This window comes from Lycium ferocissimum, chromosome 2, assembly GCF_029784015.1.
Source record: "Lycium ferocissimum isolate CSIRO_LF1 chromosome 2, AGI_CSIRO_Lferr_CH_V1, whole genome shotgun sequence".
Taxonomy (NCBI): domain Eukaryota; kingdom Viridiplantae; phylum Streptophyta; class Magnoliopsida; order Solanales; family Solanaceae; genus Lycium; species Lycium ferocissimum.
In genome coordinates this window covers 68,100,072-68,241,535 of record NC_081343.1, presented here as the reverse complement: position 1 = coordinate 68,241,535, position 141,464 = coordinate 68,100,072, and the positions used below count along the sequence as shown (strand labels likewise).

At 34.7% G+C, this 141,464-nt stretch overlaps 16 protein-coding genes, 1 non-coding gene and 1 pseudogene across 23 annotated transcripts; 7 read left to right on the top strand and 11 right to left on the bottom strand.

Annotated features, from left to right (window-relative positions):
- Positions 1-1,072: 1,072 nt before the first annotated feature.
- LOC132047056 (protein IMPAIRED IN BABA-INDUCED STERILITY 1-like) lies at positions 1,073-7,549 on the bottom strand. Of its 2 annotated transcripts, XM_059437938.1 has the most exons (9): positions 6,561-7,543; positions 5,336-5,620; positions 4,895-5,212; positions 4,245-4,472; positions 3,989-4,086; positions 3,498-3,606; positions 2,958-3,413; positions 1,752-1,875; positions 1,073-1,634 (listed from the first exon to the last, which is right to left on the bottom strand). In XM_059437938.1, the coding sequence occupies exons 1-9, from the start codon at positions 6,921-6,923 to the stop codon at positions 1,627-1,629; spliced, it is 1,989 nt and encodes a 662-aa protein (XP_059293921.1). In that variant the 5' UTR covers positions 6,924-7,543; the 3' UTR covers positions 1,073-1,626. The 2 variants fall into 2 exon arrangements, with proteins under 2 accessions (XP_059293921.1, XP_059293922.1); XM_059437939.1 differs by lacking the exon at positions 5,336-5,620 and having other exon boundaries at positions 6,561-7,549.
- Positions 7,550-10,007: 2,458 nt separating this feature from the next.
- LOC132047055 (probable WRKY transcription factor 3) lies at positions 10,008-13,863 on the bottom strand. Its single transcript, XM_059437937.1, has 4 exons — positions 13,270-13,863; positions 12,021-12,520; positions 11,531-11,683; positions 10,008-10,320 (listed from the first exon to the last, which is right to left on the bottom strand). Exons 1-4 carry the CDS (start codon positions 13,633-13,635, stop codon positions 10,161-10,163), a joined length of 1,179 nt encoding a protein of 392 aa, XP_059293920.1. The 5' UTR covers positions 13,636-13,863; the 3' UTR covers positions 10,008-10,160.
- A 3,342-nt stretch (positions 13,864-17,205) lies between these two features.
- Positions 17,206-21,068, bottom strand: LOC132047054 (uncharacterized). The gene is made up of 7 exons (XM_059437936.1): positions 20,697-21,068; positions 20,132-20,226; positions 19,246-19,363; positions 18,996-19,114; positions 18,091-18,277; positions 17,808-17,951; positions 17,206-17,696 (listed from the first exon to the last, which is right to left on the bottom strand). The coding sequence occupies exons 1-7, from the start codon at positions 20,961-20,963 to the stop codon at positions 17,406-17,408; spliced, it is 1,221 nt and encodes a 406-aa protein (XP_059293919.1). The 5' UTR covers positions 20,964-21,068; the 3' UTR covers positions 17,206-17,405.
- A 7,060-nt stretch (positions 21,069-28,128) lies between these two features.
- LOC132048361 (uncharacterized) lies at positions 28,129-29,668 on the top strand (annotated as a pseudogene).
- Position 29,669: 1 nt separating this feature from the next.
- On the bottom strand, positions 29,670-31,176 carry LOC132048362 (early nodulin-like protein 20). The gene is made up of 2 exons (XM_059439269.1): positions 30,798-31,176; positions 29,670-30,385 (listed from the first exon to the last, which is right to left on the bottom strand). The coding sequence occupies exons 1-2, from the start codon at positions 30,961-30,963 to the stop codon at positions 30,030-30,032; spliced, it is 522 nt and encodes a 173-aa protein (XP_059295252.1). The 5' UTR covers positions 30,964-31,176; the 3' UTR covers positions 29,670-30,029.
- A 9,265-nt stretch (positions 31,177-40,441) lies between these two features.
- LOC132047053 (early nodulin-like protein 17) lies at positions 40,442-42,955 on the bottom strand. Its single transcript, XM_059437935.1, has 2 exons — positions 42,690-42,955; positions 40,442-41,151 (listed from the first exon to the last, which is right to left on the bottom strand). The coding sequence occupies exons 1-2, from the start codon at positions 42,877-42,879 to the stop codon at positions 40,811-40,813; spliced, it is 531 nt and encodes a 176-aa protein (XP_059293918.1). The 5' UTR covers positions 42,880-42,955; the 3' UTR covers positions 40,442-40,810.
- A 1,449-nt stretch (positions 42,956-44,404) lies between these two features.
- Positions 44,405-51,944, bottom strand: LOC132047051 (chorismate mutase 1, chloroplastic). The gene is made up of 6 exons (XM_059437933.1): positions 51,580-51,944; positions 49,476-49,692; positions 49,316-49,402; positions 48,140-48,283; positions 45,118-45,210; positions 44,405-44,959 (listed from the first exon to the last, which is right to left on the bottom strand). Exons 1-6 carry the CDS (start codon positions 51,765-51,767, stop codon positions 44,708-44,710), a joined length of 981 nt encoding a protein of 326 aa, XP_059293916.1. The 5' UTR covers positions 51,768-51,944; the 3' UTR covers positions 44,405-44,707.
- Positions 50,145-51,121, top strand: LOC132047052 (small ribosomal subunit protein eS26x-like). The gene has a single exon (XM_059437934.1). The coding sequence runs from the start codon at positions 50,576-50,578 to the stop codon at positions 50,930-50,932; it is 357 nt and encodes a 118-aa protein (XP_059293917.1). The 5' UTR covers positions 50,145-50,575; the 3' UTR covers positions 50,933-51,121.
- An 11,072-nt stretch (positions 51,945-63,016) lies between the features above and the next one.
- On the top strand, positions 63,017-65,203 carry LOC132047050 (pentatricopeptide repeat-containing protein At3g29230). Its single transcript, XM_059437932.1, has one exon. It carries the CDS (start codon positions 63,125-63,127, stop codon positions 64,931-64,933), a length of 1,809 nt encoding a protein of 602 aa, XP_059293915.1. The 5' UTR covers positions 63,017-63,124; the 3' UTR covers positions 64,934-65,203.
- An 8,790-nt stretch (positions 65,204-73,993) lies between these two features.
- LOC132047044 (uncharacterized) lies at positions 73,994-78,465 on the top strand. Of its 3 annotated transcripts, XM_059437925.1 has the most exons (5): positions 73,995-74,337; positions 74,493-74,594; positions 75,357-75,592; positions 75,702-76,293; positions 76,446-78,465. In XM_059437925.1, the coding sequence occupies exons 3-5, from the start codon at positions 75,359-75,361 to the stop codon at positions 78,056-78,058; spliced, it is 2,439 nt and encodes an 812-aa protein (XP_059293908.1). In that variant the 5' UTR covers positions 73,995-74,337; positions 74,493-74,594; positions 75,357-75,358; the 3' UTR covers positions 78,059-78,465. The 3 variants fall into 3 exon arrangements, with proteins under 3 accessions (XP_059293909.1, XP_059293908.1, XP_059293907.1); XM_059437926.1 differs by lacking the exon at positions 74,493-74,594 and having other exon boundaries at positions 73,994-74,337; XM_059437924.1 differs by having other exon boundaries at positions 73,995-74,594.
- Positions 78,466-79,278: 813 nt separating this feature from the next.
- TRNAQ-UUG (transfer RNA glutamine (anticodon UUG)) lies at positions 79,279-79,350 on the bottom strand. Its single transcript has one exon. It is a non-coding gene; the product is annotated as a tRNA-Gln (tRNA).
- A 66-nt stretch (positions 79,351-79,416) lies between these two features.
- Positions 79,417-82,543, top strand: LOC132047049 (probable mitochondrial saccharopine dehydrogenase-like oxidoreductase At5g39410). Its single transcript, XM_059437930.1, has 2 exons — positions 79,417-80,207; positions 81,698-82,543. Exons 1-2 carry the CDS (start codon positions 79,539-79,541, stop codon positions 82,382-82,384), a joined length of 1,356 nt encoding a protein of 451 aa, XP_059293913.1. The 5' UTR covers positions 79,417-79,538; the 3' UTR covers positions 82,385-82,543.
- An 18-nt stretch (positions 82,544-82,561) lies between these two features.
- On the bottom strand, positions 82,562-84,615 carry LOC132047048 (UDP-glycosyltransferase 13-like). The gene has a single exon (XM_059437929.1). The coding sequence runs from the start codon at positions 84,217-84,219 to the stop codon at positions 82,846-82,848; it is 1,374 nt and encodes a 457-aa protein (XP_059293912.1). The 5' UTR covers positions 84,220-84,615; the 3' UTR covers positions 82,562-82,845.
- Positions 84,616-94,885: 10,270 nt separating this feature from the next.
- Positions 94,886-101,102, top strand: LOC132047045 (probable mitochondrial saccharopine dehydrogenase-like oxidoreductase At5g39410). Of its 2 annotated transcripts, XR_009412807.1 has the most exons (4): positions 94,886-95,766; positions 98,360-99,121; positions 100,138-100,241; positions 100,962-101,102. XR_009412807.1 is itself a non-coding variant. In XM_059437927.1 (2 exons), the coding sequence occupies exons 1-2, from the start codon at positions 94,975-94,977 to the stop codon at positions 99,044-99,046; spliced, it is 1,479 nt and encodes a 492-aa protein (XP_059293910.1). In that variant the 5' UTR covers positions 94,886-94,974; the 3' UTR covers positions 99,047-99,301. The 2 variants fall into 2 exon arrangements, 1 of the variants encoding a protein (XP_059293910.1); XM_059437927.1 differs by lacking the exons at positions 100,138-100,241; positions 100,962-101,102 and having other exon boundaries at positions 98,360-99,301.
- Positions 96,140-101,733, bottom strand: LOC132047047 (UDP-glycosyltransferase 708C1-like). Its single transcript, XM_059437928.1, has 2 exons — positions 100,357-101,733; positions 96,140-96,276 (listed from the first exon to the last, which is right to left on the bottom strand). Exon 1 carries the CDS (start codon positions 101,731-101,733, stop codon positions 100,360-100,362), a length of 1,374 nt encoding a protein of 457 aa, XP_059293911.1. The 3' UTR covers positions 96,140-96,276; positions 100,357-100,359.
- Positions 101,734-106,899: 5,166 nt separating this feature from the next.
- LOC132047043 (uncharacterized) lies at positions 106,900-109,931 on the top strand. Of its 3 annotated transcripts, none has more exons than XR_009412805.1 (6): positions 106,900-107,496; positions 107,979-108,117; positions 108,241-108,302; positions 108,625-108,763; positions 109,368-109,562; positions 109,685-109,931. XR_009412805.1 is itself a non-coding variant. In XM_059437923.1 (5 exons), the coding sequence occupies exons 1-5, from the start codon at positions 107,096-107,098 to the stop codon at positions 109,503-109,505; spliced, it is 879 nt and encodes a 292-aa protein (XP_059293906.1). In that variant the 5' UTR covers positions 106,900-107,095; the 3' UTR covers positions 109,506-109,931. The 3 variants fall into 3 exon arrangements, 1 of the variants encoding a protein (XP_059293906.1); XR_009412806.1 differs by having other exon boundaries at positions 109,368-109,578; XM_059437923.1 differs by having other exon boundaries at positions 109,368-109,931.
- Positions 109,932-112,379: 2,448 nt separating this feature from the next.
- On the bottom strand, positions 112,380-121,837 carry LOC132047042 (probable ubiquitin conjugation factor E4). Its single transcript, XM_059437922.1, has 16 exons — positions 120,715-121,837; positions 119,832-120,036; positions 119,484-119,635; positions 119,096-119,399; positions 118,817-118,969; positions 118,281-118,484; positions 118,074-118,186; positions 117,829-117,943; positions 115,559-115,648; positions 115,249-115,452; positions 115,076-115,171; positions 114,847-114,969; positions 113,312-113,404; positions 113,067-113,231; positions 112,863-112,952; positions 112,380-112,781 (listed from the first exon to the last, which is right to left on the bottom strand). The coding sequence occupies exons 1-16, from the start codon at positions 121,551-121,553 to the stop codon at positions 112,602-112,604; spliced, it is 3,126 nt and encodes a 1,041-aa protein (XP_059293905.1). The 5' UTR covers positions 121,554-121,837; the 3' UTR covers positions 112,380-112,601.
- A 1,188-nt stretch (positions 121,838-123,025) lies between these two features.
- LOC132047041 (cyclic nucleotide-gated ion channel 2) lies at positions 123,026-128,133 on the bottom strand. Its single transcript, XM_059437921.1, has 8 exons — positions 127,807-128,133; positions 126,837-127,449; positions 125,643-125,858; positions 124,931-125,247; positions 124,457-124,568; positions 124,139-124,375; positions 123,949-124,035; positions 123,026-123,639 (listed from the first exon to the last, which is right to left on the bottom strand). Exons 1-8 carry the CDS (start codon positions 127,842-127,844, stop codon positions 123,154-123,156), a joined length of 2,106 nt encoding a protein of 701 aa, XP_059293904.1. The 5' UTR covers positions 127,845-128,133; the 3' UTR covers positions 123,026-123,153.
- Between the last annotated feature and the right edge of the window lie 13,331 nt (positions 128,134-141,464).

Here is a 141,464-nt window from a genome sequence, read left to right as displayed (position 1 = left end):
TTTCTAGCAATGAAATTTATCAAGAATAACTTGCGAAATCAAATGGACTATAAATTTTTAAGCGGGTGTGCAGTGATGATGTTAAAAAAATTTCATTGCACTCATTCATCGAAAAAAAAATTATATACTCGTTAACATTTCAATAACCTTAACAAAATTTCTGGCTCCGTCACTGCTTTTGGGGCTCTAGTATAATTGGGTAAGCAAGCTTAGCTTCCTCGAACTAGTTTGAAATTGAGGCGTAATTGATTAGCATGAAGTGTCAGGATGACCATACAGGATCTCATGATTAGTAGCAGCTTCATTGTAAGTTCGTACTATATTTCATCCCCTTTCTCCCGCTCCGTCTCAAAGAGTACCTAGGACCAATTTAATAACTTTTTTATATTTGAACCTGTACATTTCTTTTTTAGGCTTAATGCATATGCGGCCCCCTAAACTTGTCCCTTTTTTTTTTTTTTCATTTTAGCACCTCAACTAAATGTTGTTCCTATTGAACCCCTGAACTCGTCTTCAAGTGTGTCTATCAAACACAATCCAACTTATATAGTATTCCATCTTTAATATAGCAACATGTTAATATATATTCTAATTTAATTATGCCATCTTTTAGCTTAGATTAGCAGCAATTGAGAGGAGGAAAAACAGTAGCTTTTAATTACGCAACAGCGGAAGAGCAGAAATTGACACATCCATGACCTAAAGAATAACTTACCACATGTCTAAAATATGATTCCATCTTCATTTCCTCAATTTAGTTTCTGCTTCTAATAAAAATCAGATTTAGGGGGTTTGATAGACACACTTGAGGACAAGTTAAGGGATTCAATAGGAACAACACTTAGTTGAGATGTCAAAATGCAAAAAAGGGACAAGTTTAGGGGGCCGCATATGCATTAACCTTTTTTTTTTTTTTTTTTTTTTTTTGTAGATTGAGCTTCTACATGTGGATTAAAAAATATTCAGATACTCAGTATTGAGTCAATGTAATGATGGAAGAGTGGAAAATGCGGTAGCACCATTCTTCATTCTCTCTCTTTTTTGAAGTATGCATAGGTGCAGAAATAGTATAGAAAATAAACTGATTATATAACAGTTGAAAGCTCTGTAGTATATCATACCCTCTATGCCCATGATACATACAAGATAAAAACAAAAATAGTATGAAAGCTGTATAATAAATGAGCTAAATGTGTAAAATACAAACTAAAAAAGAATAAAAGAAAAAAAAAATGAAAAGCAAAAAAAGAAAAGAGAGATTATAAAATCAGGTTTGGATAGCAATAGGTGAGCATTTTAATGTTTTCTCCAAACCTGTTAATGAAATTTGCAAACCACTTTGAGCATCAATATTTTGGCTATCCCATTTGATTTCATATGATGTGAACTTGCATTCTTATGCATGATTTCTTCACCAGCTTCCCTGAAGATCTGTTAGAACATTAACTGCAAGGATCAAAGTGCAAAGACAAGAAACCTCAAGAATGCTGCACCATAAATAGCGGGTAAAAACAAGCTGCGTCGCTCCCTAGACTTTCAATGGACTTTGAGGTACCAACAAGAGAGCTACAAAGTCAGCCTACTCTCAAAGTTCAATAGTTAATGTGGTCCTCTTAGCCATTCCGATTATACATCTGCAAGGGAAAAAAACAAACTTTGTATAAGTTCTATGAAAAGAAATGTTTGATTAAAGTAGGTGACTAAAATATGTGTAGTTGATGTAAAGGCAAATATGGCAAGATTTCTTTTACCTCCATAGAACCGGGACCTATGACCAGCTTTTCGAATTTGATTATCCTGCTTGGAATCAAACTTCTGGGACTGACATAACAAAGGCCCCGAGAACCCAACCCTTCCTTGTTGGCCATCGTAATCCTGGTCATGTTTCAGAGAGATCACAGACCATAACACCAATATGTGAATAAAAATTAACCACCAGATATTTTTCCCTAATTCATATTTTTACGCTTCAATTCCTAGTTAATTAGGTTCGGCTATATGAATCCTCAATATGCATATTTGCTCCATTTTTGACAAATTTCATCTACACAATGCTTTGGGGTTCTCTAACACTAGATGTTCTCTATATGTTTTTCTACTGACAAGAGAAATCTCTAAACATACAAAAAATATTGCTAGTAACTACTGAAACTAAATGTAAGCATACCAACATGATCAAACTTCAATCTCAACAAGATGATTTCACCTACGTATATTGATCTTTTACTTCCATTATGTTATTTTTCATTAAGTCTACATGAATTTCGAGAGATTATAGATCCTCTGAAACAATCTTATTCCAGGTGACTTTAGGTCTATCTCGTCTACTTTTAACACTTCCTATTATCATGGTGTTGCACTTCCGGATCAATACATTTAGATGTCCATGAAGGACATGACCAAATCATCTCGAGCGACCTTCTCATTTTATTCTCCAAGTGTGATAATTGCACATTCTGCCGGATGTGATCATTTCTGGCACATCCATCTTAAGATTCGCATTTGTACGACACTCATCTAGTGATTTTGTCTATCTAAAGCACAATGACCACTAGGCTTCATCGTATCCTACGTGAAATTTTGCTAAAACTTTTTTTTTTCCCACCAAACAGTAATGTAAATCAACCTTAATGAATGAGATGAAACTCATCTTGAAGCCAACCTCTCAGATCTGCCATTTTGTCCTACTTTCATATCTAAATGTATGTGCGATATGCTCCATTCATGTCTCACCATAGAGATTGTGTACTCAAAGTGGATCTCTGCCGAGCATAGGAAAGGATAAAAATTTCCATAAATAAGTGAGATTCATCTTTCTCTAGAATGGTGGCAATTGGCCCCCTCAAGAAGATTGTCATATAACGAACACCATTTCACTTGCATCCAAAGCTAAAACCAACCCTTACATAACAAAAAACAGTAATCTAAAGCAGCTATGTTAGAGGAAGGATACTAACCATTGGTAGTTCCTGTTCAGACGAGTCAAACGAATCTGGGCGTTCATGATGACCATGTTTCCTATGGTTAGAATGCTTGAAAGTGTGGGTCCTTCTTAAAAAGTCATCATTATCTTGCATGTTTGAGTCGAAGGTAACCCCAGCGTGCAGTACACCAGAAGGATCGAAGGCACTCAACTTTTGACTTCTTGAATTGGGAGGTGGATATAATCTTGTGGCTGTAGAATCCTGTTTTCCTTTTTTGGCCCATGCGAAACCACTCGATTCTGGCATTTGCACAGGAACAGAAAGAATAGTGCTGTCTCCTTGAGACTCATGGGTCATCTGCGAGGTCTCTGACACTGTGTCGTTCAATGGTTTCATTGATATACGTGAGACGGTAGCTCGTCTTCCTTTAGAAATATAGGCATTACTACCGTGATTTCTATGAGAACCATGACCATTTGCTTCAACTTCCTTCAAAAATACAAGACAACCTTCTCAATATACCATCATCAAGAGGAAATGTGAATACACGTGTCTGTGAGATGAGATAGAAACCTCTGTTGGAACCACTTTGCAGAAATTGCTTGGTTCTTGAAGAGCTCTCCGGGTTTTTCTTGAATTTCTTGAAGTTTCCGATGCTTGCACTGTGGAACTGCCTCTCTTTCTGAAAAAGCAAGGCTCCTTCAAATTAAGCTTTAAAGAGGATAAGAGAAATGCAAAGTCGTGAAAGGTGCACATTTATTAGAAACAGAAATGTACTAATTGTATCAATTAATTCGTTAGAGCCAACTTATCGTGAATCCCAATAATGATGTGTTTGGGTAGGTTATCTAGATAACTTCGAAGTGCAGCATTAAACTAATGCGCAAAGCAATGAATAACAGTGGAATGTCACTCTTTTATTTCTTTTTATTTTTTATTCGACTAGTCCATGCAAATGCAGATATTGTTCTTTGGCCTTTATTGTTTTTCTGGCCCATCTACGGAATACGCAATGATTTATGGAACCACGCGCAGTAAAATCCTTTGCATGAAGAGGAATTCACCTTCGCGCTTCTTCCCGGAACTTTGCATCAATTTCCTTGTTCGGTGGGTACTTAGGCAGGCTCGATGAGTCACAAGCATAAGGCTTTGTATTGAAATACTAAAGAAAGGTACAACAAAAATTTGAACCAGGAAATTAGCAATTAGAAAAACCAGGAAAAAGAAACAAAAATAAAAGAATGAGGTGACTCCATCAAAATGGGAATTTTCCAGTGAGATAAAAACTCATACACTGCTGTCTGTCTTTGTTAAGCTTACCTCAGATTTGAGAGCAGATGAAGCAGTTCCACGTTTATGAGGATCTATTGAAAGAAGTGTTTCAATAAGGTTTACAGCAGTTTTTGGTAATTCTTTACATCGATCTCGAAGTGTACTGTCATATGGTTGCTTGGGCTTAAACATTGTAGCCAGTGGAAGTTTAGACCTTTTCCAGTAATCATCAGGTGGGGTACCACAGAGTTTGAAGATTTTGTGCAGTTGCTCAACCTGCAGGATAGACAAAACCAGAATCTTTTCACAAGTAACAAGAAACAGTGATAGGCATTCAACATTGGAGAATGATATAATCACTTCATATCATTTTGGGAGGCTTTAGTCATATTAATTTAGCACTATTTATCAAGGGTTTTTTTTCATATTTGGCCTGTCAGCCAAAATCAATTACGGGCACTAGCTAAAATATACAAAACATATACACTGATTAAATTTATTTATATATACAATATGTATATTACAAGTATAATTACATAACCTATACATTTGCTGGAAATTTTGTAAATTTGATCACCGAAAGACATTGACTGTAGTTATCTCATTTCTATCAATCATGTCCCATTTTTGCAGCATGCTTACAGAGATGCGTAAGAAATATTATCAAATTCGGTATAAGTTCTTTGGGAAATACTGACCTCGGTCCTCCCTTTCAGGAGTGGCCTTCCGAAAAAGAGTTCTGCAAAAACGCAACCAACACTCCACAAATCCACGGTGACCCCATAACTTGTTGATCCCAATAGAAGTTCAGGAGGTCGATACCATAATGTAACCACACGACTGGTCAGTGGTTGCTTGTGCCTTGAACTAAGGAAATTTGCAAGACCAAAATCTGCTATTTTCAGAATTCCTTCATTGTTAACCAAAATGTTGGAAACTTTAATATCCCGATGCATAATCCCTCGTGAATGGCAGTGCTCTAATCCGCTCAGTAGCTGCTGCATGTAGCATTTGATCTACTTCCACAAAAAAAAAAAAAAAAACCGAGATAAAGAAACAGTCTTCTTCCATTTTTATTTTGCAAGACAAGATAGATTCAAACAGTGATCTTAACAACAAATTTAATAAGACGAACCAACCTGTGAATCACTAAATTTGATGTCAGGACATGATAACAATCCAGATAAGTCATGTTCCATATACTCAAAAACAAGGTAAATGCTACATGATAACCGAGAAGTGATTATCCCTTCAAGCTTCATGATGTTTGGATGGTCAAGTTTGCGGAGAATTGCAATTTCTCGGGCCATAAATCTGACACTATCTGGTTGGAAATTGTCAAATCGCACCTTCTTTAGGGCGACCATTTGACCATTTTCAATATCACGTGCTCGGTAAACACTGCTATATGTACCTTGTCCAATCTACAGATGTTGAAAGCAGAAAGAATCTTCGTAAGAAGAAAATAATTTACATTAGTAGGGTGATGATATACAACTACAATTTACCAGTCCTTACCAGACAACGCTAATATTAAACTAAGCAGCCAAGGCCAAAATATTTGGTTAAATCCCTCGATATAAAGTTATAAACCATGTCACCTAAGTCCCAACTCAGAGCCAAACCTATCTCTCACTATTATTATCTCTCTCCGGTTTTCTTTCAGATTAACAACTCTGACTATAAGCTTTTCTTTCTCCAGAGGTAACCTATAGGGAACTAAGGTACAAGTAAAGCAGAATTCAAAGGTATTTCCAGTTCATTATAGAGACCTTGTATTTCCTAGAGCTGAATATGTTAGCTTTTTTACATGATTGATTGCAATAAAATAGGAGACAATGACAGGAATTACTACCTAATTTATTAAAGTTGCATGAAGCTACTGAAAGGATAAACTGTTTATGCATAAACACATGAACACAAATTTGTAAAATGAAAAATTATCAAAAGCTATTCTCTTGAAATAGTATTATCAGAAACTAACTTTCACTTGTCAAGACTTAGAAAACCATTCTTGGTTAATAACTAATGTAACACAGAAAAAAGATACATCAAACTATGGTATCCATTTAAGAATTTTAAAAATATGTCCAGATAATACGATGAGTCATGTTTTTATCTCCACGACATTGCACTTTCCCATTAAAGCAATAAGAGGTCGATTGGTAGCTGGTTAGGAGCTAAGTTATTCATGTATTAAATCTTATATAAAGTAATACCATATTTGGTAGCATCATTTTGCTATGTATAACTAATATCTACATAAAAAAATACATTGATTCCCTCATAACTAATCCATGTATTACTAAAACCTGCATAACTCTAATCAGCTACCAAACAACCCCTAATTTTTTTATTTATTACCTTTTCTAATTTCTGGAACATGTTTGATTTAAGAGGCATCCATCCATCAATGGCTTCACCAGCAACGGCAGTCAGCCAAACAGGCCATCCAGCAGCCAAATGTTCACCTTCAGTTAACCTCCCAAATTTAATACTAAAACCCGACGCCTTTTTTTCAGCATTATTTCCTTTTTTAGAACCTCTCAATTTTCCTGAAAATCGACGAACAGAATCCTCGCCTTCTTTCTCAGGCTCCTCTTTGATCTTCTCCAAAGGGGCAAAACCAGCTTTAATATGCAAAACATGATCAACATTGTCAACAGTCACCGACGAATCGTGGACCGGGGAATGGGACGTGGCTTGCTTAGAGCTGACGCAACCCATGACCCCCCAAAACCCATGAAAGAAATCGATCCAAATTGGGAAACAACCCGGATCGACCCGGATAGAAAAATGGGTCAGAGGGAGGTGAAAATGGTGGTTAGCTCATTGGGTTTGCGAAAAAAAAAAAAAGATTGTTTTTTTCTGAAAATTGGGAAGAGAAAAGAGCTGATTGTTTGAGGTAGAGGACAATATGGGTAAACTTTTTTTTTTTTTTTTTTTTTTTTTTTTTTTTTTGCGAGATATGCGGAGAGGAGAAAAGAGGATTTGAAATTTTAGAGTAGTGCGAAAGCAGAGGAACGATAGAGAAAGAAGAAAGAGAAAACATTTTTGTGTGGGTTGTATTTGTGGGTCCAAGAATCATCATCATCCTCACCATCTTTATCTTTTGTTTTTTTCACTTTGTCTGTTGAGACCAATTTTCATACGCCATTTTTACTTTACTTTGATTCACTATATTATTGCAGCGAGAGGATAGGTGAAAGTAGCCGTTAGTAGTTCGTTTTCTTTCCTTTTTTCTGTTACCCATTTTATTGTTGGGTTCGTGTGCTGGTGAGCTGCTGCTGGTGCAATAAGAGTGAAGGGACAAGCCAACTGTTCAACCACTCATCTCTATACTATTAAGATTATGGAGTAATCATTGTAGCAAAATAATACCAATATTTTTTCAGATTTGGACGGGAAGACAGAAAGTCACGCCACTGTCTGCTTTTTTTTGGTCATGTCGTCTACTGTATTTCTCCCCGAGTAATTTTGAACATGTTTTAAGTAATATTCCCTATGTCTCATTTTTAGTGCCTTAGTTTAAATCTTGTGGTTATAAACTTATCATATGTGTGTAATGTACTAAAATGTCTTTTAAATCTTGTGGTTATAAGCTTGTCACATATGATGTTTGAATTGTCAACTTAACTTACTAAATATAAAAAGAGGTACTTTTAAAAAGAAAGTAAGACACTTTAAATTGGGACGGATGGAGTATAAACTTTCATTATACTTTCTATTATTATTTCTACTTTCTATATTATCATATTAGGTTTGTAATAAAGAGTTACATGTTATTAAAGTGTTAATTTTGTAAAAAAGCTTATGCACGGTGCAATAAATTTAAACTCTTTTAGAAATGATGCGACATGCTATCATGTTACAAGCTAAGGCTCATCCACACAGATGTAACACTCTTCCAATGATTTACTAAATTCGTAGATCAGGAAGGTATAACAATATTGGAAGAGGGCTATAAAATGCACCATGACGATGTATGAAGTTAGTTAACGAGCTATAACAATCTCATCAAGGATAATATTTTATTTTCAAATTACTCAGTAGTTGGTGATTATACCAAACCTTATTAACTTATTATCGGTCTAAGTGGTTAAGTGAGTAATTGAAGTGAAGATATGTATTAATTATCGTTGAGTCATAAAAGCGTGTAAAGAGACGTGTATTATTGGGTTGGTAGAAAATACCAAGTCTAGGTAAAAAAATTCTTACTGCAGCTTCTCTGGTCGAACCACCAACAACTAGTGGCGGATGTAGTGTTAGAGTTATGAATTTATCAGAACCTAGTAGTTTTAACTCTAATCCTTTATGTATTAAAGAATTCACTAAATAAAACAAATTTAAATAGATTTCGAACTTAGTAACTTAAATGGGTTGTGATAGAATTCTTGATTATCAAAAAGAGAGAAAACATATTAGATCTCCTTTTGAGAGGCAAAGCCCGTAACTTTATGAGACCCATAATGACTCGTAGTTGCTAACAAACCTAACAAACAAGCTATTAAGCATAACTAATCGCATCCACTTGGTGGAAATAAACTGAAAAGCAAAATGGAATCAGTTGAGGATCAATTTGCAAACGAAATATAAGTTCTTATTTTTACAAGGTTGATATGGTATCAAAAAGTTGACAACTTTGCTTGAGTCAGCTCCTTTATTCTTCTGGATTAGAGTTTGAATCTGACCCAGGAAGCTTCAATGACAAGGACAAACTATTACACCTTTCTTTGCTTTATTAGACATCTTAGAAAGTAGCAACAGAATGTACAATATTTCTAGAGACCAACCAACAAATTCATGGGGACCAGCATGTGGTTTTCAACAAGGATAGATCTTACTATCAGCTTTTTGTACAAAAGTTGGAAGCTCAAAATCATAGAAAATAGCATATATTGGAAGCAAACACCCAACATCATATTCAATTCAAAACACATCCTCTCACCCCGTATCCGAACTTATGAACGTAATTTGTAAGAGTATTCGGCTAAAGAACAATAATGACTTAGGGTTGAATGGCTTTCTTTATATACACGCGTTTTTTGTTAAAAACGTATATGCCCCTTTCCCTAATCTTTATATTATTTTTTCTTTTATTTTCACGTATTTAATAACAGCTTCCTATTGTGGTACCACAATAAATTCAATTTATTGTTTCCCGTTTAAGAAATCATTTATTAAAAAAATTTAATTTGTTAAGATCACGACACCAATCAAATAAATTAAATCACTCACAATTTAATTCATCGACTAATTTAATCCTTTTCTTAACTTACGTGACGGATACTCAATGAAACTTATAAGTATATTTAGCTATGTAATGTTATTTCACAAATGCACTTTGCCATTATCCAATTTGTGGAATACATTAAACAGTGTACCTTTTAATAAATCAAAATAATGATTCATAACAATCATATCAAGATTTGTATAAGAACATTTAACGAGCTAGAGAGGTAGTTTTATATATTCAAGACAAAAACACTTATCTCTACTGGTCCGTTCAATACACAAAAATGTACTGAGTTGGAACATAACCATTCCCATTCAAGATAGATCTTATGTTACAATCATCAAGATAATTTGCCCTCATCTTTGATTGTGAACATTAACTTTATAACTTATAAGAACCGACAATGTAATCTTCCGCGCATAGCTTAAAAACTCCATACACTAAATCGTCTACTTATATAAGTAAAAGCGTACACATATGAACAAATGATCTATTTAAATTAAGACTTTATTGAATTGAATAAATAAATAAACAATTATTCCAAAAGACGGTTAATAGTATATCCCAACACAAAACACATCCTCTCACCCTTTTACTTTTGGCAATGCTACTCATGTTACAATCCTTTCACAAACGGGTATTTCAATGTTGTTTCTAGAAACCAAAATATTTTTGTGAACCGAAAGCCTCCAAATCACAATTTCTTACGTTCTCAATGCTAAGTATCTTTAGCTGTATTTATTCCTCGTTCCTCTATTCCTAATAACAGTGGGAATATCATGATTATGCTTGCCTTCGTACGTTGTTATGACAGCTTTTGGATCAGTTGAAGCCCTCTCGACTTGTTTGCGGACATTGCATCCACCATATGTGCACCGATAGTAACTCCTGTAAATCAAGTTTGGATGCGTAAGGGGATGATTCATGACATTTAAGAAAAGACCAGGAATCAAATAAGTGACGGTTTTCAGGGAAAGACACCTGTGAAATCATATTCTGGAAGGACAAAGAACTAGCTAGTGCTCAAACAAGACATTGCAGCTGATTATAGCACTTAATTCTAGTCTCTAGAGAATCTTATTGCACTTGTTTGTTCTAATCAGATGCACAGATGAAGATTTATAAATTCTGGCACATGCTTACGCATGAAAATTCATACATCTAGTACTTCCTGTTTCGTACAAAAATCTTACCTCTGGTGACTCAAGTAATATACTCAGGACTCAAGAGGGCTAAATTATGACAACACCGTTAAATTCACATGTAATGGCATTTTAACAGTATAAATAAATCATATGTAGTGATTTTTCCACTGCCCTCCCCTGTAGTCTATGGCATAACCAAAGATAGCAGATTATCTTGCATTTGCCGAGTTAATATTCACAAAAGTCAATATTGAACTTTTACCATCAAATTCTCCATGTTCAAAACTGAAAGAGGATCATGAACGGGCAAGTCAGATCGGCTTCTTACGACCAAGATCCACTTTTTTATTAATTTTCCAGCTGAACCACACTTACATTTCCTCTTTCTTGATATTGTTATAGCAATTTGAACACATGAAAAAAGAAAAAGAAAAGAGAACTATATTTTACAGCTTCCTTTTTACTACGTATATTATTTGAAAAGGGCTTTGCCCTACAACTTACACCTGTAGATCCAGAGTGTTCATCATTAGCGTTAAGCTGAAAATATTCATGACTCAGTGAAAAAGTTCGAAGCACTATTCAGAAATATTATAAGTCGGAGCAAGAAAACATGGTCTGATTGAATGAAAGTAACATTCTTAACTACACGGTGGAAGTTTCCTCTGCTATCAGACTACGCACTGTATCCATTTCAGAACTATAGTTTGTAAAATCATGATAGACAAAAAACTATGAACTACTGGTTTTGGTATAATTAAAAAGTTCAGGGAGATAAGCTAGCATCATTTCCTGGAGAGTTTACCAAAAAAACACGATGCACGCACACTCAAGTTCTTTAATTAGCATAATATACTTTACAAAAAACAAGACTCGTACAGAACAGCAACTAACATTAAATTGAAAAAAATCCTGCAGTCGAATATATGTAGAATTGTAGACGATATAGGTACCTTGGGTGCTGAGACCCCTTTACCAACTTCTGCCCATATTTTCGCCATTTGTACCCGTCATCTAACAAATCAACTTCACTTCTTGTCTGCAGAACAATCTTGGATTCAGCTACTGTGCCATGTGATGAAGCTAGAGTCTCAACTTCCGTCTTCCTGTGACACAGTAACTGAATTAGATACATACTTTTGTTGCTCTACAATATTTTGTTTCTTTTTTCATTTTTGGCCCATCAGCTGAAATTAATTACGGGCGCTAGCCAAATATAGAAAACCTGTCTGGTTATGTATTTTAAATGAATATTTATGTATATTATATGTATATATTGTGTATATAATATGTATACTATATGTATATTTATACTTAATATAAAAACCTTTACATTTGTTGGCTTTTATATTTTTGAGCGGTCCAAAAATGTAACTATCCCATTTTTCTTCTTGTGTATAACAGAAGGATGGGGCATTCTTTACTCGAGAAAGGAGGACTCACGTTCTCTTTGCATCTGGTTCATCGTGCCACTCATCCACTTCTATCAAATTGATTTCGGTTTCATCACATTCTGTTTTCACAAGAAGTTCAGTTGCCATTTGGGTTGGAACTTCGGAGCATTCAGTACTATCCAAAGCAGAACCATCTTTTCTTTGTTTGGTAGGTTGATGGTTGTGCCGGCCATTATATGTGATCTCACTTATGTGACCATCAACGGATCGCTCAACCTTCTTCTTCACTTGACATTTGAGATGTGTGCACTTATAGTAGCTCCGAGGGCATTCACTACTTTTAACCTTTTTCTGGCCATATTTTCTCCATTTATAACCATCACAAGCTGGTTTATTGAGAGCAACAGAGGATGTCTTATTCTCAGATTGAGAAACCTCGAGCAGTTCAAATTGCTTACCCTCCTTGTCTGAAGATTCCATCGAGCTAGAAAAAGCAGCCTGTGCTGTAACATGTGCTAGAGCCTGCTGGTGTGACATCCCAAAGGGACTCTACAAACAAATTGAAATTCAATAAGTAACCACATGATAACAATGTAATTAGACGACTTTTAGCTTAACTATTTCTATAACCAACCATTTGTTGCATCGTACTCCCTCCATCCCAAAATAAATGTCACCTTAGAAAAAAAAAAAATTGTCCCAAAATAAATGTCACCTTAGAAATTCAAGACAAAAATTGGCAAGTGTTTCCAATTATGCCCTTAGCATTAAAGAAATAATTAACTTTAATTGCTCAATTCTCAAAAAAATCTACTATAGGTAGTTTAGGAAACTTTACATTATATTTATTGATTTCTTAATGGGCGTGATTTTTGATAAGGTGACACTTATTTTGGAACGGAGGGAGTAATTCACAGACTACCTTATCAGGGCCGGAGCTAGGTTAAGTCAAGGGGGTTTTCGGCGAAAAATCACACTGTTTATACAAGGTTAAAATTATTTTTTATGTATATATAGTAGATGTTGAACCCTTGACTTTTTTGAACCTCCTTAGTATAAATACTGGCTCCGCCACCTTATTTAGGAATAATCTCTTCTAACAACGCATAGACTTACTAATTGAATGAAACAAGTAGCAACATCGCTAAATTAAAACAGTAAAAAAGAAAAGAAAGTCCTTGGCTGACTAATTGAATGAAACAAGTAGCAACATCGCTAAATTAAAACAGTAAAAAAGAAAAGAAAGTCCTTGGCTGACTATTGTTGCAAGTGAAATGAAGATTGAGTGGATTATATACCTGAAGTGGGCTAAGAAATCCAGGGGAATTAAGGAATCCAGAAGGACTCAAACCAGGGGGAATCATGAACAAAGGAGATTGAGCCAACACCAGCCCCAGGGGCCGATTCTCCTTATACCCAGACTTCTTTTGATCTCCAGAATCGCCAGGCAAAACGGTCGGCGAAGCCACGGCTCCGGCAAGAAGCTGAGAGAAAGAAGGGCAATCAGTACTATCAGGGCTCTGATCTGAGAAGAAACTCGAAACTAAAGTCATTGGACCAGGGCTAAAAGAGGGCATGTTACTGAAAAAGGAATCGAATGAGGGACGTGGTGGGATTGTTAAAGCTGGAAATGACATTGCTGAAGCTCCCCCTGTTTCGTTCATTTTCACTCTTCTTCTTGTTTGTCCACGCAAAAGAAAAAATCTATGATGATGGTAATTTGTTGGTCTTACTCAAGGGAAAAAGAAGATGGATTGGCTACTTATATATCGTTTGGAGTTGCTCTTCTGATGTGTGTGTATATATATTGGTTGGCTATTTGTAGAAGAGAGTATATGATGGGATGCAGTCGTCATTTGTCAACGTCAATGGTGTAATTACTGCTGGACCTGCTTGCACGTTTGTTTTCCCGCTATTCTACACTATATTTATTTACTTAAAAAGATAGTTACAGCATATGCAGTGTGAGAGTTCACATCAATATCTTTAAAGTTGGCCTAAATTACTCCTTACGCTCTATGTTGTTAGGTTGCAGTATTTTTTTCCTAACTTTTTTAATAAAATGTTGTCAATAACGCTTTTGTGTAATTTTATAAGAAGTTTTTGCAATTTTTTCAAGATAATTGTTTTCTTAAAGAAATACTTCATCCAGTCCTCTTTTAATATCATTTAAGCTAGAGATAAGGGTAAAAAACGCATCCCAACTATCACTTTTTTTTTAGTTTCATATCTAAACTATCAGAACGTTGAGAAAACTACCTAAACTATCACTATCTAGTTTGCAAAACATACCTCAAATTATTCTTGAATGGCATGTGATCTACACTATCCATTTTATATTAAAATATTGCTAAGTGTTGTCCACGTGGATAAATAATGTCACAATGACACCTACATGAAAATTTAAAAAAAAAAAAAAACAAACTATTTGTTTTAAAAAACAAACTGAAAAATAATAATTTTTGTAAAAAAATTATAGAAAAAAATAGTTTAAAAAATGGAAATTTTTTTTTTTTTAAAAAAACAAAAAAAAACTGATTATTTAGTTTTCACATTTAAAAAAAAATCAACTTTTCCATTTTTTAAATCATTTTTTTTTCTGATTTTCTAAATTTTTTGATATTTTTTTACAAAAATTGTTATTTTTAAAAAAATCCAAATTTTATTTTTTTTTAAAAATGCTGATTTTTTTAAAAAAAAATAGTGCAGTTTTTAAAAAAAATATATTATTTTTTAATTTCCATGTAGGTGCCACCAGAGCATTACTTATGCTATGTGGACAATTTTTTTGAGAAAATTTCAGTTTCACTTACCTTTTGGAGAGTGAGTTCACACGTTTAGTTCAGGTGTGTTTTGCAAACTAGATAGTGATAGTTTAGGTAGTTTTCTCAAGCATATGATAGTTTAGGTATGAAACTAAAAAAAAAGTGATTGTTAAGGTGTGTTTTTGACTCTTATCTCTTTAAGTTAACAGCACTCATTTAGAAAATCATTCAATTGCATTAATCGTAAGGATTATTTGGCTCAATTAATCTTCATCTTCCCTCAGAGTGCCAAAAAAAAAAAAAAAAAAGACTGAAAACATTTTAGAAAACTGTATAGATCATTTATTAGAGTAATAGTAGATTTTCTTTTAAAATGTTAATGTGTTTTAGAGTAATAGTAGATTTTTTTTTAAAAGTTAATGTGTTTTTGGTTTTCTAATGCAACATTTATTATGGACCAAATTTGTTTGGCTAAAATGATTAGACGCAGTAGTTTTATTTTAGTCATTTTTCTACTCACAAACACTCATGAATTTTCTTTTCCAAAAACTAAAAAGGAGAAAAACTATAACTATCCAAAAACACGTGTTATTTTTCACAACTTTTTAAAATTTTCTTCCTAGAAGTAGTGTTTGGCACTTTGGCAGGCAGGCAATTTTATTTGGTGGGAGTTGGCACAACTATAAATTGCTCAGGATTTACTATCTTACATAGGTTAAATGAAATTCTAGATTTATTGGTTAAAAAAAGTTTTTGCCAAATCCAAATTAGGTCGGACTTATACGGTTTCAAGTACTTGTACTGCCCCAAAAATAAAACATGTCAAATTACCGAGCAATGTAAGATCTTTGAAATGCTATATGAAGGATGCAACATTAGTGAACTTCCCAAATTTATGTTATTTAAATCTGTTATAACTCAAATTTTGCCAAGTAAGAAAAGGGAAAAAAAATTGATTCAGAAATACATTAAGTAATCCTAGGAGTTGTTCGCTAGATTAGGGGGAAAGTCGACAAATTAGAAACTGAAGGTACAGCCAATTGATTGTTAATATATGCAGTACAATATTACTAGTGTATTTCCCAAATTCCAAATTGCCTATAGACGGATAAGAATGCCAGGCTAGTGGCAAAAATGGGTCCAAATAAAGAGTACTACACATGTACACCAGTGGATATAAAAATGAATTGTTTACCTACCAGCTGCCACTTGGGAGAAGTGGATACCTCCACTAGTTTACTACTTTGCAATCTAGATAAGAAATTATCTTTATATATTGCTAATTTAAATATAAATTTTTTATACGGAAAATCTTAGTAGCTCAATTGATTGGTTTCTTAACTTTCACTTTGTTGATTAGGATTTGATTTTTTTTCCTTTCCACATGATGATTTGATTCCTCACCTTATAATCTCCTGCCCCCTACCCCTATGTATAATAAAAATTTGAGAAAATAACACACATATACAATGTCTTTGTCAAAATTACTTATAATAAGTTTTTTAAGTAACCTGATAGTTAAAAAGAATTATAGCGTATAGAAGTTTAACACAACAAGATAAATAAATATAACAAACAAATGATACCTAATTGGGGAGTAAACATTGGAAATTAATCAATAAGAGAATCAGCTGATTCAAAAGAAATCCTGGGATATGAAATTATGAATATCATGAAATTCCTTGAAAAAGAATTACTAGTGCAAATTTATTTCTCTGAAAAAATTGGAAACAAAAAAGAAAAAATTGTCGGCTATAACAAAAAAGAAAAAAATGTCGGCTATAACAAACTTCAGGCCAGTTCAGGGTACACATGCGTAAACATCTGGCCCCTGCATATAAGTATCTCATAAAGAAGCCAAAAAGGTGCAAGCTAGTTGCATGTCCAGAGAATTAAAGTCATATTTTGTCCTTTAGCTACTACAATAACTCAATAAGGCTTTGTTTTTGACAAGAGGCAAGTTGCCACTTGCCAACTTGAGTGATTGACCATCAACACACCTTTCAGTTTGAAGTCTCAATCAAGAGGATCAAATCAATCGACAAGTCAAATCTAGTCCAGGTCTTTGGCATTCTTTGGCCTTTGCTACCCCAATGAAGTTCAAATGAAAATTCTTAAGCTTAGATAAGTGGTAGCGTGGCCAGAGTAGCTAGGCCAAAAGTAAAGTCACCAAAACTGAGTACAATCTTTTAAAACCAGTGAAGGAAGTTCGATTAAATTTTTATATTGGGCAAAAGGGTAAAAATATCTATTGTATGAATCTGTGTTGTCTAATGTTCTCGACACAAGGAAAGCATCTAGTCTAGTGAGAAAGCTAACTTAAAAGTTAAAAATTATTTCAGATTGCAAGTTAGACTCTGAGGTGTGACATACTTGATAATTTTCAAATGGTGAATGCAATTCACTGCGAACATCCCCTCCCTCCACCGGTAGTTCTAAAGGTTTTCATTTGAGACTTGGCCAGGGCCATTCTACATACATTTTGTGGAACATCTATTAGCACCAACCAAATAAAAATGTGATACAATTACTCTTATCTTCCGGTGGATCTTTTATATGTAGATGCAATTGATACTACTACAACAATGGTGATTGTACACAGTAAAATGATTCATGCAGGAGCAAAATGTGGTGCCAGAAGCAGCTCTCTTTGAATCAGGAAAAACAACTCAGACTTTGGACTCAATGAAATATGTAGATGAAACAGCCAGGCCCTCTACATCATACGTGCGAATAAGTCTTTGTCTCTTGCCAGGCGATTCAAGCCAACAAAACTCAAGATGAAATGCTGTGGATTCTTGCACATTCTTGGCCACATCAGATGGGCATCCCATGTAAATTCCCCCAGGCAACAAAGTAAGCTGGAAACCACCATCAAATGTCACTAGGTTTTTGGACATGGTACCGGTCCAATGTACATTTGTTGTAATATTAGTGGCACCAGAAGTAGACGTGATATCCTTGAAATGAGAAGAAAATTAAAGGAAATAAATTAGCAGCCAAAAGCTAAGACCAAAGATATTCATTTCAGAGCCTAAGAATGGAATAACCAAAGCAAGGAGCTAACAAACCTGAACTAGTTTGCCGTCCTTGTTCATTTCAAGAATAGCAGTTGTATCTGCTTCAGTAATTGTTCCTCCATAAACACCAGTACGCGTTGTTCGTGAATGACCTTTCCAAGTTCCAAGATGAGGCAGAATTCTTTCCGAATCCTCCTACAAGATGATCATAGAATGCAACGGCTAGGCATAAAAACAATCATTTTGTTCTGGTAACTAACATGTTGAATCAAACTATGTTTGAGCAGTCCAATGGAAGAGTAGAAGGGAACCCTTCCCCTTTAAGTAAAAGTACCTTGAAATTGTCAAAGGAGGGAGGAATGACCTCTCCATTACCTCTTTCTTCAAGGAAAACTAGAATCATTTCCAGTATCCCGTTTGGGTCCATTATATGGAAGGCTCTCACTCGCCTATCTTTCTCCAGTGAATAAAGACAATTTTCACATACAATAGAAGGCCGTTTAGAGGGAAGCTTCAGATTTCTGTGAAGGAAAAGAAGTAATTATAGACTGATAGTAAGACATTCATAGCCAGGAACCAAAAGATAAGATATAAAAGAAGGCTCAAGCACCGAAGGCTGCGTCAATGGCTCAAGCCATTTTAAAACATAAAAGAAGGCCGCAATTAGCCCATCACCAGAAGCCAAGGCAACTGTAGAAATTTTAGTAGCGGGGCAACGTATCAATGGAAACAAGATTGTGCTATTCTTGAAAACAAAGGAGCATTTTACTCTCTCGCTTACAAGTCGTCCCAACCCAATAACCTAGATCCACCACTATTTATTTGCTAGTAGGATGATCTTTCAATTAATGATTAAATTTTTTTAGATCTTTAGAACCAATTACTGCTCTAATGAGAGGATTATTTTACATTTTAATTACCTTAGTCCCTTTTGCATTTACTTAATTTCTTGAGATTCATTTAGCTTTTTGGTTTGCTTTTAGTATATGGTGAAAACTGAAGATGTTTGAAAGCACAAGAGATAAAAACCCAAGAGATAAAAACACCGATCGGAACACAAACGAGCCGAGGCAAAAACATTTAAGAGTAGTTTGAAACAGCAACATTCAGGCCATACCGTGTATAAATGCCAAACTGAAACTAGAAGCAAAATACATACATAATTTCAACCACTGGTTTCACAAGAACTGATATTTTAGCTTATCTATTGCATGACATCTCCACATTAGAAACAGTTACCTTGGTGATTCTTCTCCAATATCATCTTCACCTAGCACTCCCTGTCTTAAAACAGTCTCTAACATGCCAGCAGTCTGATATCTTAGGGCGTATGCCTTCTCCTTGGGGAAGAAGCCAATCTGCAAACTACTTTTAGTGGTACCTCAAATGCAATAAAATCTGAAAAGAAAAGGGAACTGCAGATAATAGTCTCAATTAAGTATGACCAGTGAGTGGATAAAAGTTAGTTCTCTGTCTTAGTGAAGCTCACCTGTTGATATTTGTCCACCGTAAACATGTTGGTCTCTTTGATTTTGTATTCAAACCACTCCGGTTCATCATCATCACCAGAAAATGAAGTGGTAGATAGAGGTTGTTTGATGTATAACCTAAAATATTTGATCCAGTCTTCCACACCATATAGTTGACAAACATTACAGTATCAGAGGTTATTGAGGATGCCCTAAACTAATGTCACTGTTAACTAATTTTATGCAGATGAAAAAGCAAACATCTTGAAAGTGAAGGGGCTTATTAATCAGAAAGCATGTGGGAATTTGGCCTTCCTAATAAATGCTCTTAATTTACTGTATCAACGGAAGAATTTGAGCTTTGTGCTCCCAGACCCTACTTGCACCTACAGATATGCATGCACCGAATGAACAATTTCGCAGAATTCACAAACAAGAGAAGACAAAGGCACGTGGATTTCCAGATACTAAAGTTCAGCTACATACCATTTAACTATAACCATATAACATGAAGTGTAAGCATTGTAATTTCTATGGTATTCAGGAACTCCAAAAAAAAATCTCCTCGATCCCAATGATTTAACTTTACCTTAGTCTCAAAGAGTAGGAATGCTTTTACTTTGGATGACCAACGATTACCTTTTTTTGTTTTATTTTATTTTTTGGGTCAAATGCTAACTACATAAGTTCAAAAGAACAAAACTGGATAATTCTCAAAGTTAGAATATATGTAATATATATAGTTTACACACAATAGTCATGGAAGAAGCTACAAAATTGTTAAGGATTGTTAATCTAAGTTCCAACGTAATTTTAATTTTCATCGGAAACATAGCTAGGTTGAGATACATTGAGCTACTAGTAGCTTGTTAATAACAACAAGGAAGAATCAAACTAGGAGCTCACGTTTGTAATAAACTCATCAGTTCACCTTCACCGTAAGAGCTCACCGCGAGCTTCGTTGCAATTTTATGCATCAAATTGCCATGACCATCAAATTGCTGCAAAACAAATCAAACAGATGATGGAATCAAAGGGCACGTAACTTCAGGTAGAGGTGCATCCAGCCTAAAGACAGTCAATGCACATTTCCAGCTCGAACTTACATGATTAGACATGAATATTTATCAAAAAAAATTACTCCCTCTGTTTCAATTTGTTTATTTGATTTTGACCTGACATGGAGTTTAGGAAAGTAAAAAAGATTTGAATTCTTGTATTCTTAAATAAAAGATATGTTAAATGTAACAAAGTGCGGACAGTTGGACTTAAAAGAGTTGTAAAAAAAAAAAAAAATGGAAAGAGTCATTTTTTTAAACCGACTAAAAAGGAAAGTAAGAAAAACAAATTGAAACGTAAAACTCATACATAATGTATTTTATCCTCAAATTTTTGAAAGCTACACATATACTATTGTATAAGACAATGCATTGACTGAAAGAGAGAAAAAGGAAGGGAGTTAGATGCTGACATGGAAAGAGCCGGTCCAGTTGCCCAAATTGAGGCGAATGAAACGTTGAAGAGCGTCTATACTCATTGGTAATTCCATTGCATTCCGATCACCTTGGACCACCATGCCATTAGTACCGGAGCATGACGGGGGTTTCCTAGACTGGTACTTGGGAGTCCGGAATTGGACCAGTTTCTTATTCCATGAATTTAGGTTTATCTTTCGTGTATTGGAGGAAGGGAGTGAAGAAGTGGGGGGCACAAAAATGGCAGACATAGCCGTTGTCATGGAGGGAATTGGGACGCTTCTCCCAGGCCATATGTGAATTATCTTATCCCATTATCTAGGAAACTAGCCCCTCTTCTTAGTACCCGACCCGATCGAATCGAATCGCTCTCCGTGGCACGCACCAAATAAAACGATTAGTAGGCTTTTATAAGCGTTTCGTCTCTTTTTAATCTTCTACGTTTTTTAATTTTTGTAATTTCAATTCTGCTTTCTTTTTAACACGCAGAAAATGCATTTTGGATTATTAGCAACCTACAGTTAAGAAGATAACTCAATTAATTATCTATTAGAATTTTAAATATGTGTCGAGTCTTTACTAAAGTAGGATAGATGTTGAATCTCTACGAAAAGAATTTTTAAAATAAGATTGTTATCATGCACATTAAAAAAAATGTTAGTGAAAGAATTGGATAAATTTTTATCAAATGTTTGATCTGAGAGGTATTTTATTAAGTTAAGACTGTTGGGATATATATACTATTAACCATGTGTTTGGATATAGAATCTATTATAGAACAGTTATTTATTCATTGTTTAATAAAGAATTAAATAAAAGTTATGTGTGTCTCTTATATAGTAGATGATTTAGTGTATAGAGCTCGGTTCTTATTGATAAAATTTGTCAAGATGGAAACGGTATGATTGTAAACATAATATAATGTTGGTCTCTTTGATTTTGTATGTATTAAACGGACCAAGTAAACTTGAATATATAAAACAAATTCCTAGTTCATCAAATCACCATCTTGATATAATTATTATGATCAATGTGATTTGTAGATAGAGGATAATGGCAAATTACATTTGTGAAATAATAATTGTTGATAACCTAAAATATTTGGAGTCCATGTGAAAACCACAGGTGGATTTTGTATCTACCAGTCTTCCATTTGTTTGACCATCTTAACATGGGGAGTTAAATAAGTTTTTAATGAAGGAACATTTACAGTATCAATTACGGTTTTCTAGTGGAATAAATTGTAATTTATTTGTAGGATTAATTCATTCATATTAATTAAAACGATAAGCGCCGTTAATGTCACTGTTAACTATTTGTCGGCACGAATTTAAAACAAAAGGAAAATAAAAGCAGAAAAATAATATGAAAAAGCAAACATCGTTTTTGGTAGGGTTTACAAAAAGCGTGTGTATGAAAGTGAAGGATTGTTCTTTATTAATCAGAAAGCATGGGAATTTGATGATGAACAGCGTGGATGGTTTTTTCCTAATAAATGCTTGAGATAAGTATCAATTTTATGTTTGATTAATATCTTATGTGTTATATTTGACTGTATCAACGGAAGAATCTTAGATGATGATATGTATATGTTTAAATTATACATGTGTTCATAATTTATAGACTTGTTGAAAATCTGTAAAGCTTAATAGCCTGCCTTTATATGGCATTGTCGAAAACTTTGAGTTATTTTGACAAAAATGTTTTTGAACCGTTGTTGTGATTCTCGTGGATAGTAATTCAGTTTTCCAATCAATCGGAAAAGAATATGTATTAGGTGGTTGTTTTACTCGCCGCTTTGGACAAGGTTTTCACGCCTTGCAAAGTGGGTTCAGTCTATGTTTCCTAACCAACGAGAGTGGCGGCTAGGTCTTTTCGTTAGCAGAGGATAAGTTTTCCTTTTTCGACAAGTTAAAAATTCCTTCTTGGTTTACCTTAGAGATGAATTATACGTGCGCTTTGGAGTTAGATTGCGATGGCACATGAGGGAATTATTTTATGGAAAGTGAATTCTTTTATTAAAGATTCTTTTGACGACTGCAACAGTATGTTTGTGGATCAATTTTTCTCATATGAAATTTAATTTTGTGTCCTTCATCATAACGTGATAATTGTCTTAAACTTTTTGATGGGTTGAAATTATTTGGGCACTGGTTTTGTTTCTATTTCCTCATATATATAATCTTGTATAAATAAGAATTTGTGATTAGTAAATAAATACTACAAAGTTATTTATTTATTTGAAATTTGAAAATTCTCAATATTTGATATTATATAAGTAAATGAATTGAGAGTTGTGATTAATAAATAGGATCTACTGATGTGGTCTATTTATTTGATTCATTAAGTATTCTCAATGTACCATGAGCAAATTATTCTTGAATAAGTGTATACTAGTTTGGTTTTTTTATTTTACCTATAGAGACTAGTCAATATCTTGCGTATTAATTGTGAGGACAATTTGTTGTAATTAGGTGTTGTGTGTCTTCAAAAGAAAGGACACAAAACTGGGATAATTATAAAAGAGAATCTCAAATTATTTAAATAGCTATGCCTAAAATATATATGGTTTGTGGAGATCAAGAATTTCACACAATTTGGTGTGTTCATGCAAGAAGAAATAATCTTTGACAAAATTTTATGTTGGACTGTTAAAACTAGTATGAAAAACTACTCTTTATGTTTTTATTTATGTTAAATCTAGAACATGAATACACATGATGATTTAATATGAATTGATATATGATAAGAATGTAGGTCATATTGTTTAATTCTTAAAGATGCTTAAATTGAGTTATAGCTTTGGAGATGAATTATTTTAGTGGACTCAATTACTAAATTTAATAGATTCATTGAAATGACCATTAAACAATATTCAACTGTTATGATTTGGGATTGTTTAGATGGTGTTTTAGGCATTTTTTCTATTTCTTGAAACTTATTTTAAGGAAAATATCGGTTATGATCTAATGGTGATATAGATTCTTCCTTATGTTTTTCATGTCTAAATACTAGTGAAATAATAAATTTATGTGTTGACATTAGGTCTTCCTCCCCATCTGATGGATTTATTATGGGTTGTCACTAAGAATAATCACTAGTTATTGATAACTTATATTAACTCTCCATCTGAGTTACATGTTGGATCAATGGAACTAGAGATAATGATAATGATATGCTTAAATTCAAACTTTTCGTTTGAGTTCCTGGTTTTAAATTTATGGAGTGAATATCTTGCATCACATGTATATGTTGCGTGAATTGTTCTCATATACAAATTTGTTGTTCAAACATGGATATCTATGTGATGTTTTGAATTTTATATTCAATGATTACGTAAACATGCTAATTTCGAGAAAGCAACACTAAAAATTATGTAAACATTTTTGAAAATTTGTTCGTTGTTCTTGATTCATGTATATTAGTATGCTAATGATGATATGTGATAAGAACTACTGAACAAATGTATACGTTCTTAAATTCTATTTTGATGAAAACAAAAACAAAAGCAAAAACAAAAATCCGAATTGGTCATCGTTTAGAAATTCTGATTTTTGACAGCTCGAAACTTACAGAGCCTTTTTGGCCATTTGGGGTCGTTTAGATGGGTTTTTGGGTGTTTTTTCTCGTTTTTTGGAAAATTTTTGTTAACTAATTTTTTTATTTTAACAAATAAAAGGTTCATTCTCTATGGTCTCCATCATATATAAAGTGATATAATGAGTTTATGTGTTCAATTTCGGATAGATTCATTATTTGATCGTTTTAGTCTAGTTAATTGATAACTTGTCTTGACTCTCAGAGTTACACGTTGGTTCAATGGAAAAAGGGATAATTAAATTGATATTTACCTAATATAAATTAGCAAGCATTTACTCTCCATATTTTTTTGAGGTGATATATACGGCATGACTCATATATTTTGCATGAATTGTTAAGTTTCCCTGTCGAATCTAAGTGCGGAAAGATGGTTATATTGTGATGTGTGGTTTGAATTTTATTATTCAAGCATAACTAATGATCTATTTAATGATTATATCTCAAATTCTCAATAGATTTTATCTAGCCCACTTACTACTAAGATAGAAATAAGACATTAATTTAAAGGATGCATTATATGTCACTAGAACTAATTTATTTTCAGTTTCTAAAGAATTTAAGTTTCTAACCAAACAAGAGATGGATAGTTAGTTTATTTTTCTTGTAAAAGTTTGATAAACATTTTATCTCGTGTGGTACATACCTTTAAATTAATAACATGAATAATGTTAATCCTCAATATTTTTTTTTTGAATTGAATGAACTACGCTTGTGTCACACATTTAATAGAATTTCGAAGTTGGTATGATGAACTTTTGATGTTTATTGAAAGTAGAGGCACTTGACTTGAGTCCTATTTAGAAGGAAAAAAGACTAAGAGACCTTTTCTCTTAAAAGGAAATAAAGTTAATGATAAGTTAAACCAATCCAGGGATTTGTGTGGTATAATGAACTTCAAGGCAAGAAAGACATTCAAAAGAAGATTACTCATGATATGAATATATCTATTTGATGCTCTATGCCCAAGGTATTTAAGGCGAAAATGAAAAGCGTCGGGGAAAATATATTAAGAATTTGACCTCTTTGTAGAGTTCATTAGTTACTTATTAGATAAAGGGATTGAATTTTCAATTGTCTACATCAAGTATTTTACAATAGATTGGTGTGGAAAGAAAAGAAATATAAGATTAATGATTGACTCATTTATATTTTCTTTTTCGTTTTGGGATATGTCCTAGTTACATTCTTAATTTAATTCCTCCAAGTTAGTACCTTTGATACCCATAGAACGAGTGGAATGGATGTAAGCCAAATGCAACGACATGTTCGGATATGAGGTTTGTCTAGCACATGTGTTCAAAGGGAAAACGGATAAGTGGAAATCAAGAACGGATGTATACATGTTTATTAGATATCAAAGGAACGAAAGGAGGTTGTCCTAAAAGAAAATAAGGTAATTGTTAATACAAATGCGATTTTTAGAAAAAGACTTTTTAATAAACCAAGTTCCTAGAAGTAAACTAGTTTTATAGACGAGCAAAGAAATAGCAAATGAGTCATCTAAAGTATTCAAAAGTTCAAGAACATCTAACCGACATGTTGACGTTCCATTGCATTTAAGTATGTTTCGGCGTAAGGAAATTCACTACTGTAAGTAGTGGGAGTGATGTTGAGCAAATCACACTATATGAAGTCGTTAATATTTCAATACCGAAAGGCAATGAAGATAATATTAAGACTCAAGAATATGTTAGTATGACTATAATAGTAGTAGTACTTAGTCGTAGTGGGAGAATAATAACCAAGATCGGTTCGGTGTATACTCTTGGGAGAATTGCATGATAGGACGAAAAGAAATACATTTTTTTTGGAGAGTTTCATGATAGGATCCCGAAGATCGTAGTATAGAACCGGTCGCACTACTAGATGAAGTTGCATTAGAAAACAACTTGGTAAGTTAATTTTTGCAAAGAACTTAGTCTCTAAGACTTTTGGTAGTCGTGCAAAAGGAATACATGTGAAAGTTGTAAATGCATGGTTAAAAGTCTAAGTGGGAGATTGTTGGGGTATATACCATTAACCATGCGTTTAGACATGGTATATTCTAACAATTGTCATGGTTAAAAGTCTAATGGGAGATTGTTGGGATATATATACTATTAACCATGTGTTTGGATATAGTATCTATTATAGAACGATTTATTTATTCATTGTTTAATAAAGAATTAAATAGATCATGTACTAGTATGTGTGTCCTTTACTTATATAGTAGATGATTTAGTGTATAAGTTTAGCTTATACACGGAAGATTAAATCGGTTCTTATAAGTATAAAATTTATGTTCACAATCGAAGATGGAAATTGGACAAAGCCATCGGTATGATTGTAGCACAAGATTAATATAATGTATCTTCATTATGGGAACGGTGTAGTCTTCTTGTGCTAGTACATTTTGTATGTATTCGGACCAAGTAGAGATAAGTGTTTTTACTTGAATATATAAAACAAATTCTCTAGTTCATTAAATGTACTTATACTCTTAATCTTGATATAATTATTATGATCAATGTGATTTGTTCATTATTTTGATTTATTAAAAGGTACGACTCAATTGCGGGTCATGTATTCCCTGGTAAATTGATAATGGCAAATTACATTTGTGAAATAATAATTAGTTGATAGAATCCGTGTCTCGACTTTGAGAGATGATACCCTTTAGGATGCTTATAATTCAATTAGTGGATTTTTGTATCCGTCACATGATGTAGCGAAATATAAAGGATTAAATTAGTCAATGAATTAAATTGTCGTAATTTAATTTGTTTGATTGGTGTCCGTAATCTTAACATGGGGAGTTAAATAAGTTTTTAATGAAGGATTTGAAAGGAGAATTTCTAGTGGAATAAATTGTAATTTATTATGGTAGGATTAATTCATTCATATTCCGAATTAATAAAAATGCCTCGTTATTAAATACGTGGGTCCTTGTCGTGCTCCGAATATTCTAGAACAAGGAAAATAAAAGGAAAAATAATATCCTTGGTGGGTTAGGAAAGGGCTACACGTTTTTTGGCTAGGGTTTACCCTAAAAACGTGTGTGTATATAAAGAAAGCCATTGAATTGAGGATTGTTCTTTAGCCGAATACTTAAGTATTACGTTCATAGAAGTTCGGGATACACAGTAGAAGACACCGGATGATGAACGCGTGGATGGTTTTTGCTCGTGCTTGAAGGCTAGATTCGAGGTTGCATTCACGCTTCAAGAGATAAGTATCAATTTTATGTTTGATTAATATCTTAATTATGTGTTGTCTATATTACATGCAAGTTCGACCAATTACATTCGCAATATGTTGTATTCCATCAAAGACAATTATGCCTTATGAGTTCTGATTCATACAATTATATAACATGATCCATTCACCAATACTCAAACAAATTATCAGTCAAAATATGAGTGTACCCCCATGACTACTGAAAAATAACGGACAAAGATAAGCACATCTTTATTTTACTTTTTTGGTTCATAGATCATAGATGAGGCGTGTTTAACCAACTTCTCATATGAGAAATAGTTATGCCGAAGATTGTTCAAATTATTAAATTAATAAATGAATTTCGGGAGGATCTTTTCTGTTAAAGTGAATATAGTAACTCTATGGTTTTGAGACCATTCCTCTAAACTATTGTTAGATAACTAACAGTAATCCACAGTAAATATTTCCCTTATTTTTTGAAAATATTTCTTGGAGACAAAGATTAAATTAGATTTGTCTTCCCCTACAAGAAAGCAGATAATTAACTTGTTCGTCAAACAATAAGAGACCTCTATACTTCATGCACGAAAGCACAGCCAACAGAGAAAACTTTAGAGTTGCAGAGTAAGAATTGGACATAAGAAATTCAGGAGACAATCAAAACAATGAGTTTCTTCAAAAGAAATTCTCTCAACACCATGAAAACCATTAATAGAAATTCCATGCAGTTTAACAGAAACCTCTCAACTTCTTCTTCCCTTGTATTTAAACCAACACAACAATTCCACAACCATTCTCACACCATAATCCCTTTGCGTATCCGCAACTTCAGCACCAAAACTGATGAACCAAATTACAAAATCAAGCCACCCAAAAATTTGCTGGGCATTCACTTTGTTCCCCAACAACAAGCGTCCGTATTCGAACGCCTTGGTAAGCATAAGACGACACTGAATCCAGGCTTTAATTATTTGATCCCATTCGTCGATAAGATCCAATATGTACACTCGTTAAAGGAACAGGCAATTCTCTTTTCAAAACAAAGCTGGATTACTAAAGACAATGTCCCAATTGAAATGGATGGTGTGCTTTACATAAGAATTATTGATCCTGTTTTAGCCTCTTATGGAACAGAGGACCCTGTTTACTCTGTAGTCCAAGTTAGCACAAACTACTATGCGTAGCGAGCTTGGTAAAATTACACTTGATAAAACTTTCGAAGAGCGAGCTGAATTGAATAAAAGCATACTTGACGCGATTAATGATTGGCCTTTACGTACTGATTGGGGATTAGAGTGTTTAAGGTATGAGATCAAAGATATAACACCGCCAAAAGGTGTTAAAGTTGCTATGGAAAAACAAGCTGAAGCGGAGCGTAAGAAAAGAGCTAAAGTGTTAATTTCCGAAGGGAAACGACAAGCTGCTATTAATGTAGCGGATGGGAAGAAAATGGCTGTGATTTTGGAGTCTGAGGTTGCTAAAAAGGACCAAGTGAATAGAGCTAAAGGAGAAGCTGATGCTATTCTTGCTAACGCTCAAGCGACCGCGCGTGCAATTACGGAGGTGTCAAGGGCAATTCTTGAAAATGGAGGTGCTGAAGCTACTAGTTTGAGGGTTGCTGAGCAGTATGTTGAAGTGTTTGAAAAGATAAACAAGATGGCGACCGTTACGTTGCTGCCTGAAGATTCTAGTGATGCTGCTAGTTTAATTTCTCAAGCAGTTGCTATACTCAGAAAACTTTCTACCAATAAGTAGCAGTAGCAGCAGCTGCAGTACTATCAATTTTTTGGAGAGTGGGGCTATAGATTATTGTCCAGCCTCCTGCTTAGTATGAAAGTTAACTATATTTCGATGTAATTTAGTAGTAGTTTTAGTTTGCAGACGGAATTTTATCTCACAACTATCTTATAGCTTTGAATTTCAGACAATTGCTACTCCATTTACTATTGGTCGATGCATCAGTAAAGATTCTAAATGAAAAAAGAGTAGTTTTTTTCTATGATTTGGAAGAAACATTTTACATTATTCAAAGGGATAAAGTAAGCAGTCTGCAGAATTCTAGAGCAAATAAAGGGAACTTATTCTGTTAAGTGATCTGTTTGTCTATCAATAATGAAAATATATCGAACAAATGAACAACATTTAGAACTGACCGATGAACACTCCTAAATTTAACAAAGGAACTTTGGACCTCAGTTACTCATCTCTTAGTCTCAAGACACTATGTTTTTCTTCGGCTAACTAGCAAGGGCGAGTTGGCAAAATAAAAAGGCTAACAACATCAAAGATAAAACTAGATAAAATATTGAAAGCAGTTAATTCATAATCTGATCCCACATGAACAAGTTGCTAGCCTGATAAACTTCGAAACATTAACAAATTTCCGAACTCTGAAATTGAGATAAACTTAGATGTGTGTGAAAGTTCCTAAAAGTTAATATAAATAGACATATTTTGGAAAGACTATGAACTTTGAATCCTTAAAATTAAATCCCCGACAAGCCTGCAAAGAACTCTTGCGTGCAGTGGAGTCATGACGACCTAACTTGAGCAAACAAGAACGTCCACACAAGAGGGCTAATCACAAAGAGAACTGGGGCAGTAAAATGTTTTCGAATTTGGGGTGGAGAAGCATTAGTTTTGGCTGATGAAAAAGAAGAAGGTGGAGGAGAAGCTGGCAAAGGTTCTTCGACATTTATAGCTAATTTCATTCCATGGAAGCAGTAACCTCCACTGCTGATAAAGTAATAAGGCCTAGCCTCAGTTAGCTGAAAAACATCTCGTCCGCCCCTTGTAATGTTTGTTATAAAATCACGATCAATGCACTGCTCATAGTTCGCCTGGTTCACCTCTAGCACGCTATAGTAGTGCTTGTCAAACACAAAATCTGAAACGAAACCACAATTAGAATGTAAGTAACATTATATAGGTTTAATTGCACTGATCGCGTTTTACACTGTCATTAGATATAAAACAAATCATAGTCAAATGACAAGAATGTTGTAGCAGATAACATGTCTTATTGTCTTATTTATCAAGTTACTAATCTCACTTTTCATACACGAATACATGTAATTATCTTTTAGGTAACTTGATAGTGTAAATGTTTCTTTGACATTGTCAATGTATAAAGACTAAACTCTATTCAATTAGGTTTTAAATTGCATACTAATTTAACTGATTATACCAGGTATACAAAAAAGATGGACTTTCCATAGTTGAGTTGAAGGGATGGAAGAAAATAAAAACAGAGAGTTCTGTGTGATAGAGACAGTGAAATTAAGGTGACGATATCTCACAAAGCCAATCGCCGACGTAAAAATGGCTATGAGCAGCCCAATCAGTATAGTTAACATTCTGGTCCCAGCCATATTTGCCACCCACCTTGTCAAGTCCACTGGCCGCGCAATTTATCAACCCTAACAACATTATCACCCTTATCATGATGAGCAGCTCAGATACCATTGTCACAAAAACACTTGTGGATATTGCCCAAGTTGGAATTTGCTTAAGAAAATGTATTAGTAACAATTGCTACAAATTCAAATTAATCTAGTTTTGGTTAATATTGACTAGTGATTGATTACAGGTAAACTCAAACTCAGAATTGGCTCTGATGGGATAATACAGAGAACTAGCCCTAGCATTAAATTAGTAAGTCATTTATAGCAGGGGAATTCTTTTAGGAACCTGCCATATATGGTGCATGTTGACAGTGGGGATACAGCAGCCATACAGGGAACAGGGTAAGTCTGCGTGAGTTAACATGCAAATCAAATGAGCAGTGAAATAAATGGGTCAAATGTAACTAATTTTGTCTTTTTTTTTTCTATTCGTCGATTTCGGATTTTTGACGCATTTTCTCTTGTGGCCTGTGACGTGTGCTCATTTGTTTCACGTTATTGCAGAAATGGAAATTGCAACAACTTTCTGAGCTAGTTGTGGGACTACATTCAATAAACATGGAAATTAATCCCGAGAATTCTGGTTAAAACAATGATTAATTGCCCGTGTAATTGTTTTTTGGACATAATTAACGGAGTGTACGTGACGCAATTAGTCAAGTAATAGTGCTTACCACTTACCAGTGGGAAAATTGTGACAGACAAACTACCAATATTTGAACTCTTAACAATGAGGTTCGAATTGTGACCTCTTAATCATTGATCGTTCTTAAAAAAAAAAATAAAAAAAAAACTGAAAACCGCATGACCTATGATGTCTGAATTCGTTTTTAAGATAAAGACATAGCATTTTAAAAATATTTCGTGGTAGAGACGAATATTAATAACATTAGAAGTATAGAACTCCTTTACTCTTAGCACCATAAGGCTCTGCGACAAAGCTTAATGTTAGTTAACATGACTATATACATGTGCGTAGGATTCCATGAATAGACTCATATTGTTGATATAAATAAATGGTAAGGTTCACGATAATTAGAGGTGGCAAAATTAGCATATAAAATCATAATCTGTCCAACCCGTTTAATCTTGAGCTGGTTATATACCTGCCAATTTATTAGTTCAGCCCAATTCATTTCAGCACATTAAAATTTGGACTGATATTTAGTCAAAATTAATCCATGAGAAACCTTATCAAATTTTTTTTTTTTTTAATTTAATATGTTATAAATAAAGCAATCAAAACTTATTAGAAAGAAATGGGTGGGTTGGGTTTTGATCAGCTTTTTAGCCAATTTCAATCCAAGTAACTTTTGGGCGGGTCAATAACCCGCCAATTTATTAACTCAACCCATCTTGATTCACCCAAATTCAGCTCGTTTGCCCATCTCAAATTAATAATCGATTTAGCTTTAAAAAGTTGTCTCAAAATAATTGTCACTTCAAGAATTCTAGATTAAATTTGCCAATTATTTCCCATTATTCTCTTAATATTAACGAAGTAGTTCTTTTTTGTTATATCCCGCATTTTTGTACATTAGGATATTCCGAGCTAACCGTGAAAAATTAAGGACAAGACTAGTCCGGGATACGAGGTTGAGAATTTGACCTTCGATTTTGTTTTAATGCGCAAGTTGCATATTCATCTTTTCATTGGTATGGAGTGTTAAGGGTAAATTTGGAATAAGAAAAATTTGGGGTTGAAAGTGAAATTTATGGAAACTAATGTTTCATGAAATATGGGGCCAAAAGTGAAAATTTGGAGACTTAATTTTCATGAAATATAGGCCATGTGGCCGTGCAAGGTGGATGGGGATGGCCCACATGGATTAATTATTATAAGTAGTATAAGATGACTAATTAGTCATCTTCCACACTTGAAGAAAAATCAAGAAGTTTTTAGAAAGAGAGAAAGAGCCATACGGCCATGGAGATGGAAAAGTGAGGATCAAAGCTAGCCATCAAAAAAATTATTTCTCCTAGGTATTCTACTAATTGGAAGGTGCTAAACAACATGGAGCAATTGTTAGGGCAAGCAAATCCTTGGTTTATGCAAGTTCTCAACCTTGGCCAAGTGAAGAACTAGGTGAAGAAAGGTGAGTTTTATCTTGTTTTTAGGTGTTATAAATGGTTTATGTGTGTTGTAGTATGCCAAAATGAATGAAGTTCATGAAAAATTTGCATGTGAAGTTGAAGTCGTATGCATGGTATTTGGGCCGTGTGTGTGTTGATGTGTTGGGGTGAGGGACTAAGCTCTATGTAACATGCCTAGTGTTGTTGTAGTGTGTTGGAATGGAAGAGAATCATCAATGTGTGTGTGTGTGGAGTTGGCCGAATGTAGGCCAAGCTTCATAACAAAGAATGAATTAACTTTCTTTAGCATTTTGGTTGTTGTCGTTGTGAATTCTATGTCGAAAAATGCAAGTTTAATGATTCAAATGGATGTTGTAGGGTTATGGACTGATTTGGAAGTTAGTGTGTCTTTAATGTAATTTTTGTATGTATGAGAATGGCATTGTTAATGTGTGGATTAGTGGCGTAATTTATGAATGTGGAGGAGAAGAATGTGTGTTGGATTGTTCTCGGATTTGGAAGGGAATTCAGGTGAGTTGGAGTGATATTTGGGTTGTTTGAAATATGGTGTGAATCGTTTAAAATGTTTCTGAATATTGTTTGTATGGATTCAGATTAGTATTTGAATGTATAAGCGTTGATATTGGTTTGAATGTAAGTAGTTGAGTTGAATAAAAATGGAATGTCGTCGAAATATGTAGAAAAGAGTTATTGATGGTAGAATGCCTTTTGAATTAATTATTGATGTTGTTAGAATGGTTGTTGGTATTGTTGTTGAAGATTTAGCCGAGTTGTAATCTCGGGGATGTTGAATTTACGGGGAAATCGCCCAAATTTCTGCAAAATTAAGTGCTAGTCGAAATTGAAGTTTTAAGAATCTATGGCTAATGTTTGATACCAAATGATGTTATTGTAGATTTTGGAGAAGCCGAGATGTAAGTTTGGATTAATTAGGAAGCATACGAGGTATGTGAATCTTACTCTTTCTTTCTTGTGGCATGTCTTATTCGTAAGTAGATTATGATACGAGCCTCGGGGTGACTCCATTCTTAAGATCCGAGCTTGGGTGCGATTCTTGTTCATCTCTTAATGTTGGCTCTCTTAATACAGTCGAACCATGATCCTTATGTTTTTATATGATTTGATTTCAAATATTTCATAAAGACTTTTATCTCAAAAAGGTTCTGTAACTACGAACGATCGTAACTTTCAAAGACGAGCTCGGATCGCTTCGAAACGTTCGCGGGAGATTCCATAGTGGATAAGGTCTCCAACTTTCATAAATGGACTCGGATTGGTTTGATACTCATCCGTGGGCCCCGAGGTTTTCCTTTATGTAATGATAACGACTTTTGAAAGGATTTAGTGTAATGATCGCCTTAACCCTCAAGCGGCGATTACTTATTTCTCTAACGAGTTTATAATGACGATTATGCCCTAAGTTCCATAAGTTACTTTATATGGTCTAATACGTATTTATGAGTCCTAAAGTTCTATTCGATATGCCTTCAAACGACCTTCGGAAGAACCTGATTTGACTATCGCCTTTGTTTTTAAATAATGGCTCATTTTGATTAATCTGTCGAGTCTTTTGAAAATGTTTTAAACTGCACATAGTTGCTCACGACTCTGCTCGTGCATTATGTTACTACATCCTTCACCGAGTCCCGGGCCGGTTATGTGTCGTGCGCACTTTGATGTATTCCGGAGTATGATGTGTTACGGTTCACCGAGCTCCTCGCTAAAAGGGCCGGATTCCGTTTGGTGTTATGCTGTGTTATTATGATGTGTTATGATATGTGACGGGGATACGGAGATATGAAACCTTCTGGAGTATGATGTGGCGTGGCGCCAACGACAGGCGGGCGACCACCGTTCTAAGAGCCCTATGCATGATTTGTATTTTTATGAGTAAGCATTTTGATATTTTGAATATTGCATTTACTTTTCGTACTTCTGGTTTTGATTATGATCTTATTCACTATATTTCACGCTTTGCATACTCAGTACATATCCGTACTGACCCCCTTTCTTCGGGGTCGCGTTTCACGCGCGCGGTATGTGTATTCATTTTGGTGATCCGCCACCTTAGAGTTCCCTTCGGCCTACTTTGGAGCGCTCCCTTGCTCGAGCCTATACTTTGATTCGATTCCGTCATTGTGCATATGTATATGTTTATTCACGGGCACGGCGGGGCCCCGTCCCGTCATATGATTCTCGTTATGACTCTTAGAGGTCCGTAGGCATATATGTGTGGGTTATGGGTATTCACTGTTCAGTCGTGTCTGTGTAATTTGTGATTTGGACGTCCCCCTATACTATGATAGCCCTATCGGCTTATTTGTGATATTATCTGCTGAATTATGATGACGATATGTATATCTGTACATTTGTGACAGCTTCGGGGCGACGCTCCACTTTTCTGTATATATATATTATCTGTACGCGGTATAAGCTATTCGTACGCTATTTCTGATTAATGGGTGCGTACGGGTGCCCAGGTCGGGCACTAGTCGCGGCCTGCGGGGTTGGGTCGTGACATTTTTTTAATGCTTAACTTTCAAAAATCATTTACTCCCTCTGTCCCAATTTATATGAGGGGGGTTTGAAGTACAAGGTTGAAAGAAGTTAATCTTTGAATCAATTTTAAATATAGATTCTTCAAGTATTTTATAATAAATTTACATATTTGAAAACTACATAAAGAGTCTGCATAACTGATAATTCACAATATATGAAAAGAGTTGGAGAAAATCGCAGTCAAAAAAATAATTGTTTGACTTCCTAAATAGTGAACTCTAATATAAATTGGGGACGGAGGAAGTAATGAATAAAGGTAACTTAATAAATTATACATGACCATGAAAACAACTAAAACAATAGATAAAATGAGTAAATTCTTTAAAAGGTTACACATGTATTGTACTTTGCCTACTCATATTACTTTTGTTTCTTTTAGGACTAGACTATCAGTCAACTATTACTATTTTCCTCACAATATACTAAACACACAAACTCTCCTTCTCTCCTAATTGGTATGCCACATCACATAAAATTTATTTAACTCATCCAGTCAATTTAACTCAAACCAACCCAAACCAGACTCATTTAACCAACCAATTCATTTTAATGGTCATGCATTAGTCTTGTCCATGTGCATCACGGAGAGACGGAGAGATAATGAAAACAAATTCAAGAATGTTAAAAGGAACAACTGAGACGAGTAATGCACGACCATCTTTTCAACCAAATTTTGCTACAAATGCTTTGGAACTGTCAATGATAGAAGGAAGTTACCTAGATGCCCCCATTAGGATTTTCTTGATTAATTTTAGTTAATTAATAAAAATATTACCTATAATTTATCACTTCATTATAGTATTAAATTAATGTGATTTTAATGAAAACGCCAAGTGCAAAAAAGTAACTTTTTCTAATAATAGCTCTACTAATTGATAGTGCCACGTTATTAATTAGCAGTTCCAGCAGTTGTATTTGCAGATGAAACACATAGCGCAATAGTACTCCCTCCGTTCATTTTTACTTGTCAACTTTTAACTTTGCACGTCCCTTAAAAATTAATAAATGAAGTGTATATTTTATCATAATACCCATATTAATTGGTATATAGTCTCATTGGATTTGGAGAATGATTTGGAAATGAGTAATTAATGTTAAGGGTAAAACAAGAAAAAAAAAGTTTGTCTTTTCGTAATATATTAAAGTGGATAAGTAAAAGTGAAAATTTATATTTAGTATAATGGACAAGTAAAAGTGAAAATTTATTTTTAGTATATTGGACAAGTAAAAGTGAATGAAGAAAGTATTTGAGTAACTGTTATCGAAATCTCTTGTCCAATGAATTGGGGTTGGGTTGAGTTAAACAAATTTATAAAAATAATTTTTTACGTGACATGGCATGCCAATTAGGAGAGAAGGAGAGTTTTGTGTTTTTAGTATATTCTGAGCCAAATAGTGATAGTTAAGTGATATTCTAGTCTTAAAAGAAATAAAAATAATATTAATAAGCAATTCTCAATATATGGGTTGGGTGACCTTTTCAGGGAATTTACTCTATATGAAATATGACAAATTTAAGTGAACCGGATAAATTGGGAGTAATTCAGAATCGTTATCATTTGCCTTTTACTCACAAAAGAAGCGAAATGCTTAATGCCTCTTCCGTAAATGCGTACAATAAAGAGAGTGAAGGTTCTCTAGCATGTTCCGGACCGGCACCTTAAATTACAATTTATTATAGCCTAAATGGCTTCGTTCTTTGTGAACCGCATTTATCCAAGCAGTGTCCAATAATGCATTCAATGGGTCAGAATACAGAACTAGGCCCAGAAAGAACTAGAATCAGATTGATCCCAGAAACAGAATGCGCGAATGCCCTTCAAATGCGCTGGTCTTTAATTTTTGCCCCCGTAATGCGTGGTCTTTAATATTTGCCCTTCTAAGCTAAAAGATAATAAGAAAAAGACTTTACTATCCCTACCCATAACATATAAAAATCTAAAAGTCTCAGTAATGAACCCCAAACATCCAATTAAACCTATCCATCATTTCAACAACAAACCTTTCAATCGTTCCATCGTTCCAACATTTCACTTGAGAAACCTCCATTGATTTTTTTGCTACAACATCGAAAAAGATAAAATATATAATATATAGCGTTTCAATTGAATGTAATTCAACTCAATTTCATGCTTTATTAAGTTTAGATTTGTTAATATTTGAAAATAACAACAAATCATCTTCTATGAACTAAACAACGATATGCGGTTGAGATTCAACATTGCGAATCATAATTTTACTCAACAACATAGAATTGATCAAATTTATTGCTTTGTTCGATTTTTATTAGTTTATACGTTCCATTTGATTAGTATACAATGCTCAATGACTTAGACTTGAAATTATAGTAACTTCGCTTGACAAAAATAATCAGGCAAAGTTCTGAACAAGTATGTCGGAGGAGGCAGAAGTTTACTTTACAAAAGAACAAAGTATCTTTGTTAGAGGCAAATTTCATTTTCATAAGCAAAATAAAAAAAATACACAAGTATTAAGAATTAGACAAGTATGCCGAGGAGAGAGAAGTTTATATTAGAAAAGAACAAAGTATCTTCGTTAGCGGCAAACTTTCATTTTTATGAGCAAAACAAAAATTTACGCAAGTGTTAAGAACTAGAAAAGTATGTCGGAGGATAAGTTCACTTTACAAAAGAACAAAGTATCTTTGTTATAGGCAACTTTCATTTTCATAAGCAAAATAAAAAATTACACAAGTGTTAAGAATTAGACAAATATCTTAGGAGGAGCGTAATTTCACTTTACAAAAGAACAAAGTATGTTAGAGGCAAGTATGCTGTTAGAGGCAAACTTTCATTTTCATGAGCAAAACAAAAATTTACGCAAGTGTTATGAACTAGAAAAGTATGCTGGAGGAGGCAGAAGTTCACTTTACAAAATAACAAAGTATGCTGTTAGAGGCAACTTTCATTTTCATAAGCAAAATAAAAAAGTACACAAGTGTTAAGAATTAGACAAGTCTGCCGGAGGAGGCAGAAGTTCACTTTACAAAAGAACAAAGTATGCTGTTAGCGCAAACTTTCATTTTCATAAAGCAAAATAAAAAAATACACAAGTGTTAAAAAGAGGCAAGTCATGTTCGGAGATGAAGTTCACTTTAAAAATTACAAAGTATGCCGTGAGAGGCAAACTTTCATTTTTCATAACCAAAACAAAAAAATACACAAGTGTGTTAATTAGATGTTCACGGAGGGCGTAAGTTCACTTTAAAAAATCTTGTGTTAAGAATTAGACAAGTCTGGAGGAGGGCGAAGTTCACTTTAAAAATTACAAAGTATGCCGTGAGAGGCAAACTTTCATTTTTCATAACCAAAACAAAAAAATACACAAGTGTTAAGAATTAGACAAGTTCGCTGAAAGTAGGGGCAGTAAGTTCACTTTAAAAATTACAAAGTATGCCGTGAGAGGCAAACTTTCATTTTTCATAACCAAAACAAAAAAATACACAAGTGTTAAGAATTAGACAAGTCTCGAGAGGGCAGAAGTTCACTTTAAAAATTACAAAGTATGCCGTGAGAGGCAAACTTTCATTTTTCATAACCAAAACAAAACATTATTAACAAAACAACACCAAAAACACATAAGATTGCATAAAAATCAAAATTATTAACAAGAAAACACCATAAAACCAAGCACACATAAATTAACTTAATTCACGAAGTTATGCGAACAAGCATAACTTTATGCCGAAACCCTAAGATAACTTCGATTTCAAAAATCAATAACTCTCATGGGACCAGGCATATGTTGCCTCAAACAAACACATTCTTCACAAAAAACCAGATTATTAAATAAAAACAACAGTAAACAACATAAAACAAGATTCGTTCACAGCAAAACTTCAATGATACAACAAAGAGAAAACCAAAACGCATATCAAAATCAACTAAAACATATTACGACATTCATAATACGACATTCAAAAAACTAAAATATATACATGGGGAATGAAACTAAAGTTCAAAAAATCATACAGACACTATAACAAGACATTATCATTTTAAATAAAAAAGGATCAATTAAATATAAAAAACGATGAAGACAAAGATATTAATTCAACAAATAACAATTTAACATAAAAACAAATATTGAAACGAAGAAAAAGATCCAAATTGCATCCACGTTTTAGAACATATGAGACAAACACAAAACAGAGGAGGAAAAGAAGAAGCAAAAAAAAAAAAAAGGGGGCAAATGACGAAATAAAAAGGATTTTAATGGGGTAAGGATAATTTCGTCAAAAAACTTTCATTAAAAAAAAAGAAGCGAAGCAAAATTTAAAGAAGACATAAATGAGGGGCAAAATATAAAGACCAGCCCAAAAGAAGGGCACTCCGCGCAAAAAAAAGTTGCAAAACTCCTGGCATTTGGTTGGAAAGATTGAAAAGGTCCTTGAAAGAAATCAACATTTTGAAGAAAAAAATTGACACGAAGCAATTTTCTCTTCGTCTCTAGTTTTCTTCAACCCCAAATTAATCCCAGCCATACATACATTCCAAACCAGCTGTTAAGACAAGGTGATTTAGTTGTACAAAATCATCAAGTCACATGGCCAGGGGCCCACCATTTCCCTTTGCCAGACGGGATTTAAACCCCATTGAACACAACACACGCTCCTTATTTTCCTGTTTTGGCTATAGAGCAAAATGATCACAACCTGTCATGTGACCTCTTTAACATGCAGACAAACTTTTCACAACAAGATCAAAGAGGACCACCACGTAAAGATATCACATTTCAAATTCAGACCCTTCTAGCTACATTTGAAAATTAGATGACTTGGAAAGTAGTGCATCTCTTCGTAGAGAGCTAGAGAAATAGAGGAGCTGGCTATCCAAATTCAAATTTCCAATAATCGAGACAGCTACTTACAACAAATTAATGATTGATAAAATTAATAAAGAGAGGTGGTACAATTAATGACACGGAATAAGAGACCAATGGAAGAAGTAACATGAACGGTCTCCGTGATCCACGCAATCAATTTCTCCAATGAAGCATTTGTAAAGCCAAGTAAACATAAATAAACAAATTTTTCAAATGAACCCCACCAATTTGATCTGAAATAAAAAATTGATTTTCAGGTCAAATGATGATGGCAGTAGCGAAAGGAAAAAATGGTAACTTTCAAGAAAAAGAAAATACAAACACACGAAAGACAAAACTAAACACTTTCTTAACACTTGAGGTTTAACTAATTGTCTGAACCATCCAACTTTTTTGGATAATTGACAATCCTACCAGAGTAGAACAAATGCATCCCACACAGCAGCAGTTGCAAAAAGAGCTGGTATCAATATCTGCCCCCTTAATGAGGAGAGCAAATTTGTAGAAGCGCTGACTACTGGAGCTGCTTTTGGGGGTGGAGGTGCTTTTTCGACATGAATAGCCACTTTCATGCCTCCGTAGCAGAATCCTTTGCCACTAGCGAAATAGTAGGTCTTCGTCACGTTAAGTGGAACCACATCCCTTCCAGCACCAGTGGTCCAGTTGTGGAGAGGATGATCAGTATTGCAGGTCTCGTAGTTGGTCTTGTTTAGCTCAAGCACATTCATCTGGTTCCTGTCATACACAAAAACTGGGATGCGAGAGGAAGAGTTATTGAACAGCAAAGAATAGCTGCATCTATATCGGTATTCAACAAAACAAAGTAGATAGTTGTTTCACATGCACACAGCGTGGATGATCAAGTAGATAGTCGTTTGAACTGAGTAACTTGTAATGTGTCTTTAAGTCTATGTGAAGAGAGAAAGCAAACACTATACAGGTACATCCACAAGTACACCAATATACATCGTTGAAGCCGTTTGAAAGTGATATAAATATTCCTTCACTAGATTACACAATATGTACCAAATTGGATTAGAAAAATTAGCAAGGTTTGTCCAGCATTAGCTGGTATCAATACTGTGACAAACATCTTTGTCCCTAAAAACAACTGGATGATTCTGGGCAGAATCAGCCATGAGGGTGACATTTAAGCAAGTGGCTGGAATTATTGTCATGTCCAATATCATATTCCTCCTTTGATTAGCTATAATGTCCTACCAAACCCATTTTTTAGAGCACTTAATTGTTGCAAATTGGCTAGAAAATTTAAATATCAGACAGTTGCTTGCACCTCACAAGTCACAACAAACCAAAAGCAGTTGGACTGAAGTTTGAGTGGAAAGACAGAATTTTATGGTCACCAGAAAAAATCTGGATTTACCCTTCTAATGACACCTGAAGTTCAAAACATTTTCTTTAAGCTATGGCTCACATAACAGCTTACCTTCTGTGCTAATGCAATTTAGAAGTGAAAGAAAAAAGGTTGAGATGCGAGGCGAAGTTATTTAGCCATCTGTACAGTAACACAACACCAAGGATAGTGAAGATCATGAATTGAGCAGAAATTTGATGATATAGATACCTTTTTTTTTTTTTTTTTTTTTATGTGCAATAAAGGGGTATATTCTTGATGTAAAACAACCAGCATTAAGGAAATTCTGGGGCAAATGTACATCCAAAAGAGAACTTTACAATGTGTAAAGAATGGTGATATCACAACTATATAGCAATGAAGTGCCAAGTAACTAGAGATGATGCTTTCTTTTATTGTAAAACTGTAGGGATATTTGCGCTCTAGATAAAACCCTAAAAAGGAAAGGGCAACAGTAACACAATTTAAACACCATTGTCTTTATGAAGAAGCTGGTGCTAAAAACAGTCCTAAAAAGGGAAACTTCAAACTTTCAGCTCAGAAAATGCCTAGCTGGAAACTCTGTAATTCAGATTAGGTATAAACCAGTAAAAGGGCATACTAAATTCAAGCTAAAAACATAGATCTGAACGACACAAAAGATATGCTAATTTTAACAAATAATTCACCCGTTCACAGAAAAAAAGGCAATTTACACCAGACGTTCAAGTCAATCAAAGCTTCTAAAAGTTACCCCTACTAATTAGAGCAAAATAAAAGATACCATCTACTTAAAAATAGTAAGCAAAAAGAACACCCAGAGAAAACTAAGGCTCAAGAAACAAAATTGACTCTCATTATTAAAAGCGAAGTAAACAAAGAAAAACTTAAAAAGGAGCTGAAAGAAGAGTAGATCCAAGAGATAAAGAACATACAGAGCCAATCACCGTTGTAGAAATGTTTGTCCTTAGCCCAATTAGTGTAATTAACATTGCTACTCCACCCAAATCTTGATCCAACAATGTAACGAACTGAGTAGACTTGGGGTAACATAACCAGCAAGGCGCAAGTTAGCACCACCGCCATTGTTGGCCAACTAAAACTCTTCCTTCCCACCATCTCCATTGCTACGCTACAGTACTTCGCACTCTCTAGAGTTCTTAGCTAAGCTGTACGTATTTCTTTTTGTGGGAGATACATGTGGACTACTTATTTATAGTTGAAACTTTACTTCAACTGTAATTTATCTTTAACTACACCTTTTTTAATAATAATAATATAATGAGTAAAATAATACTAAGAGAACATGGCGTTAATTAATAAAGTGGAGTAACGTAATTAACTTCAAGGCAATGTTCAAACTTACAGCTCATTTTGTCAGTGGCACCCATAGGATACGCATACTTTCTACCCTCCAATTGCATGTTATCTATTATTACTACCTTTTAGATAAAAAATTGAACTTAAAATTATTAATGATGTACGGCTTACTTATACAAATAAGATCGCTTATGCACTTATTGCGAGCAAGCTTAAGACAATGACAAAGCTAGGAATTACAATAAAGATGTTCAAGATTTAAAATATATCTTTAAAATATAATTTTTGACTTATATAAGTGATATAGTATTATTTTTTATACACATTATAATTTTTCGATGAAAACTATTCAATTGATCACTCTTTAGTCTATGTAGCTCTAGATATGGAAAATGGACAAGTAGCTTGTTGCGATCAATAAGTTAGACAAAACGTAGTATAAGTTTTCTCAAACTACCAATAGATGAAATTAAATTATATTCAATGACAATATACATTCTTTAATACAATAATGGTATTGGTTAAGTTTAAGTCGTATATCATATTATATATTTTATCTTTTAAATTACCGACACAATTTTACTGTTAAGATTCATATATAGTTGACTTTTTCAGAAATATCATAATCAGTATAAAAGGTTCATATGTTGAAAGTTGAGACAATGAAACACCGTGGACAAAGACGTTAAAGAGTGTCTTTATTTTCAATAGTTTGATTTTTAATGAAACACCACGGAAATCAAGAATTTCTCAACAAAACTTATCCAACTTGCATTTCTTGCCCGAGATTTATGGCTTGCATTTGCAACCAACCAACAAGAAATATTCTTTTATGAACCAGAAAGAATGACGCGCTCATTGTACATGCATATCAAAAATAAAATATTAGAAATACATAGTAAAATAATGTTTCAAACTTTTCTCAGAGGAAAACAAAAAGAAATATCGAAGTTTATATTTTTCTAGTAGGAGAAGCGTTTTGTCTCATGTTAATAAGTTAAAAAGGGCAATTTTATGTGTTATTTATAAGGTACTCCAAAATAACTCAATATTTTTTTTACGGGTTAAATCGACTCATCAATGAATCTATTCATATTTAGACAGGTAAATTCAGGTACATTTTTATGAACTAAAAAATTTGACACCTCAGTACAGCTAGCGACGGATGCAAACTCTAATTGGCTTTTGGAGACTTATAAAGTCATCAAGATGAAAATAAATAGCAATGCCTTGGTCAAAAGAGATCAGTTTCTATGGTAGCAGTCAAAGATTTTGAAACCTTTAAACGAATCTGGAAAAGTACACTTGAAAAGAAGAAAAAAGGCTGCACTGACAGAAACAACATGGGAATTCATTGGAAGAGACCAGCTTATAGTGTTCATTACTCAAAAGTACATCTCTCTTATACATTCTCAAGGACTAAAAATCATAAATTACAACAGGTTATCGACATACTCTCAGGCAAAGAATCACAGTTTACTTCCTTACCACCTCAATGCTCATTTACAATGCCAGAGATTACTGTAAGAAACCGAGTCCCACTTGAAAACAACCACATATTTATAGGCATCTGGTGGAAGGATATGATATTTGCGCATATAATTCAACGCTCGTATGAGTTGCATGACATCCATCAGATGTTTTTCTCCAAATCCAGTCTTCTCAGGAGATACTCAACTTGAACTTCCTTTGTCAATGGCATGATCCAGTCCCCATATAATTCACCAACTAGGCATGGTTTTATTTTGTACACTGGTTCACCTCCATTTTCCGGTCCATTGGTATGCAATTCTTGTCCGTAAGTTTTGGTTTTCATTTCTACTCTCCTTGCGTTACCCTCTTCAACAGTAGGGTCGGTGAGCAAATCCATCAGTCCATTTCTGTCCTGGAGAATGATAGCCATCACAAAATATCAAATATTTGCGTACTTCAACGCAATCCATGAAGCAGAGAAATAAAGCTGGATTCACTTTCTTCAGCAGAAAAAAAAATTAAGCAATAGATTCCCTTAGACGAGAGAGGGCATATAAGGAAATGGATTACCTGTGCTTTTATAGCAGCCTTATAGACATCTGGTGAGGCTCGAAATTTTGCTTCAGCAACAAATTTCCCGCAATGAATTCGCTTTGACAAGGCCTGCATATAAGGTTCCAGCAATCAGTACATAAAGTATATTTCTGCAAAGTCTAAGGCAATGCACAGAAAAATGTTTTCAGAAAAGACTGGCAGGATAATCTCAAAACAATTTCTTGATGTCCTCTTTCTATTTCTCCTTTCAAATTACCAAAGGAAACTCTGATTAGATATGCCACTACATAACAGCTAGTGAAATCATTAACATTAATATAATTTCAATGCGAAAACAGTGTAGAGGGCACAAATCAGAGAAACACGAATTTCCAGAACTAATCCTCAGATTAGCTGTCTTCCTTGCCAACAATAGATCGTAGGACTTTCTATATATATATCTATTACCTCCATTATCATATAAGACCGGCTGATACTCCGGCACAGTAGGCACGGACTGAGTAGGTATTCGTCTATGATTTCACTTGTTTAAATTCAATTTTATTCCCAGCACAAACATCTTGCAATTGTTATGACTGAATACCCGTTCCTTACTATCAACATATTATTATTTGCTAGTCTGGTTCTTTCTTCCGGTTCAAGCGAAAACTTAGACTTTGGTGCCCATATCAGTCATTCTTATAGCGCGTTAAAACATCTGTCCTTCCAATTCTCCTATCCCTCTTTTATTATCATTTACTTGAAACAACCATTCTTAACAATCATCAAAATTCCACTGTCGACTTGATAAACAAAGCAAATTCAAACCAATACTAGATCTTTTGATGAAAAATTATAAACTTAGCTCTTGAGACTCAACAAGAGTAGACTTTTTGACAAATTACTCGATAAGAGTAATATTATAACGTGCAATATGTATTTTGGGCACTTAATAAAAACGAAGCATTTTGCACAGAATCTTTAAAGTTATGCTGCTAACTGTTAAGTTGCACTAGTGTTTTCTAATCCAAATATATCCTACCTTGATCTTCTGGCAGGGAATTCAAGAAGTGCTATTCATGGAGTGCTTGTCATTTCAGTCTTGAATTTTACCAAGATAAGAAAACATGAATGTTTCACCATTAATTTTTCGAACTTATGAAAAGTAGAACATCTTTTACCACAGCATAGAAGAGGTAACTAAGAGAAAGAAACATTTGAATGTACCGTAAAGTTAAGAAAATGGGAAGTCTCTATGTAGAAACATATTATGATGGGCACCACACATAATAGATATCCAGAAAAGCAATCAGGATTAAGCAAATGCAGTTAGGAATACAATTTCAGTGACCCGCAAGGGTGGCTCAGTTGGTTGAGCATGGGGCTTTCATAATGGAGGTCTCAGGTTCGAAACCCCCTGCCTACGACAGCCGGGGATTAGCCTTCTGGGTTGAGCTCGTCGCATTGGGCTTGCCTAGTGCGGGTTATCACTCCTCTGTGGTTTGCGAGCTATTACACAGGAGCTGGGTTTACCCTGTGCGCACCCGAAGGGTAGCAGCTGCGGGTTCCCATGTCATAAAAAAAATACAATTTCAGTGGGCTACCACAAGCACGAAGTGGTGTAGGATTGACTTTGTTTTGATTGATGGTCCACATTGAGGCAATTAAAAACTTAAGTTTCTTTTCGCTTGCAATACATCAACTTATTTTAGATTCATTTGGTAATCCTCTCTGAACAGGATATTTTGCTGGATCAGTTCGATGATATTAGGGCTAAAAATCTGCCTGTGTGATCCTCACATGGCTGGTTCGAAGTCTGAATAAAGGAAGAGAGCTGCATAGGTTGAAGTCTAGCGTAAAAATAGTCATAATATACACTGAATCAATTGGATGTATTTAAGTAGGCCCAACCTTATATGAAAAAACAAATGGGCCAAATAAAGCATAATGGAAGAAATGATTGATATAGCTGACCGAAACTAATTTAAGATTGAGGAGTAGTTGATTGATTGCTTTGGATGATATTTGGACTGAATGGGGGTGAATGAGTATATCGCAATCAGAATTTTCGCCAAGCTCAGTACAACTTTAAAAATAGCAACATTACTTTTTGTATTTTAATATATGAACCTTTAACAGTACTGGCAAGAATTATGATTAACCTTTTATGTAAGATACTATTCCTGGATCCAGTCTTTCCATAAATATCTTAGTCAGCCCCCCCCCCCCTCTCTCCCCAGGTCGAATGCTAACTTACTAGTCAACCTCTTCCAATCTCTCTATCTCTAGCATTGTCTACCCATTAGAACCTTTGCTTCCACTTTTAATGGGTGTAATGCATCTAACGAAGGTTTTAGTTCCTTCACCAAGTTAATATTACAAACAATCACCGAAATAGACAAGAATTCCATGCCTCACTCGTCATCTCCTTAGCACCAATCTACACCGAAATAGGATAAAAGAAAGAAAGAGAAAGAGAACCAGGAAACGTGGTTGGGCCGATTGAACTTTGGGAAAAAGGCTTGCTAGAGGGTTAATTAGATGATTATCTGAAACATGGGGACAAGGATTCGAGTCGAGCAGAAGCCAAAAGAGAATAGGTGCTTTCTCTTAAGCTGCCTAAGCTTTGGTGCACAGAGTCACCCAGTACAAGTATGGTCGGATGCAAGTACCCAGTGAAATTATCAAGGTACGCATAAACTGGCCCAGACCCCAAAAGGAGCTTTTTGATGTAGCTCCTTCTACTCATCCTAACATAAGATCGTGCCCATGAGGACAGGGCAAATAAAGATCTAAGCTTCTAACAATGTACATGCACTGATTTCACAGAGCCTTTAAGGCAACTTCAAAGAACCAACTAAGAAAATTCAAGAGTTCTGTTGATGTTTTTGGTCTAAAGAAGGGACTTGATAAAGCAAAAGTATCGAGGCTGCTTAGGGGACAGCATGGAGTTGCAAATATATAATATGTCAACAAGAAGAGCCATGGAAAGCAATATAGTTTCCAGTGCCTAATCTCTAGCTAACTCTGAAGAGACAGAACTTAATGAAAGACATACCTGCAAGCAAATGGTATCACAAACTGCTGTAGATCCAAAATTACCATCATCGCCTTGCTTTACTAATCTTGGTAGAAGTTTCTCGAAGTACATTTCCCATATTGTGACATTGATATTTATTGAATCAGCAGCTGCGTGCAGAACCTTTACAAATAAATTAAAAGGTTTGCTCATGAGTGGATGGCCTAAATAAGGGTGAATTTTTTTATAAAAATGTAGAGAAATAATACACAACTCATGGTCCTATAATTGAAACAGAAAATCCAAGTCAACTTTACATGTCCTATAGAGGCCAGAGAAATCATCCATTTCTTGGTCTGTACACTCTGCACAGTACTTAGGAAAGAAACATCTCTAGCTTTTCACACCATATATTTAGCATTCAGCGCATCATTCTAGATATTCAATGTCTGATACAACAACAACAACATAACCAGTGTGGTCTCACAAGTGGGCTTTGGGGAGGGCGGGGTGTACCCAGACCTTACCCCTACCCTTGTGGGGTAGAAAGGTTGTTTTGTCAGAAGAGTGAAAAGAAAATGGAAGAGTAGAAAAGGCTATGATTAAAATATTGAAGACAGAAATATTGACATAAAATATAGTACATATAACCAAAGTAAAAGAAAAACAGTAGTAATAAAATTGAAGAATAAGATAATGCTAGCATAATAGTATAATATTGGTAAGGGAATAGATAGGTGCTAAAGGCTAGAACCATGCTCTACCACTTGGAAGACAGGAAGGATATTCATGTCCCATGATTACACTATAGAAAATAGAAACGTATATATGAATTATCAAATTCCTTAGGTTATTATCAGTGGCGGATCCAGGATTTTCACTCAGCGGGTTCGAAAAAAACAACAAAAGCTAAATATAAAAAATAATGTTGTCAATGCCTCAATGGGAATTGAACCTAGGACACATGACAATTTTGAACACCTTGGACCGCTTGAGCTAACCTTTTGCATTTATTCAAGGTGTTCAAAAGTTAATATATGTACATAAACACAGAAAATTTACCCTATATATACACTGTAATTTTTTGCCGAGGGTGCTCGGCATGCTATAAATCCGCCCCTGGTTATTATGGGTCTTAATGGATTATCAAGGTATTGCCCTATGCATGTTCAATATTGAAAGCAAGAGCAGATCACAATGCCATGAATACTTCACCTTTGGGTACTGCATGGGTGGCAACATTGGCTCAGGTAATTCTTTTGGGAAGAACGGGTGCTCATCGGGGCTTGTATATCTTCCAACCTATAAAGCTATCCATCAGAAAAATATGTAAAGAAAAGAGATATTTTTCCACACAAGCTTAGAATGAAAGTACCTTTGCATGAAGCTTTTCAGTTTCTTTGACAATATAATCAACCAGAGAGCCATGGAACCCATCCATCACAAAAGCATCAGGATCATATGTCTCCGCATTGTAACAGTACTGAGCTCTCTCCACAAGGCCGAATATTATGCTATCTTCTTGTCGAATTAAAGAGTTTCTTACACCATCAAGAGTGCAACTTTCCGTCTCATCAATTCTCTTTTTTCCCCTAGAAGAAGAACGAGACATATCAGAATACATGTTTCCTGAGTTGTATTAGGGCACTAAAGCATTTTAACATTAATTTAGGTAATGCCTACGCATGTCCATCTCCCCACACTACAAAAAGATACTTCTTTTTTTGATAAGGACAAAAAGATACTTCTTAAAGATGCAAGACACAACATGGTAGTCTCACTTTACCTAGATTACTCGTTTTAGACCAAAGTTTCAGAAGTCTTTTTCTTTTTCTTAAATTTTGTGCCAAGTCAAACACCATTGCATAATTGGGATGGAAGAAGTCATACATTGTTTGACATATTTGATTTCATCCTCATCTTACTCTGTTAATTTTCTAAGTTTTCAACCCTATGCCTTCAACAACCCATAGCTGGAAAAAACTTAGTGATCCAAAGGTTGAACTCCATTTAGACATCTTAAAATTCTAATGTTCACCTCCATGTGCTCCAAAAACTAGACATACAAGTTTGTGACATGTCTATAGAGTACTACGTACTTTCTAAGAAAACACGCACAACAAAAGGAGGAACATTAGGAAATGGTTGACTAAATTGGGACAAGCAGGATAATGATTCAAAAGTTTCCCAAGAGACTTTTCTTGCATTGCTAACTGTTGATGCCAAAACCAAGTACATTCACTGCTCTCCCCTATTACTTCAAAGTATTCTTACCATTGCAGAAAAATTAAGTAGAAATGCAGGTCAAACAGATAAGGACTTTTGAATTAGCAAAAGTAAATGTGTTTAAACACTTCAAAAAGTTGGCCAAGTCGGGATCATTCAAGTTTTAGGGATGACTCATGAGGAAATTAGCATATAACCTCTAACAACAGAGAAAGAGAGAGAGCTGCAGAGAGTTTGCTCAGAGCAAAAATGACTTTTAAGAGAAGGAATGGAGGTTGTAACAAACATGGACGTGGCCATGTTAAGTTCATTCGTTGCTCTAATTGTGGCAAGTGCTGCCCTAAGGACAAAGCGATCAAGAGATTCCTTGTGAGGAACATTGTTGAGCAAGCTGCTGTACGCGATGTTCAGGAAGCTTGTGCTTTTGAATTGTACACTCTTCCTAAGTTGTACTTGAAGATGCAGTACTGTGTTTCGTGTGCAATTCACTCCAAGGTGGTTAGAGTCCGTTCTCGTACTGATAGGAGGGTCCGTGAGCCTCCACAGCGTTTCAGACGCCCAAGGGATGATCTCCCAAAGGCAGGACAAGCTCCACGCACCGCTTGAGGAGCCCCTGCTGCACCTCGCACTTAAGTTGTTAGGCTTCAGGTCTTGGTTAATCTGATAGTTATGGTTCGTTTTACATGTGGTTTTGACATTGTACTGTTTTCATTTAGATAATGGGGCCTATTACCATGTTGTCGAATTGAATTTTGAATGGAAAACGGAGAGATTTAATTTATTTTTTTTTTAAAAGGCAATTTTCAATACAACAACAACAACAACAAACCCAGTGTACGATGTACGCAAACCTTACCCCTACCTTTGGGGCATATTGCTCCAATAACCACAACTTTTAGCTGAACTGACACATACACGACACAAAAACATCAGTGCAACGCATAACATGAGAAGGGGGAAAGGAAGTCAAACTCCCAATTCAGCAGCATAAAAGTTTTTCTCCTGATGCAAATTAACCATACAAAACCAAGCCATAATCAAGATATTTTGACAGTTAGCTAGCAAAAGCAGAATCCAAAACAAAAAGGCTGCAAAAAAGTAGAACCCAAAATTTGAATTCACTGGGGCATTAACCCAAACGCATGCAGAACATTGTAAAGATTGAATTTTTCAAGAACGTATTCCCCATGTAGCACACATAATCCTTCGAAAAAAAAAAAGTCAAATATGAAGTAAAGATTGTAGCTTTTTACCCAGGAAAAGTTGCAGAAGCTTGAAGGGGACGAATGCCATACTTAGTGCTACCTGAGTTTGGTAATTGAAACTTACACAAATGGAGGTGCCATCTTTGACTGGACAAAAAGGAACAGTTTCTTGAAGAGTTAGCAGTAACAGGGGTTGTAATGGCAGTAGAAGGAAGTCTTAATAACTGGGCCTCCATTACGATCAGGGAAAGAGAAGAAAGATGGGAGATATTTTGGCAGCGTACAGCTTCTTGTTAAGGGAAGCAAAGTAGTTAAAAAGAGGGGCTGTGGAATTGTGGGTTTTGTAGTTGTTAAAGTGTTAGGTGAGTTTGAGTTTTTCTGGCTGTATGTGGATTGTGGGTCCTATAGGTTTGGTGAGTGGGCGTGGTGGTAGGTGTCTGGCGCGATATCCTCCAATTACCCGTTTTCATATAATATTGGATGTGAAAACAATATTTTAAAAGGAAGATTTAATGCGTTAATATATGGTCTCGTATTGGTATATTCTAAGTTGATATCGTTTTTATTTTGAAAACATTTGATATGATGATAGAAAAAGTAAAAAAGTAATTATTCGGCATTCGATACGGGGCCGATTACTATTAGGTGTGAACTACTCCATTTGTCGACATACACTCTAGAGAGTATTTATTTGTTTTCTTCTTTTTTTAATTTTGGATTGGTCAATTTTTTTTAAAATAAAAAATCGAATTTTCATTAAAAAATGAAAAAACCTTTTTTTTTTTTTTTTTTTTTAATTTGAAAATTTGATTTTTTTAAACCCATTTAAAAAAAAAAACTAAAAACATGGATTAAAAACTGAATTTTCTTTTAAAAAAAGGATTTTTAAAACCCTTTAAAAAAAAAATTGAAAATTTGTTTTTTTTTTTTTTAAAACCCGTTTTTGAAAAAGAAAAAAAACTGAAAATGATTTTTTTTTTTAAATATGGAAAAAATGGATTTGTTAAAAATATGGAAAACTTGATTATTTTTTTAAAATGCCTTAAAAAATCTTGATTTCATTTTCTTAGACACTTTATTTTTCAAATAAAATCCGGAAAAAAATGTTTTTCTTGCCAAAATGTGGAAAAAACTGAATTTTTATAAAATTTTGAAAAAATTAATTATTTTCTTAACATGTGGAAAACCCGTTTTTTAAAACCAAATGGAAGCTAGATTTATTTTCAAATTTTTAATGTGTGAAAAAAAAATTAAGCCAATCTCTTAAACAGAAATATGTACTCTAAGCGAAAATGACAAAATTAATTTATTATATTTGAGGTAGGTTTAGAATGATCCTTTAATATATTTTTAAGCAACTTTTGTGCTTTAGGTTTGTCACACCATCGATCTTTAGCATATCTGGTTGTTAGATTTATCGAAAGCTGATTTAAAACTTAACCATAAAATATCAATAAAGTGTTATTAAATCTCACAAACTGTAACACCAAAAAATGATACCAGACACCAAAGACAACACAAACTAAAAGAATTTCGAAATATAAGTTTATGTTATGTTTTAATTCTCGCAACTCCATTAAATTTATGTATAAAAGTTTGTTAAATAGTTTAAGAAGACTGAAAATGTTTACTTTTAATAAAGTTAAAGGGTCATAATCATTGATGACTATATTTAAGGGATGATTACTCACAATTATTAGGGACTATTTTTTCATTTTCTTAGTAATTCTATGTTTAGGAGAAGTAGTTTTTCTATCGCGAAGGCGAAGGGGATTCAAAAATTTGTAGTTTATCCTTGAACGTAGAAATGATTTCTTAGAGGAATATATAAGTACCAAAATGTTACTCCATACTCCTATTTAACATGTTGTAATTTAATCTATCTGTCTCTCTTGTTCTCCTATCTCGCTCCACATTTGATTTTACGAAAAAGGGCCTAAAATGCCTTGAACTATGGATTTGATACAAAAATCCCCTCAGTTTATCTTTGTGCTCTAAAATGTCTCTGCCGTCAATCTATGGGGCCTAAATTGCCCTTATTTTTAACGTCAGGGGCGTTTTTGGCCCAATAGATGGACGAATGGCAATATTGTACCAAATCCCATAGTTCAAGGGCATTTTAGGCCCTTTTCCGAAAAAAAATTAATTTTTTTATTTATTACGTGGCACATTTTAATTGGTTAGTTTTAAACTTAACCTAAACTAATTATATCCCAACACAAATTCCGGATCCACCTAACCCGCCCCGACTTAAAATGGTGATTGTAGCAACATTTTAGGTAATTTTAGACGTTTCAGAATTCATTAAAAAAGAAATTTCAGGAAAAACTCATTTTATATCAATCTGAAAAATAAAAAAAAAAAAAAAAAAAAAGCCCCTCTAGCACTACCGACTAATAAGGGCATAAAAAATCAACTAATCAAAATCAATTGAAATTATTCTCGTGTTTGCTTCTAAATTGAACAAAGAAGATTTTAGAGGTAATTTTATAACTTATTTAATAAACATAAACTTAACACAAAATCCGGATCCGCCTAAATCACCAGCCAAGAATGAAAAATTGATATAGGATGAGCGGTGGTTTTGGAAAGGCCAAATACATAGACAGCCCCTTAAACTTGTCATGAATTTCCATTTAGACACCTAAACTTAGGATAGTACCTATCGAACGCTTGAACTCGAGATAAATTGTACCTATTAGACACCTTTCTAACAATCTCTCTTAAAAACATTGTGCGTGTGACTCAAATGCAATAACATGGAAAAATCTCCAATCCATATTTGACACGTGGCTTTTTAAAAATACATATTAAAAAACTCTCATCTAGAATCCCTTTTTTTAAAAAAAAATCTTTTCAGAAACTCCCCCAACCCCACTAGTGTATGTCGTCTTCTTCTTACCCCTCTCCTCCCCATCCCCACCCCCCTTGTTCCTCTTATTCTTCCTTGGTGTAGCGAAGTTTCAGAGTAACATCAATTTTCTCAAATCATCAATTCCCCGGAAAAACAATCCTGACATTTTTCTAAAAAATTTAACGAACGACTTAATAAATTTCTCTCAACAACACTTGCACATAATTAAGCTCTAATTATGATCACAAAAAAACAATAATCATATTGATCCGAAATGGGGAACGAAAATCAAAGAAATTTGATATTTAAGCTCTGCATTTGTGCTAGGAATTTTCTTTCGTGATGCAATGAGTGAGGTCAGTTTCTTTGATATTGAGGCCGAAGATATTGCTTTTCGGCACGTCATTGGATGCTTTCGCCTTCGCCGATGACATTTTTTTTTTTTTTTGCTTTCCACTTTGGTTGGCCACAAGAGTTTTGAGATTCTTTGGTCAGTCTCTAGTGAAATTTATCTCTTTGGTTCTTGAAGAATGACATTATTAATAACTTTTTGGTTTTCATAGTTTGCGTTTAGATTAGATTCTCTGTAAGTGGGAGAATCTGATGTGTTAAATTTCATCGGAGCATCATTTATTGCTTTCCACTTTGGTTGGCCACAAGAGTTTTGAGATTCTTTGATTAGTCACTAGTGAAATTTATCTCTTTGGTTCTTGAAGAATGACATTATTAATAACTTTTTTGCGTTTAGATCAGACTCTCTGTAAGTGGGAGAATCTAATGTGTTGAATTTCATCGGAGCATCATTTATTGCTTTCCACTTTGGTTGGCCACAAGAGTTTTGAGATTCTCTGGTCAGTCACTAGTGAAATTTATCTCTTTGGTTCTTGAAGAATGACATTATTAATAACTTTTTCATTTTCATAGTTTGCGTTTAGATCAGATTCTCTGTAAGTAGGAGATCTGATGTGTTAAATTTCATTGGTGCATCATTTATTACAGCTAGAACAGAGTTCTAATTGATAGGTCAAAATTTCATCTTCTTCTATACGACCAAAATACAATATAGGAACAGTGGTATGGTGGCTCGAGGGAGGGAAGATGATGAAGGCGAAAGAAAAGGAAAAAAAAAAGCACTATGACTTCACGCGCTTGATTGTAGTTGTAGCTCGCCCTATATGCTATGTCAGCTAATTGTGTCTAATGGGTACAATTTAACTTAAGTTTAGGTGTTCAATAGGTACTACCCTAAGTTTAGGTGTCTAAATGGAAATTCATGACAAGTTCAGGGGGTTGTCTATGTATTTGGCCTTTTGGAAATTCTTGGCTGTGGTGGCTCAATGGGCCGTTTGGATGAGTAGTTTTATGATGGTGGTTTTAATTGTTATATCCTGTATTCCGTACATTGGGACAATCCGGGTTAACTATGATAAGTTAGGGACAAACCATTCCGGGATGCACAGTCGGGACTTTTGACCCTCGATTTTACTTTGAGATATAATTTGTTCATGAATTTGCTGGCATGGAACATTTAGGAAAATTTGGGACCAAAATTGGAATAATTAAAAGTTGCAAATCATGCAAAAATAGGCCCTTTGGCCGTGTACCCTTGGAATGGTCCCACACATTTTGTGAACAAATTTAATTGGTCCAACCCATGTGTGGGCCAAGGACACTTGTTCAACTAATATATGAGAGCATAAAAGATGACTAAGTATTCATCTTCTCATTCCAACACTTAGAAAAAAATCAAGAAAGTTGAAGAACAACAACAAGGCCATTCGGCCAAGACCTTGCAAAACCAAGTCAAAAACTAGCCATCCCAAAATTATTTATTTGATGCAAATCCACTAATTGGAGGTCCCTAAGTAACGTGGAAGTGTTGTTTGGGTCATCAAACACTCCGTTGTGTAGATCGCAAACCCTAGCCTATTTGTGAAGTTGAAGAAGAAAGGTAAGATTTAATCTTGTTTTATGTGTTATCAATGGTGTATGCATGTTGTAGTATGCTAAAATGGATGAAAATCATGAAATATGGTATGTTGGAAGTGAGGCCGTGTGTGTAGTGTGTGGCCATATAGGTGTGTGTGTTGTGTTGTGTTGGGTTGTGTGGAAGTAGTGAATTAAAGTCTAGATAGCATGTTTTGGTTGTTGTAGTGTGAAGAAAAGAATGAGAATCATCTTTGTATATGTGTGTGGTGTTGGCCGAATGGTCCTCCTTTGGTGTAGTTGGGAATGAACAAATCGTCGTTATTATTTTGGTTGTCGTCGTTATGAATTTTAGGATGAAAAATGCAAGTTTAAATGACTCAAAGTGATGTTGCGTTGGTTGTGGGTTGATTTGGAAGTTAATGTGAATTTTATGTAATTTTTGTAGTAATGGAAATTGCATTGCTAACGTGTGGGTTATTAGTGTAATTCATGAATTTGGAATAGAAGAATGTGGATCATGTTGTTCTCGGGTTTGGGAAAAAATTCGGGTGAAATGGAGAGTTGTTTGGATTGTTTGGAGAATTGTGTGAATTGTTTAAAGCGTTCTTGAATATTGGTTGAATGGTTTTTGATTAAGAATCGAATGTATAAACGTTGATATCGATTTGAATGTAAGTAGTTGAAGTAGTATATTGGAATATTATGAATGTGGTTGAATTATATAGAAAAGTGTATTTAATGTTAGAATGCATTTTGGATTGCTTATTGATGTTGTAGTTTGGTTGTTGGTGTTGTTGTTGATGAATTTGGCCGAGTTGAAATCTCGGGGTTGGTGTATTTACAGGGGAAGTGCTGCCCAAATTTTCGTAGGATTAAGTGTTAGTTTGGAAATGAATCCCTAAGTATCTATAGCTAATGTTTGGCATATCATGTCGTATTTGTAGATTTTGGAGAGCCCGAGGTTTGAGTTTGGAGTGACTTGGAGAGCGTACGAGGTATGTAAAGCTTGGCCCTTCCTTCTTTTGGCATGCCTTAGTTGTGAATAGGCTATGACGCGAACCTCGAGGAAATTCTACTCTCGCGATCCGACCATGTCTGTGATTTTTATTTGTTTCTTAGTCTTTGCATGCTTGATATGATGAAATATTGGCTTTATGTCTTTGGTTTGACTGAGTTTCAAAAGTTGCACACAAGTTTGGTTTTTAAAAAGAGTTTTGTTCCCAAATGATTCCGAAAACTACAAAAGTCCGTAACTTTCACAGACAGAACCGGATCGCCTCGATATGATCAAAAATGATTCCATGATGTGTGATGACTATGTTTTCCATAGGCGGGCCCGGCTCGGGTCGACACCCGTTCGTGGGTCCCGCGACTCTCCTTTAAGTACTTCTGACGACTTTTGAAAGGGTACGATATGACTATTATCCCGACTTCAAGTATGATTAGTTTACTTACCTTTTAAGTTTATGATAATGATCTTATGCACATGATTTTGGTACGTAACTCTGATTTCTGAAATTCGGTGTGATATGTTCCCGAGTGATATTCGAAAGAAAATCTGATTTGACTACTGTTTTGACTTATAAATGACTGTTCGTTGTGATTAACATATTAAGTCTTTGAAATTGTTTTGAATTGTATTTGGTTACTTACGATTCTGTTCGTGTATTCTGTGGTTACATTTTTCGCCAAATCCCGGGCCGGTTATGTTATCGCCCGCACTATGCTGTATTCTGAAACATGATGTGATACGAAGTCTGATATGATATGATGGTCTGATTTACCGATGCGTATTCTGAATTATGGTGTGACCTTGACGCCGAGCCCCTTTCTACGGTACTTGTGTATGTATCTTGTGTTATATGTTATGTATATGGATTCGGAAATATGATCACTGTTTCGTATCCGGTGGTGGGGCAAACCCGGTGGTGGGGCAAACCCGGGTGGGGCAAACCAACGATGACGCAAAATTCCACATTGGTTTAGGCAAATCCCACACGAAGCAAAACCCACATCGGGTCTGTGTGCAAATCCCACATTGGTTTGTGCGAATCCCACATCTGGCAACGATACCATATGATAAGATATGATGTTATGATGTGCTTCGGTAATGTATATGTATGATCCGTATTTCGAGGGAGTAGTGTCCGGCATTTCGATTATTATATTTGTCCCTCGTACCTCTGTTCATATGACTTGCGTGTCGATGACGCATTTTGGTATTCGGTTACTATGTTCACTTTACGTACCTCTCGTTTCGATTATGACTCGGATTTGTTACTATATCTTCTCGCTTTGCATACCCGTACGTATTCCGCATCGACCCCGTTTCTTCGGGGGGTGCGTTTCGTGCCGTGGCGAGTACGGTCTTTGGTGATCCACCGCGTAGGATTTCCATTACCGTTGTTCGAGTGCTCCTTTGTTCTCCGGGAGCCAATATTTTGGGTACATACTCTTCCGATGTATATGATTATGCTTATTCGAGGTACGGCGGGGCCCGTCCCGTCATCGATTCCGTTGTTACGTATTAGGTCATGTAGACACATAGATGTGGGTTATGTACGGTTTTGTTCGGATGCGACGTGTGAGTTGTAGTTGGGCGGCAATCCTTGCGTCAGCGACACCCTGCTGTCGTGCGTGTATGTATGCTTTGTTACGTTATGTATATTATGATAGCCTTCACCGCATCGGTGCGGTATATGTTTGTATGCGTTAGTTTGGAGCCACGTACGATCCGATTTATGTACGAGTCGTTTGTATCTTTGAATTTGGTTAGTGAGCGCGTATGGGTGCCCAGCTCGGGCACTAGTCACGGCCTACGGGGTTGGATCGTGACATTAATGAAGGTTTTGGGTTGTTTCAATAGAGGAAAGGACGGTGGAGATTAATGGTGGCTCACCGACGGAAACGTATGTTGCTACAATTACTATTTTAAGTCAGGGCAGGTTAGGTGGATTTGGAATTTGTGGTGGGATATAATTAGTTTAGGTAATTTTTAAACTAACCAATTAAAATGTGCCCCTAATAAATTAAAAAATTAATTTTTTTTTGGAAAACGGCCTAAAATGCCTCAGAACTATGGGATTGGTCCAATATTGACCTCCATCCATCTATTGGGCCAAAAATGCACCTGCCGTTAAAAATAAGGATAATTTAGGCCTAATAGGTTGGCGGCCAGGACATTTTAGAGCCCAAAGGTAAACGGAGGACATTGTTATACCAAATTCCATACTTTAAGGGCATTTTAGGCCCTTTTCCGTTGAATGAATACAACTACAACAATAACATACCCAATGTAATCCCATAAGTGGGGTCTAGTAGCAAATGAATGTTACAACCATAAAGAGAATTGCAATACAAGTTCAAATCTGGCTGCGGTGTCTCTCTTTTCCCCTTAGGTTCACCTTGAAATCCCAGTAGTCAACAATAGAGGATTTTCAAAAAAATTAAAAAGTCACCCTTTAGACACTTCTCTACTATTCCCACCAATTAATTATGCACCTCTCCAACCATTTTTTAGCAATGGACAACAAGGAATATATAGGAATATGAAACAGAAACTTTAAACCTTTACCACTTTACTTTTCATTATTTTGGAGCACAATTTTGATCAGTGAGTGCTTTAATGAAGAATCTACATGCTTTGGCTTTGGCATCAACCCGGTGGTGCATTCCTAAGGGGATGACTTTTGCTGCTCAGTGCGCAAAGTTTACAATTTTTTTCTAATTAACCTCACTTTAAACCTTTATCACTTTACTTTTCATTATTTTAGAGCACAATCATTCCTAAGGGGATGACTTTTGCTGCTCAGTGCGCAAAGTTTACAATTTTTTTCTAATTAACCTCACTTTAAACCTTTATCACTTTACTTTTCATTATTTTAGAGCACAATTTTGATCAGTGAGTGCTTTAATGAAGAATCTACATGCTTTGGCTTTGGCATCAACCCAGTGGTGCATTCCTAAGGGGATGACTTTTGCTGCTCAGTGCGCAAAGTTTACAATTTTTTTCTAATTAACCTCACTTTTTTTCTAGAAAAAGAAGTGAGGACTAAACTAAATAGGGTACAAAAGAAGATGTTTTCCTTGTTTTCTTTCCCTCCGGAAATAATGTGACGCTCTTTTTTTCCTTTGAAAAAGAAAGCGTGGTTTTTAGTGTAGAACTTTTGCGTTGGCAATTTTAAGTGGCCAGTCTAATCCTTAAGTTAATGGTGCTTCTCCCACACGGATGTCCTTCAAAAAATATTTTATCATGCGTCATACTTATATCAATTAAATAATTTAACTTTAAAACATTACTGTATTTAAAACGAGATTTAAGTTCCATATTCATCTTCCTCTTTAAAAGGAAAAGAAAAAAAATTCACGATGAGCCAATAAACTTTCGGTTCGACAGAAGAACCCAAAGGTAGGACTCATGTGGTAGGTCATAGGTGTCTTTCGTGGAGAAGTGGAGGATACATAAATCAGAGCTAAAAGTTCTTAATTTATGGTTTTCGAGAGGGCGAATTAATTTGCTTTTGACAATACGGTTTATTTCATTAAATAGCGTGAGTTTTTGTACCTAAAGTTTGATTCCAAAAAATTGTCGTTGTTTCTTATGTATTCTTTTACTTATGTAAACACCACTAGCATTTAATAACCTTTTACAGGTATGGATAAGTAGCAGGTATTTCTTTAAGATCAAACTGAGATTATTGAATATGAAGTGTAAAATAAGCAGCCTAACTTGCCTAGTTGCAAGACTGTATGTTGTATTCAAATCTTGGAAATTTTCTAATTATAAGTCGGCTCTGGTGGTCAATTCAATCCAATTTCATAAGTAATATTTTATCTCAAATTTCAAAGTTTAATAAAAAATACTAAACATTAATTAATGTAGGATTAAATTCATCACAAGCACTAGTCAAATTTCAATTGTCAAAGTCAGCTTAAAACATGCAAATTAGAAGGAGAGTAATAGATAATTTGTATCTCAACTAACTTTATAAGTAACATATAGTCTAAAGAAAAATTAAATCAAATACTTATGCAAGGCTGAAGCTCAAATATTTAAAACCACATTTTATTGTATCAGGTCGAAAATAATAAAACTAGTAAAAAGCAACAACAATAAAATATTGTTCGAGTTGTTATTAGTTGTTGGTACATGGGGGAATAGAGTTGGAGCTTTCAGTACACCACGAGGTTGAGACTCAAGAACAATCAATTAGCAGAGAATTCACAGATAATCTTAACTATTACTATATTTAATTTGTGTGTTATAATAGCACGATCATTGTTTTATTGGAAATAGTTTCACATTCGTTCTTCAAGATAATGGTCCAAAAAGCACATCCTTATTCTTCTTGGACTGTTCTACCTATTGATAAATCAAATCCATTCCAAACGTGAACATCAACAATAATTGAATAGAAGAATTAACTGAAATATATAGTCGCCCACCCAACTATTCCAAAAAAAATAACTGACGGATATAAAATATATCTATGATTCATATACGACATGTATATAATCTTGTATAATTTATGTATATCGATTAGGAAAAGTAAACAATGATAAGAAATAGTACTCCCTCTGATAATTCATTTTATTTAGAGGTATATTTGACTAGACATAGAGTTTAATTAGAAATTAAACCATTTTAAGTGAGTGGTGATAAGCGTTTCACATATCTTTTCATTTTCTTTTTTCCTTATAAGAAATGAACTTTTGTATCAAGTGGATCACAACAAGTCATGTCATTAAGGATAAAAATGAGAATGCCCAGATTAAATAGTTTCCAAAATAAGAAATGTGTCACTATATTCTTTTCCAAAAATGTTATAAAAGAAAATATGTAACATAAGACTTTAAGTTGAAAAGAGCAATTTTTAATTATGATAATACAAATAGTCACTATTATAACTTATATACACTTAATTATCTCCGTGATTGTTTCAACAACGTTATTTATACATCAAAAAAGACATAGACTTAACTAAATGTATTAGGCTTTCATGTTATTGTGTTCTTTCAACATCTATGCTGAATTCTTGTAAACTCGTTTCACTTTACCGTATCATGTGGCTTAATTAACACCTATACAATTAAACTTTTAAAATCTGTTAATATTTCTTCCGCATGATAACATATGAGATTTTCCCAAAGCAAATGGTAAAAGGAAGGCCCAAATACGTTCTTTCTCCTTAGGAACCACGGGAGAGAAAAATGACAAAATGGTCCCTTATCTTTGGTAGTAGGTTCAATAGTCCCTTAAGTATCAACCAAACAATTTTGATCCTTTAAGTTTTTCAAAAGTGAGCACTTTCGGGCTCCTCAAATATTTATCAAACTCGAATTGTTAAATTTAATCGAAAATATGAGAATTTTTTTTAAAAACCAGAATCATTAGAATTTTTATAAAAATTACACAACTTTAGAATTTTCATAAAAATTACACAAACTTCAACATAAAAGAAACACACTAAGTTAAATAGAGCTTATTTTAAGACTCAAAGTTGCAAACTAAGACTAATGTCTAACTTGAATAGAAATTGTACCTCAAAGTTGCACTAGACTCTTGAATAGACAGCACTTCTGACAAACTTAAAGAACCAAAACTACTCAAATGTTACTTAAGGGACGATTTTGAATTTACTATCAAAGGTAAAAGACCATTTTGTCATTGGTCTTAAGATATTTTTCGTAAAACCTTATCCGACAGGCGCCAGTTCTTGATGAACGTTCGTTTACAGTTGCTTCAAAAATCTTACTCTTATCAAAGTGCAAAAAACCCAACTCCGATTTTCGAAATTTCCATTTGTAAAAATGCAAATGCCAACACCAATTCGAGCTCCTACATGGGTGTCAAGACGAAGACATTTCGAGCAAAAATTATGGGACTTAGATAAATGCAAAGACATTAACCAACTGAAACAAATGCAAGCATTAGTATACAAATCCAATCTTCAACAAGACCCTTTTATTGCACCCAAGTTAATTGCTGCTTTCTCTCTTTGTCGACAAATGGGTTCTGCTTTAAAGGTTTTTAGTCAAGTGCATGACCCTAATGTGCATTTATATAATTCTTTAATAAGAGCTCATATTTACAACTCTCAACCATCTCAAGCTTTTGCTACTTTCTTTGATATGCAGTGTTCTGGTATTTTCCCTGATAATTTTACGTTTTCGTTTCTTTTAAAGGGTTGTTCGGGGAAGTGTTGGTTGAGTGTTGTGAGTATGATTCATACCCATGTTGTGAAATGGGGATTTGATGAAGATATTTATGTGCCTAACTCGTTAATTGATGCGTATTCAAAGTGTGGGTTGGTTGGTGTACGAGCTGCAGGTCAGTTGTTTAGGGAAATGAAGGAAAGAGATGTTGTTTCTTGGAATTCCATGATTAGTGCGTTGTTGAAAGTTGGGGATTTGAGTGAAGCACGGAAACTGTTCGATGAAATGCCTCAAAGAGATAGGGTTAGTTGGAATACTATGTTAGATGGATATACCAAGGCTGAGCAAATGAGTGTGGCATTTGAATTGTTTAAAAGTATGCCACAGAGGGATGTTGTGTCTTGGTCCACTATGGTTTCGGGTTATTGCAAAGCAGGGGATTTGGAGATGGCTCGGACGTTATTTGATAAGATGCCTGAAAAGAATCTGGTCACGTGGACGATAATGATATCAGGATATGCTGAAAAGGGTCTTGTAAAGGAGGCAATTGGGTTGTATATGCGAATGGAGGAGACAGGTTTGAGGCTTGATGTTGCCGCTTTTGTTAGCATTCTAGCTGCCTGTGCAGAATCGGGCATGCTTAGTTTGGGTAAACGAGTGCATGATACCATCGAAAGGAGTATGTACAAGTGTAATACTTTGGTTTGTAATGCCTTGATTGATATGTATGCCAAGTCTGGATGTTTGCATAAGGCTTATAAAGTCTTTAACGGGCTGAAAAAGAGAGATTTGGTATCTTGGAATGCTATGATACATGGGTTGGCTATGCATGGACATGGGAAGAAGGCACTTGAGCTTTTCTTTAGGATGAAGCAAGAAGGATTTGTGCCTGATAAAGTGACATTAGTCGGTATTTTGTGTGCTTGCAATCATACTGGTTTGGTGGATGAGGGAATAATTTATTTCTATTCCATGGAGAGAGATTATGGGGTAATACCTGAAGTAGAACATTATGGTTGTCTTATTGATCTTTTAGGTCGTGGTGGCTATATTAAAGAAGCTTTCGAACTTGCACGAAAGATGCCACTTGAACCAAACGTTAAAATTTTTGGTTCCCTTTTAGGGGCTTGCAGGAAGCATAAAGCCGTTGAACTTGCAGATGATGTGCTTAACCTCCTAGGTAAATTAGAGCCTAAAAATGCTGGAAAACTTTCCGGATTGTCAAATATTTATGCTTCGGAAGGAGACTGGGATAATGTTGCTAACATAAGGTTGATGATGAAGAGCATTGGCAGGCCAAAGCAATCTGGTGCTAGCTTATTAGTATTGAATGATGAATACCGTGAATTCACCGTGATGGATAAATCTCACGTCAAATCAGACAAGATTTATCAGATGGTAGACAGATTAGGTCATCATCTTAAATTGCTTTCTCCTGTTCCAGCTGGTCTTTGCGATGAATGATGAGTTTGATGAACTGAGATGGGTCATCTTACACCAGACCAGATATAATAGATTTATGCAGTAAATCAACACCTGTTGTAAATAGTTTTCCCAGATAACTATCATGTAATGACACAAAGCTGCCCAAATCAAGATAATACTGAAAAACACTTTTCATGGTCAATGTTTGTGTATATACATAACTCAGTGGAACATACATTTTAGATAATAATGAGTTGGAAACACGCACTGTTATGTAGTCTGTCATAATGAAGCTATACTTCCGGTTCAGATTTAGTCTTTTCGATGCATTTTGTACCAATATGGAGAAGCTTTGTTGAACTTTACATTCCTGTTCTCCAAAACTGGATTCCTTTGGATTTCTCCATTATGTCAGGAAAACGTCTGCAAGTTATTTAGTCGTCAACTTCTTAATAGTTTAATCTGTTGGCTGTCTTCTCCATGTGCTAGATGTGCAATGCCAGGTTAAGTTTAATGTGGTGAAAAGAATTAAATTTCTGTTGAAGTGGAAATGATTTTGGTCCAAAGGCAGTGACAATTATAGTTGACATATATGGTTCGGACATGAAACCCGATATGCTTCCCTCCTCGATCCAGATTATTTGGACCACTTGCTGCAATTATTCCTCTCGTTTAACTGTTGTCTCATCGAAACAGTGCTACATATGTCTCATCGAAACAGTGCTACATATCTGTCTTATGATTGACTTCTGGCTAAGATAGACTTTAGGATCGAGCCTTCCAAATGGAGATTGGAGCTTCTTCTTTGAGCCAGATATGGGGAATGGCGCTTCTTCAATGTTTCTCAAATGTTCATCTGGAGCAGACTCTCCATCCCCTGTGCAAGTTCTTTTCTATCTGCACAATTAAGCTGATATTGGCAAGAAAGAGATGCTTTCTTCTTTGGGCCAAGGCAAATCAACCTGAACACATAAGTCTTTCAAATCATTTAATCAGAGGGACTTAGTAGAACTTGTTTTCCCTACCCCAACTGTAATATAATAGCATTGTAGGAAATCATCTAGCTGATTAAAAGGGACTAGCAGAAGATATAACCTAGAGTTGAAATTTCTTGCCATAATGTTCTTGGCTTTGCATGCTTCTTTTCAGTTGGGCAAACTTCTATTTTATGTGGTTTGCTTAGTTTGAGGGGCTAAAAAGCCTCTTCAGCAGGTTTTGTAATTGCATGATTATGTACCTCTTTTACATATGTATTAAGTATTATTCATCTTCTCAGAATCTCAATGGTACAATATTAGAAGATGGGCTGCTCCTAGTGACTCTTTGAAGAGTGGGGCTTTTTATGAAGACATGACGGGTTAGTATTATTGGATATTTCGAGATTGGACTCAACTTATGTACAATGGCGGCTTACTTGAATTTTTACACTATTATTAGTAGTACATTTTAACTTATTATAGAAGGGCATCTATTCTATTTTCCAATTTTAACCTGATGGTGTGAAAAAGTTATACGCGATCAATACACAGAAATTTCACTCAGTACGAATATTGTGCAAAATGCAATGTGAACAAAAGGGAGATCAGCAGAGATTAAAGTTGGTTATTCGACGGCAGCAGCCTGCAGTCCCAGTGCTATTAAGCTGGTCAGTGTGGGAGATGTTGGGCTCTGGGAAGAAATGTTTGGGCATATGGGCCCTACAACTCAATAAAAAGCAAGATGTTAATTCCGGTGAAACTTACATAAATAGCTACCTTTTAATAGCTTCTAATAAAATATAACTATAAAATTGTTAATTACGAAGAGTAGCTAGTTTTTATGTTAAAATGCGTGTATTTCATTCTTTTAAAATACAGTGAAATATACGGAAATACAAAATCGGGTTGAGTAAAAATAGGCTATATTTTTGGAACAGATTCTTCTTTTTTCTTTTTAAATGGTAAATCAAATTAAATCAACCATATTTCACGCATAACGGCGGATGTTCAATAACAGCTCACGTCTTTCTCCCCCTATTACTCCATTCCAAACGTAAATACGCTGAAATATATTGAAATACACATAATCAATGGCAATAATAATACATTGAAACTAGATAAAACACAGTGAAATATACATAATCAATGGCAAAAATAATTAAATATAAACAGAAATACACTGAAATATATTGAAATACACATAATCAATAGCAAAAATAATACACTGAAATATACTGAAAATTAGATATACTGTTTGTTAATATACAGAAATACACTGAAATATACTGAAACATTTTATCAAATACTTGGTGGGCATGAAGCTCCACAACTCTCATCAATGGTGTTTCTACACCAACAACCTATTCTCTTGCTCCTACACGATGCTATAATATCATATTGCTATAATCAGTACTATTCTTCATCACTCATAAGATAAACAACACCACATGATCAGCAAACATAAGAAGGATTTCCTCTTCTTTCGGCCCATCCATGGAGATTTTGCAGACGAATTATTATGGCTGTGCTTCGGCCATTGCCTGGAGATCCTCCACTGCTTTCCTTGTTGCCACTTCCTCCGCCAACAACAATAATCACGACAACCACCGTGACAGAGATCGTCGGGAAGCAAAAATGAATTGGATTCCGAAAGGGGAGAGAAAAGCTGAATATGAAGGTGGAAAGAGAAATGTATGAGAGATGAAAGAGAAATAGGAGTGAAAAGGAAGAAACCGTATGAAGTGGGAGCGAGGCCGTACAATACTCTTGGTTGGAGGAAATAACCGTGTGTATATTGTTGTAGCTATGATATGTAAATAAAAAACTCATTTAGCTACTAATCGTTAATTAATTAAATAGTAGTTATCATCTATAAATAAGTCTTAGAGGTAGTTATGCTAGGTAAAAATTCCTTAATTCTAATTATTTAAGTGAAATTTTTGCCGGTTATTCCTTTTGGGACAACTGTTTAGTAAATAATTCTTTTTATTTCTCTTGCAACTTATGGACCTTTTATATTACGGTCTAAAGATTTCTTTTGAACAAACTAAAATTTTTATGAGAAAATGTTAGATCACCGTCTAAAATATTGTAAGTTATAACAAACATTAGACGATAGTCTGATAATTTGTCTGTGAGGTTGAGAAATATATGAGCAAATATTAGACCCAAATCTAACATTTTCTAGAAGAGTAATTTTTCAAGGATTATACTTAGCTTTGAAAATAGGGACAAAATTTAAATAGTGGCCCTAAAATAAGGACATTTGCAGACCAGACATTATGTACTCCTTTCTGGATCTGCTCATGAATTAAGGTTTTGAACCCTCTTTATTGAAGAAAAAGCAAAAGATCTTATTCTAGTTTTTTGTTTTAGAAAATTATAATGAAATGGATGTCTAAAATGAAAATGTTCGGAGTAAACAAGAGTGCGTAAAAGGAAAAATATCAACACGAGATTAAGCACAGGTGGGTATGGGAGCATGTTACTCATTGATTGCACAAAAGTGAATATGAATATAAAAAGGGGAAATTGACATTTAGGTGAAAGTCTTACATAGTATTGGCATGCTTTTAACCCAAAGGTGTTTAGCAAAACTTAAGCCTAGAAAAATTGGCACTATGTAGCCAAATGTTACATCCGCATATTTTGTTTGAGCAAAAATAGGGAGAATATCTTTCTCTTTCCCTATTTCACGTTATTGTATTCTTAACACTAAGGATTCAATTTTTTTTTTTTTTATTTGGTTTGCATATCCATAAAATGAGGGATCTAGTTATTCATGTTGTTCCTTTTTATTTGAAGTATTAGTTAAAATACTCTAATTATTCCCTTATTTCATGTTAGATATCCCTAAAAATTAGGGAGCAATTAATTTGTTTCCCTTATTTCATATTTTTGCAGCATCATTAAAAAAAAATCATATTAATAAAAGTTGTCTTTATATTTGATATATACATTTAATGTGGATACTAAATCTTTTAACCCAAAATGTAAACATTTATTGAAAAGTATACATCAACTATGAAAGAGTCTTTCATTTGATGAATACATTTTTAGTATAAATTTGTTGGTATAAATTTAGTTGGTATAAGACTAAGGCCAAACAAATGCCTTAAGTTCGACCCATACCTGTATACATTAGTTGCTTGCCGAAGGGCTTGTGAAGTGCATATAATATTTGATATATACATTTATTGTTTATCCTTTCCCGCGCTTGTCTTGATAATAAGAAAGTATACATTTAACATGGATTAACCCAAAATGTATACATTTATTGATAAAAGTATACATCAAGTGTGAAAGAGTCCTTCATTTGATGTATGCATTTAGTGATGTATACATTTATGCCTTAAGATAAACTTTTACTCAAAAATAGGCTTTAGGTCAAACCTCCTTAAGGGGTTTGCAAAATTCCAGCAAAGTAATTTTTTTTGTTTTGCCTTTTCAAAATCAGAATCAGAAGCATGATTTTTCCTAAAGTTATTTGAAAGATTTTTCTTCCTCGTATTTGCAGTATAAATTAACAACAAGCTCCAAATTTTGATTCGAAGGTGTATACTATTTTGAACTCCACTAAATCCATTTTTTTTTTAAAACAAGATTCTTGTAGTGAAAGTTCTAATTGTAATGGGAGTTCTAATTGAATGATTTTAGGAGAAGAAAGTGGTGGGTTTAGGAGAAGAAAGTGGTGGGGGAAATTTTGGAGAGAGAATGAGAAACTAAGAAAATAAATTGGACAAAAGAAATGGAGAAACCAACGTATAAAGAGAACAAAGTAGAGAGAGAATGAGAAGGTGGGAGCTATTTTTTCTCAAAAGGTTATGGGTCATGTTGTGCTAAAATATTTGACCCAAAACATATATATTAGCCTTTTTATGCCAACTTATTAAAAATTGGCTAATATATGCCAAATTAGTGTAACACTTGTGCCAAATAGTTAAATCACTCTTATCTATTTAAGTAGTTGGTTCATTATTCTTTCTTAGGTTTCTACACTTAGTTGGCCTATCACGCTCTGAAAATGACTTCACGAATCTTTCCCCATTTATCCTTAGAATACAAAAATCGAATATGACTAACCATTTCTTTTTCTTTTTACTCTCTCTTGAAGTAATTAGCACCGAATTTAAATCCTCACTATCAATCTACCTTGTACTTCTAACGTCATTTTACGTGAACCTTTTTAATTTTGTAGTGAATTTAAAAAAGAAAGATCTGAATATTTTGATCTTAAACATGTCCCAATATTTATATCTAAAACTTTGTGCCCAATCAAACTAAGACACTTGAGATGCAGTATCATTTTTTAGCATAGCCAAGAAGAAATAGAATAACATAAACAGGAATACAGAGAGTATTAGACAATAGACACCGCAGCTTCAGCTTTTCCTTATGTCGATTTAAAAATTAAATGACAGTTGGCCATGTATATGATAAAGCAGCTTCCCCTAACAAATGTTAATGACGGGACCCTTGTCATTAGCAGCTATTTTTGTTTAATACTTGTTTCTTTCTTGAGGATAAATTTGGAAGAGGCTTGTGATCTTTAAGAATTAATTATTTGACTGCTACTTCCATTTCATGTGCAATTTGCTACAAAAGAGACTTGGTTTAGCATAGATATTGGAATTTTCTGTTTGGCAAAATAGAATCATATGTCAACAAACAGACATGGATCATGTTAACATACAAACAAATGGAGGCTCACATTTCACTTGTTTTATCTGTTGGAGTGAATATACATTACATGACAACTATTGATAGGAGATCTATATGAGAGATTAGTTGAATTATGGAGAAAAAACAATGCATTTTAATTTCAACAAATCCCTTTAAGGCCCTTCGGCTCAACTACAGACATTTGAATAATTAAAATGGATCGAGAATTACAAGGCTATATATATATACTAGTTACACGAGGCCCGTGCTAAGTCCGGGCCCAAATTCAAAATATAAAAGTAGTAATATTTTTGTTAAAGAAGTATAATTTGTGTCATAATTTTTTACTGCATATTTAATATAATTCAGTGGCATGTTAAATATGTATTGTTGATAAGTCTTCTAAATTTTTAAAGTTTCTTAATCACTTAATTAGACAATTTTTAAACAAAAAAATTTTATGGGGAAGGAAGTCTGGCAAGAGAATTATCAAATATCAAAGAGATACAAGCGACTCGACATTGTGTAAAGTAACATGATCTAAATTATATACAATAATTACAACTTGATGAAAATCATCAATTGAATTTTTTTGACGTTTTTATGAATTTCTGACTATATGATTTCCTTATTTATAGATTGAAATAGATTTTTTGGTATTTATAAGGTTTTAATTTCACTCATGATATTTCATGCTGCAAGAGTTTATGTTAGTTAAATGTGGTGATTTAAGTTTAGTGTTAGACGAAATTAAGGAAAAAATTAAATTCATTAAATGAACCTCAAGAATCAATCTGGTTCTTCATATATAGTTTACACTTAAAAATATTAATCACCAGTTAAAATTGTAATTATAGTATTTTTGTATAGTTTTTAAATATCTTAATTTAATGTAAAATATTAAATTGATCTAATTCAATTTAGCTTCAAAGAAATGAAGAGAGAGTAATCAATAAGATCTAATAATGCTCCTGTAAGAAACCAAAATGTGGCTTCACAGTTGACTAAATTTTACTAAAATGTATAACGATAAATAATGTAAAGGGTAATCTAAAACTCCATTCGGTTCATATGATATGGTGTTATTAGCTAGGACACACTCCTTAAATAAATACTTATCCCGAGAGAGTGAGGAACGATTTCACTAAATTATCCTTAATTAAATAGTACCAATTTAATATAATTTCCTGGTTATGTAAAAATTCATTTATCTAAATAAGGGTAAATTTGAAAGGAGAAAAAAAGCTACTCCATTAATATTTTTTTGATTATGTCAAAATTACTATTTGTTTTGAACTAAATATAAAAATTAAAAATATGATACTCATAATATAAATTAAAGGGGGTAAGGGGCTAAAACAAAATAGACAAAATATTGCAGGGCCCACATCATATGGGCCGTAGAAAAACAGATGAGTGTTAAAAGTGGAACAGGCAAGGAATAACAGCCACGTGTAAGTAACCAACCAATCAAAATTCTTCTTTTGCAATGTGAGGACGACCAAAAATTGAGATTGACACATATATATATAGTAGTAAAGTAATATCATAATTGATCACCTTACTGACGAAAAAAAAACTGTCTTAGCGCCACTTCAAGCACATAAAATACGTCCAAATTGAAAATTACTTAACGTTCCTAATAACAGATCATGACGATTACTTCAATCAAGTTCATTTTTTATGTGAAAAAAGTCATTCTTTGATCGTTCGACCACTCAACTACTCAAAAGGATCCTGATTCAACACAAATATGAGTTAGTCATCAACTTGTTTTCACTAGCCAAGTGCGTTACTATCATTTTACGCCTTAAATTTTTTTTTTTCTTGACATCTGCCCTTTAAATTTCAACCCAAGAACAGCTTTTAAAATCTTTTAAATGTTGAATAATCAGCAAAACTGAGCCGAATTATTAATTAATAGAGAGAAACGAGACAGCCGATGCGTAGGGCCCATTGTGATACATTCAATTTTTAAAAGCGTGGACTTTTCTAATTCTTCCATATGACTCAGTCTCAAGTTTCCTTGATTAGTTTACTTTCTAATTACTTCCTCCTTTCACTTTTATTTGTCCACTTTTAACTTTATATCTTCCTGAAAAATTAATAAATAAAATATATAATTTACTATAATACTCATATTAATTGGTGCATAGTCTCATTAAACTTGGAGAATGATTAGAAATAATTATTTAATATTATGGATAAAATAGAAAAAAAAATTTATCTTATTTTGATATGTTGAAAGTGATAAGTAAAAGTAAAAATCTATTTTTACTAAATGAGTAAAAGCGAACGGAGCGGGTAATTTATTTTGTTAATACCTTTTTCCTTATGCTATTCTAAGCATAGAAAAAAATTTACTTCTGCTTCACCAATTCTTTCCATTTTCTTGGACGGAGAAAGTTGTAAAATTGAAGTTAATCACGACAAAGAGTATCTACTCCCACGCGCCACAGTTCCACATGTCAGTTACACAGATTTTTCGACCCACTGCTGTCGTACACTTTGTACTTTCCGTCAGTGAGAGCACAATCCAAACACTATTCCTGCGCGTGATCATTAATTTGGATGGAAACATCTTTATTGATGATAATGAGGTCACATAAAGTTGCTTTTAGGAAACTGTTGAGGATTTTAAGACCTTTGATATTGGAAGTTATAACACCCCCACCCCCTCGCGCCTAATTTATGTAAAAAAAATTAATCTAATTTAAGAAAATATTATAATTTCTCATTTAGAAAATGATTTTTTTAATTTTACCTTAAATAAGATAATTTATAGTAACACGAATATATATAGCTTGTTTCAAATCACAGATTTTAAAGATTGTTGTTCTTTTTTAAAACACCATCAGGACTGCAGAAGAATATAAAAAAAGATTAACTATACTTTTTTTCACCCTCTAAACTAATACTCGTAGTAATTTAAGTTGGAAAGAAGAAATGTTAACACGTTCAGTGCAGTTTAACTAATTATAATAGGTTATTGCTCTCTCCACGAGCTACATATTATTGTAAGTCAAACTTAATTTGATAGCGTAAAAAAGTTGTACATTATTAATGCACAAAACATAAATCCATAATAATAAAAATATAATATTTTCTTTTAGCATTAATTAATACTTTTTCTGTCCCAATTTATGTAAAGACGTTTGGATGGGAGTCAATCATTTTAAAATTGATCGTGAATTCGGGCATTGAATCTTTATAAGTGTTTTTAAATAAAATTTACATATTTAAAAATTATATAAAAAGTATTATAAGTTATAGTAATTGATAACTCAAAATATATAAAAAATATATGAAAAAATTACGATGAAAGAAAGATTTTTTTTTGAATTGCCACCTAAATTGTGACGCAGGGGTTGTATAACACTTGTTAGGTGTTAAGAAAGAAATATGATAAATTATGTGGTACCCAACAAGCACGGAAGTTAATAGAGAGAGGAGGGGCACAGAGAATCTTAGAAAATGAGCTACAAATACCTATGTCTTTGGCTTCCTCAAAAGCCCAGAAAATCTATTTATTAGGTGTCAATATTTTATTCATTTAGATACTTTGTTGTTATATAACTATCACAAGATAGCCAATTGGGTAAAGAAATGATTGAAAGGTGAAATAAAAAATATAAGGGAATATCAAAGAGACCACATGTTGACATTTTTGAAGTCATTGCTTTTTCCAAAGACTTCATTTTCTCTGTAGAGAGAGAAACAAAGAGAGAGAGATCTTAATCTTATCTGGGATCTCTCTAACATGTACTAACTTCTTCTGATTGATCAGAGTGGACCAGCTGAAGGGTATTTTTTTTTTTAATTATATGTTTTTCTTAATTGAATTCTTGACTGTGGATATGATGCTTTTGTTTTAAGGTTTCTTCAGTGACAACATAAAGGTTGTTGTTTATTCTTTTCTTTTTTTTCTTTTTCTTGGGGTTTCTTGGTTTTATTAAAAGGGAATTTCAGCTGGACACAGAATTCTCATACTTGTTTGTTCATCTGGGATTCTGAGACTAAAGTTTTTCAACTAGTCAGAGGAGTTAGCAGAGATTTTTGAGGTAATTTACAAATTTCTCTTTACTTTCTTTTAGTTCTCCTATGTTGTTTACTTGTTTTTTAGTTTTTGTCTATGTTTTTCTTTTGAGCTTTCATATTGGATTTGATCTTTATGTTTTGATTATTTGAAAGGAGGAAAATAGAAGAGAATTGGAAAATTGTACCAGAAGTTTTCTACTGATATTTCATATCTTTGTTGGTAAAGTTAAAAATGGAATTACTTTTTTCACGGGAAAATAAAAAAATTAATTTTTTTGAGCGACCTCAAGATAGCCATATATTGCATTGTCCTCATCTCCAGAAATTGAGTTATTTTGATGTTATTTACTGTAATTTTTAGGTTACCAAATTAGAATTACTATAGACAGTTACCTTGTAGGTCATTCAACCTGCAGGACAGTTTCAGCTGATAGAATCCTTGTTGCATTAGGTAGAAATAATAACAATATAATGCAGAAAATGCTGATAAATTTGGCTAATTCGTTTGCTTCTCTGTTTAGCCTTCCCTAAATTTTTGAACATGGGAAATTCGAACTGCGATATACTCACTAAGCCATCAATTGGATTTTCTGCTTTCTTTATTGAGCTTGCCACTGTTAATAATCCCTTTGCATAATTGTAATAGACAATTTAGAATTTAGTCTTTTTCGTGGTGTTTGGTCTTTTTGCTGTCTAGTTTAGAGTTCTTTAGTTTCTTTAGTCTTTTTCCTTGTGTTTCATCGTTTTACTGACCTAATCATTTTTCTACCCCTATATGATTGCAGAAATGGGAACTAAAATACAATGTAAGACGTATTTGCCAGATTTTTGCTCCATGAGTGATCTAAATAACAATGGAACTAACACCCCATGGCTCCTAAACCATGAAAATAAGTCGAGGAAAAGAAGTCAGTGCGCTGATTCAGTTTTGTCCCCGCAACCAGTTGATGCATATTTTGAATGTGACAAAGAAAAAATGAGGCAGACAATTCTGAAGCATGAAAAAATTTTCAGGCATCAGGTATTGTGACTTTTATTTCACTCAAATTGTTTCATTTCTTTGAAGGGCTAAAACAAAGAGATTGTTTTTTGAACATTTTATGTGCTTTTGATGTGGTTTACCCATGCAGCTCCAAGAACTCCACCGGATATATGGAAGACAAAGAGATCTAATGAACAAACATCAAAGGAAAGAAATGATTAACCATCAAACGAAAACATTTCAGAAAACATTTCAGTCAAGTCCCTCGTTGTCTCATTTTCCTTCATTGGATTCTATAGCTGGCCACCTATCAACAAAAAATGCTTCTAAGAACCAATCATCGTTTGATTTTATAAAGAACGATAGTAGGTTCATTCATTTCTCCTCCCAAGTCGCAAAAAGTTCAAAGGAGTGTGAATCTCACCAGCCTGGTATCACTTTGTTCCAGAGAAAAATGTCCGACTCTAGATTAGAATTTAATTCTTATCCTGATCTTGACAGAGCCAATTCCACAAAAAGAACTGATGAACTGGCTGACCTGAATAAACCTCTACCACTTGAAGAATCTCCTCCTTTGGTTCCGGATATCAATATAAGTAGCAGTACTTGCCTCGAGGATAACATCTATGATGAGGTGAAGTTCTCTGCAAAGTCAATCAAGGAAAGGATTGGTGGAATTTGCCTCAACCAGCCGCCTTGCAGGAATGGAGAAGAGCAGTTAACTTTTAGATCAAATGCTGGTAAGATTGTTTTCATGCCTTTTCTTTCAATACTTAAGACAGTTGTGATAAGTGAGAATGCAAATGTTTTAATTTCTCCGATCTGTTGTGTCTAATGTTAATATCTTGCTATTGCCTTAAATTTTGATCTCATTCTTACTTCCTTGTTACAGAGGAAAAACAACCAGATAATGGGTCTTCTGGAAGACTTGAAACTGCTGAAAATTTACCTAAAGCCTTTCAGTCATCACAAGGTCATGAACTTTTCAAGCACTCTCTCTTTAAGGAAACCAAGAATGAACACCAGAGGAGAAGGACAATTTTTGGCGTTGAAATTCGTGAAGATTATCAAATACAATCTGCCAGCTTTTCCAATGTGCAAACTTCCACCCATAAATCTCAACCACTTTCCCAGAGTTATACTGAACTTCTGCGAGACCTGGAGGCTTATCGGAAAACGCCTGTATCTGGGGATTTTCAGAGGAAGCAGGAAAACTCACGGGATACATTGCCTTGGTTAGTCGGGAAATCACAGGAAAGTGTAGAGCAGACTAAAGGAAGGGAAAACTGTTATCACTTAAATCTTAACTCCTTGCAGAATTATTCTCAGCAGTTTTTCAGAAGAGAAGACACATCATTCAACTCCTCTCAATCTATAGACCAGAGATGGGGAACCTTGTCATCGAGATCCACCAAAGATTCTGAGTGCCAGAAGATTGAAGTTAGTGACAGCACTAAAATAAGGACAATATTTGGTGTCCCAATTTTCAGTGCCTCCAATGAGTCGCATGCAGCAGATGAGACCGTTTCTAGGAAGAAGGTGGAAGCTAAGGATTTTGTTGAAGAAAAAGGACTAAATGGTCGCAGTTCTGGTTTAAGGTATCAGATTGATTTGAACTTGTCTTTAGATGAAGAAGAGGCACCATCAGCAGCTCCTCTTCCTCAGGCTGTGGTGAAGATTGCAACCCCTGAGATAGACTTAAAGGCTCCAGCAGTCCTTGAATCTAAAACAGAATGTGGGAATTCTGAACAGACATTAGAAGAATCTAATAAGTCGAATGAAGAAGCCATGAGGGTTGCTGCTGAGTCTATAATTTCCATCTCAACTTCTGGTGTAAACGGAGAAACGAATTATGTGTTGCAAACTGAACCTAGTGATTGCCTCAATTGGTTTGCTGATTTGGTCTCCTCTCACTGTAGTGGCCAAGAATGCATTGCTAGAAAGATCATTTCAGGTACATTGTCTGAGTTTGATGAGGAATCCGTTCCCGATGGCTTTGATTACTTTGAGTTTATGACACTCAAGCTGGAAGATATGAAAGAAGAAGAGTATTCCTATAAAATGCCGACACTGGAGAGCCATAAAGACGAAGAAACAGTGGCCACTAGCTTACCAAAACGGCCTCGAAGAGGTCAAGCAAGAAGGGGCAGGCAACGGAAAGATTTCCAGAGGGACGTTCTTCCTGGTCTTATTTCCCTGTCGAGGTATGAGGTGAACAAGGATATTCTGGCATTTGAAGAGCTGTTTAAAGCTAGTGGGTTGTCTTGGCAGTCTAGCTTGTCGCATAGGAAAACCGGTAAGAGTGGTAGGGGAAGGAAGCGTTTAGCAAATGCTGATCCCTCCCCAACAATTCCTGCAGATTGCACACCTCCAGTAATCCAGCCATGTTCTAGCGAGCTGGGGCTCGAGGAAAAAAGTCTAACGGGATGGGGAAAGAGAACGAGGCGCTTGCCTAGGCAGAGATATCTAAACAGCAATCTTGCTCTTCCTCTGAAGCAATGTTGATGTGTGAGTTCCACGTTGCAAACAAAAGCCTGGTATTTGAGTGGAGAAGGATAAAGGGCAGACCCATTATCCATCAAGTTCTGAACTGTGTGCCAGCTGGCCCTCGGGGATTTCTCGTGATCAAAAAAATGTTGAGGAGGGGGGAGGGGGGTGGAATGCCGGGGTAGAACAATTTTAAAAGCATGGACAAGCTGGTGTGGAATGAGCACCAAGGTTCTTTCAGCTTCCCTTAAGGTTATCTCATGACAATTAGAGCTTATTTTGTACATCCTGTGTAGAATTTAAATGTCACGTTCACTGCTTCGAGTACACTATTGTAAGACTATTAAATTAAATAATGCTACTTTTTCCCCCTTTACGGAGATCAATCTAATTGGAAATGAAATAGTTGGTCTATGTTGGAGAAACCTTCTTTCATGTTTTTTTCCCCCTGAATGCTTGGTTTTGGTAGTCCAGTGAGGTTTAGAAGATTGAAATTTCATGCTTCTTAGAAATCACACCTTAGCTTAATTGGTGGATCAAAATCACACCTTAGATTAATTGAAGATTAGATATGCTTAGTACAGTAACAAATAACCAAAATTAGAAAATAGTCGTAATTCAGGGGCCATAATTTCTTTTTTCTATATTTCTTACATGCGCGTTCTTGATTAAGAAGTAAATAATGAGAGAAAAATTAGCCAGAAATATTAATGAAGTTACTTTTAAGATCACACTGCAAGGAGAAATATGGAGCAGTTATATAAATTTGCAAGGTGGTACTCCCTCCGTCCCATAATAAGTGTCATCTTAGCCAAAAAAATGCATATTAAGAAACCAATAATGCAATGTAAGTTTACCAAATTGTCCCTATATAATAAAAATAAATTACTGCTACCTTTTGATTAGAGCATGCACAAGAAGTAAACCTTTTGACATTGGGAATCCAACAATACCAAGTTACCATGTGGCTTTTTCAATCATCATTTAGATGTTATTTTATTGTCTAAGGGTAGAATTGAAAAAAACAAGCTAATTTATGTCTTGATTTTCTAAAGTGACACTTATTATGAGATAAAAAAATTTGGCTAAGGTAACACTTATTACGGAACGGAGGGAGTAATTGATAGTGATGGAAGGTGAATCATGAAATGATTAGACGCTGAAATGCATGGCGTAATCAACTACCTCGCTTGAAAAGAAAAAAGAAAATGTAGAACATTATATGGCTTAAAAGAGTAAGGTCCTACCGGGAGTCGAACCCAGGTCGCTGGATTCAAAGTCCAGAGTGCTAACCACTACACCATAGAACCTGTTTGGTTAGTTTGAGATGAATATTAACAGAAAGACATGAATCACTGGATTTGGACATCTGGCAGTGAAGGCACACATTTCTAGTCCCTTTTTCTCTTGTCACCTCCAAAGTCCACTCTCTGATCATTACCTCCATTAACGAAATCACAAAAACAATCCAACTAGTATTCAATTTCCGATCCAAAAAATGTCTCAAAACCTCAATTCAAGCCCAACTTACGACATCATAATCTTAGGCGCCTCAGGTTTTACTGGCAAGTATGTCATTAGAGAAGCTCTCAAATTCCTCAACATCCCCTCTTCACCCTTAAAGAACTTAGCCATAGCAGGCCGTAACACTACCAAACTTTCCCAAGCTCTCCAATGGGCTTCCAGCCCAAACCCACCACCCGAAATCCCCATCCTCAACGCTGACACCACCGACCCGTCTTCCTTACGTCACCTCGCTTCCCAAACTAAGATAATGCTCAACTGTGTCGGCCCGTTTCGTCTTTATGGTGAGCCCGTTGTTGAGTCCTGTGTTGATTCGGGTTGTGATTACTTGGATATTTGTGGGGAACCTGAGTTTATGGAGAGAATGGGAGTTAATTACCATGATAAGGCTGTTGATAAGGGTTCTTTGGTAATTTCTGCTTGTGGGTTTGATTCTGTTCCAGCTGAATTGGGGTTGATGTTCAATTCGAGACAGTGGGTTTCCCCGGCTGTTCCTAATCGGGTTGAGGCATACCTTAGTTTAGAATCGGATAAGAGAATTGTGGGAAACTTCGCTACGTATGAATCAGCAGTGCTTGGTGTGGCAAATGCGGATAAATTAATGGAGCTAAGGCGGAGTAGACCAAAAAGGCCTCGTCCTGTGGTAAGTTCCACTTCATATTGGTATTGATGATCTTGGTCTTATTTTCATTTTCTAACCATCCAATGTAAAGAGGTTTTTAGTCATGGTAAAATCTTAGTTTATTTAGTCATAAAGAACTCCCAAGCATAGTTTTCTATAAGTTAAAATAGAAAATGGAAGGGCTTTGGACAGTGTTACCTAGTACCTGTCGTTGGTGGGAGGTGTCAGGTATTCCGTAGAATTAGTCGAGGTGCGTGGAAATTGGCTCAGACACTATGGTTATTACAAAACAAAAGGCATTCTCTATTTTGCCTCCCTGAAAAATTGCAGGTAAAGTCTTATAGTTTATATAGTCGTAAGGAACTCTCGAGGATTTAGATACAATCGCTATCTTTTTTTCTGCGTTAGAGCTTTCAAAATTTTAAGTGAAGTTGATTGAATTGAATATAAGCATTCAATGCTAAAACTTAAAGGATTTAGATACAATCGCTATCCCAAACTACTAGAAACTTCTTTGAAAGCCATCACACAGCTCATGTAGGACAAATTGACAAATATAACTCGACCCCTCTCATCTTCATGAATCCATCAGTCTACTTGCTACAGCCAACAACTATTTGATGCAGCAGTACTAACTGTTCCTGCGGTGGGCTGATTAAGTGGCTGGGAATGATGGTGGATAGGCTGCGGAAATGATGCAAAAAGAGAAGTGATTTTATCTTTGAAAAAATTGCATCAGTATTGAGCAAGAGTAATGGAATTAGACCTGAATACAGTGGAAGTGGAAATAAGGCAGGGACCTAGAAAAGAATAGGAGAAAAAGTGAAGGGAGTATGCTCCATCCTGGGAGGCTTGACACAAACTATTTTATTTTCACTACTCTTTTGTTTCACTGGAGGAATAATACAGTAGGTTAAGAAGCAATTGGTCTTTACAGCTTAGAAGTCATTGGGTTACTATTCTCAAAAAAAAAAAAAAAAGTCATTTGGTTACTATGTGTTTGAAGGTGTAAACTTTAATCAAAGTCCAAAGTCAATCATGTTAATTTGTTTTCCTCATTTTGCAAATTGTTTACATCATTATAAAAATGTATTTTACATGTGGAGCTTTGAGAACCAATTTAACTCTTTCCATAAAATGTGTGTCGTAGTCAATATGTGATGATGTTGATGAGTATATGGTAGAAATTCATAACGTTATGATGGATAGCATGAATCCAAGTATGAGAGGGATTCGAGAACCTTATGGTTGGTCTCTGGTGGCATGAATGAGTAGATGAAGGGAATTCATAAACCTTAGATAGGCGTTGTTATTACTTTGAATACTTCAATAGAGATTCATTATTAGAGATGGGCGCTACTCGATACCTGCAATGTTTGCTAACTATTACATTGCACAAAGCCATACCTATGTACCATGCTGTTGTGGGGACAGCATCTTTCAAATTATACGTTAGATCTGTGAAACATATTATTTCTATCTCTCTTATAATATTTTCCTGTTTGTTTCAGATCCCTGGACCTCCTCCTCCTAAAGGTCCATTGATGGACCACCTAAAGGAAGTTGGTGTTTGGGCTGTGAATTTACCATCAGCAGATGCCAGTGTAGTCCGAAGAACACTTTCATGTTTGGTTGAAAATCCTCATGGTTTACCTGGTGTTAATGAAAGTAGTGAACAAGTTGAGAAAAGGGAGGCATTTTGGTCAAGCATAAAGCCAGCTCACTTTGGTGTGAAGATAGCTTCGAAATCTGTTTTAGGAGTTGTTCGTTTCATTACAGTTGGTGTGTTCATTGGTCTCTTTGGTAAAACTGGTATAGGGAGGTGGCTGCTCTTGAAATTCCCATCATTGTTCAGTCTTGGATGGTTCAGGAAAAAAGGCCCAACTGAAGATGAAGTGGCAAGTGCTACCTTTAAGATGTGGTTTGTTGGACACGGGTTTAGTGATGTCAGTCTTGCATCAGAAGGAAACAGGAAACCTGATACGGAGATAATTACAAGAGTAATGGGACCTGAGATTGGTTATTTGACAACTCCAATCATTCTAGTCCAGTGTGCCCTCATTTTGCTCAAGGAACGAGACAATCTTCCAAAGGGAGGTGTTTTCCCACCTGGCATTGTGTTTGGCCCGACAGACCTCCAAGACAGGCTTCAACAGAATGGAATATCTTTTGATGTCATTTCAAAGAAGACTGTCTAACTAAATGGTAGTACAGTGCAGTTATAGTTAATAGGGAAAAATACAAACTTCTGCCAAAGAGAGAATGAAACTAATTACTTTTGCTTTCATTTCATATTTTCTTCCGACTGTTTTCTTAAGTTCTGACATGCTTTCTGAATGCTTAAGGTGTTTCCTCAACATTGTTCTTTCCAGGACTAAATCCAGAATCCCCGGCCATCTTTCTTTTTAACATATTTATATAACTGGATAAGCTTTATTTAGTTTGACTATTTGTTGTCTGTTAACCCCTGTTGATATCCGATATCAGGAGCTTCCAGTTTACATCTATAACCCTGCTATAGGTGGCTGCATTTGATTCTTATTCTGTTGCAATCTTTTGACTTGAACAACATGCAAGGTCCATTTATAATTTTACAACCAAAGGAATAACTGAAAGGCAGTGTTGATAATAACAAGCTTCCAGGAATTGTGTAGATACATCATTTTTGTTCTGCTATTAATGTTTCAATGAATTTCCTCAGCCTCTTCTCAGAGCTCCCTCCAATTTCCTTGGCCTTCCTAGCTTGTTCCCTCACTTTCATAGCGTTAACCTTCATATTAACATCTCCCATCAAGTTTTTCACCATCTCTGCAATTTCCTCACCATTCACTAGATTTTCCTCACCCCAACCCCATTTTTTTACCCACCTCCCCAATCCTGCCTTCTCTACAACTTCTGCATTCAACTTTTGATCACCATGTTGTGGCCACGCTAGCGTTGGCACTCCTAACCAAGCTGCATTCATCACTGAATCCCATTCACACTGGTTCACGAAAAGTCCAATGGATGAATGTTCCATAATAGCTTCCTCATTCTCCCCTGCTTTCACTATTTTCCCTTTCTTTTCCATCTCTGTATCTCCAAACAACTCTATAAGCTCTTCTTTTAGCACCCATAAAAACTTATATCCGCATATCTCTAGTCCTTGTCCTATTTCTCTTAGTTGTTGTGAAGAAATCGGCTCTCTAGTTCCAAAGTTAACATATACAACTGATTCAGCAGGTTGTTCGTCTAACCATGAACACTGATTGTCTCCTCCTAGCTTGTTATTTCCCACAGGACCAACAGGAAAAACAAGTGGAAGAGAACTGGTCACTCTTCCACCATCGAGGGCAGCAATCGTTTCTGGTTCAAACCAGTCAAAGGTGTTCAGAAAGACGCCAGTCACTAGAGGGAGAGCTCGAGCATTTGGCAGCAAGTAGGTTTTCAATACATAATTTGTAGGTGAATCATCCAGCCACGAACGGGGTATGCTTGATTTTGGAACTGATCCTAAACCTGGAATCTCAAGATTGCCAGAAAGGTTTTTAAAAGCGCTAGGATCTTCGGATAATAGCAGAGGAAGGAATGCCACAATAGAGTAAAATTTAGCTGATGTTGTGGAGATAATGTAAAGAGGAATGTTGAGATTAGTAGCAATTTGCGAAAGACTAGAAGCAATGATAAAGTCGGAGACAATAGCAGAAACTGGTTCATTCAAAGAAGATACCAGAGGGCCGAGCTGGTGAAGTGAGTTACTAATCGCATCAATTTGCATGATGAATGAATCATTAATTGGAGAAGTTGAGGTATTCAAGGGAAGAATTTGAAAATCTAGTCGATTAATTTCTGGGTGATCGGCGAAAAAGTTGGAGATGAAGCTCGACTTTGTGGTAGATATTTCAAGTAGCATAGTTATGAAGGTGATTCTACATATCTGTGAAGCTAACATGGAAGCTAGTCGGAAAAACGGAACCATTTGTCCCACTCCCAGACCACTAGGGAGAAATAATATGTGAACTGGCTTCGCAGAGTTGACATCAGAATTAGACATTTGATGGCTCTTCAAATGGATGAATTGAAGAAGTAATTCTGCAGAAACAGAGTGATTAGGATGTTTTTTAAAGATTAAGGCGCGGCCCCGATCACATTGTGTCGAATTCAGAGGAAAAGAGAAAAGAAATAGTTTTGTACAATTCTAATAGTACATGTTTCAAAAAAAAAAAGAGTAGTTTAGTACAATTAGGTATTTGATCGCTTTCATTTGCTTGTTTGGTAGCTTGAGGAACAGTAAAGGAATCAACTTCAGAATCTGAAATTATACATGGCGATTGTGAAGGCTTCAGACTTTATGGGCAGCCTAGAACATAGCAAAATGTGTCTCTCGTATGCAGGGAAAAAAATCATAAATAAAATATATAACCTAAACACCAGGGGAGTCGGGGGCGGAGCCACATACGGCTAAGGGGTTCATCCGAACCATTTGGTGGAAAATTACACTGTTTATACATGGTTAAAATTATTTTTTATGTATAGATAGTAGATGTTGAACCCCTTGTGCTTCTTTGTGTGTTTACTTCTTCATATTTTGAACTCTCTTATCGCAAATCCTGGCTCTGCCACTGAGGGGAGTGTAATTTGAAATTAACTATAAGTAAAGCTAAGATTTTAGTCCAGAGAACCAATTGCAATTCCAGAGAATGTCAAGCTTGCCAAATGGCATCGTATTTGTGTTTATTGGAGACGACTGGACTAACAAATTCTACACTCTATTTCTCTGACTATCTTAACAACAACAAACGTCCATATTGGAATTTCATTAGGTTATTCCTTAAACCCTAAGACGAGACATTGATACAATAGGAGGCTGAGAACCAGGAGCATAATATAAAATCCTGTCGGAGAGACTTTAGCCACATTTTAACCCGTGGTTGAAGAATGAGGCGATCAAGAAAGTCGCCACTAACACCTAGTGGCAGGGGCGGAGCTAGGTAGGCTCGAACTCTTTCAGCAAACAATTACAGTGCATATACAAAGTTAAAATTATTTTCTTATGTATATATAGTAGATGTTGAACCTCCTTGGCTTCTTCGTGTATTTGCTTCTTCATTTTTGAAAACTAACAGAAAGTGAAAATTAAGACTCATTCGCTTCTTTGATGGACCAAGATTTGCTTGCATTTAATACCTATTATAAAGCTGCTTTTCGGAGGTTGGATGTGCTAGTGGCATTCGAAAATTTTTATGATGTAAGAGGCACAACTAGTAGGTGGTAGATAATACTTGTGCGGGATTCGTCTCATACTTTGCCAAGTAGAATTCTGGGTACCACTTTCAGAAAAGATAGACCAAAGTCCCAGCTGTCCTACTTCTCTCTCTATTTCTTTCTTTTTCCATTTTTTTTGGTCCAGCTGCTTTCTAAATTCTGTTTCTTCTTTGTTTTTTCCCCTTAAATAGATGCTTTATTTGTTTACTCAAAAAAACGCGTTTCTTCCCTATTTTAATTTTTACATTAACTGAAAGTCCTTAATATATACGCTTTTTATAATTATTTAATATATAGTATATTATTTTTATAAAATAATTTAAGTATTTTATATTAATTTTTCATCAAAATTTTATTTTTACTGTTAATTTTATCTCTAATAGACTAATAGGTTTTAGGCCTTAAGCCCATTTCTTATTAAAAGAAAAAACATGAATCAAAATCAATTTATGTAAGAAAAACTATGAGATATTTACCTATACTTTTTTTTATATATTTATTATAAAGATTATTCACCTAATTAAACCTCATCGATCTCAAGACATTCTTCATAATTCAAGAAAATTACAATATCGCAATAATAACAGGGCAGTAAATGATTATAGTTAGCAAATAATGAAAATAAAAAATAAAAAATAATATCATTAGATTTAAAACAATAAAAAGATCGACCCAAACCAACAACAACCAAACGTGATAAATGTGTATTATATCAGCTTTGGTTTGGTTTTAATAATTACAAATTGACTAAATTGATTTGATTTTAATTTTAAACAAAAACCGACCCAAATTAATTTTATGATTGGTATAATCAATGGAGGATATAAGATTTAAGTTTTATGCATTCACATTTTAAAGTTCTTAGCATTGGAATTATTATATATTAAAAGTTATGGGTTTATATCTACTATTTATTTTAATTTTTTAGTTAATTCTTACATATAAATTTATACTATGCGTAAAAAATACTAAGTTAAAAAAACTAAGTTAAAAGAAATTTGATATGATTGGAAGGTTACTTTAGTTTATGTGTATTCTCACTCACAGTAAATTTAACATTTTTATTCTTATCATTATCGTTCTACATTTTAAATAACTTTCATTAATTAATTACCGAAATACAAATTTCAGGATATTAGTAATCCTTCCATAGTCTCTTACTTTGTTGTTTGACAATAATAATTAAAAGATAAAAGTGTGTTTTGTACTTTAGTTGATGTGTTGTTTTAGTTGATGTGTATTCTCACTCACAGAATTTAACATTTTTATTCTTATCATTATCGTTCTATATACATAAAATTTATAATTATTTATATTTAAATAACTTTCATAAATAATTAATTATATTTTATACCTTTTAAATACAAATTTCAGGATATTAGTAATCCTTCCATAGTCTCTTACTTTGTAGTTTAGATTTGTGCAATTAACTGACATGTGTAAACAAACTAAAAGATAAAAAGTGTGTTTTGTCAAAGCTTTAGCCAAATGGAGATGAGTAAGATGTGTTGGTGTAAGTTATGGGTGGGTTATGGGGAGGGTATCTGGAAGAAGGGGTGGTGGGTAAAGAGAGAAGGAAAAGTTAAATTGAAATGGGATCCACTTGTCAATTAATGAAACCCACATGGCATGCCTCACCCGTCATAAATTTTTTGGTTGCATTCCATTTAAGTTTCCAGCTACCAGTATTCACTAACTTGTGAAACTGCAGTCATTCAAGGATAAATTCAAAATCAATTAGAGATGGCAAGTTCGGGTTTTTCTTTTTTTTTGTTTTTTTTGGGGAGTGGGGGTGGGGGCGCTTAGATTTTAAGTTTACGGGTGTTGAATTCTAAGACGGGACAACGATTGGCCAACTGAGTTCAGAAAAAGAAAATTTATAAGTCAAAGCTACTTAGTTGAGTCAATAACATGGTTTGCTCTGAATCGGAGTCTTTATTCTTCTCTTTTGCGTATCCGCAGCCGGCCTTCTTCTTCGTGTCAGTCCATATCGCAAAACTACTCCACACCAGCTGAAATAGTTGAAATAGGGGCGCGGGTGCTGCCAAACTTGTGACTTGTGGTGTAGATTCGCCCTGGCCTGCCTCGCCTAGCAATTTTTATTTAAATCGTCTCACATAATCGTGTTCTTTATTTTTATTTTTAGCTAAAAGAGCCAAATTTAATGTTTCAATGTTCTTTAAAATGGTGTCTTTGTGTATCTATAGAGGTGCTCATATATATATATATATATATATATGCATTGTATGTTAAGATTTCATTATTTCATTTTTCATTCGTTCAAGCAATTATGGAGCCATTTTGATAAGATTACTGCATGATGGACCAGATAAGACTTCGTATAATTCCAAAGTTTTCTATTTCTTTTGCATATTATTGGAAAAATAAATTTTGTTTTGCTTGGTTTTTTGATAGTTTTAGCTGAAATGGTAACACCTAGTGGTCCAAGACCTGCTGGCATTACATTTACATATTAATATAGACACCAAGTGGTCAAAGACCTGCTTGAATTTAATGCGTCACTTTGGCGAGCCTGGGTCCTATATGTGGCTGTATGTGAAAGTCACCCATTTTATTAAGGTTTTCAGCTACCACTATTTGATCGACAGATTCATAATTATCTTTAATTCCAATCCATTCTAAGCAGCAAAAATAAAATTAATAGCTCTTCTATGACAGTTTTGCTTGTCCTTTTTACTATTTGAGCTGAATATATGTAAGTTTCATCTCCTGATTCATGACATACATATAACGTAAAATTAGTATATAGATTAAAAAAAAATGCTAGTAAAATTCTGTGGGATAAAAACAATATCACGTTGTGATATAAAAAATCTCGAGATTGTTAATTCAAAAACGTTAAATAAAGTAATCTCAAATTTAGTTCGGGATTTGTCCCACCAACCAAACACCCTCTCCTTCATTGTCCTCCTCTATTGAATATTGAGTTTTACATAGAGTAACAGTGCAAAAGGAACCCATTTTAAATATTTTTGGTGTCCATTTGCATGGTGAGGTGACCTTATAACACTTTCGTGCTGTACAATATGGCCCATTGTCTGCTACGCTTGTTCTCTCTTTTTATTGGTTTTTAAGTAGGAATAATTACGGCACCATACCTTTCGGCAATCTAACTTATCAATTATGGCCTAACTCTTTATTTGTTATCGTGTAAGCCATTATCAACCTATTTGTTGCTCGCGCTATTAATTTTCCTACAAGAGATCAACTCAGAATAATAGTCTACAACTTTCACATTTTATTTGCGAACTACTCAGAACCCTAAGATCATAGACTAAGGTAGGATCAAATACTCATATTTCTCTAGGAATTACCAAACAAGTTATATTAGCACTTCGTTAATCTTTGTTGCTCTTTTTGGAGCATTTTTTTATTATAAATGACACGGAATTTGTGGCACTTTAGTGTCATATTGAAAGTGTATGAAATGCTTCATTACCCCCGTTCAGTACTTGGCTGAATGGACATTGTTTGTCTTGAAACTTCTTTCCTCGTTATCACATTAACTTACCCACATTCTTCCCCTTTATATATTGTAACTCATGTAACCTCTAAATTATTATTCTCACATTAATACCCCACTAATCCACTCATTTCCTCAAATTTATTCTAAGGATGAATTCCTCACCTATAAATAGTTATTCATCCTTACTTTGTGTTGGGAGAAAAATTATGAAAAAAAGTATTGTGTTGTAGTGTGAGAACATGTTGTAAAGTGAGGTTAGTGTAGTGAAAAAGAGAGTCGAGAGAAAGAAAAGTATTCTAAGTCTCCAACTAATTCACTACAAAAGAGAGTATTTTTTATGTTGAAGGAAGGTGTTCTTATGGTGGAGCTATGGACTCTTCAACTAGTCCGGAGTTGGTTGAGTCGCATGACATTGACATCGTACATTGTGTATCCAGAGGGACAAGTCGAGTATTCTTCTTTGACCGGTGAAGATTATCTTGCGGTAGGCAATCTCCTTAAAGAGAGCGAGATATCCGCACCTCAGCCGGAATAATCATTTATTTATAATTTTTCTTCATTTTGTTCATTTTATTTTTCAACTGTAATTTATTATAATTTGTGGTATATTCACCAACAATCTTTACATTGGTCAATCTTTTATGTTACCTTTTTCTCTTTATTATAATTTGTGGTTCATTTTCATTTCATTTCCATATCGCTTTGAATTTTAGCGCTTATCGACTCTCTTTTTTATCGCTTTTATTAGTAGAGGGCTTTCGGAAACAATCGTCCTACCTTGGTAGAGACTCGTGTCCGCGTATCTCTACCTCCAGGGCCTCACGTTGTGGGATTTCACTGAGTTGTTATTATTGTTGTTGTTGTTTTCTCTTTATGTTATCAAGCGTATCTCCACAGTTTTGTCATACCTCTGTTTTTCTTCTAAACAGATAACTACATTCCAACTCTTATTATTTTGTCTTTTGTTGGACAAAAGCAAAATTTGTATTTAACGAGAGATGAAACATAATCTAAAATTTTTCTATTCGGCCAGATTCTAATGGCAGTAATTTCACTGACCATCTTTGCTTTCCTCTATTTTTATTTCGGTTTGAAATATAGAACGGATAAACAATATTCTATTGAGTGAGAATCGAGGGAACGATTCATCAAGTGTTCACGTTTCACCAAGTGTCCACGTTATTAGAAAACTTATTACTCCATTTCTTTCTGTCTTCGTTATATAACTATACAGAACAAATGCATTATATATACACTTCAATTTGAGTTGGTTTTGTATGTTTATACAGAACATATACATCAAATATACAGAGTATATGTAATGTTTATATATAGCTATACTGAAACAAATACATTATCTATCTGTTGATGATATAGTGAGATACATCATTTATGAACTAGATGCATGAGATGTATATTTATATATATTTATCTGTATATATATATATTATCTATACATCGATGATGATGAAATTACAACGCCCCTGTATGTTAGATGTGTGGGCCGTATACGTGGGTTATTTCTCACAATTGACCAACTATACAAGTAACATTTATGCCTCTTATCTAGTGGAGGAGCCCCTCTTGTTTAATTGATACCCTTTGCTGAAAAGGAATCGGCATAATAAAGTAGGAAAATTGAATGAAAAAATTACATTATATAAATAGAAAAAGTGTGTGTGTATATATACACCGTTGACTTCTTTGTGTATTTAAAAAAAAAAAAAAAGACTTTTCTTCGAGAAATTTGTGAACCTGTCACTACTCTTATCGTGTAGTATAAATTCTATCGTTTAAGTTATTGAAAGGAAATATGTTTTATTTTAATTTGTTGACCCCTAAAAAAAGATGAAGGTGCTTGTTATATAAATGCAAAAAAATGTTTTAGTACTGGATAATTTACGAAAAAGCATCGCATTAATTGGCATTCACGTCATAACCATAAGCTTTGTCCAAATTTACAAAAAAGCATCGCATTAATTGGCATTCATGTCATAACCATAAGCTTTGTCCCCATGCTAGTTCATTTATTTGTTTCAGGCCAAATTAAATGTCTTTGATCTTGTTACTCTAAGGTCCTTCTCCCTATTTAAGCCCCAACTTGAGCTCACCTTTGAAGAGCCAAAACAATGAAATCCCAGCTAGTGAAAATCACTAAAGAAGTAACCTTTGAAGGCTTGCTCTTGCTCGGTCCTCATTTGTCATTTACTGAGGTTCTTCTTCCATTCTATGTTACAATATAATGATCTTCCCTTTAATTTAATTATTTATGTATTTCATCCGGAGGCGGATTCAAGATTTAAACTTTAGGGGTTCAACCTTTTAAGATTCTTAGTTGAACTCATTCTATTTTAAAAGTTATGGATTCATATCTACTATGTAGTGCAATTTAATAAATTTTTACACATAAATTTATGCTCCGCGTCTAAAGTTAGGGGTTTAGTTGAACCCCCAACTATAAGGATACATACGCCCAACATATGAAATATAATAAGTATATATATGGATTTCCTGGTTTTGTTATATTATTTGATTCTGATAGCATATATGTTTTTGCTTTTACCTTCTCACGCTCTCTATTGCATGTTGGATTCCGTCATTACCAAAAATCTTATTACTACTATGTACTTTTAAACATATATAATGGCTTAGTTGGATTTAGGGTCATTACTTATAATAAAGAAATTATAATGCATTAAAAATTAGGAAATTAACAAAATTGAAAAAAAGGCTTTAACGTGATACTGGCCATATCTCTTTAGATTGTTAGAAAAAATAGGAAACAAATTTGAAAAAGAAAGGATTTGACGTGATACCATTGTCCTTAAAGAGATATTGCATGTTTATCTTTTGGGGGTTACAAGCAATTCATTCTAAGATATTGCAGATTTTTCTTCTTACGCAACTTTATAAGAGTCCTTATATTTATAGCACTTTATAAGAGTCCTTATATTTATAGAACTTTATACATGACTCTTCATAAAAAGTCATACTCTTTCATGAACATATGTATATGTGTTTAGTTTGAAACCTTCAAATATTACAAACTAATTCAACACCCTATCCGGAACTAGCTTAATTTTTTTTTTTTTTTTTCATCTCTTCTTATTTACTCCCAAATGGAGTTTTGCGCCTGAATCTTGCAAACAAACACTTTCATTAACTTGTTCCTTTATGCTACCTGTAAATTAATGTTTTAACTAAGGAGAGTCGCTTTAGGTGAAGAGAAAAGAGAATCTCTTTAGGCCTGATCGATATGTTGCAGTAGTTTTAATCCTTGAAGAGAAAACAGAAGGTACTTTAATGCATGTGCATTTTTGTAGTCTATTGTGGAAGAGATACTAGTGAAATGTCTTGGTAAAAAGAATAAAATGGACACCAACGTTAGTTCCTGGTGTTTTGTTTGTGTTTTTGCCATGATTTTTTTACCATATCTGAGTTTTACTTTTCTTTTGAAAGAAAGTCAAAGTATTATCATAATTGTTTTTATTTTTTCTGAAAAGAAATTTGATTCTCTTCCATATTTGATTATTTTTTGTCTTGATGGAAAAATTTTGGACATCTATAAAATTAAGGACCTTCCACAACTAAAAAAACATAAGAGAGAGATTGTTCTCTCAATACTTTTTTCTTAACTATTTGTCTAACTACCGTTATTGTTTCTTAACTGTAGTTAGACAACTAGTTAAGGAAAATAATTTTAGACCATTGATTGAATAAATAGATAGGTGTTGCTCAATTAAGGGTGTACTGGGGGATCGGAACGGGAGGGGATCTATACTGGAGGGGAGCCGAGTCCCTTCTCCTTGGTAAAAGAATCGAAGAATTTTAAGTTAAACCACCCCTATGAATCATTTAAATAGGGCATTTTCTCGACCTTTTTATTTGATTATTACTTATTTAAGATAAAAAAATAATCAAGCGCACTCAGAATACATGTAGATGTCGACTCCAAAATAAATTAGGATCCTTAAAATTACCAAATTATATTGTCGCACGTTTTTAATTTCTTACCTTATTCCAAAATTTAATGTGTTTTTTGGAGAAAAGAGGGTGCCACATATGTAGTGAAAGAAGCTCGCATCCATGATTTTCTTGCATCCCTTGATTTTGAAACCTATTGACTTCAAATTTTTAAGTGATTGTGTCATTGCTCTTTAACTTGTAATGATAAATTTTCTCTGTTATTGCTGCTAGGGTGCCAATGGTACGGTTTAACCGGTTATTCTTAAAAAATTATATCATCCTAATTCTTCGATTATTTTACAATGTATAATCAAAATTAGATTTTTTAAAATCATCCCAATCATGTCGGTTTCTCTTCGATATCAGTACAGTTTGATTAAATTTCGATTATTTTATTTTTAAAGTGTCACCTCAGAATACACCATTATTAAATGTCTCTTTATTATTCAAAAGAATCAAGTCAGTCAATTGATCATACAGGGAAAACACATTTTGTTGTTCTACAAGTCTTCTACTGCTTTAATCCCCTGCCTTCAACAGCAGGGATTGGTTTTCTGGGTCGAGCTCGTCGCACAGGGTTTATTTAGTGCGGTTATTTAGTGCGGATTATCTCTTCTGTGTGATTTGAGGGCTGTTCCACAGGAGCGGGGTTTGCCCTGCGCGCATCCGAAGAGTAACAGCTTCAAGTTCCCTTGTCATTAAAAAAAAAATAAAAAAAAAATCAATTGCTTACAACAATAGTACTATGAAAATATGAACCTTGTTATTTTCAAATTTTCAATAAAAGTGCAATAGTGAATAGCCAATGGTAGATTTGGCCGTCTAGTAGCGTCTGCTAATTGCTTGATTACTAAGGGTAATTGTGTATCCTTTTGAAATTAAATCCAATCCATTAAAGTCCAGTGCTAAATTTTTTTGGGCAATTCTTCTTTTGGGGTGGTCTTTATATTTTGCCCTCATATTTGTGGTCTTAAGTTTTGTTTTCACTTGATCACCTCGAGGTTTCGGGTCGAACCCCGTCAGCATAAAATAAAAAAATAATTTGGCAAGGCAAATCGGGGGGGAGTGTATCACGGATTCAAGATATAATCCTTAAGGAAAAACTAAAGTTATCTTAGGAGCATAACTTTTTCTCAAGGCATAGTTTTATTTATCTTTACGGGTTAACTTTTCCTCAAGGAACTATGCCTTATGGGACAAACATTTAATTAAGGATGTAAAAGTATCGCCCATAAATAACTTTTCCAAGGTATAGGTACTTTGCCTTATAAGGCAAACATTTAGTTATGTCTTAAGGAAAAGTTCTGTCTTATGGGGCATATTTTTAGTTATGTCTTATGGGGCACACTTTTTCTTAAGGCATAACTAAAAGTATGCCCAATAAGGTGGAACTTTTTCTTAAGGCATAACTAAAAGTTTGCCTTAAAAAGTAAAATAAAATAAAATATATGTCTCAAAGCAAAGTTTGCCCCTCCCAAGATAACTTTAGTTTTTCATGATTGTATGCGGATCGAAGATACACTCCCCCCAGCCATGCCTTGCGAATTTTTTTTTTTATGCCTGAGCGGGAGTTCAAACCCAGAACCCAAAGGGCAAAACTTAAAGATCACAAATATGAGGGGCAAAATTTAAAGACTACGCAAAAAGAAGGGCATTCCGTGCAAAAAATGATTTTTTTTTTTTTATATTTGAAACATAATTTATGAAATGTATTTTATAGATGACATTTAAAATATTTATTAAAGATGAAATATATTTTATACATACAAGGCTGTCCGGTTCGGATTTTGTTGGTTTTTATAAAATTAAAAAAAAAACACCCTAATTGTTCGGAAAGATTATAAGCTTAAATAAAAACCCACAATAAAATTGAAAAAAATTTATAAATCGATTCGGTATAATTAGGTTCAGCCGGTTTTTCAAAATTTTTTGACACCCCTACTTGCTGCAATGCAGGAGAATTGACTTTGAGGGATTCGGTGCTACTGCATTATGTTTGGCGGGAAAGAAAAAACCACGTGAGGCATACGTGGGATTTTCTCCGTTAAAAATTTGACGGGAAGTTGGGTCTAACACGTACTTTATAAGAAGATGTGGACTATTAATAGTCTATATAAAAGAAATAAGATGATTTTGCCAAAGATAGTGGACTATTTTGGACATTATCTCAAAGATTCACCCCATCCGACATGTTTTACAATTTCCAATCGGGCCATTTCACAAAACCCCAAACCAAACCCAACTTACGACGTGATAATCTTGGGTGCCTCAGGTTTTACAGGCAAACACGTCATTAGAGAAGCTCTCAAGTTCCTCAACAATCCCTCTTCTCCCTTGAAGAACTTAGCCATAGCAGGCCGTAACACTACCAAACTTTCGCGGGCCTTGCAATGGGCCTCCGGCCCAAATCCACCAGCCCAAATCCCCATCCTCAATGCTGACACATCCAACCCATCTTCACTCCGTTACCTCGCTTCCCAGGCTAAGATTATCCTTAACTGTGTCGGCCCATTTCGCCTTTACGGTGAGCCCGTTGTTAAGGCCTGTGTTGATTCGGGTTGTGATTACTTGGATATTAGTGGGGAGCCCGAGTTTATGGAGAGGATGGAAGTGAAGTACCATGATAAGGCTTTGGAAAATGGGTCGTTAGTTGTTTCGGCCTGTGGATTTGATTCTATCCCTGCTGAATTGGGCTGGATGTTCAACTCAAGACAGTGGCTGCCCCCTGCAATTAGCAATCAGGTTGAGGCCTACATTAGTCTAGAATCGGACAAGAGAATTGTTGGAAACTTGGGCACTTACGAGTCAGCGGTGCTTAGTGTGGCTAACGCGGACAAATTACAGGAACTAAGGCGCTCCAGGCCCAAGAGGCCTCGTCCTATGGTAAGATCCTATCACCTTTGCTCTTTACACTTTGTTTGGATGCTTGTTACGTATTGTTCCATAATGTATCGTATTATATTGTGTTGTATTGTATTGTCCTGTATTGTTTTGATGAACACAGCGTTTAGATAGATTGCATTGTTTCCCATCGTTACATAATATTAGACATCAACAATTTGAAGCACAAACCTACAAGGAAAGTAGGGCATAAATGTAGAGCTATTATAAAAATATATGACAAATGATAAAATATGATTATTAGATAATAAGTAAAGACAAAATGAGAAAAAATAAATAAGGTAATGACGCAATAACACCAAATCGGTTGTTACATAAAATGAGACTTTTCGTCGTTACGTAACATGGACTTATTAATACGATACAATAAAATTAAAATAACGATCAAAACAAACATTGTATTTAAACTCACAACACAATACAATACAATAGGTAACAACCATCCAAACAACCTTTAGTACTGGTTACTTTCCATTTCGTGGCTCTGTAAAACTGCAATCACGATAAAATGGAAGGCTGGTTAGTCAGCAACATAAAATGACTTGTTTACTCGTGTCGATCAATTTGTATGAAGATATATTCAAAATTTTTAAGGAGGTTAGATTGGAAAGAATTCAACATAGAATCCAAAAACTTTAAGACCTTTATAAGCCTCTTTGAGAGCCATTACACAGCTCATGCACGTCGAACATGACTCAACAGCTTCCTTCAAGTGTAACCCGATTTTGGGGCTACGTGCTTCAAAAGGGGATTACAAGTGTAAGAATAGACTTACCAAATGTTGACTCCAGTGGCAGAGCCAGGAAATCTACTAAGGGGTGTTAAACTCTTAAAAAGTAAACACATGTAGAAAATAAGGGGAGTCAACATATAGTATTTATACATAAAACTAAAATTTTGACCGATCTAAACAGTGTAATTTTCCGCCGAAGGGATGTTAATTGACACCCTTAGCATAAGGTGGCTCCGCCACTGGTTGACTCTGATACCATATCAAAGAATCTAAACATCCAATTCAAAAGTTTAAGGCCATGGGTGGAGTACCCCATGATTTTTTTGAACTCATTTGAAAGTCCTTAAACAACTCATGTGGGACAAATGTAACTCAACACTCATGTGTTAATCACAAATTTAGATATGGCTTGCTCTAATCCTGCATTTCTGCCAACTATTGCATTCTTTTTGTTGTCAAAAATTTTAGGTAATTTGAAATGGTTGACTCCATAGCATGAGCCAGAAGAAACAGAAACAGATGAACTGGGAGTGTGCTTTTAAGCAAGCAATATATCCCTATGATTTTAACCGATTGGCACTTAAATCTTGTTTAATGGGACAAGGGATATTATAAGCTGAATCGTAATTTGTGAGTGGTATTAAACTGCAATTCCTGCTGTGAGAATCTCCCTTTTCATGCTTTACCCTTTCTCTTCTCTATTCCTTCATCTACGAAGGCATGCACAGATAAATACTTTTACAACAAGTAGTTCCATCACTCTACTTTCAACGGCCAACAATTATATGATGCAATATTACTATCTAGTCCTGTGGTCGGCTGATCGGCCGGGAATGATAGTAGATAGGCTCCTCAGAGGATGCTAAGTGAGAACTGCTTTTGTCTTTGAAAAGATTGCATCAATAACGTGAAAGAGTATTTAGATGTTAATGCAGTGGAAAGAGATTTTAAGAAAAAAGAATAGGAGAAGAAGTGAAGGAGTGTGCTTTATCCACGGAAGGCTCAGTTCTATCACACACGTCAAATCCTTGCATAACTATTCTTTCTTCACTACTCTTTTCTTTCATTGGAGAAATGTTGTATGTTACCCACAAGGGTGGCTCAGTTGGTTGAGCATGGGGCTTTCATAATGGAGGTCTCAGGTTCGAAACCGCCAGCCTACGACAGCAGGGGATTTGCCTTCTGGGTCAAGCTCGTCGCACCGGGCTTGCCTAGTGCAGGTTACCTCTCTTATGTGGTTTGCGAGCTATTGCACAGGAGCTGTGTTTACCCTGTGCGCACCCGAAGGGTAGTGGCTGTGGGTTCTCATGTCATAAAAAAAAAAAAAAAATGTTGTATGTTAACAACCAATTGATCTTTAAAGCTTAGAAGTCGACTAGTCATTATGAGTTTGAAGGTGTAAGCTTTAGTCAATGTCCACAGTCAATTATTTAAGGCCGTTTTCTCATTTTGCAGAATGTTTACGCTGTTATACAAATGTATTTTACATTTGGAACTTTGAGAATCCAATTTGACGTTGATGGGTATATGGTGGGGATTCATAAATTTATTGATAGATAGCATGAGTGCATGTATGATAGGGATTCATAAACTTATGGCTGATTTCTGGTGGAATGAATGATTAGATGATAGGAATTCATAAACCAAATGACAGAGATTCATTCTTAGATGGACTCTCTATATTGATCCTTGCAATATTTGATAGGTATTACAATGCACAAGGCCATACACATATACCATGCAGCTGTGGAAACAACATTGTTCATGTTTTCCTAAAATGACACATCAGATCTTGAGACATACTATTTCTCTCACTCTCCAATATTTTCCCGTTTCTTTCAGATTCCTGGTACTTCTCCTAGAGGTCCATTGGTAAACCACCTTAATGAAGTTGGGCTTTGGGCTGTAAAATTACCATCAGCAGATGCAACTGTAGTCCGGAGAACACTTTCATGTTTGGCTGAGGATCCTCGTGGTTTATCTGGTGTTAATGAAATCACTGAACAGATTGAGAAGAGGGAGGCATTCTGGTCTAGCATAAAGCCAGCTCACTTTGGTATGAAGATAGGTTCGAAATCTCTGTTAGGTGTTGTTCGTTTCATTACAGTTGGCAAGTTCATTGCTCTCTTTGGAAAAACTGGTATAGGCAGGTGGCTGCTCTTGAACTTCCCTTCAGTGTTCAGTCTTGGATTTTTCAGAAAAAAAGGTCCATCCGAGGATGAAGTGGCCAGTGCTACCTTTAAGATGTGGTTTGTCGGACACGGGTTTACTGATGGCAGTCTTGCGTCACAAGGGAACAGGAAACCTGATATGCAGATAATTACAAGAGTAATGGGACCTGAGATTGGTTATTTGACAACTCCAATCATTCTAGTCCAGTGTGCCCTCACTTTGCTCCAGGAACGAGACAATCTTCCAAAGGGAGGTGTTTTCCCTCCGGGCATTGTATTTGGCCCGACACACCTCCAAGATAGGCTTCAACAGAATGGAATATCTTTTGATGTTATTTCAAAGAGAACTGTTAACTGAATGGTAGTTCAGAGTTTAAGCCAAAGCTATTTGGATTCTGCCGAAAAATGAAAGTAGCCTTTGTCATTTACTGAGGTTCTTCTTCTATTTATATTAGACTACGTACAATCTTCAGTTCAGTCCAATTTTTTTGTATCTCATCTCATCATGTATATTATATTGAGGAATAACAAATTGAAAAAAGTGAAATAAGTATGTATTTGGAGTTCCCAGTTTTGTTATTTGATTCTAATAACATATATGTGTTCGCTTCTACATTCTCATGCTCTGCATTGCATGTTGGATTCCATCCTTTGCATAATTGTTTTCATCTCTTCTTATTTACTGCCAAATGGAGTTTTGCGCCTTGTTCTTGTAAAAAAGCATTTTAAACTTTCATTCACTTGTTCCTTTATGCTGCCTGTAAATTATGCTTTAACTAAGGAGAGTCAGTTTAGGTGAAGAGAAAAGAGAATATCTGTAGTCCTGATATGTTGCTGTAGTCCTGAAAGATAGCTTCATTGCTGAAATGACCTAGGAAAAAGAATAAATAGATAGTACTCCACTAAATTATTGGAATATTTTTTTTTGTGGTTATGACTTTTAACTTCTTTTAAATTAATATTTGTGACACAGGTCCAAAAGTGGAAAGTTTCTTTATTATTTAGTTTCATATCCTCTTTTTTTTTCCTTCATTTTAGTTCAAATTTTTATCCTGTTGGATGCCTTAACTAAACTTAGAACACCAATTTAGACTAGACAAGAAATCTTGTTCATCACGGATCTCGGCGGATACCTAACACCTTATGCTCGATTTAGAAGAACCTTCGAATAAATGTTAGTTGCCGATTTTAAAACAACTAGAATCCTCAAGAGTTACCAAATTATCACACATTTTCAATCTCTACCTTTATTCCAAATTTTAGTGTTCACTGTTATGAGAAAAAAAGGGTGCGACATATGTATGAAGGAAGCTCGCATCAATTATTTTCTTGCTAAGTGAAAACCATTGACTTGTTGAAAAAAAAAAAGATTTGACTTCAAATTTCTAAGTGATTTTGCCATTGCCTATTTAACTTGTGATGCTAAATTCTCTGTCCTTTTCATGTCAGCTTAAATGCACTGCAGTATAGGAGGAATTTTGATTTTGAAGGATTCTGTGTGCTACTGCATTAAAGTTTGGCGGGAAAGAAAAAATCACATGAGGCGTATATGGGTAATATTAAGTAAACAATTTGATAATCTTGATTGGACTTGGCAATCAATCTTATTAACTTTGTAAATTACTACTTCTTGTAAAAACAGGAAAAACTCATTAGGTGAGATCAGACCTTTCAAACTTTGAGCGTCAGCATTTCAATTATTTGTCCAAGAACTTTTTCTGATGTACCACCAATTTCCCAAGCCTGTATAGCCTCTTCGCCAACCTTCTGAGCCATTGACCTCAACTTGTGATCTTGCATTAAGTCTTCAATCTTCTCCTCAATCTCTTCCGACTTTACTAATCTCTCGCCCAGCCAACCCCAATTTTTTGGCCACAACCCCAACCCTGCCTTTTCCACCACTTCCGCGTTAAACCTTTGGTCCCCGTGTAGTGTCCAAGCCAGCATGGGCATTCCTCTCTGAGCTGCTTCCACTAGAGAATTCCATCCACAGTGACTAAAGAATCCTCCTATGGCGGGATGTGCCAAAATATCTTCCTGTTTCACCCATTCTTTAACAACCATTCCCTGTCTTTTCTCTTTAATTCTCCCTAAGAGTGAACTTCCTAGTAATTCTTCTAGTCCTGTTTCTTCTACTTTGTCCACTTTGACGGATTTTAATACCCAAAGGAACTTTTGCGTGGTCTTCAACAACCCCTCTCCTAGTTCTTTTATTTGGTCCTTTGACATTGCTGTTCTGCTTCCAAAGCTAACATATACAACTGATTTGGCAGGTTGTTCATCTAACCAAGAAAGAGAACAGCATTTTCCATCGTCCTCATAAGGCTTGAAAGGTCCAATGGGTAGAAATTGTGGAAGAGTAATACTGGTATTGCCACTGTTGAGGGCTTCAATTGTCTCTGACTCAAACCAACGGAACGTGTTGGAAACAATACCTTTAACTTTCGAGATAGCTCGACTGTTTGAGATCAATTGGGTGGTGAAGAGATTCTCTGGGTTGAACAAAGGAGGAGGAATATTCGATATTGAAAATGGGGGTAAACCAGGAAGCTGCAGTTTCTTATTACTGTATTTGGAATGGTCTTCAAGTGTCAAGTGAGGTAGGTGGCTAATAAGAGAAAAGAATCTAGCAGAAGTTGTACTTAAGATGTAATAAGATATGGACAGTGACGGGTCATCAGAAAGCTGATCAACACATGTTGCAGCAGCAATGTCAAGAAAAAGAGCGGAGATGGGTGGGGATAAAGAAGATAGAAGAGGAGGGAGAAGATGAACAGAGCGAATAATAGCTTCAAACTGAAGGAAAAAGGGATCATGGTGAGGATTCGATGGCTGTATTGGAAGGACATGAAAATCCAGGCGTTGAATATGTGGATGAGCGGTAAAGAAGCTATTCAAATGGTTAGATTCAGCGGCTGAGACAGCAGGCTGGGCAGTGAGTAAAGTGACCTTACAATTACGAGAAGCTAACATGGAAGCGAGGCGAAGAAATGGCATCAAATGCCCCATTCCAGCACTTGGAAGCAGCGCAACATGAGTTTCCATCTTTCAAAATCTAACTATTGAAGTTGTTCTGAGTCTCGGTTAAGAATGACGATGATATATGTTTCTGAATTCCTGGAATCCGCCAACATTTCTGTTTGTCGGAGAAGGCTGGACTATCAGCCTTACATTCTACCTAACATAGTTTCTGTTTGTTGGAGAAGGCTGGACTATCAGCCTTACATTCTACCTAATATAGTAACACCTAGTGGTCCAAGACTTGCTTGCATTTAATACCTATGCTATACTTTGGCAGAACCCAGGTCCTGCACGTGGCTGTTCATTGTGCTAGTTAGGTTGATTGATAATGCCGTATTTCCTTTCGTTTCTTTTACCTATGGTACGTAATAGAATTCTTTAAAGAAATGCACTGTAGTATCTGTATCACCTCTTTAAATCTTTGAGTTTATGTTCGAATTCTTTAACATGATATGACATGAACTAATATCTTTGTTCCTACACGTGTATAACTGCTCTCACTGGCAGAATAGATAATAGCAGGTATTCTGGAATTAGTTGAGATGTGCACAAGATGGTCTGGATGCCGCAGTTGTTAAAGAAGAAACTGCTCTCAAACTCACTAGTAAAATTCAAAATTGAGAGCACGAGCACTGTTGCTTTCTATGACGTACCCGCATCGTTTGTGCAATTTTAAAAGATAATTGGCATGATTCCAGCTATTGTTTCAAATTTTTTGGTTGATTAATGCACATATTCTTTCATACATCTACTAAAATGAAATTTCGATTACATAATCCTGTGAATTTTTTTAAAATTATTGTAAGGGAAATGCTAATGCAAATATTTAACTACCATACAATTTAATTACGATACCAAGAGCTATGATCAATGTGTTCTAGTCACGTATCCCAGAAAAATAGAGTAGAGTGTCAAACATAATTTTAAGGTGACTAAATACTTGAATGAATATACACTTATTTTTTTTGTTAAACACAGAGATAAATAGAAAAAAGAAAAACATAATGTAACAGAACAGCAGTTGATTCTCACACGTGTGATGTTGCAGTTCAATTTTGGACATTTTACCATTAAGCTGTCAGAAATAGGGGTGGGCATGGTATGGTAGATATCAATTACCATACCAAAACCGAAATTTTTTATACCGCGGTTTCGGGATTATGGTATTTGGTATGCATTTTAAAAAAGTTTGGTATACGGTACGGTATTCGGTATTCATAAAGAAAATACCGAAATACCGAATACCATACCGAAGTATATAGTTATATAAATTCATATATCTTAGTATTATAATACTAACAAATATATAAACTAGTATTATTAGAAACCTAATTGTTTAAACGTTAGAACTTTGATAACTCTATCTTGATTTAAATATTTTTAGTTTAATTGATTTACGAAGGGGATTGCTTGTATTTTCTTTTGAATATTTTTACATGTGTAAGGTGTTAGTACAATATAATTAAGATGTTTCTTAAGTCGTGGAAGTCATAATTTTCTATGCTATGACTATATGTAAGTCGAAGTCGAACAAACTATGGTACTGATTTACCGTACCATAAAATACCGGAACCGAACTTACAAATCTTTGAACCATACCGAATAGATTTAGTATGGTAATGGTATAGTATTTTTAGAAACCGAAAACCGAAATTACCGTACCGAAGTTTCAAATATCGTACCATGCCCACCCCTAGTCAGAAATGTACTACGAGCTCGTTTGGATTGGCTTATAAGTTGGTCAAACCATTTTATAAGCCATTTTTAACTTATTTTGGTATTTGGTATAAGTTAAAAAGTGCTCAAAATAAACCAAAACTAAGAAGTTGCTCAACCCCAACATATATTTTTTAGCTTAAAAGCCATTTTGGTTTGACCAACAACTTTACCCTTTTATATCTTATATTTTCTATTAATTCCAATACTATCCTTACTTCTAAAAGCCCTTTTAGCTCTTTTATTCAAACACGTAACTGCTTATTTATAAAAGGGAAAAGGGTCAAATTTACCCCTAATACTTTAAACTTTTCATCCCTACCCTTACTGTTATCAAACTTTGCAAAAATATCCCTAGCCACAAGCATGTTGTTTCGGCGCCTGTGTAGCTTGCCATGTAACCACACAGCGGCCAGTCGACATGCCATGTGGAAAATATATTTTTTTTTGAAAATGTTTTTTTTTTAAATTGATTTTTTTTAAAGAAATAAAAATAAAATTAAAAATAAAATAAAAAAGTATTTGTATAATTCTTTTTAAAAAAATTATTTTTTGTGTAGGGACCTATCATCATTTTGTGAATTGCTCCAATCTTTAGCCCAAGGGACCTATCATCATTTTGTCTTCTCTATACCATGATTTTTCTGTAAAAATTTACTATGTTTTTTTATTTTTATACTAGAATGAATTAAAATGTAGGGAAAAAAATTAATGCCTAATAACTAAATATTTGATAAATAATTGAATTCCCTATGAGGAGATATTAAATTTTTGGAAGGATAAAGTAAAATTTTTGGAAGGATAAAGTACATATATATACATATTAATGAGAAATATTTACGATAGTTTTCTATTTACAAAACATAACATTACAAATCTTATAAAAAAAAAAAACATACTTTTTAAAAAAGAATTATACAAATACTTTTTTTTAGTTTTTTTTTTTTTTCCAGGCCATCCCGAAGAAAGAAAGTTTCAAGTACCTGGGTCGATTATCCAAGGGACTGGCGAGATTGATGACGATGTCACACATCGTATTGGAGCGAGATGGATGAAATGGAAGCTCGCATCGGGGGTGTTGTGAGATAAGAAGGTGCCGTCTATTCTAAAGGGAAAGTTCTACAAAGCGGTGGTTAGACCGGCTATGTTATATGGGACGGAATGTTGGCCAGTTAAGAAAGCGCATGTCCAGAAGATGAAGGTAGCTGAGATGGATGAGCGGGCATACCAAGAGAGATAGGATTCTGAATGAAGTGATTCAGGATAAGGTGGGTGTGGCCCCTGTGGTGGATAAGATGCCGGAAGGGAGGTTGAGGTGGTTCGGACACGTGCAGTGGAGATGGGCTGATGCGCCAGTGAGGAGGTGTGAGAGGATGGTTTGTGGTGGGCACGAAGAGAGGAGGGGTAGGCCAAAAGAATGCCTGGGAGAGAGATGATTCGGCGGGACATGGCGTTACTCCGGCTGCAGGGACACATGACGGTGATAGGAGGGGGTGGAGGTCGAGTATTAGGGTAGAGGGTTAGTGGGGGGGTACGTGAGGTTTCTTTCTCGTATTAGGGTATTTTTATCTGCTTCCATGTGTTGGTCTTGTCTATCTTTGTTATTTTATCATGACTTCGTTGCTCTTGCTATTTCTCATTTTCACATGATTTTGATTTGCTTGTCCGTATCTGACTTTTTCCCTTGTTTTCCTTGTTTCTTTTGAGTAGGGTCTTTCGGAAATAGCCTCCTACCCGAGCGTGGGGTAAGGTCCGCGTACACTTTACCCCCCTCCCCGCACCTCACATTGTGGGATCCACTGGGTATGTTGTTGTTGTTGTTGTTGTAATTATTGTTTTATTTCTTTCAAAAATCAGTTTTTTTATTTTTTTAGAAAAAATATTTTCCACGTGGTATGCTGACTGGCTGCCTAGGTGACTAACATGGCAAGCCACACAGGCGACTTGATCGAGGTCACGCCGTTAGAAGTTTCGGGATATTTTTGTAAAAGTTTGATAACGGTAGAGATAAGGGTGCATAGTTTAAAGTATTAGGGATAAATTTGACTCTTTTCCCTTTATAAAATAGCTTTCAGCAAACCATTTTCTCGGGTTAGTTGATATGGGCTTGACATATACCCTTTACATTTTTTTGCGCGGATTGCTGTTCTTTTGGGGTGGTATTTAAATTTTGCCCCTCATATTTGTGTTCTTTAAATTATGCTCCATATATTGCTGGTCTTTAATTTTTCCCCCGCATTGCAACTGCGAGCGTTCACGTAAATTATGAGATTCGAGTTCGAACCCCGCTCAAGCATAAATTAAAAAAAAAAATTGCAAGGTAAGGTTTGGGTCGCATGTATGCCGGACCCGGCATACTCTTATTAAGGAATTACCAAATTTATGTTGGACCCGACATACTCATGCCTTATGGGCAGACTTGACATAAGTATGCTTGGGTCCGCATAACTTTAGTAATTCCTTAATAAGTTTATATCGGTGGGGGCATACTTTTAATGGGCAAACTTTTATGCCGGATTCGGCATACTTATGCCAAGTCTGCCCATAAGGCATAAGTATGCTGGGTCCGGCATAACTTTGGTAATTCCTTCACAAGTGTATGCCGGTGGGGCATAGAGAAATTTAAATTCTGTCTTGTAATTTTTTTTTAAAATTTTAATTATGTGGGAGTTCGAACCTAAAACCCATTGGTGTAGCCGAAGGGCAAAATTTAAAGATTGGGGTAAAATTTAAAGACCACCCCACAAAAGAAGGGTTGCCCTGGTCTGTATAACGCCGTTTACAGTCTAATCCTTGCCAATCTCTATTTCCTACTCTCCAACTAGCAGTGAAGTAACTGAGAGAAGAATCAAGTTGGTGCAATGAGCGCCTGCAAAACCCTAATTCGCTCTTCAATTTCATTTCTTGAGTTCCAAACTCGAAGCAGCTATAAGACAAGTTTATCTTTTCATTTTTCATCCAATATTTCTTTTTTTCGACCGCTACCTCTACTATCTCCTAATCCACGTAGGTATCTATTAGACTATTACAGTTATAGCGTTTACTTAATCAATGTTGTACTCCCTTCCGTTTTAATTAGTTTGTCTGCTTTTGACTCGACAAAGAGTTTAAGAAAGTAAATAAGCTTTTTACTTTTGTGTTTTTAAACTAAAGATATGTTGCAGGTACCAAAATACCCTTTAATCTTGTGGTTTTAAATGGGTTTTAAACATGTCACGTGGAAAGTTGAAATTGAAGTGTTGCCAAAAAAGAAAAAGAGACACAAGTTGAAATTGAAGTGTTGCCAAAAAAGAAAAAGAGACATTCTGTTTTAAACGGAAAATAAGACAAACAGATTGAAATAGAGGGACTACAATTGTAGTGTTTGCTTAATTATAACAAGTACATACTTCAATGTCCTATGTTTTTTTTTTTAGCGAGATTACATTTAAATGGCTCTCTATACCCTGCAAAGTTTAGGGGTAGAGCTCACAGTACATCCTACCTTCCTCAGACCCCACTTGTGGGATTACACTGGGTATCTTGTTGTTGTACTTCGATTTACTAACCTTGTTGTCTATCGTGTTTCTTTTTTAATTTGCAAGTAGCATTTAGGATCGAACCGTGTAGAGCTCCTTCAAGACGATATGGCAGCACTCAAGGAGCAATTTCACTGGAAACTGTAGAGGAAATGGCCGTACCGCATGTTGATGTTGAAATTCCGGAGGAAAAATCCAAAGACACAGTAGAGGAGTTGCTGTACAACAGAGATGATGTATCAAAACTGATGAAAATGGAACGCAGGCCCGATACTGAGGGCCTGGGTAATCGGGACCGTTGGTTTCCGTATTTCGATAAAGTTAAGGCGGGAAATGTGTATTTGAGTAGTTCGGAGATATTGGAAGCAGTGAGTCCTTATATAATGGATTCAAGGAAAGAGAGGTTTCGCCATGCTGTAAAGAATCGGACATATTCAGTATGTTTAGTGGTTGAAGGTTTGAGTGATTTTGGCAACGTTTCAGCTGCATTTCGCTCTGCTGATGCGCTGGGCATTCAGTCAGTCCATGTTGTAGCTTGTGACAGTTCGAAAAGGTGCTCAGCGCTTTAGGTGAAAATACCTGTTTGTTTCTCACCATGCTCATTGCTCGAAATTGTTTGATAATTGGCATATTTAGTAGTATCTACTTGTGTTTAAGATGTACTTTTGCATAATACATGACGTGCAACAATGTATTTGAGACAACATGCTTGATTTAATGGAATAGCTTTACCTCGTTTGGCAAGGGAAATAAGAAGAATGCTTGGTCCTGTGTTATAGCCAGCTCACGGTATAATCAGTGAAAAAAAATGCATTTTGTGGTTTACTTACTCATCATGTTGATTGAAGGTTGTAGTGTAAAGAGTTCCAGTATTGCTTTAGTATCTAACTCCAAAAAAAAAAAAAATGTTAGAGAACTCCAATATTGTTGGTCGATTTTTTAATTTTTCGGGAAGAGAACGGTATTTTGTAAGTTACAGTAGAGCTTTGTTGGCATTGTTTGTCCGAGTGCTTGATATTTACCATCTGCCTACAGGTACAGGGAGAATCGCCATGTCAGCATGGGAGCTGAGAAATGGTTGGATATCGAACTATGGGATTCTGTTCATGAGTGTTTCAAAGTTTTGAAATCACGTGGTTATCGCATTGCAACAACACATCTTGGAATGGACACGGTATAGTGATTATCTTTTATTGCTGATACTGGATTGCCAGTGAAAATTTGTTTGCTAATTTTGGTTTCTTTCTTTATTATTGCTTTCTCAAGATGTTTCTTGAATGTTGTCTTTCTGTTGTAGGTTTCTGTGTATGATATGGACTGGTCATGCCCAACTGCAATTGTTGTGGGAAATGAACTTAGGTAGGTGTTATAGTCTAATGTCCTGGTTCAAGAATAGTTATTCAGCTTTGATCCTATTGGTACCTGCTGCAGGGAGTACTATATTTTGTCACATTTAAACTATAATCATTAGCATATGTGGCCAGTTTTTATGTTAAAATTTGTAATCGGTGTCTTTCTTGTCTTCTTGGTTCTCTATTTTAACGATTTTCTTTGTGCTGAAGAAGATCTTATTTTATTTCTTTGTAAAAGCAGAGGTAGGAATTTTGCTTCTTTGCATGGGCGGAATGTGATTGATTTTTCTGAGATGGACCACAACTAGATAAGATGTTTTTGTTTGTAGGGGAATAAGTGACGAGGCTCTTGAATCATCAGACTTGCACTGCAGTATTCCAATGAAAGGCATGGTAGATTCATTCAATGTTTCTGTTGCGGCTGGCCTTCTTATGCACCATGCTGTCTGTGACAGAACTTCTCGCTTGGTATGTTCCCCGTAGCACTGCAGAACATTCGCTTAATTCTTATTTCATACTCTTTCCATCCCTTTCTAATACGTTCTCCTGATGGAGGGGGACGTGGATGATAGAATTGCAATACATCCAATGGAAAGGATAAACTAAGGACTAGGATTACCTTTTATTTTGGTGATACACGCATTCCTCTGTTTTTTCTCTCTTTTCAGACGGGGGTTTGGGCTAAAGGTTATACATGTTGCATAAGCTACAAAGCATTTCATCTTTTTCTTTTTAACTCTCGTGGTAATAGGAAAATAATGGTACAATCTACTTACCTATGTTGCTTCTCTACTAACAATTGAGATCCCCACATATTCCTATGATGTTAAATCTTTTGAACCTGTTCCATATTTGGTTGTCGACATCAACCTGAAGTAAGTGAATTCTCGCCTGTATTATTGTACTTTGGAAAATTCTGAACTTTGATGTCGTGTCTTCTGTGGTTGATGAAGGTGATGCCGTGGTTGGTCATAGTTGCTTAAAATCTCGTACCTGTAAAAGCATCTAGTTGTCTTTTATTCATGATCTCAAAAATCCCACTTACAGAGTTCATTTTTCTTTTTCTTTTAAGGGATGCCATGGGGATCTAACTAGCGAGGAACGTCAAATCTTGCTAGCAGAGTTTTCTTTGCGCCACAACGATACTGCAATTAGAATTGCTCATGAATATTCAAAACGAAAGATAGCTGAGCTTAAATCCAAGCTTTGAGTAAGTGGTCAAAGTAGTTTTCAGATGGAAGGTGTGCCTATTGGCACGTAGCACCAGGTACTTCCCACCAAAAGTAATGAACTATATTATTAGCATCTTTTTTCATATATGATTATGTTTGTCATTTCATGTGTTTAGATTTTGAATGACTGTCGATTTTTGTTTTTAATTATTGTTAGGTCCTCCATGTATATGCCCAGACATTTGACACAACCGAGCAGCTGAGCATTTCCATTTTGTTCTGATGCAGCTTAGTGTATAGCTTTTACTTTTGTACTTGTTTCTTCTTTCACTGAAAAGCCATTTTTTAAGGATTAATGGTTTGTTATATTTGTTGACTTCTTAGAGAAAATAGCTTACAAAAACGTTGAGGATTTTGTTGCAAGTTTGCTTTGCTTAGTTATCTTTCTTGGATTCGCTTTCTCATGTTTAGGGGTTAATGTTATTTTTGAACTATAGCACCAATGTTGAAGGACTTATGCCTTAACATTTTTGTTACGTAATTTTGTTTAGAAAGAGTTGCTTAGACGAAAGCATTAGGAATTTACTGTGAACTTTCTTTCGTTGTCCTCCTGCAATTGCTTCTCTCTTGATGATCCAAAAAAGCCCTTCCCCCTTTTCGCAAGTGTAACAAAAAAAGAAAGAAAAAGGGTAGGAAAAATAGACAGCAGAAGATGTGGTCTATCTCTTAGTTCATCGTAGCACAAAAATTTCCACTTGGCTCGAGGGTATTTGCTCGTATCCCATAATAGCCTGAATGAGATCTGCTATGTTCCACTCGAAAGGTAATTCCCTACCTCTGGTCAAAGCCCATACTATTTTGGCAGATGCCATCAAATAAGTGGACTCTAGTTGAGATTTTCCAATTAAGCCCTCTCACCATACTACCTTCTACCAAAGCGTAGCTAAAAAATGCATAAAAAGCACACAGCAGACGATCACCTCCAACCGGAATACGGGAAATGTGAGTCGATTCCCAACAACTCAGTGTGGCTAAAAGTTCCCCAAAATGGTCAATCGAAGTCGCATTTGCAAACTTGCCAGTCTAATTGTTCAAGTTCCTAAGAAATTTATCCTCTCTCTTATATTATATCCATTTGACTCGAGGGTCTTGTGGACTCGAGAACCTGAGATTTTCTATTTCATTCAACTCTTGGTTCCACCATTGATAAGGTCTAGTGAATTCAGCTGACAAATCCTATAGTATGTAATATAGTTTAATATCACTGTTAATTGCTAAAACGCGGAGCTGCTGGATGTTGTTTCCTTTGCAAGTTGCAACCATCCAATTACTTTCATCAATAGGAATCACAGATATAGATATAAGGTCAAATTCATCGTTTTCTGACCTTCTCATTTTCTTTCTGTAACCTCACTTAGGGTTGTTCACGGTTTTGGTTAAAACCAAAACCAAACCGAAAATTTAATCAAACCGAATTAAAAAACCGACATTTGGTTTGGTTTGATTTGATTTTAAATTTTAAAAACCGATAATATTTGGTTTGGTTATGATTCTATTAAAAAATAACCGAATAAATAACCGAACCAAACCGATAAATTATATACATAAATTTTATAATTATTTATGTATAATATTAGTTTTTCATAAATAATTATATATATTTTATACCTTTTAATCATTAATTTGATTTTTAGTCTACTTATTTAAAAGTGATTGTTTAAGGCCATGTTTTTAAGAATATGTCAAAGCCCGTATCTTTAAGTCTTTTAACTCTTTAAGTGTTAAGTGTAAACCTACTAACAGAATTTCGTGTTAAGTCTAATGTCTTTAACTTAAATTTTTAGCCTTTCTTTGTCACCATTTGATTTTAGGTTGTTTCTTCTTTTTTTTCCGAATTTATACCTTTCTTTTTTCATGCGAATAGATGTCCAAACTTCTAATATTTTTCATATGAAAAGGACAGAGGTTGTAGATTTGGAGGTTTTTATAGAAGATACTTCAGTAACATCATCATTTGCTGCAACTCAAGCACATAGTAATGCCCTAATATTTCTTTCATGGGTAATCCTCCTAAAAAGCAGAAAAGAACAACCTCGTATGAGACCACAACCTTGGGATAATAATAGAAAAACATCGAAGTTTGGGATCATTACACACAGCTTTTTTAATAAAATGGGAGAATTGGAGGGCAAAAATGCAAAATACCGCCCCAAAGTTTGAGATCATTACACAAAGTTTTTTATTTCATATATTTTCATTTTAATTTTAGGTAGTCTTTATATTTAATTAATATGTATGTTTGTAACAACTAATAAAAGCTCCCATGCTCTACTTTATTTCCAGGTATGTGTATTAAGATGACAAAAATGGTGCAGCCACTACTTAGTTAGTTTTTAGCTCTATATGTAATAGTTTAGCAACTTTGGGAAAAGATTAGCACTATCACTAATAGTGAAAATGTTTCTATGATATATATCGTTTCACCTTAAACTATAAATAAAAGTTATCATTTGAACAAAAAAAAAGACATGTCTTTTTCAATTTTTTAATGTTTTCTTGATAAAGTCTAATGATCAGTCATAAAGCTAAAAAAAATCAAAACCAAATGGCAATAACCAAACCGGTGGTTATTATTTTATTTGATTTGGTTATAATTTTAGACATTTAAAAGCCGACTAAATTGGTTTGGTTATGATTTTAATCAATAACCGACGCAAACCGAACCATGAACACCCCTAACCTCACTAATGCCATCAAAAGATCGGTGAAGTGAATTAAAAAAAGGAAAAAAAAATAAAAACCAAAAGCAAAACTTGGCACAGGTTCGGTTTGATTGTCTCAAGGATAAATAACACATTTTATCAGGAAATCGAATGTGCGTAGTCGGACTACATTCGCTAACGGACCAAAAATGAAATTACGAAAATATTAATATACCATTTTTCGGATGATTCCCCTGTTTACATAATAGTGGTCACATAAATTCCTATAGTTATTGGACCCCAAGGTAAAAGAAGAACTACCCCATACAGAAAACAAGGCATAAGATTTTCTTGTTTTGCCAACACATGTCTACCTTCGATCACTTGAACTAAATATACAATGATCAGGTAAAAGCACAAAAAGGGAAATCCCTACTCAATCAAATTTGAAGTATCAGTTGTTTGTATTGTTGTTTTTGTGTTTTGCAAATTTAAATCCTCCCCAGGCTTCTGCAGTTCATGGGACCGAATGAACTCTTCGATTTTCGCCTTCAACTCAGTGTCGGGGATCAACATGTCCGCAGTTAGATGAGACCGGTTAAACGGGTCCGTCTGTAAACCACCAGTAGAAACAAATGAACAAATGCAATCTTCCTCCTAATCAGAATAAAAGACTACGAAACAGAGGCTTACACTATCACTAAGAAGGTGGCGCTGAATAACAGGCCGGTCCACTATTATCCTCGAAGAGGGAAGAATGACAGGATCCTTCATCAAAGTATACTGCAAATCAAATAAAGATCATTGGATCAGGTGAAAAACAAGAATGGACACCATCTATCTCTCGTGAATTAGGAGCTACTTGATTTGACTTTTGAGTGAAAAGGCGATGCTTACTTGGATTGGATCAAGGAATTCATCAGGAATGTCTCCAAGAGCTGCCTCGGCGTCCATTGCTTCTGAAGCTGCAACCTTGGCTTTTGCACCAAGGTCAATGAACTCTTGTATGATCCTCATATCTTCACCAATTCTCCTAAGGACATCAGCTGCAGCACTAAATATCTGGAGCAAATCCAATTTGTTACACCAATGCCCAATTAGAGAATGAATTTGAAGAAGCAATTAACTTAAAGAGTAAAAACCTGTTCATTGTAGGATCGACCGTCTCTTATAATTGCACCTGGAAAGATATTCTCCTTATCTCCTCTTGCCAAATGCACATAAATTTTCACAATCTTCACATGCATCCAAAAGAAATTGTAAGACTTCTACATAATATCTTCCTCTTGATTCTAGTAAAGAAACAATGGAGTCTACAAGGCACACTGATTCTAGTAAAGAAACAATGGAGTCTACAAGGCACACTAAACAACAAGAACAAAAAGAAATGTCTGCGAACCTCTTCATGGAACAGGAGATTACCAAGACAATGTGATAACTGGAGACCAAAAGGCTAAATATTAAAGAAATAAACTTTTGTTTGTGTCAGAAAGAAAAGAATAACCGGACAGAGCTTGGGCAGACCAGAGGCCCAATCAACAATCATATTAGATTTTGTTAAAACAATGATACTCCTGGAAAATACAGTGCTCTACACACACTGTATGCAAATGATACTTGGTGCTAATATAAAACAAATGACGTCCTTTATATCTTGAATAGATATCACTACCAATATGTTTTTTATCTATTGGATAATGGGCTCGCTTCTCTAGCCTTTGTCTGGAGCAGGGTTCGAACTCGCCAACCCACACATTTCCCGTTGCATTCTTACAACTAGACGAAAGCCCTGGGGGCTCACTACCGATGTATTATTATGGTTATAGTAAAACTACACTTCTATACCGAGTCATCATCCACATAGAGAAATGAACATATATATACAAAGGTCATTTCCCAACATACAAATTCATTAAGAGTAATCATCAATTTTCTTCACAAATGAGTGAATAAAAATAATTTTTGCCACGGTGGAACATAATCCTTCCAAGCAAAGTGGTCAATCCCAAAACAGCTGACTATTTGAATGTTAAAATATATAAGGAAGACCCAAAAGGAAATATGTCTGATAAAAACCGGAACAAAATAATTACTCTATAATCTCAAAATCGATCTGACACTTCACTAACCATGTGATCCACTTTCCATATCCAGTCTATTGATTCTTCAGAGATATACATTCCAAATCATTAATTAAACACGTTTCTAGCAAACATACTCCATTCACACTTCATATTGTAACTGTTGAAGTAAAATTAGGTTTCTCTATTGGGACATGGAACTATTAGAAACAAGTACTGTTGGTGGAGATGAGGCAACGGTGGCAAATTAGGTGGAGAGCAAGCAAACGGAAAAAGAGGAACTAGATGTGAAGGACAGAGAAGTAGAATTGGTCAATTGGAAGATATAAATATGAAGATGTTTGTGCCCCTGGCATTTCATCACGTGGCTCATCATTTTTAATATTTTGTTTACCTAGATCTTTTTGATATTCCAATTTCACCATCATAAGAAAAGCATAGTTGCACTTACTAGGTTTCAAGTGTAAAAATGCAAGGACTTCAGTCAAAAGGTAAGAGATTAGGAGTTTTCCAACTTGAGGGACATTTAATGCCATTGCTCTTTGTTAGCTGCAGTAAGTAATATCATATAGGAGTATGTAAAGAACTGCATTCACCTGTTTCAGCAACTCTTTCGGACGAAACTCATACTTTTCAGGGTCTTTCAAGCTAAGAGATTTTCTTTGGGGACCCACCAACTGTAGTAAGAAGTAATTCAACATGCTAGCAACTCTCTCCACCTGGAAAACCAATTTGAGAAATATTAAGGGAAAAGATTTAAAAAAACAACAGCTTCACCGATTATAACACGATAAAACAACAATTGATATAGAATAGTGACCATACCATCTCAGGAAGAAGAAAAGGGACAGTTATTTGCTCTGAAGTAAATGCTAGCAGGCTCACATCTTCATTTGCCAACTTCATATCAATTCGAATTATCTAAAACAGCCAACATCTTTCACTTAAACTATGAACAAAACTTTAGCAAATAAAAAACATTTAGATTAAAAACTGACATTCTCTTGTGAATGGAACTGCCGAGTTCTCTCCTGCCTTTCTTGAACTGGTCTTCGCTCCCATTCCACTGTGTTAGACATTTCAGCTTCCAGCTCTTTTAGTTCAAGAATTTTATTAAGACTTTCATCGAGAAGATAGATGCTATCATTAATCAAGAAGTTCAAGAAATTCAAATAAACACCCTTCTCCTCCTCCTTGGCAATCTGTAATATAGAAGTTACAGATGGAGTGTTATTGGAGAGTAGTTCAAGCGTTGTGTGATAAAATGTTCAGATCAAAATATCACCCAAAAGGGAAAAAAACTCCAACCTGTCTCCATGCATTCCGATGACTTGGAACTTGCCAAAGATATTCAAGTAGTTCAGCAATGTTGTGGCGGATATTAAATTTATCATAGAACTGCAGTACACAGAGATATTTCAATTAAAAAACACACTGGGAGCTTCTATCATCAACTGAACTCATGCAACCAACAGTATAATACGGAATGCCAGCAACACTGACTGAAGGCTGAATCAGAGAGCAGATTAACATTCGTGACCACATTTTCTTATAGTGAGACTGCAAATTTTTTCCCCTTCATCCCTGGCCACCCCACTTCTTAAGAAAATTTTGAAGACAGACCAGCATTCAACCTCTCTATGGGGAAAGAAGTATCATCAAAGAACCAAGAAAACAGTACCCGAAACCTCTGGCTTCTTAAAAAGAAAATCTAAAGACATAAACAGTATTTGAGATCTCTGGGCAGAAAGAGTGCTGTTTTACAGCCATACTTTAAAGATATACCCCCTTAACTTCAAAATTCCTTCAAAAAAGCCCTTTTGAGGAACTGTTGGTAAGATGATCTACTTAGAAGTTAGAACTGTGTTTGCAAGCCTTTTTATTTATGCTGATAAGTTGATAAGCATATTTAAACAGTCATGGAGAAATATACCGACAAACATAGTTTCTTGGAGTATATCTACTTTTCAATACTCTATTCCAAAAATGTCACATTAATTGTTGTTCGAGAAACATCTTTTATGACAGGAACAGATTAATTATTTTTAAGCTGACACATTACTGACAACCCTCGAGAACGAGAGAGAGTGTGTGTGTGTGTATGGGTTTTGCTAACCTACAACATGAAGGTTGTAGGATAGCAATGTACCCATTTTGTAGTTCACTCAAATGCCCTTCAATTTTAATTATCACATCGCCAGTAGAAGGGACTTTTCCGTCTATTACCAAAACCTAAATTTGCTTCTCTTTCAGTCTGACCTCTTTCCAGCGATTTGGCCTCCTCCTTTCTTCTCTCTCCTGGTTTTTATTTCTTTTCTGGAGATTCAACCTAACATTAAAGTTTCTCTTCCATGTTGATTGTCGTTTTTCTAAAACTGCATCACCTATTCTTACATTTTCTTTGTAGCCGTAACTTTCAGTAGATTAAAATCAAAGTTCAATCTGAGCCATTTTATTAAAATGTGAAAGGAAGGCAAAATGAATAGATTATAGTCAAAATGTGAAACAAATTTAAGCATTAATTTCTCAGCTTCTAAAACTTTTGGAAGTAAACGAAGTTCTTACGGAATCCAGTCACAATATGAGATAGACCTTACAGTTGTAAATTTCAGCCAATTTTATTAAACTCAAAATCTCATAACTGGTAATTAGTGGATGCAAATAATCTTTCTCCTATTTCTCCTGCACAACACCATGCAGAGCATTCCAGATGGAATAAAGAAACAACACAATTTTACTTACATTACTGTTATGTTCGAGAAATTTTATGTTGCATCCATTAGAATTTCACCCCATTGATTTTATTCATCTTCTTAACTCAAATTGAACAAATAAAATTAAATAATCAGATTATGAATGTATTCGTTGCTTCATTGTCGACTTCAATTTTTCAAATGAAAGCAAACGCATACCTCTTTAATTTCTTATCCAATTTCTCATTTTCCCTTATTACTTCTCCACAAAAACTACTATGGCAAAATGGGTGTCGTTCTTGAGACCCTGAATTGTTCTTTCCTTTTGTAGTATATGAACTTATATCTGTGGGTATTGCAAGAATGAGAAGACATGCTATAGGGGAGCAGAGGGATGGTGGGGAAGGAATGAAGTTGGCAAAAAGATTTTGGGTATAATATTTATGAAATGACAATAAAGCCTTCTCTTTTAATATGTTGCAATACATTGTTAGGGGCATTTTTGGAAAACAAAAGATGGGTACAATGCTAACCTACAACCTTCATGTTGTAGGTTAGCAAAACCCTATATATATATATATATATGTTGACGCTCCAGCCAGATCTGAAGAATCTCCACTTTAAGAAGGTAATGGTGAAGTGAAAGGTCAATGACCTGAAGTCTTGAAAATGAACGACACAAGCAGGACAAAGAAGTAAGTTCTCACAGATATCTTTGTGAGACTTTAAAAGCGTCTGATAAAATATGAGAAAAGAACTAACGTCAACAATCAAGAGAAAAAGAAATTAGCATCAAATATCATCACTTCCTCAGTAGGGGAAATTTTGTAGGAACAGGATCATTCCTCAAAGTACATGTTAATTGACAAAGCACGAAAGCATTACCTGCGTGTGGGAACCTGTAAATTCAATGTCAACATAAGTCTTCAAAAGATTCTTCACAAGGTACTCCAGAGAGAGTTGATGTCCCTCAAACAAAGTTGACGTTGCAGTGGAGCCGCTGCATAAGAAATTCAATTAGATAGGCGACAGCAAAAGAGTTGCCAGCAGACAGACACAAATACAAGTGAAAGTAACTTTGAAAAAAAAAAAAAAAAAAGCAATATCACAAGTGACTATAATTGAATCACCTTCTGCGGGGCATCCAACAGTTTAGGACTTCAACCATCTTAGCTCTAAGATAAGGGTTTCTGATATATTCTGGACTTGCCATGAACATGATAATGAAATTCATGAAGTCGTCCTGTCAAGCAATGCAAAAGGAGAAGTGCATATGAAAAAGGAACACATGAAGAACAAAATATGAATGAACATACAAAAAACATGACTAAACCTACCAGCAAGACACCATCCAAAGCTCTAGGAATTCGAGAAGCAAAAATTAGCAGCTCCATGGCATCTTCAACAAAGTGCTCAGGCATAGATGCAAACTCCATAGGGCAAGGGGAAGGTAAAGGCATCTTAAAACCTCCAACAAGGCCGACCAGCCAAACAACCATCAACCTGTAGTAGGATAATGCACGCTGGAGAAGCCCTCCATCCTGAAAACAAGGCAATCTTTTAACTTTGTATGCGAATAATATAAGTAGGGAAATGCAGAGATATAACTTAGATCTATTCAAACCTAGGATGCTGTTGATTGCACATTACATATTTAACCCCAAAAAAAAAAAAAAAAAAAAATCATGTGTGCAAAGAAAAAGTAGGACAGTCACTACGAGGTAACACCCACATTAAGGAGCTACTTTGCCTGAAAACAACAATGTATAGCATTAACTACAATCAAATAAAAGCAGCTATAGAAAGAGAATTCCTTCACATTCTCAAGATAGCACAATCCTACTAAGTATTACAAAAGGGGAAGTTTATATACCCTCAGTATTTGGGCTTCATAGCATAATTTCTCCTGTGAATACAACTCAAGTTCTTTCTCCAAACGAGATATTTCCTGCTGCAACTGCGTCGAGGGTGCTTGTTCTAGCATGGTTTTCATGGTAGACAAAGTATCTTCGGATCTTGAAATGTCCTAAAGATGATAATTAAATAGTTAGTTTGACATTAACCTTTCATCCACTGTTACATATGGTTCAAGACATCCTTCTTTCACCAAGTATAATTTAGTATTTCCTTTCTTCAAGTCCCAATTCCTCACCTGAACAAGATGCTTAAAATCTGAAAATGCTTTTAGGAGGCCCAGGTTGAGCACCCTTGCAGTCATGAAGAAGCATTCACATATGAAGGGGTATTTAGCTTTCTCACTACTACTTGATACTGGGTTGTTATAGTGGAGAATTGAAGCGCCACCAGAATCATTCCCGGAGCTTGTAGCTTCCTGAGACGCCAACAACCGATTTTCACCATCACTGCCTTCTTTAGAGACGTCAACTTTCCCGGGATTATTTTGATTTATCCATTCAGAGACTTCGTCTGATGATGCATGCAAAGCAGTCAACCCCCTGGTATGGATCAGAGGCAATGTTAAAGCAACAAACCCACATGCAGATGAAAAGGGGAGCACGTGGCCAAGAAGAAAATTTCACCTCAGTTCCAGACGGGTGCTAGAAAACACATATTGGGGATCGATCTTATCCCGTTTTGTCAAATTGGCATCTAAGAAAGGTTCACATAGCCGAAGCATAACAGCACTGAGATTTACAAACATGCCTGAACTAGCACAAGATAATGGATCAACCTGCAATGCATAATATTTTGAAGTTACGGCAGAGTAGAAAATCCCAGAACATACAAAAACAAAACTACAATCCACAGATAGCAGAGGGAAAAGGTACAAGTGCAAGTAAAGTATCTGGCAGAGCCAACAGATGCAAACTTTGCAGGTCTGTTTCCCTTTTTACAGCTCCATAGTGTGATCTGGAGTGAAATCTTACCTGCAAATGTGCCCTTGAAGAATTTTTGTTTATAACTGCTGCAAGATATCCAAGAACATTTTCACGAATGGATGTATTTTTCAGAAGAGACATAAGGACTTCTGCCAAGCCATCATACAAGTTATTCATAACAGTTTTGATTGTTGTGAAAGAAGACAGGAGATCAGCAGGACGGCGTGTTTCCGAATCCGAGAAACATTGCTGGCTGTTGTCCAACACAAGTGAAACAATCTATCAGTCCTCTTCAAGAGAGTATGTCAACGTAAAAGGACTTAGACTATCTTTGTACACCTAGGGCCCTAACTGGCCACCTGTCCTAACTTTCTGGTTAGAGAATGAGAGAGATGCATATGATAAGTCACCGATAATAAAGAGAACAATAAATTAGCTTGATGACGTCCGAAGAATCAACCTTTTAACACAAGAAGCTGGGAAATGCTTCCTCCTAGCTCCCTGTACTTGAAAGAATGAACATTAACCGTAACCCAAGGGTGTGGCCTAGTGGTCAATGAAGTGGGTTGAGCACCATGAGGTCTCAGGTTCAAATCCCAGTAGAGACAAAATACTAGGTGATTTATTCTCATTTGCCCTAGCCTTAGTGGACAGAGTTATCTCGTACCTGTCGTGGAATTAGTCGAGGTGCGTGCAAGCTGGCCAGGACACCACGATCATCAAGAAAATAGGAATGAACTTTACAGGTAATATCATAAAGACTTGCTCTTTCACAATTTAGCATACACCCTTCTTCCAGAAACCAGCATGATAACAAGGATTTCCATTTCTATAATCGATTTTATAGTGTCATATTACCTTTCTTCAATGTATTAAGTTAAAAAAAAAAAAAAAACAGAATTAAAGAGACAAGAGATAAAATTTAACCCACCCAACATCCGGCTGACTCTTGAAGATTGTATTATCAGGCAAAGCACTAACATGAAAGAAAGGACCCAAAATACTCGTCATCTCGATAACTCTTCCATTTAAATACACACTCTTTGGAATCCACCAAGGATGATTCACCAAAGACTTAGCACCTACTGGATACTTAACCAAGAACAACAAAGCCCTAAGTGGTTGCTGAAAATTACCCAAAGCTGAAACCTTTAACACAGTCCCTCTCAAATCCTCATATAACTGCTTCAATATCGGGTCCATACTATCGAAATCACCATCTTTAAATAACTCATCCAAGAATCCAGGTGGACTTGTCACCCCACCACTACCACCCCCACCCCCAACAAACGCATCGATACTACTCGAAACCTCGGAAAACAACAAAGGTAACAAAGGAGATACATTCTGTTTAGACATATCCCAATTGGGAAACATATCAGGATTCCCTAAATGTATCCTACAATACGAAACAGCAAGTTTTTTGGCTTGTTTAACAACTAATTCCATCTCAGACCTAACATTCTTATCCTTCATCGACACGATTTTCTTACCCTCGTCATATGCCCTACGATAACAGTTGACTAAATACTGAAAAGGGGGTTCAGCATATACATAATTACCAGAAAGTCGATCGATTAATACTCTTTCCATTAAATCCCTAGATAATCTTAATTCTTTACCCTCGCTAAGAATCTCTGCTGCTGTCATCTCTAAATACACGACACGTGTATCGTTTTCCATTGAATCAACTAGGGTTACCAGTAAGATTTTTCGAAGAATTATGTCTTCGATCTCTGCAGGTGTACGCTGTGGTTTAGTAGTCGACATGATTTTGAACAATAAATTAAACAAGAATTGATGATTTTTGATTGAGAGAAGGAATTTGCTAGAAATTACAAACAACAGCCATGGTTAAAGCAAGTGGGAAATAAATGGTTAAAGGAGTATTGATATAACTGTACAAATTGGAAAAATTAACAGATGCATAAATAGAAGATGAAATTGGAGAAAATACTGAAGAGAGAATTCTGGAATTTTGAGTAGATGATGAAAAAGGAGGACTTTGGGAGAGCTATAAGAGTTTTCCGACTCTACAAGGTAACTCTTTACGGTGTCGTTTCTATTGCCTTTCTATTATCCAACCCCCAATTGGTTTGGGAGTGTTTACTTACACCATATTAGGTTGAAATTATTTAATTAGTGATAAATTATTGATTTAATATAAATATTGGATGCAAAACAAATTTATTTAACAAGTGAATTGTCTTACCACAAGAAATAATAGATTTAAACTCTATGTATAGACGTTGAAAAAAAAAATTGTTATTAGCGTCTTGCTAACGGATGATCTGTCTTGCTTTTAAGTTAACCAATTTCATTTATTGGACACATTACTTGCAATTATGCATTATAGCGAGTCTAATTGTGTAAAATTCTTTGAATGATAGTCGTTGTTTTACAGATTCAATACTATTGTTGGTTTTGTACATCTATTAAGCTAATAAACTAATTGGAAATTCTAAGAGGAAGTTTAATGGATGTGTATGGGCTTTCAAGTCGATTTGATACAAAACTAACTTCTATAATATTAATTTAAGTCAACCACAAGCTTAATCAAACTTTGCAAGATGATAACTCATTCTGAATCAGCTCTTTGATGTTGCTTTGCATTGATTACATAGAAACAATTAAATTCATAAATAAATTAATTAAGAAAAAAATTAAAAAATCAATAGTTCGAATTGAGATATCGATTTGAACTATTTGAAATATTTAGATGTTGTTGAATGAATGTATGCAGGCTCTTGTGTTGAATTGAATTGAATCAAGTCGAGTTGATGATTCAAGCCCAGCCCGAGCCTAATCAAGCTTTGCAAGATGGTAATCCAACCTGAATCAGCTCTTTGTTGTTTGCATTGCATCCGTGAATAACTCCACACAAAAATAAATTGATTAAGAAAAAATAAAAGAATCAATAACTACGCTTGAGATATGGATTTGAACGTGATCGAATTATACTAATCATTAGTTTAAGTTGGAAATTAAAAATGAACGTGATTACATAAGATATAGAACAAGAATTATTTGCTTTTACTAAATTTGAACATTCTTTTTATAGAATGCAATGATTGCCACTTCGATCTCCTTTTTAATATGTCAATACCCCTGCAGCATTTACTAAAATTCTAATTTTATTCTATGCGATCATGTTCTTCATACAAGCATAGAAGTAAGAGGTGTTTGAGTTGCCCAGTTTCATCCATTGGATCATTGATTCCAATTTCAGTAAACGATGACACTTATTTGAGTAGAAAATAACCCCCTTTATATCAAATATTAAAGTTCAATGAATCAAAGTCGTCGTACAAATTTGGCTTATTGATGAAAAGTATGACAAATGAGGATTTGGTAATCAAAGTTATTATCACTATTCAAGATGATCATGTGGCCTTAACGACAAGAACATTGCAGCATATTTTCGAAGGCGACGATCATTATCCCCATTCTCCGCCACATGTATAACTGGACGTCTAGTCCTCATCATGTAACGACGCCAAGCTAACTGTATATTCACAGCAGCCCAAGTTCTCCAATTGGAGGAATAATACCTTGCTGTTCGCTTAAGTCTCTCATTTGCAAATTTGTATCGGAAGTGATCTGTGATAAATCGAAGATGGTTTGCATCTAAGCCAAATGCTTCAGTGGATTCAATGCATGTGAAGGTTGCGGAAGAAGCTGGAAGTCTGTCAATGAAGGGGCGGCGCAAGCACCAGGAAAGAAGCTCATCTCCAAAAAAGCCTCCAGGCTCAAGTATGCTCGTGGCTACCATTCCTTTACTCAGGTTTTGGCTACTTTTTACTCGCCCACGAACAATGAATACTACCCGGTGCACTGGATCTCCTTCTCTTATGATCTGTTTTGACAGAACAGAAAGGTAAGAAATTGTCATAGTTTCAAGCAGTTACGTTTCTTACTCCGATTTTATTTTATATGATAGCGTTTTGACTGGCCAAGGTGTTTAAGAAAGAAGATTGACTTTTGACACATATCAAAGGTGCTTTTAGAACTTGTCTTAAGCATGACATTATATTCATATGTTTATAAGAGCAAACTAAGAAAATTAGAGAGCTTCCAACTGTATAAAATGCGTCATTCAGCTTTTAGAAACAGACTAAAAAGGAGAAAATAAGTATCTCGTTCTAGAGAATGTATGAACATGAACCTTCTCATCTTTGGAGAAGACCAGTGGCTTAACGCGATCACAGATATTGTCTAGAATAAGCTCATCCAATCTATGGAACAGAGGAACCTGAAATAATGAAATCCAGATCATACTCATCGTCATATTTCCACTCATAATATACCGATGTTCTATGCTTAAAAGGAAAGTAAGAATTGACTTTGTCTTGTACCTTTTTAATAAGATCAAGGCAAAGAAAGCGTTTGATGTCCCTTCGAAGTCCTTCTGGTAAATCTTTTACAAGTTCCATCTCATCTTCTCCACCCATCATAGCCCATCTTTGGTGTTCAAAGTGGCGAACTCTTTGTCTCAATTGCGATGGCAATTGTCTCCTCTTCATCCACCACTCCATATCCCTGCACCTTAATTGCATCTTTCGTTTCTTTGCCATGACCGCGTGTAAAAACACCTTGAAATAGAAATCAAAAACACAAATTTAGCAGCTTGAAGGAATCATGTTTTTGAAAAGATACAAGTACTAATAGCTTACCTGGATGTTACCAATCAACAAAGTGAAGAGCATTAATCCACTAAGCACAAGGCAGATACTGAAAATAACTTCCAGCCAGTGACTTGTGGGTTCTAAGTCATTGCCAAATGTGCTGCAGTCAAACACCAAAATCTGTAAGTGAAGTCCATATATCCAAAATGAACCTAAATCTAGTAGTTCAACAAGTAGTCACCAAAGTAACAGTAATCAGACAGTTTACTTCCTTATTCATATCTTTTCCCCTGGCCAAAGACTTTGAAGAGAACTAAAGTTTTTCATGTTTCACGCCATGCTAAAAGAACAAATAAAAAAGAATCTTTACTAAGATGTTGAACCCAACAACTTCCCTGGTTTTCAGGAAACCAAAAGTTAAATTTCATTCCACATTTGTTGATGCATTAGACCAAGTTATTCAACATTGAAGTCTTAACTATTATATAAAGAATCAAGTTAATCAATTAGCCAGATATTTACCTAAGGGTCATCAATCCCCAAAAGATGGGATAAAGAATCTTCACAGTGATGGATCTGCTGGAAACAACAGGAAGTGCCCATTGATATATCCCAAATGGAAATGGTCCATTGACATCCAAACACAGGGGTTTTCTAATCACTGTCGTTGAGTTTCCACCACATAGATCTCCAACAGTTCCTGTTGGCAATAAAAACTGATAACACACCTCCTCTGAGCATGACAAAGATAGATTACACGAATGGCTCTGCTCACACTGCTGCCTTAGACATGATGCCACTCTTTGTATTGCAAGAACATACCAGCATCCCCCAGCAACCTACAAATAGATGTTTTACACCATAAGGTTAAGTTAACTCACAAACAACACGTAATTCTCTATATCAAGTCTGATATGGTAACATGGAAGATAGTGTAATTAAGTTTTTTTTTTTTAACTGTGATTCGGGGTAGTTTGGTTGGTGGGATGGGAAAGATAGGGATATCTCATGGGATTAGCTATCCAACCTTCTACATGGAATAGCTAATCCTATCATTTTAGTACAAATGGTGGGATAAAATAATCCTGGAGCTAATTATTACTCATAATCAAACGCCGGATAAAATAATTCCACATTTTTATCCTGGAATTATTATTATTATTATCCCACCGACCAAACGACGTATATAACTTAAAAACTGTAGTATGCAAGGCAAAAGTGAAGTGTAACTTACATGAGAAGCAATAAAATAAGCAATGAGATTAAGGCCAAATCCCCACCAGATGGTACCAAAAATATATCCTGTAACCTTTTGCATCCTTCTCATTAAGCTTATGCTGTGATAGACTTTGGGGAGGAATTGGAACAAGAACATTAGAAGAAGGATCGTCATTATAAGCTTTATCTGCTCTTCTCTTATTAGTTTTGGAACCAGCAGCCAAAATATAGCCTGCAGAGAAAAGTGGAAACACCAGAAAATGAAACATTGAGAAAAAAGTACTAGTCATAATTTCGATAACAGTAGAAAAGTATAATGACTTGAGACCTTCCTTTTTGTGTACTTTAGGTTACATGCTTATACAAGTATTATTAGAAAAGAAAAAGAAAAAAAAAAAAAAAGGAAAACAAACATTTTGCGATAAAAGGTGTACATTTTTTCACTTTTTGTTTGTTTTGAAGAATTTGGCAACTTTTGGATGATACTAGATGGACGATATCACCAAGTACATAATAGTAATAATCCGTGACCTTCAAATAAGAACTTTTTAGAGCAGAATAACCTGTCATTTCACTAACATTCCTATATTATATTCCTATATTATAGGAGTATAATTAGAATATCCAAAAAAACCTTCTTATCATGACTTTTTCACTTCTAATAGTTACCCTTTACTTTTTTTCCATTCCAAACCCGCCACTCCATGTAAAAAATAAATAAAAATACTTATATATATTGACAACGATAAATTTTTGACATTACATGGGTTTTTTAACCTGATATATCATGTTACAATTACTTATTTCTGTGGTACCAAAGTTACTACGAGTAGTAGTTACCTGTTACTCCCTCCGTCCTAATTTATGTGACATCATTTGACTAGACACGGAGTTTAAAAAAAGAAAGGAAGACTTTTGAAATTTGTGATCCAAAACAAGTATTAGATATTTGTGTGGCTGTAAATCATCTCACAAAGTTAAATTATATCCAAATGTAAATGTGACATTTTTTTTGGAATATAAAAAAAAGGAAAGTGTGTCACATAAATTGGAACAGATGGAGTATTATAGATCAAATTAGTATTATGTAAACTTATACAGACATAAGTTAATTTCTCAAAAAAAAAACTCCAATCCTTTTGGTTGATTAATTTTTAAAAAATATAATTAGGCAAGCACAAGACATCAAGTGGTTATAAATTTTGCTAACCTGTGGAACGGGAAGGATGACAAAAGCATCGAACCAGAATCCTTTAAGGGACCTAACATAATGAGAAGCAATCGCACGCGCATCCCACACGAGTTTCCCACACCCAACAACCAACGACTCTCTCGAAACATACGCCAATCGAAACTGCAACCACAAGTGAAACAGATGCACAGCATCCACGCAAGTACGAATCACCGTAACAATAGCCGCAAGTCCACCATCCATGTACAAACACGGCGATCCACCAACTCCAATGGATAAGGCGTAAAAGAAAAGAGGATCAACGGCTAACGCCATGCCACGTGCCAATAATATGATTCTGTTCCATCTCTGCACGCGCTTGCTTCGAGGGTCTAATACACGTGTATGACGGTTATGGCGGCTGGACCGGGTTTTGCCGGTTCGGTTTTGAATTGGAATTAGTGAAGAACCAGCGGAAGCTTCCCATTCAGGTTGGTGAGCTCTGTCACAACTAGTGGAGTGGAAAACAGGGACACCAACTTGAGTGCATGCATAACATTCAAAGGAGTTTGAGATTGGGTCGTTGTTGTTGTCATCGTTGTCGTCGCTGTTGTCTGGTTGAACTGATCTTTGTCGGAATATTCCAAACCACCTGATATATATCCCCAGTTCAAAAAAATTCAAGTTAAACACAATTCATATGGAGTACTTAGTGGTTATAAATATACAAAAAATTGATAAAAGAAGAAGAAGATCAGTGCAATGCAATAAAAAGTGTAACAAGGATTACACGGAGTGCAAGAAAAAAAAAAAGTTCAATTTTCAAATGGATACGTAAGCAGGGGAGGAGTCAGTGAATACCATGAATTCAATTGAATCCCTTTCTTCGAAATTAAACAACAAAAAAATGATGTATTAGTTAGAAATCTTTGGTACTAGTCCAAATTCAAATTTGTGCACTATTTTAGTCCCTTATTTGAATTTCTAGCTCTGCTATTTATTAGCTGACCTTGAGAGGAAGAAGCGGAGGTCTTGGCTTGAAGACATATTGAGAGGAGCGGAACCATGGAATAGAAAGAAGAACTATTGTCAAAATTTGAGTAATTTATAATACTCAATTTTAAGAGGGAGAGATCAAATTTACAAGGGAATTAATTATCTAGAGAAGCATGTAGAAGAAGAAGGCAACAGTTTTCATGAGGATTGTCGACAATTGATAACACTATTCGTGGTTGCCGTAGATTAGCTTCAATTATGTATGAGAAATATATGCATGCGGGGAAGGTGATAAGTGTAGAGAGAGATGAGGGAAGAAGTAAAGATTTGTGGAGAGGATGTAGTGGGCAAAATGTATCTATATAATTGCAATAATTTTGAAGTGGGTACGTCTCTGGAGCGAGCACATGAAGAGGTTGGCATTTTCCTCTAAGACGAACAACCTCTTACGGAACGTCATGGTTGTGGGGTCTTATTTCCAGTGCAGCTTGGGGTCCCTTTTATTTGTTTCTGTGACTCTAGCTTCCCATGTGTACATACAGACCAAATGAAGAACGTATCAGCCAACTCTTTATTTTGTACTTATTGTCATAATATGTTCACTGTGCTACTTGGTCTAATTAGCTTAAAGAAGCTGTATGATGTACACATCCAAGTGCAACCTAATTAGTCATAATTTTAGATGTTAAAGAGTATCAGATAATATTGAAGAACTCTTGCAATATAGATAAGCTTCTGAATAAGTTGGTTATGAATTTCTTTATGAGGGGGGAAGTTGGAATGCAAGCCCAGAAATATTGGACTCGTTCACATCATCCTCGATGTTCGTGTCACATACATACACTGACGTGTGTAACACATGGTATTCGTGTATTTTAATTAGTCACAACATGTAATATGCATTATTTTGTAAGTTATCAAATTGGACATACTATTGCCTATAATTGCATGACTTATTGACATGATGATGTAAATTTGTATCAGATGTAAAAAAATTTGATACAATGTCTGGAGTATAACTATCATTTACTGCAATTGCTAGTTAAATCAGAAACATATTTAATTTGTCAATTGTAGTGACTCTAGACTTTATCATTGCACCATCAAATATAATGAATAAGCTCCAAAATTCAATTACCCATTTGATTTTACCTTAGGTAAATATAAAAGTGAAGCACGTATGTAGCCAAAGAAAGCGTCAAGGAAAGACAGCAAAGAAGAGAGCTACTATAAAAAGAACGAAAGAAGTGATTGAAGGAAAAATCATGACGTTTAAGTTTTGGCACTCAGATACGACGCGAGATGGATTTGGCCATTCGATAAAATTTGCGCACACAAAGCAAATGAGGTCTACGAGTATGGTTCTATCGCTCAAGTCATACACTTATCCGCGGCCACAAGTTTTTTTGTCTGATTTTTTTCCCTCAATAATTTTACGGATATTCTAGCAAATCTCAATATTTAGCTTCACAAATTTAAGAGTCATTTATTAGTGTTTTTCTCAAATTTACCCTTGTTGTTTCAAAGAGAAATGATATTATTAAGGGAGACATTAAATATAAAATAAAAGAAGAGTTTTGACAAGTATTTTCACGATACGGGTCAAAAGGGGGTGAGTTAAGTTGAGTCAACATGAGCTAAATAATAACAACGGTCACAGCCCAATCTGGCCAACTCTAACCAAATTTTTATTTTCTTTATTTTTTTTTCTAACAAAACTAGTCAAACATATCAAACAAGAACAATTGTTTATTTAGTTTGACAATTTTTTGTAGGATCAATGTGGGATGCATATTTAGCCCAAAAACAACTCAATTTTTGAATGGCGACAAGTGGGAATATATTAGGTATGTTTTTATTGTAAATGATATGACTTGAACTGTTCCCAAATTAACTAATCTTGAAAATATGGCCAACTTAATTCGTCCAAACATGAACAAATTTGAACAGTGATCTTTTTAGTTGCTAGTTCACCCCTAAATTTCAACAATTACAGAAGGTGGCAATGAGCAAGAAAGGATCGGAATGAGTCAGATTAGGTCTCCGTTTGCCCCTCAACTTTGGTATAAACTTTTGGCATTAAGGCGCAATGATGCACTTTCCCAATGAAGAAAAACAGTATGGCTAGTCTTTTTGGTGCTGCAACCATGCTTTACATTTTTGTCTTAATGTACGAAATTTATTTGTAATTAGTTGACTTACATAAATGTAGTTAGTGCTTTACTTTAAAATGTGAATGAGACATGGTATGACTTTCCAAAAAAGGTTAGAATATATATATATATATATATATATATATATATATATATATATATATATATATATATATATATATATATATATGTATAGAAATAATTGCAAGACGTACGGACAACCAATGATCTTACGCATGCAAGCAATACGGTAATTTCTAATTGGTGCATTTTAAATTTTTTCCTAGTAATCGGGATTACATGTAGCAGTTACGTCATTCATCCCAAATAGTTTACTGCCACTTAATTATTTAAACAAGGTATTTGTCCGTATATACTTAAATAAGTAAGTTTTCTTTCTTAAATCAAATCTAAGATGATCGATTTACAAAATGGAGTAACTAATAATTGAATAATTAAAACAGAAAAGGGCCAAATATACCTGTGTACTATCGAAAAAGGGCTAAATATATTCTTTGTTATACTTTGGGTTCAAATATACCCTTGCTGTTGTATTATTGGTTCAAATATATCCTTCATCCGTTAAAGTTGTCCAAGGTGAACATCCAATCCTACGTGGCACTGTCATTTGATAAGGTGGATGCCACCTTAGCATCCCTAATCCATTTTACCCCTCCCCTCTATTTGTTCTTACACCACTAAATTTTCCTTTCCCTTCCACCACCATTGCCACCGCTACCGCCACACGACCATCTCTATATCTAAATCGACCCTGATCACACATGTGCAAACCCCCATTAGAGTGCATACAAGCATCAAGAATTATAAGCCATCAAAGCAGCAAAGTCAATTGATATGCAGTGCGGAATACTTAACAATTGTTCGACCTTACCATGTGGACCACTTAACAAATCTTTCAGTTAATTTGTTTTCATTAGTAAATTAGATTATATAATAACAAAATATCGTCCATTTATTCAACAAACTTCTTTTTATATCTTAAATCCCAAAATAAATGGAATAATAGTATCGCTCTCTGTATAATTGATTCTTTTTTTTTCTTGTTCTTTATGTATTTACATGAGATTTTTCTCTTGGAAATGAGAAAGATCATAGCTGGCAGCCAAGAAAAACAAAATAAGGTTAGGTTTGGATTGGATTGGAAATTTATCATAAGAAGCAACCTTTGTGCTTTTATGCGTATAATTCCATTTCCCTTGATTCTTTGAACAAAAGGCTCGACTTTTCTGATTTAAAAACTCCAAGGAAGCACAACGTAAATCAATGTGTGAATCAATGTAAATCTCTGTTTCACTAAATCTGCAAATTAGTGGTGGAGATGGTGGTGGAGAGAAAGAAAATTTTAGTAGTGAAAGAACAAATAGAGAGAGGTAAAATGGGTGGGTTAATCGAGGTGGCATGCCACGTGGCATCCATCTCATCAAATGTCAGTGCCACGTAAGATTAAATGTCCATCTTGGACAACTTTAACGGAGGAGGGGTCTATTTGGACCCAAAGTATAACGGCAGGGGTATATTTGGACCCAAAGTATAACGAGGGATATATTTGGCCCTTTTCCGTAATTAAAAATACACTTGACGTATTAGAAATGGTTCAAAAATGTCCTCCTTCCATCTATTGGATCAAATTTGCCCTTCTTTCTACATATTGGGATAAAAAATGCTCTTAACATATTAGAAATGACTCAAAAATGCCCTTCTTGCACTTATTGGATCAAATTTATCCCAAATATTACTTTTAGGCTTAAAATTAATACTTTGTTAACGACACAATTATATAACATTTATTGAAATTTTAATTAAACATGTGGCCTCTTTTAATCATACCCGTAGCACAATTAGTTTGTTTCGAAAATATCCTCACTTCCATCACATAAATTTTTGTTAATTTTTCTATCTTTCTTGTTTAAATTTGTTAAAGTAGCTTGATGAATTTTACAGGATATTCATGATTGGTTTAAAGTGTGTATAATAATTTTTTGTTGTTCAGGTATATAAAAATTGTTTAAGATTCCAGTTATGTAACGATTAGTTCGAGTATAGATTGTAAAAAACAAATGGGTCGTGGGGTTTTTCGAACAAATTTTGCAAATCAAGAACCTACCATGGGGATATCTACTAATGCTCCCCACCATACTGGTTTTTGTGAATATTTAGGCTATACTGTTTCCTGTAGACAGTGTAGTAGTAAGTAGCAGTTCTAGCCTTTCCTTCCCTCGTGTAAATATCGTGCAAGGAGATGCTCATGTTGTATGCAATGTTTAATATAAAGTACGTTTTATGACCAAAAATAAAAAATCAATTTACCCAAGTCGTGATTTGTTTTGTTTTGTTTTATTCTAGCCTACATTGCTTACAAATTCAAAAATTTGTTTATGCAAAGAAATGTACTAGAGAAATCTGCCAAACACTTGGTGCAATTTCAATCTCTTAAAAAAATTAAGTAAAACAATTTCCAATAGATGTATGCGTTGTTTAACATATAAATACTATAATGGGACTGATATTAAAAAGATCGAAGGCCACATGTTTAATTAAAATTTAATTAAATATCATATAATTGTGTTGTTAATAAAAGGGTAGTTTTAAGCCTAAAAATAATATTAGGGATAAATTTGATCCAATAAGTGGAAGTAAGACATTTTTTAGTCATTTCTAATACATTAAGGACATTTTTTATCCAAAAAGGTGGAAGGAAGGGCACGTTTTATCCAAATAGGGGGAGGGAAGGGCAAATTTGATCCGATATGTGGAAGGAGAGCATTTTTAAATCATTTCTAATACGCTAACTAGTTAAGAACATTTTTGCCCCTTTTCCAATTAAAGATCCAACTACATTTCTATTTTATTTTTAACCATGCGAATATAACAAAAATTTTAAGATCTGTATATGTGAAATCTTTATTGAAATGAATAAAAAATAAAACTAGTTCAATAAATATTGCTTTTAAAGGATCCTTATAAAAGAAAATCATAAAAATATAGGAACAGCAAAATGGGGCTAGCTTATGAAAGAACTACATTTGAAAAGAAATTTAAAAAGTCACAGGTTTATTGTAATTACGAATTTAATTATACTTGTTCAATTATATACTCAATTCAGTGTTGTTCAATTAATTAGTATTCGCCAAACAAATTAAACAAGCCACATCATATAATTACATAGAAGTTCAGTTTTCATGTCCAAATACACCCCAAGCGAATAAATGAGATAGTAATTCACATGATAGTCCTTTTTCTCGCAATTGAAAACTCACGGATCCTAAACTCACCTTTTAACCGTTTATTAAGGAGTAATGAGCTCTTTTTTCGTCTATTAATTTGTGCGATCCGCCGGGTGCTCTTATGAAACAATTCACAATTTTGACTAATTAAATGTAGCTGATTTAAATAAGAATCAAAGTTATAACATCTAATAACTTTGAGTAGAATGTAACACGAATTCGTCCACAAACATATATATACTCATCATTTGTGAAGCATAATAGTAGCTACTTATTCTGGATGCAAGAAACTACATAAGCACCTTCTCTGATTGAATCACAGCAAATACTAACTATTCTTTGGCACCCCATGTATGTATAGAGAAAACACACAGTTAAAAACAGTGTGTCAACCTGACTGACGAATCGTATGAGTTAGGGTCAGCTATATACATATGAATTCTAACTGTTTATATCGCTCTATTCGGGTTCCGTAGAAAGAACTTTCCTTAAAAATCAATGTGCAGGATCATCTCTCATCACTAATTAGTCAGACTGGGATATCAATATTCATGGCACAATCTTTATAATTACACACTAATATATAAGTGATCAAATCATTAAAAAAAATATATATATTTACCAAAAAAAAGTGATCAAATCATGATCTTGATCACTCGTTCTAAAAATAAACCCTAAGGTTCTTTATCTACGGTTTTCATGGATAATTGCCGTTCCTATAACTAAATTAAAGCATTAATAAATTGTATTTCTACGTGAACTAATTAATGCATATCCCGCAACTAGTATGAAATTATAGGTACATTCATTATATAGATTAATAGTGATTCCGAATAAATTCAGACGAATAGAATAAAGGAAGAGGATTGAAACCTGGTGTGTGAGAGAAAATGAGCCATGCATATATCTCTACTTCATGCAGATGAACCGATGGTGCTCCGAGTCCGTAATAGGACTAACGTCCTTGGACCGGCCAATTTTTTTTTTAACTTTACTTGAACGGAATTCTATAATTGCATAAGTTCCGGTCTCGATCAATTAATACTCATGTGAAGCAAATGACAAAGAGAGGAAGTAGTGTCGTGTGGGAGAGAGCTAAGGGAAGGACAGAGTACACTAGGTATGTACGTACGTGTTATAAATACACATGAGTTGAAAAGAGTGACAAATGATGAAGGTGTGTGTGGTCATTAGAATTAAATTGAATATCAAGATTCAAGAATAATCTTTGATGATATGAAATGTAGCTATAGCTAGCAGAAACAACAATAACAACAACGTTAGTTTCCATTTGTTTAGTGAGGTGTGTGGAAGCTTCCTCCTTTAGCATCTGTCACCCTCACACTCTCAAAATCCAAACAAAACAAATTCACACACATGCATTGAACAAAAATCTTTTTTTTTTCTTTGCACGGATTGTCCATCACTTGGGGCGGTCTTTAATTTTTGTCCTTCAAATTAGTGGTCTTTAAGTTTTGACCCTTAAATTAGTGGTATTTAACTTTTGTCCACTGCCTTTGTTGCAAATCTGTCAATAAGGCAGAATTTGTGTCTTGAGGCAAATTCTGGCCATAAGGCAGAATTTGTGTCTTAAGACAAACTGTCCATGCAAATTCTGTCTCAAGGCAAAGGGCAAAAATTAAAGACAACCAATTTGAGGGGCAAAAATTAAAACCACCCCCAGCGAAGATCAATCCTGCAAATTGCCCAACAAAAAGAACCTCATACGTTGTGCCTGTGTGTACTATTTGGCCATGTCTTGCAAAATTGTCAATGAGTCATCATAAATATATGTTTACTTGTATACACGGTAAATTAAGCTTAGTGTCATCGATATATATTTTGTTACTAATTTCATGTTATGGACGCGCGGTTTTTTATAGTAGTTGATAGAGTAGCTTTTTAGGTGACATAGCGTGTGAAGCTACACCACAACAGAAATCAAGCATCATCTATTAAACCTCCACCCCAAACTGTGAAAATTAATAGTGATGAAAGTTGCAGTCAATGTGTTTGTGGAGGAGGTGGACTAGTCAGAAATTATCAAGGACTAAGGTCCTGTTTGGCCATGAAAATTTTTCATTTTTTTCCGAAAAATGTTTTCAATTTATTTGAAAATCAACGCTTGGCCATGGAAATTCCAAATACAATTTGAAGTTGTATTTGGAATTTAAAAAACACCAAAAAACTTAGTTTCACTTTTTTCACTTTCAATACATTCAAACAACCAAATATTCTTTGCAAAAACTATAACCCAACTCCAACTTCAACTCCAAATAAAGTGAAAATATTTGATTTTCATGGCCAAACGCCTACTAAGATTCATTTTTGCCTACATATTCCCTTCGGGAGTTGGAACCAACAATGTGGCAGAAATATCAGCCATTTTGTTTGGAATCAGATAGTGTGCCAATAATGGTCATAGAGTTGTCGAGAGAAACTGACTCACTTCTACTTGTTAAAAGTACAACGAGTGAGTGGAAAGTTCCCTGGAGAATTCTTAGTTACATCACTGACATTCAGAACTTAGTTGAAGAATGTGAATTCAATATCAATCGCTGCTTCAGAGAAGCCAACAACCTACAGATAAATTGGCTAATTTAAGCCATAAACATTGATGAAATGCAAGTGTTCAACACTTTTGCTGATCTTCCCAAGAATATCTAAGGCTTCATTAACATGGATAGGTGGAATCTACCACTATTCAAGATCGAACTACTCCCTCTGTCCCAATTTATATGATACAGTTCAGATTTCGAGAGTCAAACAAGAAAATCTTTGACCGCGATTTATTCATATATCCTTTAAATATTTTAAATTGTTAATTATCGTGACTTAACTTTTTATGTGGTTTCTAGCTAGATATGTAAATTATATTCCAAAAAGCTTAAAGATTGTTTGTCCAAATTCACAGTCAAAATAAAAAAGTTTGACTTTCAAAATTCGAACTGTATCACATAAATTGGGACAAAGGGAGTATTAAAATCTATCCAAATGGTTTATGATCCTCCTTAGTTTACTACTTTAATTATTTTTTTGGTTAGGCAATAGCATAGTCTTACCCAGTGTTTTCAGAGGCGCTTTTGGGGCTAGGCGCGAATTTGGGGCTAGTCCCGGGAAGATCCATATGGCGTATACCCTAGAATTTGGGGCTAGTCCGGGCGAGTGACGTACCAAAAACGCTCCGGTGCTTAAATGAAAGGGGAAGATCCATAGGGCGTATACCCTAGAATTTGGGGCATAAGCCCCGGGCGTAAAAGAGCGTTAAAGTTGATTTTTATTGTTTTAAAACTAGATAGATAATGCCCTAGGTATGTAATGTTATACTTTATGTTATTGTGTTTTCATGATGTAGGGAGTTTTCTTAAAATATATAAATAAAAGAAAGCAACACTCATAGAAAGTAACACTGCCATAAATAATTTTTTTTAGATAATTATGCCTGAAATTGATAGGATAGAGATTTCATAGCATAATATTCCTGAAGTAGCTTTATCCATTTTTTGTTATTGCTCTTTCACTTTTTACTCATCTCCTTCTTTGAAATATATAAATAAAAACTGCAAATATTAGTTGAAGGTGGGACAGACTAATAGACATGGAGATTGATGATGAAGTGGATGAATATTTCATTTTAAAAATTATCTAGACTATTATCATTTTTTGTGTTGTTGTTACCTTTCTCAAATAATAATTAGGGATAAGGCACTATTGCCCACCTGAACTATACCCGAAGTTGTTACGACACACATTACCTTTCCCTAAGTCCTATTACCCCCCTAAACTTATTTAAAACATAATATTTACCCTCCTAAATGATGATGCTCACTCTCGTATGGGAGAGTGACATACACTCTCCTTGCCACATGTGTATTTTTTTTTTCCAGCTCACATGTCAATTTTTTTTTTAAAAGAAAAAGCTGAATTTTCTTAAAAAAAGTATGATTTTTAAACCCTTTTTTTTTTTAAATTGAATTTTTTTTAAACCCAGAAGTATGATTTTTAAACCCTTTTTTTAAAAAAAAATTGAATTTTTTTTTACTGAAAAATGGATTGAAAACAAAAAAAAAACCTGAATTTTCTTTTAAAAAAAATGATTTTTAAAACCCATTTAAAAAAAAATTGAAAATTTGATTTTTTTTTTAAATATGGAAAAATGAATTTGTTAAAAATATGGAAAACTTGATTATTTTTTTAAGATGTCTTAAAAAATCTTGATTTTCATGATTTCATTTTCGGACACTTTTTTTTTTCAAATAAAATCCGAAAAAAATATTTTTCTTGTCAAAATGTGAAAAACCTGAATTTTTATAAAATTTTGGAAAATTAATTATTTTTTTTAAAATGTGGAAAACCCCTTTTTTTAAATTAAATTTGGAAAAAAAGATTTATTTTCATATATAGAAAAAACTAATCCGTTTTCCAGATTTTAAAAATGTCCAAATTTTTTAATAAGAAGACTCAGTTTTCCAGATTTATTTTCTAAAAAATGGATTTTTCATATTTTTTTAAAACAATTCAGTTTTTCATATTTTAAGAAAATACTGATTTTTAAGAAAAAAATTAAATTTTCCCCTTTTTTATGTTTCTCACTCTCAAAGAGTGTGAAACACACTCTCCTTGCTATGTCAGCGCTTAGGGGGGTAAATATTCTATTTTAAATAAGTTTAAAGGGATAATAGGACTCAGGGAAAGGTAAGGTGTGTCATAGCAACTCCGGATATAATTCAGGGGAGTAATAGTGTCTTATCCCTAATAATTATAATAATTTTTTTATATATATTATTAGTGGTTTATTTGAATTTATTTGCAAATTTTAATGAAAATTTTACTTTTACTCATTTTTTCAGTAATAAAAATTATAAAATGGAAGATTCATGTGACTTACGCCCTGTATGTCGGGGCTTACGCCTCGCCCCGTGCTGCGTAAAATGCCTCGCTTCGCGCCTCCGATTTTTAAAACACTGGTCTCACCTCAATTATCATGTATAAAGTTTGGTATAACAAACTTAAAACTTTAACTTTTTACACATAAATGATCAAGGAAGACAAAGTTTAACCAAGAAAATAACTTTAATCCTATATGTAAACTAAATAAAACATCAATTAATGAATAGCATTACACAATAATTCATCACTCTTGTCCGTTTCACTTAATAATATTAGTTGTCCCTTCACGTGTTGGTTCCTTTTATGATCTTATCCTTTAACTTATTGCTTTATTTAATTCCCTCTGATCCGATTTTACAGGTGTGATTAGATCAGAATCTGTCAAAAAAATTCTATATATATATATACTCCATTTCTATAATTTGAAAATACTGAAAGTAGCTCAATTGCTAGGTCTGTTGGTGTTATTACAGTGATATATCCACTACTATTACATAAGAGGGAATAAGCTGGCAGGTCAAGGTCAACATACCTGCCTGTCAGCTATGAGGGTATATTGGTCATTGCAGACTCGTGAGGGTAATTAGGAAATTAAATAAAATTGTTGTTGAGGGTTGTTGTAAATTGAGCCTTCAAAAGTTGTATCCTTGTACGACTGAAAAACCAATTGAATCCTTACTAATTCTACATGGGTCCCTAGTGTAGTTTTAGAGCCCGTTTGGCTTTGCTTATAAGTTGTTGAAAACAGTTTATAAGCTATTTTCAACCTTTTTGAATGTTTGATTGGTCAGTTTATAAGTCATTTTGTGCTTAAAATAAGCTCAAAAAAATAAGTTGGCCCATTTGGCTTAACTTAAAAAAAAACAGCTTATATGTTCTAAAACAGTTTTTATAAGCCAAAAAAATAAATTGGGCTACCACGACTTTTTTTTTTTTTTTTTTTTTTTTTTGACAGCTTATAAGCTCTTACAAATTTCTATTTTACAGTGGGCCCCACGTGGACTTCTACTTTTGCAGGTTGGCTTTTGCCCTTTCTTGTCCATCTTATTACTTCAAATCCTTTGTATGATTTCATAAATAAGACCATTTTAAGTCCCTTTATATAGCGCAAGCTGTCAAGTGCTCCCATTGTAGGAGCTGACATGAAATATCAAGTAAATAATATAATATTAAGAAAATTCATGCACTAATTGTACAACTTGAGAATTTTATCGGTACTAATTATTTCACTAATCTTGTCCATCTCATTACTTCAAATCCTTTGTATAATTTCATAGATAAGACCATTTTAAGTCCCTTTATATAGCGCAAGCTGTCAAGTACTCCCATTATAGGAGCTGACGTGAAATATCAAGTAAATAATATAATATTAAGAAAATTCATGCACTAATTATACAACTTGAGAATTTTATCAGGTACTAATTATTTCACTAAGACAATTCATTACTAATTATTTCAGCTTGACTAAGAAAAGCGAGGGGGGTAGGGGGGTATCATGCGATAACATGCATTTTCCAACTACTGAGAAATTGTTTCTTTGATTTCGAATGCTATTACTTTTGGGACATCTGCAAACACTTCTTTGGATTATCAAAAGTCTAAAAAAATTTATTTTAAATCTTATGTTATGTTTATTTATCTATTAACTGTATTATAAATATATTTTGTATGATTTAATTTGGAAGAATAATTGCAGACATCATATTGCTGTATCATGATACAATTTTATCTATTTTTAACTCTGTCGATTTCATAGTGCATTTTCCAAACAATAGATTAACAAAAAAATTGAAATTTAGTTTCGAAATGGTGGTATGCATCAAGATTCATGCACACGGAGAAGGTCAAATTGAGCTTCAAGAAGCTTTTCAAGGATTATGCTCTATGTACCCCTCTAAAGAGCAGGTGTGTACATGCGGTGTTTAAGAAAGAAATAATTTTTTTTTAAAAAAAAAAAACATTTCGTGACATTTGTGTAGTTATAAAACTTTTGAAACTTCTGTTTGTAACTTGTACGGTTATAAAAACTTCTCATTATGGGCAAGATGAAAAGTTTAAGTTAATTGTTTTTTTTTTTAATTGACATAATAGATTTGCATAAGTTAAGTAGGCATTTGGCCATGAAAATCAAATATTTTTCACTTTATTTGATATTTTGGAGTTGGAGTTGAAGATGGAGTTGTGTTTGATTATAGTTTTTGCAAAAAATATTTGATTGTTTGAATGTATTGAAAGTGAAAACAAGTTTTTGGTGTTTTTCAAATTTCAAATATAACTTCAAGTTGTATTTGAAATTTCCATGGCCAAACGTTGATTTCCAAATAAAGTGAAAACATTTTTTGGAAAAAAAAAAATCATGGCCAACCGGGCCCTAAAAATTGAGAAAATATAAGCTCCATATTGTTTTACGGTTGCAACACAACTTGAGAATTTTATCAGGTACCAATTATTTCACTAAGATAATTCACTACTAATTATTTCAGCTTGACTAAGAAAAAGGACGAGGTAGGGGGCATCATGTGATAACATGCATTTTCCACCTATGAAGAAATTGTTTCTTCGATTTCAAATGCTATTACTTTTGGGACATCTGCAAACACTTCTTTGGATTATCAAAAGTTTAAACTTTTTTATTTTAAATCTTATGTTATGTTTATTTATCTATTAACTTTATTATAAATATATTTTGTATGATTTAATTTGGAAAAACAATTGCAAACATCGTATTGCAGTATCTTGATACAATTTTATCTATTTTTAACTCTGTCGATTTCGTAGTGCATTTTCCAAACAATAGATTAACAAAAATTGAAATTTAGTTTCGAAATGGTGGTATGCATCAAGATTCATGCACACGGAGAAGGTCAAATTGAGCTTTAAGAAGCTTTTCAAGGATTATGCTCTATGTACCTCTCTAAAGAGCAGGTGTGTAAGTGTGGTGTTTAAGAAAGAAATGATTATTTAAAAAAAAAAATGATCTTAAACATGTCGTAACATTTTTTTTAAATTATGATCTTAAACATGTCGTAACATTTGTGTAGTCGTAAAACTTTTGAAACTTCTATTTGTAACTTGTACGGCTATAAAAACTTCTCATTATAGGCAAGATGAAAAGTTTAAGTTAATTATTTTTTAAAAATGACAAATAGATTTGCATAAATTAAGTAGGCGTTTGGCCATGAAAATCAAATATTTTTCACTTTATTTGATATTTTGAAGTTGGAGTTGAAGATGGAATTGTGTTTGGTTATAGTTTTGCAAAAAATATTTGATTGATTGAATGTATTGAAAGTGAAAAAAATAAAAATAAATTTTTTGTTATTTTTTAAATTTTAAATATAACTTTAAGTTGTATTTGAAATTTTTATGGCCAAATGCTAATT

Coding starts and splice junctions, on each gene's coding strand:
- LOC132047048 (XM_059437929.1), bottom strand. CDS start 84,219: ATGTCTAATTCTGATGTCAACTCTGCGAAGCCAGTTCACATATTATTT.
- LOC132047043 (XM_059437923.1), top strand. CDS start 107,096: ATGGCCGTACCGCATGTTGATGTTGAAATTCCGGAGGAAAAATCCAAA. Junction 107,497..107,978: donor GCTTGTGACAGTTCGAAAAG/GTGCTCAGCGCT, acceptor ATCTGCCTACAG/GTACAGGGAGAATCGCCATG. Junction 108,118..108,240: donor CACATCTTGGAATGGACACG/GTATAGTGATTA, acceptor TTTCTGTTGTAG/GTTTCTGTGTATGATATGGA.
- LOC132047050 (XM_059437932.1), top strand. CDS start 63,125: ATGCAAATGCCAACACCAATTCGAGCTCCTACATGGGTGTCAAGACGA.
- LOC132047047 (XM_059437928.1), bottom strand. CDS start 101,733: ATGGAAACTCATGTTGCGCTGCTTCCAAGTGCTGGAATGGGGCATTTG.
- LOC132047044 (XM_059437926.1), top strand. CDS start 75,359: ATGGGAACTAAAATACAATGTAAGACGTATTTGCCAGATTTTTGCTCC. Junction 75,593..75,701: donor AAAAAATTTTCAGGCATCAG/GTATTGTGACTT, acceptor TTACCCATGCAG/CTCCAAGAACTCCACCGGAT. Junction 76,294..76,445: donor AACTTTTAGATCAAATGCTG/GTAAGATTGTTT, acceptor TCCTTGTTACAG/AGGAAAAACAACCAGATAAT.
- LOC132048362 (XM_059439269.1), bottom strand. CDS start 30,963: ATGGTATCTGAGCTGCTCATCATGATAAGGGTGATAATGTTGTTAGGG. Junction 30,386..30,797: donor TTACGTCGGCGATTGGCTTT/GTGAGATATCGT, acceptor GTTTCGTTTCAG/ATTTTGTGTTTGACAAGCAC.
- LOC132047052 (XM_059437934.1), top strand. CDS start 50,576: ATGACTTTTAAGAGAAGGAATGGAGGTTGTAACAAACATGGACGTGGC.
- LOC132047053 (XM_059437935.1), bottom strand. CDS start 42,879: ATGGAGATGGTGGGAAGGAAGAGTTTTAGTTGGCCAACAATGGCGGTG. Junction 41,152..42,689: donor CTACAACGGTGATTGGCTCT/GTATGTTCTTTA, acceptor CTCGCATCCCAG/TTTTTGTGTATGACAGGAAC.
- LOC132047049 (XM_059437930.1), top strand. CDS start 79,539: ATGTCTCAAAACCTCAATTCAAGCCCAACTTACGACATCATAATCTTA. Junction 80,208..81,697: donor CAAAAAGGCCTCGTCCTGTG/GTAAGTTCCACT, acceptor TGTTTGTTTCAG/ATCCCTGGACCTCCTCCTCC.
- LOC132047042 (XM_059437922.1), bottom strand. CDS start 121,553: ATGTCGACTACTAAACCACAGCGTACACCTGCAGAGATCGAAGACATA. Junction 120,037..120,714: donor AAGAGTCAGCCGGATGTTGG/GTGGGTTAAATT, acceptor GTTGGACAACAG/CCAGCAATGTTTCTCGGATT. Junction 114,970..115,075: donor CTTTTCTTCTTCCTGAGATG/GTATGGTCACTA, acceptor TTGGTTTTCCAG/GTGGAGAGAGTTGCTAGCAT.
- LOC132047054 (XM_059437936.1), bottom strand. CDS start 20,963: ATGACAACGGCTATGTCTGCCATTTTTGTGCCCCCCACTTCTTCACTC. Junction 19,115..19,245: donor CGGTGGACAAATATCAACAG/GTGAGCTTCACT, acceptor AGTAGTTTGCAG/ATTGGCTTCTTCCCCAAGGA. Junction 18,278..18,995: donor ATTGGAGAAGAATCACCAAG/GTAACTGTTTCT, acceptor TTTCCTTCACAG/AAATCTGAAGCTTCCCTCTA.
- LOC132047041 (XM_059437921.1), bottom strand. CDS start 127,844: ATGTCTTCAAGCCAAGACCTCCGCTTCTTCCTCTCAAG. Junction 127,450..127,806: donor CTCCGCTTCTTCCTCTCAAG/GTCAGCTAATAA, acceptor GATATATATCAG/GTGGTTTGGAATATTCCGAC. Junction 124,376..124,456: donor TGTTGATTGGTAACATCCAG/GTAAGCTATTAG, acceptor TTCTATTTCAAG/GTGTTTTTACACGCGGTCAT.
- LOC132047051 (XM_059437933.1), bottom strand. CDS start 51,767: ATGGAGGCCCAGTTATTAAGACTTCCTTCTACTGCCATTACAACCCCT. Junction 48,284..49,315: donor CACCCATGCAGTACCCAAAG/GTGAAGTATTCA, acceptor TTATTTGTAAAG/GTTCTGCACGCAGCTGCTGA. Junction 44,960..45,117: donor AGGCTGCTATAAAAGCACAG/GTAATCCATTTC, acceptor ATCATTCTCCAG/GACAGAAATGGACTGATGGA.
- LOC132047045 (XM_059437927.1), top strand. CDS start 94,975: ATGTGGACTATTAATAGTCTATATAAAAGAAATAAGATGATTTTGCCA. Junction 95,767..98,359: donor CCAAGAGGCCTCGTCCTATG/GTAAGATCCTAT, acceptor CGTTTCTTTCAG/ATTCCTGGTACTTCTCCTAG.
- LOC132047056 (XM_059437938.1), bottom strand. CDS start 6,923: ATGGGTTGCGTCAGCTCTAAGCAAGCCACGTCCCATTCCCCGGTCCAC. Junction 4,087..4,244: donor CATCTGCTCTCAAATCTGAG/GTAAGCTTAACA, acceptor ACCTTTCTTTAG/TATTTCAATACAAAGCCTTA. Junction 1,876..2,957: donor CTGAACAGGAACTACCAATG/GTTAGTATCCTT, acceptor AAACATGACCAG/GATTACGATGGCCAACAAGG.
- LOC132047055 (XM_059437937.1), bottom strand. CDS start 13,635: ATGAACGAAACAGGGGGAGCTTCAGCAATGTCATTTCCAGCTTTAACA. Junction 12,521..13,269: donor GATTTCTTAGCCCACTTCAG/GTATATAATCCA, acceptor ATTTGTTTGTAG/AGTCCCTTTGGGATGTCACA. Junction 11,684..12,020: donor GAACCAGATGCAAAGAGAAC/GTGAGTCCTCCT, acceptor ACTGTGTCACAG/GAAGACGGAAGTTGAGACTC.